Raw genomic sequence first — 144,179 nt, forward strand, 5'->3', positions numbered from 1 at the left:
AAAAACAACAACAACATCAACAACAACAAAAAAAAAAAAAAAAAAGAGAGAGGTAAAAGAGAAAAGAGAAATACAAAAAGAGAGGCTGGGCTTAGTGGCACACACCAGCAACTTGGGAGGCTAAGGCAGGAGGATCTCAACAATTTAGTGAGATCTTTTCTCAAAATAAAAAAATATGCAGGTGCGGCGATGCACGCCTATAATCCCAGAGGCTCGGGAGGCTGAGCCAGGAGGATCAAAGCCAGACTCAGCAACTTAGTGAGGTGTTATGTTAAGCAACTCAGTGAGAACCTATCTCTAAATAAAATATAAAATAGGGCTGGGGATGTGGCTCAATGGTTGAGCACCCCTGGGTTCAATCCTCAGTACAAAAAATAAAAATGACTTGGGAAACCCAGGCAGGAGGATTGCAAGTCCAAGGCCTGCCTAAGTAATTTAGTGAGGCCCTAAGCAACTTAACATGACCTTGTCTCAAAATAAGAATGGGCTGGGGATATAGCTCAGTGGTAAAAGCAAACCTGGATCAATTCTCAGTATAAAAAAATAAATAAAAATAAAAACTAAACAATCCCTAATATCAAAAACCAAAAAGTAACAATAATAATTAAAAAAAAAAAAAGGAGAGAGAGAAGTGGGGGAAGAGAGGGAGATAGGAAAATCAAAATCTACATGGGTTGGGGTTGTAGCTCACTCTACAGTGCTTGCCTCACATGTGTGGGGCACTGGGTTCAATCCTCAGCACCACCACATAAATAAATAAAGGTATTGTGTCCATCTACAACCAAAAATATTTTTTAAAAATCCTACTACAGGGCTGGGGATAACTCAGGTTGCTAGAGTGCTTGCCTAGCATGCACAAGGTCCTGGGTTTAATCCCCAGCACCACCAAAACCAAACAAATAATAATAAATGAAGGAGTCAAGTCTTTTTTTTTTTTAAATATTTATTCTTAAGTTTTAGGTGGACACAATATCTTTATTTTACATTTATGTGGTGTTGAAGATTGAACCCAGTGCCTCATGCTGCTAGGCGAGCACTCTACCACTGAGCCACAACCCCATCCCCAAGTCTTTTTTTTTTTTAGTTGTAGATTGTCACGATGTCTTTATTTTTATGTGGGGCAGAGGATCGAACCCAGGGCCTCACGTGTGTGAAGCAAGCGCTCTACTATTGAGCTACAACCCCAGCCCAGAAGGAGTCAAGTCTTAAAAAAAAAAAAAAATCCTACTACAAATAATCACAACTGTTAACACTTATACTTTTTTCTACTATTTTGGTTGATAAACAAATGCATATGACTTGGGGTTGTGGCTCAGAGGTAGAATACTTGCTGAGCCTGTGTGAGACCTTGGGTTCCATCCTTAGCACCGTAACAAAACCAAAAACTACATGTATGAATGAACCTAAGTATTCCAAATAAGAAGTGGGACTATCAAGAATGTTGAAAATATCCACATGAAACAGAAGTTGGACCAAATGTCTTTTCTCCCAAAGCAAAGATTTTTGGACACTTTTAGAATATGTCTGTCACAGGCTGGGGTTGTGGCTCAGAGGTAGAGTGCTCGCCTACCATGCATGAGGCACTGGGTTTGATCCTCAGCATCACATAAAAATAAAATCAAGATATTGTTATAACTAAAAATAAATATTTAAAAAAAAGAATATGTCTGTCACTTTAATAATCACATATAAAACAGATTCCATAATATAGGGTTAATTCAAGCTAAAAAAATTGCAGCATTAGAATGGTTTCAAAAACACTGAAATATATTTCACTTGAAATTTGCCAAACAGATTTTTAATTAGATCATGGTGAGATTCTTCTCAAGTTGTAGAACAGTTTCCTTGAGGGCAGAATCCTCTGCCCAGTTAGCTTTACTTCCTAAAATGAGGTTCTATAATAAGAAAAAAAAATTTTTTTAAAGTTATAGGTACTTTTAAAAATTTAATAAAATTTAAAAAAATCCTTTCACTATCTTATCTATTGAACATTATTTGCTATGTAGCTCTGTGATCATGAGGAAAAATGGTAGTACATTCTTGTGTCTTTATTCCTATTTTCAGTAGGGCTGCCTTGATTCCTATAATGCTAGACAAAAATTACAATGCATAAGCTTTTACTTGTTAAGGATACTTGTAATGCTATCCTAGACTGGAGGGAAAAAGACTATGGATGTGGTTCAGAGTTCACTTTGTACTAGTATGGTGAAAGGCAATAACTTACCCATAAGTAATAAGCCTTATTTTCAAAAGAGATAAAAGACCTAGTGCTCAGCCCTTGAAATGTTTCAAGACTCTCTAAAAAGTTGACAATATTTTTGTGGTAGATAAGAGGCATGATTAGGGTCACATTCAATAAAAATTCTGGTTGTTTTTCTTTGAAAAACTATGGCTCAATGATCCAGAGTTATTGACCATCCTCAGCTCTAGTACTGAATTATTTACTAGGATCAAAAACTAAATAAAATAAGTCAATACTATAAAAATATTATTTACACCTTCTCTCCTAATTTATATAAATGTTACCTGGAACACATGTTGAATAACTGTAGTAATTTGTATCTCTTTCTGTAGGTTTTTTTGCATGGCCTTTATCTTGTCTGAATTTTCCACATTGTCCAGATCTTCTTTCTGCTTGTTCTTTTCTGTCTGTATTTCTAAAAGCTTCCTTTCTGAAGCTTGTTTTAATTCTATTAGGTAAAAATAAAACAACATACTATATATGACGATTCTATAAACAAAGATCTCAGAAATTATGAAGTAGAATATTTCTTTGTTATTCTACACAAAAGAAAAATTTTAATAAACAGCATTTTAGGCTACAGTTCTATTTATATCTGAAAATGACTTCACTGGTACAAAATAACAGTATTTTAAATTAGTTTTTTTTGGGCAGTACTGGGGATTGAGCTCAGGTCCTCTTGCATGCTAGGAAAGTAATCTCTACAACTGAGCTACGTCCACTATCCCCTACCCTTTTTTGGATGGGGGATTGAGCCCAGGGTGCTTAACTACTAAGTCACATTCCCAGCTCTTTTTATTTTAAGACAGGATCTTGCTAAATTGCTGAGGCTGGCCTTGAACTTGTGATCCTCCTGCCTCACCCTCCCAAATTACAAGGATTATAGGTGTGTGCCACCAAGTCTGGTACCTGTACATTTTTAACTTTTATTTTGAGACAGGGGTTCAATAAATTATCCAGGGCTACATGGAATTTGTGATCCTCCTGCTTCAGCCTCTGGAGTAGTTGGGATTACTGGCATGGTCTATCATGCCCAGCAATATTTTAATTTTGTTGAACAATGTCCTCAGTGAAATGTTCAAAATATTTATGTACAACAATAACAGCTGTCGGGGCTGGGGATGTGGCTCAAGCGGTAGCGCGCTCGCCTGGCATGCGTGCGGCCTGGGTTCGATCCTCAGCACCACATACAAACAAAGATGTTGTGTCCGCCGAGAACTAAAAAATAAATATTAAAAATTCTCTCTCTCTCTCTCTCTCTCCCCCTCCTCTCTCACTCTCTAAAAAAAAAAAAAAAACAAAAAACAATAACAGCTGTCATTTGAAGTGGCATGATGTAAAAGAGAACTTACTCTAGGTTGTCAACATAGGCAGGCGATACCTATAAATAAAAGCAAATACTTTTCCCCCTTTAATTACATAAATGACACATAAGCTAAATTTTAAATAAAAAATAAGATCCCCTTCTCTAGGGACAAATATCACGAACAATTTTTTTGTATATCCCCCAAAAGTTCTGAGAATTAAACTACCAATTTGAAAGTATAAATGGGTATATCTCAAAGGGTTTAATCTTTGACATTAATGAAATAAAATCAGGTTAGAATGCAATGAAAAAGAAAATGAAACATCAACAGGGTGATCAGAATAGATGACCAAGATACCCGACTAGGAGGCAAATCTATATAATGTTTAAAAATAAAACATCAGTACTATATGCTGGTAAATGAAAAAAAGTTTACAGTAGAAAAAAAAGTGATGCCAATTAAAAAAAAAATATGCATTGGGGCCAGGGTTGTGGCTCAGTGGTAGAGCACTTACCTAGCATGTGTGAGACACTGGGTTCAATCCCCAGAACCACATAAAAATAAACAAATAAAATAAAGGTATTTTTTCCATCTATAACTAAAAAAAAAAATTTCAAAAAAGAAATATGCATTAAAGATTTTTTTTTTTTGAGAGAGAGAGAGAGAGAGAGGGAATTTTTAACATTTATTTTTCAATTTTCGGGGGACACAACATTTTTGTTTGTATGTGGTGCTGAGTATCGAACCTGGGCTGCACGCATGCCAGGCAAATGCGCTACCGCTTGAGCCACATCCCCAGCCTGCATTAAAGATTATCTCTTGATAATTGAGGAAAAAAAAAATTAACCTTTTCTATATATATTTACCTTTTTCTAAAATTTCTATAGAGAATGTATATTACTTTTGAAATAAACATTTTAATAGTTTCAATGCAAAAAGCTACCTCATGTCATCATAAATTAAGTGAAAGGCTATAGAACCATATGTATCAACTGTTTATTTAGAAATTATCTATATTTTGGGGGCTGGGGTTATGGCTCAACAGTAGAGCATTTGCCTTGCATGTGTTAGGTACTGGGTTCAATTCTCAGCACCACATATAAATAAATGAATAAAATAAAGGTCCATCAACAACTAAAAATAATAATAATAATAATAATATATATATATATATAATCTATCTCCCAGTACTGGGGATTGAATCTGGGGTACTCTACCACTGAGCTATATTCCCCTATCCCTTTTTATTTTTTCTTTTGAGACAGAGTCTCAATAAAGTTGCCCAGGCTGGCCTTGAACTTGTGATCCTCCTGCCATAGCCTCCTGAGTAGCTGGGATTATAGGCAAATTCCACTGGGCTTAGCATATATAACTATTTTCTATGGGCCTGAAGGAAGATCTCTAATGACATGTATCAGACTGAGATCACATGGGAAGGAAGCATGACTTTTGCATTATAATTTTCTGTATCATTCGATTTCCCCCCACTAAGAATGTATTAATTTTTATGATTTAAAGTTCTAAACCACAAGAATAAATACGCAAATATATTTCATATTTTTAAAATTTCCACATTCAAAATTTTAAAAATTAAAAAATTTCTCAGTAGCTGAGAGATCTGGCCTTATCAATTTCCAAAGTAGGTAAAAATGTGTTCTATCAAAACAAAAAAAAGTATTCTACATACGTAATCTCTTCTTTCTAACATCAAGCAGTTTTTCCTCTAATTCCCAAGATTCCTGTTATTAAAATAAAAAGATTAAAGCATATTATTTAAGAATAAATCTAAAATACTTAAATTATTGAATTTCATCTATCCATGTTTTCTAAAGTTTCCATTTTCAATTCTTCTACTTCACACAACAAAAGGGAGAAGATAGTAGTTTAAATTATATGTTGATCATTTGTATCATTTGTTGGCAATAAGAGTTATGAAAAAGGGGCTGGGGTTGTGGCTCAGCGGTAGAGCACTTGCCTAGCATGTGCAAGGCCCTAGGTTTGATCCTCAGCACCACATAAAAATAAATAAAGTGTCCAACTACAACTAAAAAAAATATTTAAAAAAAAAGAGTTTTTAAAAAACTAATTAAACCCAATGGTGCTTAACCACTGAACCACATCCCCAGCCCTTTTTTATATTTTATTTAGAGACAGGGTCTTGCTAAGTTGCTTAGGGCCCTGCTAAGTTGCTGAGGATGGCTTTGAACTTGTGATTCTCCTGCTTCAGCCTCCTGAGCCACTGGGATTACAGTGTGCACCACCAAGCCCAGCTTTCTTTGGGTAATCTTTTTTTATTATTATTATTTTTATTTTTTAGTTGTAGATGAACACAATATCTTTATTTTATTTATTTTTATGCGATGCTAAGGATCAAACCCAGTGCCTCACGCATGTGAGGCAAGCACTCTACAACTGAGCTACAACCCAGCCTTCTTTGGGCAATCCTTTTTTTTTTTTTAAATATTTATTTTTTTAGGTATAGATGGACACAACACAATGTCTTTTTTTTTTTATGGGTGCTGAGGATCGAACCCGGGTCCCACCCATGCTAGGCAAGCACTCTCCTGCTGAGCCACAATCCCAGCCCCCAATCTTTTTTAAACATATAATACAGTTATCAGCAAAAAGTTGTCTCTGAAAACATCAGAGTGCATAGTAGCCCAATGTGCAAGTTTACCTGCTGTGATTTCATTATTAACTTATTCAGCTTTAATATGTGTTTCATGTTATCCATGAGCACACTGCAAAGGAATAAAAAATATGATTATATTTAACTAAAAATAATAAATATATCTCATTAATGAAGGCATCAATTAGTGTATATTTACTTTTATTGAACCCCCTACTCCTTAGTAGAAAGCTGTTACTTACAAAACAAATCTGGAAAAGTTTGATGTAAACTAAATTTCTTAAAATTATGGATGCGTTCCCTAGAAAAAATTGTGGTCCCAGGTAAGAAAGAATATTGAATTAAAGAATGAATATTTCTAAATATTCCATATTTAGGAAGAAAAAGACTTATACTTTGCATACTCTGTCCCCACACAAACTCAGCCTCCCCACCACCAGGTTGTGCATTTGTCACAGTTAATAAAACTGTACTGATACCTCATCTTTAACTAGAGTCCATAGTTGACGTGAAAGTTCATTTGGTCTTTTAAATGTGTTTTGACAAATGTGTGATGATATGTATTCACCATTAAAGTATAATGTAGATTACTGCTACAGTTTTTTAGTTTGTTGTTTTTTGTGGTACTGGTATTGAACAAGGTTCAATGGTTCCAAGGTTCCAGCATGCTTGGCAAATGCTCTACAACTGAACTACATCTCCAGCTCTTAGGGCCATAGTTTCAGTGTAATTTATAAAGGTTCACTGTTTAGAAACTTTTTTTTTTTTTTGGTACTAGGGATTCAACCCAAAGGCACTTAACCACTGACCCACATCCCCAGCCCTTTTTCTTATTTATTTTTTTTATTTTAAGAGGGGTCTCACTAAATTGCTTAGGGCTTTGCTAAATTGCTGACTTTGAACTTGTGATCCCCCTGCCTCAGCCTCCAGAGTCTCTGGACTATAGGCATAAGCCACCTCACCCAGAGCCTATTAGAAACTTAATAACAGTGTTTGGAGATTGGCGCCTTTGGGAAGTAACTGGAATTATTTTTATCGTATTTTTTTTGGAGTACTAGGGGTTGAACTCAGGGGCACTTGACCACTGAGCCACATCCCTAGCTCTATATTGATTTTTATTTAGAGACAGGATCTCACTGAGTTGCTCAGCGCCTCGCTGTTTTTGAGTCTAGCTTTGAACGCTTGATCCTCCTGTCTCAGCCTCCGGAGCCACAGGATTACAGGCGTGCACCACAGTGCCTGGCAGTGAGTTACTTTCAATTCCTGTTTCTTCAAAAAATGTTTCTGAGTGCTTACTACTTGGGAAGAACTGTGCCATACACCAGGATGTAAAATAAAACAAAACACAGTATGTATTTTCAAAGAGGAAAGAACCCAGTGGGGGAGAAACATAAATCTACAACCATAGTATATAGTAGTAGTAAATATGAACCAGAGTTATGCAAATGACAAAGAAGGGAAATCCGTGAATCTTAAAAAATGTGCAGTAATTACCTAGATCAGATAGTTTGGTATGGCTGGAATAAAAAGTGTGGAATAAGACTGGATAAAGCAGTGGTTCTCATGCTTCAAAATGCCACAGTCACTTGGGAGGCTTGTTAAATATGGACTCCTCAACTCCCACTTTCAAAGACTGTGACAGTAGGATTGGGCTATGACTAGCAATGTGATTACTGTGACAATTCCAATTATTCGGATAGTCAGACAGGTGGGTAAAACACTAAGAAACTTAGAGAGCTCAAAAAGGAGAACCTTCGCATGACCTGGGAAAGGTGAACTCATTTTTACATTAGTTACAACAAGCGGAGGAAATGTCAGTGTTCACCAAAGCAAGTCAAAGAAAATACATTTGGTTGGTCAAAGTCAAAAGTCTCTAGTTATAGGATGGGATTGTGGCTCGGTGGTAGAACACTTGCCTAGCATGTGTGAGGCACTGGGTTCGATTCTCAGCACCACATATATATAAATAAAAAAATAAAGGTCCATTGACAACTAAAAAAAAAAAAAAAAAGTCTTTAGTTAAAGGTTAATTAGTGGTTTCTGAGAGAGTAAGTATTTTTTTTCACTGTTGACATTGGGCTTTTGTTTGCTTACATAAAAAAAACCCAAGGCACTAGAGCCCTAGGTGCTAGAGATGTTCAAACTAATGGTGTTCCAGATAATGTGTTTTTGTACTGGGAACTAAACTCAGGGGTGCTTGATCATTGAACCACATCCCCAGCCCTTTTAATTTTTTATTTTGAGACTAAGTTCTCGGGACCTCAATTACATGGAGAAAAAAAAAAAAGTTCTCGGGACCTAATTAAATTGCTGAGACTAAGTTCTCAGGACCTCATTAAATTGCTGAGGCTGGTCTCAATCTTGTGATTTTCCTGCCGTAAGCCTTCTAAGTCACTAGGATTAAAGGTGTGCATCACCACACCCAACTCCAGTTAATTTTTTGAAATAGTTATAAAATTTTTTTTTTTTTAAAGAGAGAGTGAGAGAGGAGAGAGAGAGAGAATTTTTAATATTTATTTTTTAGTTCTCGGCGGACACAACATCTTTGTTGGTATGTGGTGCTGAGGATCGAACCCGGGCCGCACGCATGCCAGGCGAGCGCGCTACCGCTTGAGCCATATCCCCAGCCCATAAATTTTAAAACATGTTAAAGGCACTGTCTTGGCCTGTTTGACCTTTCTGTGGTCTTTGAGTATCATATGATGAATCTTTTCTGTACCCCAACCAACTATCTTGAGAATGTTTTAAGCTCTCTTTTTATGGAGGAACAATAGTCCAGAAAATCTAAATTCAGATTTTAGGATTTTTTAATCTGAGAGTTATCTAGAATATTGGAGGAATGCAAATTAATCTAAACTAAGACACTCAGTAAAATGTTCAGATCCATCTTGGAACTTCTTCAGTGCTAATGGAAGGTGTATTTTATCTTAAGATATTTATAGATTTGAGGGGTAAGATCACAGGTAAGGTCTGGAGCCAAATTCTTGAGAACAGGTTATAGAAGACTTTGACAGCCAGAGTGTTTATTTTAACTTCCTTGGCAAACTCTTTAATCTGAATAAGCTCACTTCTACCAATGAAAAATGAGAAATATATTTCTTATCTCACTGAGTTGTTGTTAGATTAAGTAAGATAGTATTGTTCCTGGATAAAAGTTAACACTAAATAAATGTTAACTGTCAAAACCTTCAAATTTTTCAGGTCTTCTGTATGCAACTTGCTTCTTACAGCCATAATCCATTTGGAAAAAGATGTCAACAGGACTATAAAATTTGTAATCCTAGGGAGAGCCTATAAAAATTCCATCTTTTAATCTTTTTTAAATTTCCTAGTTAAAAGTGGCTAACACTGACAGTCAATTTTTTCAAAATTCACAAAACTAAAAGCAATATGTAAAACTACCTAATTATTCCCTTCCTTTCCAAACCCATAGTCAGGGGAAGAAAATCATACCTATTCATGGTGTCATTTTTTTCCAGGTTTTTTTTAAGTGCAGTTGACAGTTGCATCCTGAGAAGGAAAAAGCCTGTATTATCAAACATGGATAACATTTATGATACATTAAAAACACACATTAAAGATGGATTTTTAACACAAGTTAAAGATTTTTCTTAAGATATATGTAAAATGTAAGTAGATTTTTAAACAGCATTCCAAAAGAAATACTTTGAGGAATAAAAATAGAAACATGAAATAATGCCATGATGAACAGGGCTGTAGCACATAGTTGTGCATTGTGAGGCTGAGGCCAAGTGAGTCTGAATCCATCTTGAGCTGGATGAGTTCTCTACACCATCCACTTTGGTGGGATCAGCGTGGTTCTGAAATGGGGACACTTATAAAATACAAAACCATGTTTGACCATAAACTTTAAAACATGCTGCTGTAAATTACTTTTAAACTCAAGTAGCTAATAATAAAAAGGCAATCAACTCAGCAATAGTAGTTATCTCTTTCCTTTTGACACACTAAGTAATTAAAGCAGCGTTAAAAAAAAAAAATCTATGTAATCCTTTCAAACACCAAATGAGATTGAATCTCATATTTCCATTTTCTTAAATGAAGTTTCCTCATTAACTGTATCCTACATAACTTCTTCAAAGGAAGATATTAAGGAAAAATGTAACTTTTCTCTCAGGGTTCAAAATTTGTAATAATCATCATTTAACTAATGATTGGACTAATTCATTTAATCTTGTTTAAAAATTCTTTCCACCTTGAACCCATAACCATTTTTTATTCAGTTCATACTGCCTACATTAAAAATGTAATAATTAGAGGGACTGGGCAGGATGAAAAGTTAAGCTAGGCAGACAGAAGAGGAGTGGGAGAGGCCAAGCGGCATGGAGCTGGGGTAGCTCCATGAGCCCTTCACGCATTGTAGATTAGTGCTTCAAATGAACTGGTGCTTCACACCATCTCCTGCCACTTGTAGAAGGTTGGCCACGTGAAGATCCAGCTGTATATGGACAGCCAAGAACTTTAGGCAGTTCTGCACTAGAGAACAGAAAACATGAGGTGCCAAAAGGATAAAAAGGGAGCACCTTCCACAGGGTTATAAAAGACTTCGTGATTCAGGGTGGAGATTTTGTTAATGAAGACGGTACTGGAATTGCCAGTATTTATCTGGGGCCATTTGCAGCTGAAAATTTAAAGGTAGGCACTCAGCTCCAGGCCTTTCCATTGCAAACAGTGGCCCCAGTATAAATGGTTGTCAGTTCTTTATCACCTGCTTTAAGTGTGATTGGATGGATGGGAAGCATGTAGTGTTTAGAAAAATCATTGATGGACCTCTCATGATGAGAAAGATTGAGAATGTTTCCACAGGCCCCAACAGTAAGTCCAAGCTGCCTGTGGCAATCTCATAGTGTGGGGGGATGTAGACCAGACTGACTGAATCAGTGTTAAGAATCAAAACCCAGGACTTGCTCATGCTAGGTAAGTGTTCTGCTACAGAGTTATATCCCCAGCTCCGAAGGTGCTATTTGAATGACTGAGGTATAGAAGACACTATCCCCCATTCTGGAATTACCTGGAGACATACCTTCCTGTAGGGAAAGATTATGCAAGATGTGTTGGTGCCAGTTAAGCTTGAACTCCATTCATTTCATAAGGAACTAAAGGTCGGACTGATGTCAAAGAGCTGGACTGGTTTTACCCTCATTCTGGAGAAGTGTAGAGGAGAGCTGGAAGCATTATTTATCATGGAATGTTGCCTTTCTGTTCCCTTGGGCTGCTTATCTCCCCATTCTCAGATGACCTCGAGTTTTCTGCCATTTCAGATTGTCCCTTGCTCTGAGTAATATTCTTGAGTCAGAGAAGCTGGACTGGCCTTTGTGTTTGCTCTCCTGCCTGATGTGATGTGACCCCATTTGATTCAGAGACCCTGGAAGTTTCAGATTCAGAATCACGATTGTCTGTGTTTAAAATTTCAACTGTAAATAAAGGTTTTTGTGTGGGGGGTTAAAAAAAAAAAAAAAAAAACAGACACAATTACCTGGCTAATGCAAGATTTTTCATTTCAAGAGCAATTTTTACCTCTTCAATTTCATTTTCTAGGTCTTCAACTTTACTATTAAAGGAACACGAACAAAATTATTTCAGCAACATCAGAAAAAGTCAATTGAAATAAGTATGTAAATTAAGACTTTGAAAAAAGCAAAGCACCTCTATTGGAATAGAAATATTCTTCAAGCTCAACTTATCTATACATATTAACAGATTTGGTAAACTGATACTTTCTGAGCTACTTGCATAGTATCTTATAAGAGGGAATGCCAGTGAACACTCATCTACATTTAAGTTTTCATTCCACATTAACAATTTCCTGATAAATGTATGACATGTTATTTGGAAAAAATAAATAAAAGAAAAAAGAAAGACAATTCTATAACATGGATAACATGATTAATTCTTAGTAAAAACCACAAATAAAATTTTAAAATATGACATACGCTTCAATTTGGTTTTCTTGAATGATTTGTTCTGGAGTTTTTTCTTCATCTACAAATAAATAATTTTTTGAAGTCAGTAATAGTTTAGAACAGTGCTGTTCAAAAGGAATGTAATATAAACTATGACTGCAAAAGGGTAATTTTATTTTATTTTTTTGGTCTTGGGGATCAAATGTTAAGCACATGTTCAACCACTGAATTATACTCCCACTCCCAAAAGAAGTAATTTTAAAAATCAGCTACCATTCAGCAACTTAGTGAAACCTTGTCTCAAAACAAACAAACAAACAAACAAACAAACAAAGGTCTAAGGATGTAGCTTAGTGGTAAAATGTTCTGGGTTCAATTCCCAGTAATCATCTACTCCCACCCCCCACCCCCTGCCAAAAAAATCAACTTTCATATTACAAAAATAATGAGAAACAAGTGATATTATTCCCCCCCCCCCTTTTTGGAACTGGGGATTGAACCCAGGGCACTTAACCACTGAGCCACATTCCCAAGTGATAATTTTTTTTTTTTTTAAAGAGAGAGCGAGAGAGTGAGAGCGAGAGAATTTTTTTTTAATATTTATTTTATTTCTTAGTTTTAGGTGGACACAATATCTTTATTTTACATTTATGTGGTTCTGAGGATCGAACCCAGTGCCTCATACATGCTAGGCGAGCACTCCACCACTGAGCCACAACCCCAGCCCTGAGAGAATTTTTTTTAATATTTATTTTTTAGTTATCTTTGTTTGTACGTGGTGCTGAGGATCGAACCCGGGCCGCACACATGCCAGGTGAGCGCGCTACCGCTTGAGCCACATCCCCAGCCCCCCCAAGTGATAATTTTAATGTATTTATTTAGCTTGATAAAACCAAAATTTTATTTTAGCATGCAATTACTTTAAAATTACTAATGAAACATTTGACATTCTTTTTTACATTTATAGCCCATTTCAATGAGGACTAGCCACATTTCAAGAGCTGCACAGAGTTAGTGGTTAACATATTGGACAGACCAGTTTTAGAATGATAAAAATAAAAAGGAATAAAAAATGAATAAGGTATTTAATGTAAAAAAATCAAGTGTGGGAGACTGGGGGTATAGCTTAATGGTGGAATGCTCAGCTAGCATATGCAAAGCCCTGAGTTTGATCCCCAGCACTGGAAAAAATATCAAATGTAGGTCTACATATTAGCAACAACTAGATATTCAAATTAAAAATTATCATGAACAATGGCATTCAACACCATGAAACATAAGGATAAGTTTACAAAACTATGACCTCTGCACTAAACACTACTAACTACCCAAATGGATAGACACACAATGTTTATACATTAAGAGAATCCATAGTGCTAATATAACAGTTTTTCTCACACTGATGTTTAGATCCCATTCAAATGCTATTCAAAATTCTTTTTTGGGGGTAGAAATTAATAAACTAATATTAAAATGTATGTAGAAAACCAAAGGATCTAGAATAGCAAAACAATTTTGAAAAAGGACCACCAAGTTGGAGGACATATTGTAACTGATATCAAGACTTACTATGAAGCTACATCAATCAAGACAGTGTGGTACTTGTATAAGGACAGACAAATACCTTAATGGAACAGAAAAACAAGAGTTAAGGACTTTCCATGATGATGGAAAAGTTTTATGTCTATGATGTCCAACAGAGTAGCCACTAGCCCCATGTGGCTATTGAGCATTTGATATGTGACTAGTACAACTAAAGAATTTACTTGTAAATTTAAATTTTAATTAACTTAAAAATCCACATGTGCACTGACAGGAGGACTGCTAGTTCAAAGCCAGCTTCAGTGATTTAGTGAGGCCCTAAGCAACTTTGTGAGACCCTGTCTCTTATAAATACAATACAAAATAGGGCTGGGAATGTGGCTCAGTGGTTGAGTGCCCCAGGGTTCAATCCCCAGTACCAAAAACAAACAAACAAACAAAAAAACATTCACAAGGTGCTAGTGACTACTCTGCTGGACAACACAATTCTAGAAGACAAATCAAACTGATCATTACTGGGGTTTAGAGGGGGGACTGACCATGAAGTGGCACAGAGAATCTTTTGGTACAAGAGAAATGTTTTATATCGCAACTGTAGCAGTTACACAGATGCATATGTTTGTCAAAACCCATCAACTTATACTCTTAAAATAAATGCCTTTATTGTAAAAATAAAAATAAATCCTTTAATCAATTAAGTCAGTAATATTTTTTACTTTTAATTTTTAATTTTGTGTGTGTGCTGGGGATCAGTCTTACGGTCTTGAGCATGGTAAGCATGTGCTCTATCAATAATATACTTCTGATGTAGCATCTTTTTAAAAAATGATAAAAGAATCATTTCATATAAATATCTTTGTTTTTCTTTTTGGTACTGGGTGTTGCTATGTTGCTCAGGCTGGGCTCAATTTGCAGTCCTCCAACCTTACCCTCCCAAATAGCTAGGATTAAATATCTTCTTTCTCTCCTTTTTTCCAATTTTTTTTCCTCTCATTTATTTATTTAAAAATATTTTTTAGTTGTTAATGGACCTTTATTTTATTTATTTTTATGTGGTGCTGAGAATTGAACCCAGTGCCTCACACAGGTTAGGTAAGCACTCTTCCACTGAGCTACAACCCCAGCCCCTATTTATTTATTTACTTTTAAGATTTTTTTTTATAGTTGTAGATGAACACAATACCTTTATTTAATTTATTTATCTTTATGTGGTGCTAAGGATTTAACCCAGGGCCTCATATGTGCTAGGCAAGTGCTCTGTCACTGAGCTACAGCCCCAGCACCTTTCCCATTTATTTTTACTAATTCATCATAATTACCATAATGATGGGACTCATTATATATTTGTACATGCATACAATATAACAATATGATTTGGCCAATATCATTCTCCAGTACTTCCCCTTTCCCTTCTCTCCTCCCTTCCCCTGGTCTCTTTCCTTTACTATACTGATCTCCCTTGATTTTCATGAGATCCCCACCCCACCCCCCATTTTTTCCTCCCCAGCTTCCACATATGAGAGAATATATATTAGTTTGGCTTTAAGTATCCACTTTCAAAGATTACAATGAAACATCCTGTGTGGCCTGCTTTAAATCTGTCCTCTCCTTTAATTGTAGTAATTTTATAGTATGGACTATTAAACCACCCAAATTTTCAGATGTTTTAATGAAATTATCTCACAGGGAAAACAAGGACTATAAGAAAAGGGGGAATTCATCATTTGGATTACCTCTAAAACCATCTTCTCAGAGAAGACATACCTAGCACCCTGTCTAATGTAATCTCTCTCTCTCTCTTATTCCATTATTCCTTCCTTACAAGTACCATACTTTACCTTGCATGTCTCTTTGTTTACTTGTTTTGCTACACTAGAATATACATAAATAAATTTTTATAGGGCTGGGGATGTGGCTCAAGCGGTAGCGCACTCGCCTGGCATGCGTGCGGCCCGGGTTCGATTCTCAGCACCACATACAAACAAAGATGTCGTGTCCGCCAATAACTAAAAAATAAATATTAAAACTCTCTCTCTCTCTTTCTCTCTCTCTCTCTCAAATAAATAAATAAATAAATTTTTATAAAGTTGATTTTCTTTTCCCTAGAGTAATATTCATCATCGAACTCCCAAAACTTTATTTGAAAATGAAATTACTCACATGCATCAACCATTGACTTATATTCTAAGAGTTGTTGTTTTGTCTGTGCTCTCAGCCTGAAAATAAAGAAAACAGAAAGTCATCTATTATGGACTGAGGTTTTACTCATGGTCATACAATAAACAAATTTATCTTCACTAAAAGCTGATATAACAAAATGAGCATAAATAAAGAAACTCAGCATTAAAGTCTTTCAGTTTGTCCTCATATTATTTAAAATAGGCACAAGGAACTTTAAGGACTCAGAGTAAGACACAAAATTAAATACAGTGGGAAAACAGCATCTGTGAGAAAAAGTTTAAAATTTACTTTTAAAATTTATTCTTAATAAGCTAGACAGAAATGGGGCTTAATGAAAACTGCTGCGTACACACACACACACCCACACGCATGCACGCATACAAATGTAGACCATAGCGATGAAACCTAAGAACACTGTAATCAGTTTACACATAAACATTATAACATTCTCAAAAAATAGAGAAAAACACAAAAATACTATTCCATGAACAATTAAATAATTCATAGAGAAAAGTTTCTTAGTTCTATTATTTTTCTTAATCCAAAAATCAAACATAAAATAAATAGAAAAGCTATGGGAAAAATGATAGTTATTAAGTTGTATTTACAAAACACATTTGCATGATAGTTGCATAATTCTGAAACTGTATTGAGACTTTGGAGAGCTATTTAATTAGCTAAGAGACATTTGACAAATTCCTAAAACTCTATGGCAAATTACTAATGTTTCAAAATTCCAAATAAAAAGAGCAATTTCTTAAAGGTAAGTAGACTAGCATTCTATAAGATACACTGAAAGAATAATTCCTTTCTTAGCTGAAATGAAAAAAAAATCTTACATTTTTAATATTATTTTAATTGTGGGCAGGAGAAAATTTTTACAGTACTGGAGATTGAACCTAGGAGCACTATGCCAATGAGTTACATTCCCAGTCCTCAACAAAATACAGCATCTCCCTAAATTGCCTCAAATTTGCAATCCTCTTGCCTCAGTCTCCCTCCAGAGTAGATGGGATTATAAGGATGTTCCACTAAGTCAGGACGTGGCTCAGTGGTAGAGTGCTTGACTGGCATGCAGGAGGCCCTGGATTTTATTCCCAGCACAGCTTAAAAATAAAAGAAAAACAATAATAACAAACAAAATCAAGGGTGCTCCACTATACCCAGTTTTGGAGGGAATGTTAAAAAGGAGGGTGTAAAATTTATTGAGTAGTCAAGACCTTTTGAAGCAATGTAATGCTAAAATATAACAACAATTCTTAAGGCAAAATACCCTTGTTATGATTTAGAATAAATGTCTACAGGGCTGGGAATATAGCTCCAGCGGTAGAGCACTGGCTTGGCACATGTGCAAGGCCTTAGGTTCAATCCCCAGCACTACCAGGAGAAAAAAAAAAAAGGACCACTCAGCAAATAGTTTAAACTTTGGGAGTCCTATGGTCTGTCTTAAGGACTCAGCTTCACCCTTGTAATGGGAAAGTTGTGTTCCAATAATACTTTTACTTATGAGTGCTGAAATCTAAATTTCATATAATTTCCATGTGTTATGAAATATTCTTGTGATTTCCTGCCAACCATTTCATATATATATACATATATATATACACACACACACACATATATATTTAGTTGTCAATGGACCTTTAATTTTTTATTTATATGCAGTGCTGAGAATTGAATCCAGTGCTAGGCAAGCCCTCTAGGGTGCCCCCCACAACCATTTAAATGGGGAAACATACTATTTTTCTTCTTCTTTTGGTACTAGGGATTGAGATAGGGTCTTGCTAAGTTGTTTAGGGCCTCCCTAAATTGCTGAGGCTGGCCTCAAATTTGCAATCCTTCTGTCACAGCCTTCTGAGTTGCAAGCATGCATGACAAAATATTCTTAGTTTCAGAGGACACACACACACACACACACACACACACACACCACAAAAACAAAAAAACCTGCAGGGTGGATATGGCAGCCTAGGGCCTTAGTCAACCCACTTTTTTTTAGAAGATTGATGTCTCTTGTCATCAAATCTTCCCTACCAACTGCTTAATGGAAAAGCACAAACCAATCCTCTTGGTACACATAACAAATGAAGCTTTAGAACTACAAAGGGTCAAGGCCATAAAAGAAAGGGGTGGGGGAGATCTGAAGCCTTACACCTGGCTTTTGGGGGGCAACATCGCCTATAGATGCAGCCTCTTGGCATCCAGCATGCTGGGAGTCTCCCTCGTCCACCGCTGGAACTCAGAGAGGACATCAGACAGCAGCTGCTACTGGCTCTTGGGTGGGGCCTTAAAGTGTGTGGGGGGGAGTTGCCTCTGGATGGCTAGGGCACCTCAGGTTTCAGTGACATCTGGAAGAACCAGGACAAGGCCTGGGCCCACATTCCCAGATGCCAAAAAAAAAAAAGCAGACTGGGAGGGACAATGGAAGGATCCACATGTGCACTAGCAGAACTGGGGGAGACCTCTCCAGACTAGAAGCATCGTGGTCAAAATTTATCAAGTGTTTACCATTTATTAGGTACTCATCTAAAAGAAGTTAAGATGGGGCTGGGGCTGTAGCTCAGTGGTAGAGTGCTTGCCTAGCTTATGTGAGGCACTGGGTTTGATCCTCACTCAGCACCACATAAAAATGAACAAAATAAAGTGTGCATCTACAACTAAAAATATTTTTAAAAGTTAAGATTTATCAAATTATGTTATATGCATGTATGAATATGTCACAATGAATCCCAGTAGTACGTATAATTATAATGCAGCAACAAAAACAATGTTTTTGAAAAGAGGTGGGACATCTTCTTTCCTGTATTTGGCCTGGGTGTGTCCCTCATCTTTTTTTTTTTCTAAGAGAGAGAGAGAATTTTTAAATACTTATTTTTTAGTTTTTCGGTGGACACAACACCTTTATTTTATTTTTATGTGGTGCTGAGGATCGAACCCAGCGCCCCGCGCAAGCCAGGCGAGCGCGCTACTGCTTGAGCTACATCCCCAGCCCTTGTCCCTCATCTTGCCAGAAAAATTGGGAGCCCCAGGGCGTGAGCTGGGAGAAAGGGTGGGGAAAGTTGCAGTTCCTAAGGACTCTGGGCTGAACACTTCCAGAGGGTCTCAATTAAACACCCTTACCATCTCTCCCAGGAGGGTGTCAATTTCTCTACTTTTCGCAGAAGAAAGACACTAAAGAGTTTAAGTGAATATTGCGGTGAGTAACGAAGCCATTAAGTGACCACGTCCTAATTCGAACCCTGGTCTTACAGAGGAGAAAGGAGAGGAGCCCTGAGCCCGGGCGCCCACTCGGCTCCGAGGAGGCGGCGGGAGGGTACAACCTGAGCAGCAGGGTCATTCGGTCGTCGCTGCGTGCCTCCTGGGCGCCGGCGACCTGCGGCAGCCCGCCTGCCCTGCCTGCCCCTCCGGAGTCCGCCGACTCTGCGGCAGTTTGCTCCTGGAGATGCCGCTCCATTGCCAACACGAAGACACCGTTGGAGAAGTAAGGCGGTTCTGAAGGGGCCGCTTTTCCCGCCACGAATTCGATGCCCGGAAGGAGCCGCGAGCCCCGCCTCTTCCGCCCCAGGGCCACACCCCCTCCCGCCCTCCGGTTGCCGAGATTACTGTATACCTAGATTTTGTGCTGGTCCAGTCGGTGGAGTTCGCTATGGACCACGAGCGATAAGTTCAAAGAAATGGGCTGGTGGTGTGACTCAGTGGTAGAGCTTGTCTCTTGTGCGCGAGACCCTGGTTCTATCTCTAGCACCGCAAAAAAAAAAAAAAAAAAAATCTAAGAACTTGAACTTAGCATCAGCAATGTCCTAGAACAGCAGCAGTATGGAAGGGGGGAAAAGAATACCCGACCTAAATGGTCAGTCAGCTTTGACTCTGTGACATAGGAATGGGGATAGCTCCTCATTGCTCCACCTCGGCACTGCTATGCTGTAGAATTGGAAAGCTGGCCAGCGGGTTGGGAAAGATAAACTTTGGAGAGTGCTTTGGATTTTTTTTTTTTTTTTTTTTGGTCGTGCTTAGGAATCGAACCTAAGGCCTAGGCATGTGAGACAGTGCTGCAACCATTGACCCGCATTCCATTCCCCTAGAAGGATTTAAATCTAAGGCAGAGAAATGAGTAGTTCAAGTTTTAAGGTTACCCAAACCCCCCAAGTACAAAGCACTGCAGGCACATGAACCCCAGACTTTCAGTGTGGCCACTTGCACTTTCAATTCCTTACATGGGTACTTCATTCCCACTCCTGAGAATTGGGTGCCCCTAAATGTCTGCTCTGTGACCGGGCCGGTTACAGTTGAGCCATGAAGCTGAAGAAAATGCTGGCCATACATAAATGATTTGTAGATTTTCACTGTAGTCGTGTAAGGCACATTTGTCCCTGATGCAAAAGCACAAAACCTCTTTGAAAAGGGGGCCAGATATGAAAAAAATGTTCAACATCATTAGCATTTGGGAAAAAAAAAAATCAAAACTACACTGAGATTTCATCTCTCACCACTCAGAATGGCAGGGGGAAGAAGTGCTGAGGAATGGTATTGGCTTATTTATATTGTTATATAAATTGTTTATGTACGAATATGTAACAACACATTCCATCACTGTGTACAACAATAATGCACCAATAAAATATGTGGAAAGCGAAAAAAGAAAGAGGGTTGAGAATTTTTATAGCTACAGCAGTTCCCAGTTAAACTTGACCACACAGGTGCTTTCCCTCCTATATCTAATAAAGCTCCTGGTATTAATTTCCTTGGCTTTCGAAAGGCATAATAGGGGGCTGGGGATGTGGCTCAAGCAGTAGCCTGCTTGCCTGCATGCGCGAGGATCAAACCCAGCGCCACATTAAAAACAATTAAAAATAAAGAGGTTGTGTCCACCAAAAACTAAAAAATAGATATTAAAAAATTCTGTCTTAAAAAAAAAAGGCATAGTAGGATGTAAAAGGCATTAGGCTTGCTAATCCTACCCCCAAACTCATGGAACATTCTGTTTCCTTTAATTAATTTTGTTTTATAAAAATGTGATCCTACAGATGTAATCCCAGATATTTGGGAGCCTAAGGCAGGAGAATCTGCCTGAGGCCAGCCTAGGAAATTTAGCAAGATCTTGTCTTACAATAAGAAATAAAAGAATTATGAATGTTGCTAAGTGGTAGAGTGCTTCTGAGTTCAAGTCTCAGTACAAAAACAAAAAAAAAAAAATAAAAATTAGTGATCCTATTGTTCTTTTTTCACTTAACCATTTATCCAAACTGCCTTCCAATATTTCATCTCAAATCTCATTTTTGCCAGCAGTTAGTTGTCCATCAGGTTATCCACTGACTAGATTTGGAACAAAAAAATCATGCAATGGTTCTTCAACCAGAGAATGCATCAGATTATGGGGAGGGCTATTTCTGGATGCTTCTAGGACTATGATTTGCATTTCTACAAGTTCTCAGGTGAAGTTTTGGTTGCTGATTTGGGATGGAACTTAAACAATCACCTAGGGAATGGATCATGGCACAACCCATTTAGCTCCATTGTCCCAGATGTAGAATACCTATAACTGGTATATAATATATAATGATTAATAATTATAATAACTAATGATATATAAGAACTGGATTATTACTTCCAACCTATTTTATTTTTTGGTACTTAGAATTTAACCTAGGGTGGCATTACCACTGTACTACATTCCCATCCATTTATAGTTTTTGATACAGTGACTCATTAAGTTGCTGAGGCTGGCTTCACAGTTGGAATCCTCCTGTCTTGACTTCTTGAGTCTCTGGGATTACAGGCATGTGCCACTTGACCACTGAGCCACATCCCCAACACTATTTTTCATTTTATTTAAAAACAGGGTCTCACTGAGTTGCTCAGTGTCTTGCTATTGCTGAGGCTGGCTTCAAACTCATAATTCTCCTGTCTCAGCCTCCTGAGACCCTCAGTGAGACCCTGTCTAAATTTATAAAAGAGCTAACGATGAAGCTCAGTGACAGAACACCCCTGAGTTCAATCCCTGGCACTGAAAATAAATTAATAAATGGTTTACTAAAGTATAGACCTAAATGAGAAAAATTAGTTTTAGAAATTGTTCATGGTTTGGGAATGATCTTGACCTTAAGATTTCAGAAGCAGGGGCTGGGGATGTGGCTCAAGCAGTAGCGCGCTCGCCTGGCATGCGTGCGGCCCGGGTTCGACCCTCAGCACCACATACCAACAAAGATGTTGTGTCCGCCGAGAACTAAAAAATAAATATTAAAAATTCTCTCTCTCTCTCTCTCCTCTCTCTTAAAAAAAAATTAAAAAAAAAACCCAAAAAACAACAACAAAAAAAGATTTCAGAAGCAACACACACACACACAAAAAATTAGTTTTAGAAATTGTTCATGGTTTGGGAATTATCTTGACCTTAAGATTTCAGAAGCAACACACACAAACAAAAACAAAAAAACCCACAGATTTGGTTACATGAAAACTTCCTGCATGGCAAAAGACAGCATAAGGCAAATGAGAAGCTCAGAAAGCCTTCCACATTGATAAGACAATTTATTCAACTTGCCACCAGAAATTCAATTAAAATAACAAATAATATATTTTTTTTGCCAGTTGAAGACCTTCAATTCTAACAATGAGGCAAAGAAAACCAGCACATTTGCATGATACCAAGAAAGTATCTGGCTCTGCCTGTCACAAATTAAAATGCATAATCAGAGAAATCTAGCATAAAGAAAAGCATAGTATAGAATGATATTTCAACAGCATGTTCTGTATAGGCAAGAGAAAATGCAGTCTGAATGTCACAGGACAATGGCTGAATACACTGCAGTACATCCTTACCACATAATGTGATGCACAAATCCAGGAAGGCCTATATACAGTTGAAGAGAAATTCTATGTATAGAAGAAACCTATTTAAAAAAAAATCTCTATAACAACTTAAATGTCTCTTTATTTATACAAGGAATGGAAGAATACATTCCAAACCTTTGATGGGATTGAGAAGGGGGGGTAAATTACCTTTCTCTTAACAAGATTACCTTTGTATGTTTTTGAGCATCCTGTTTGTTAAACCAATAAACAATGATAAATACATGACATGAAAACAAGGTTTAGAATGCAAATTAAAATTCTCATTTTTCAAAGTGAAAACATTTAAAAAAAAACTATTAAAGTTGACAGCTTAAAAATAATGGTTAAAGTAAATCACTTAGGGCAGAAAACCTCAGAATAAATAAATAAAACAGAAGGACTAAGGATGAGGCGGCAGTTTTTTATATTTAACATAGAACTAGGCAGAAGATTTTCCAAGCTGATTTGGCTCACATGTGGTATTCCCTAATGAAGTAACGGTTTTAGATACTTTTACCACCTCATAAAAAAGCAAATACCAGGTATATATAACAAGTATATTAACACATAGGCAACAATTATATACATCAGTTGGATCCCCTGGTAAACTGAAAGCAGTTTTAAAAAATATTCCCCACCATCCTTTTAAGACAACTTTCAGGTTACCCACGAATAGGAAGCAACCACATTAAAACGAGTTAAACTATGAAAAATAAAAAGGGCCATGACCTTTATTTAGAAGTATGTAAAAGTATGTAAAGGTAGTATAATATGTACAGGTGGCACATGGTGCCAATTTTATTTGCAGATATAGTATTCCAACTCAATTTGCAAGTTACACCTTTGCCACAGCCTTGGCTAAATCTTGAACTAGTGCAGAATTCAGCTGTGCTAGAGTGCTGATCTTTGCATGCTTAGATGTAGCATACTTGTTCTTGATAGTCTGGAAGAGAAATAGCACAGTAATTACACTGGGAAAACAAAAATTTACAATATCTAATAGTATAGGATTCATTTAAAAAAATCAACACTTTGGGCCTGAGGTACAGCTCAGAGGTAAAACAGCAGCAGCAACCCAAAACACCTAACATGATCTCCTCAAAAATAAAGTATGAATTTGCAGGCAGTAAATCTGAATTATTCTCATTTTTTCAACATCTCATCATTAATTTGACTTACCATATGCTTTGTAAGCCCTTGATTCACCATGACTATATTCTTAGCCAGGTGCTGCATAACAGGAAGAAGAGACTCTTCAGTATATGACAGGTAATGCTGTAGAATTGGTGTCTAAGACAAAAACAAAATGTCAAAAACGTTCAACCTGGAACAAAACCCACTTATCAATGAACTTCTTATTACAAATGTCTACAACTTTTCATAAAGTTTCTAGATGTTAGTCAAGAGGGGTAGGGGGACACACACTATATGACTAATTTTAATTAAAATTTAAGACAAGTTTGAGCCTCTTTTTTCCCCCGTTTCTCTCTCGGGCTTCTGTAGAAACCTCTGCTCAAATCTCATTACACTAATGTAATTGCTGGGTTGTCCACCCCAAAGCTAGATTCCAAGTTCCTTGAGGCTGAGTTTCTTATTCATAGCTCTATTTCTAGGGTTTAGGGTAGTACCTGACAAACAGGAGAAATATTAGTTGAATCAATGATTACGAATGAATTTCCAGTTATGTCATTTGACAGTTTCTACATATATAAAGGGTAACAGCTACTATGTCTTTCTCAAAGGGTTTATGGAGATTAAATTCAGTAAAGAAATGAGAGCATTCTATCAAGATGACATCATAAATTATTTTTAGCATTCCTTCTATAGATTCTATATTTAGGAACCAGTGGAAATGACAAAATTCTGTATTCAAACATCATTTACAATTTAAAAGCTTCGGAGTTCTGTAAGATAGATCTTACCCATTCACCATTGTCAAGAATTTTCAGTGCTAAGCAAAAAGCTCCTGCTGCAATTTGAGAAGGAGGAAAGTGCACCATATCATAGTCCAACATAGTTAGTTCCATCAGGTATTTAGCCAAAGTATGTTGCTCAACATCAACCTGGAACAAAACCCACTATCAATGAACTTCTTATTACAAATGTAGTCTACAAGTTCTCAAATGCAATTGCCCAAAAAAGGCTTCATAATGATATTAATATGTAACCTGATTATAAATAAAAAACATCTTTATCCCTTCCCACAAGTCATTAGGTATTTAATATACAACCAGCAGCAGTATTCCCTAATACATCCTAACGAAGGCTTCTCAAGGAGTATGTACCTCTCCAATTTTAGATGCTCTGCGAAGGAAGTGCAGTGGTAGAGGGCGACCCAGACCAAAGTTTAAAACTCTTAGAATCTTCATTTCCATCTGTCTGATTTGGTGCTTAGTGTAAGTGTTGTTAGTCACAAAAGCAAAGTCACCAATTTCTGGAGGGTACATTTCTTCATATTTGCTTGCAATAAACATGGCAGTGACACCAACCAGCTGCAGCATCTTCTTGGGCACACAATTATCCTATAATGAGAATTTCAACTGGGTAAATAACATGTACTACAAAAGGAGACAGTTATGAAGGATACATACGTCTATAGCAAAATCTTAACTAATGACATTTTATCTCCTGAGACAGATTTTAGCTGAAAAATAAGTTTCTTATGACTAAGCTAAGACCCTAGAATAGAGAACCTTCAGTTACTGAACCAGGCTCACCTGCATAAACCGATCAATAATGGAAACAGTCATATACATGGTCTCCTGCAGCAACCTGAATTTAATTTGAACCTGTATTAGCCAGTCAATTAGGATAGCTCTCATGTTTCCAGTGACTTCCCGACCCAGTAGGTATTTTGGTCTCACTGACTGTTCTTCCTGAAAAAAAAAAAAAAAAAAAAATGCAGATTATCCTTAGAAGCACAACTGCATGTGACATTTATGTCCAGAAAGGTGAGTTTTTTTGTTTCTAAATATAATAGATTTGAGGTATTTAGAATCTATAAGTTTTTAGTCCAATTATTCATTTGGTAACTAACTTCACTGGGGAAGAAAGCAAATCTTAGCTAGAATAATGTGGCAGGTTTTTAACATTGTCAGATGTTATAATGTCCAATTCATTACCACTGCCGCTGGTGCACATTCTGTATCCACCTTCCTCACAAATAAAGACACTATACCATCATTTCAGATCTTTTCACTGAAGACTGAAAAACCAGAGCCTGACTGAGATTTTAGGAAATAAGAGAAAAATGTCAATAACTTGGGTGTCAACACACTTTATATATAAACAGAGATATGAATTGTAATGTAAAAAACAACAACAACAAAGTACATGTATAAAGGCAAAAAAAAAAAGAAAGAAATGCTGCCAGGGGGCTGGGGTTTCAGCTCAGTGGTAGAGCGCTTGCCTAACGTGTGACACTGGGTTTGATCCTCAGCACCACATAAAAATAACTAAAATAAAGTTTAATTTTTTTTTTTTTTTTAGAGAGAGAGAGAGAGAGAATTTTAATATTTATTTTTTAGTTTTCGGCGGACACAACATCTTTGTTTGTATGTGGTGCTGAGGATCGAACCCAGGCTGCATGCACGCCAGGCAAGCGCGCTACCGCTTGAGCCACATCCCCAGCCCCAGTTTAAAAAATTTTTAACAGGGCTGATGCTGTGGCTCAGTGGTAGCACACTTGCCTGGCATACGTGAGGCACTGGGTTCGATAAAGGCCAGTCAACAACTAAAAAAATTAAATAAAAAAAAAAATTTACCAACAACAAAAAAACGAGGGCTGAGGTTGTGGCTCAGTGGTAGAGCACTTGCCTCATATGTATGAGGCCCTGGGTTCGATCCTGAGCACCACATAAAAGGTAATAAGTAAAGTTGTGTCCGTCAACAACTAAAAATACTAAAAAGAAACAAAACAAAAACAAATGCTGCCAGGCATGATGCTGCATGCCTGTAATCCCAGTGACTTGAGAGGGTAAGGCAGTAGGATTGCAAATTCAAAGCCAGCCTCAGCAACTAAGCTGATCGTAAGCAACTTAGTGAGACCTGTCTCAAAATAAAAAGGGTTGCAGCAGGCGTGGTGGTGCATGCCTGTAATCCCAGTGGCTCAGGAGGCTGAGACAAGAGGATCACAAGTTCAAAGCCAGCCTCAAAAGTGAGGCACTAAGCAACTCAGTGAGACCCTGTCTCTAAATAGAATGCAAAACAGAAATGGGGATGTGGCTCAGTGGTTGGGTGCCCCTGAGTTCAATCCCCAGTACCAAAAATAAATAAATATATAAATAAATAAAAAGGGTTGCGGCTGTGGCTCAGTGTCCCTGGGTTCAATCTCTAGTTAAAACAAAACAAAACAAAACAAAACAAATCCACTGCCTGTAATCCCAGAAATTGAGGAGGAGGCAGGAGGATCACAAATTTGAGGCCAGCATGGGCAACTTACTGAGACCTTGTCTCAAAATTAAAAAATAAAAGGAACAGAAGATGGAGTGTACTCTGTGCTTCTATTCCCAGTAACCTCCCTGCCAAAAGGAAAATATTGCCAAAGTCCTGCTTCATTACTGTAAACTGTTGATAGAAAGTATCTTTAATAGTTGGGTATAGCAGCACATGCTGGTAGTCCCAACTATTCAGGAAGCTGAGGCAGGAGTATCACTTGAACCCAGGAATTCAAGGTCAGCATGGGAAACATAATGAGACCCCATTTCAAACAAAACAACAATAACCCCCCAAATTTTAATGAAACTAAATATAGTTTAGAAAAAATGGACTCTAGTGATTTTACTGACCTCAAGTTGTCTCAGATAAGCATAGATATCCTTTACATATTCACTACAAAGGTTTGGATCTACTCCATCTTCTGCGTCCACATCACTCACTGCAAGAATTACATCAGAGAAAGCCTGACACAGATATTCTTCTGCAGGAGCACATCCAGATGTTTCCATTGGGCTTGCAGAGGGAGTATCAACCTTGAAACAGAGAGAACTTTTGAAATAACTGCAGAGGACACACACTATAACTTGGGAATGAAGGTCAGATTATTGGTAACACCAACTCAAGAAACAATACTGCTGAAGACAATTCATTTCCTTAGAAGAAAAGAATTAGATTTGTTCAATTTCTTCTCAGGAAGTGAATAATATAAAAAGGAAAATGTCAATTTAGATTAAGCTAATTTAAAGTCAGCAGAATGTAACTGCTAACAGGCAAAAGAGAAGCAAATTCATATTCTAGACTTTCTGCCAAAGAAAACCAGCAAGTCATAAAGCTGTTTATCAGCATCATGTGAAGTTAATTAAAAAACTAATGACAAATGAGCCTTTAGTCCATTTCTTTTTTTTTTTTTAAAGGTGAAATTTTTTAATGTTTACTCTTTTTTTTAGTTGTTAATATTTTTTTAGTCGTTGGCAAACTTTTATTTTATTTATTTATATGCGGTGCTGAGAATCGAACCCAGAGCCTCACACATGCCAGGCAAGCGCTCCACCACTGAGCAACAACCCCAGCCCCCTTTAGTCCATTTCAAAACAGGAATTGCTTTTCACTACTCAGGAAAATATAAGTTCTGTCCTGAGTACCAAGGATTAACTGACTTTATTGCCTTTAACCATTTCCTTTATGCTCCTTTTACCACACTGTTCAAATATTTATTGAGCACCTTCTTCAAGTCAAACTGTGCTAGGAATTGCCTCAGCATCCTTAAGAGGCTTTAAATTTAGTAGAGACATAGTAAAGAAACTCATGAGATTAATTGCACATAAAGTGTTTAGCAGGGCTTGCCCTATGCTAAGCACTCAATAAAGAGTAAGTTTACCAAAATAGGTTCAGGCGAAAGTTTTTCTTCCTTGACAGGTTCAGGCTCAGGTTCAGGTTCAGGCTCAGGCTCAGTCTCAGGCTCTGGCTCTGGCACACACACAGGTGCCTTTTCCGAAGGTTTTGATAGTTTTTTAGCAATAACTTTTCCAGTAGCTGATGGTTTTGCTTCCTGTGGATGAAAGAGAGAAAATGGAATGTTTCTCTATCAAGGGTCACAGCTGGAATGTGGGCTCTTCAGGGAAGTTGGGTCAGGAAGATAGTTACCTTTTTCAGAAGCACTCTAGTCTGCAGCTGTTCACTGACTTTATTACCAATGTCTCCAAGAGCTGTTCTTGGCCTCAGCCCAGGCTTGGAGGCTGCAACAGTGGCCACAGGCACACGCTTTGCCCCTGCCATACTAATCTTGGTCTTATTGTCAGCATTAATTTTCGTGTTCTGAAATAAGAAAGAGCACTTTTGACGGCTGGTCCAGGGAGGCTCGAGTAAGTCAAGAGTTAATTAAGGTAGACACAATTTAGGGGCTGGGAATACAACTCAGTTGGTAGAGTGCTTGCCTTGCATGCACAAGGCCCTGGGTTCTATCCCCAGCACCGCCAAAATAAAAGAAGGAAAGCTGGCTGCAAATGGGTTCTAAGGAGAGACGTGGTTCCAGGCTCTAAGGCCTCAGCAGTCATTTTCCTCCCAGAAACTCTTCATTCACCTATTGCGGGATTACCTCTTTAGTCCCCGCTTAGTCACGTGAATTACAGTCGAAAGGGGTATTCAAGTACAGATACTGCTCTGGGAAAAGGTTTACGCTGTTGGTGGGGGGCTTACTCAGGGGTCCTCCATTGCTTTTTTAAAAAGGTTTCCCGTTGATCCTCCTCCATCTACTCTCAAGGTCTATATCCAAGATCCAGTTCAATTTTTTCTCACCTTCCTTCGTCCCCAAAAAGTCCCCCAGCTCGCCAGAGGCCCAGCTCAGTTCTCTCCCGGTAACCCCTCTCCCATACTGCCCCCGTAGTAGCCACGGTCCTCTCGGGTTCCGGAGACTCCCGCAGGTGAGTCAAGGCAGGAAGCCCGGAGCAAGAAAGACCGCGTTTTTTCACGGTCCGCAACGGCTCACCCTGGTGACTCGGAGCGCCATGGCTTTCTCTTCACCAGGCAGCGGCTCAGTTGGCAGAAGCAGGAACGGGAACACTGGATTCTTGGACTAACTAAAGACCTGACCCCAGCACAGACAAACAGCCGTTCCTCTGCAGCACGCCGGGAGGAGCCGGCCCGCTCAGGTTTAAACCCCGCACAGCTCCCTCCTTATTGGTCCATTCATGGAACTCGCTCCCTTCCCATTGGCCCCAGTCTGTTCTTGCGAATGCGTTTCCAGGGCGACCCCACGAAGACGTTCGACAGGGGCGGGGCCAGGGAAAGCTGCGGCCCCCAAGACACCGCCCTCTGCTCGCGCTGTCTGGCTCCGCGCCGGCGCTCTGGAGCACCGCGGCCTCCTGGGAGAGGCGTGCAACTTGCGTGCACCGCCTACTTGGGAGGGCGTGAGTGCGTGTTTTCTGCGCCTGCTGCAGTCTTTCCTCCTTGTTTTAGAAACTTGCACCTCTGGCTTTAGACAAGTTTATTGTTACACACTCTCTTCCCTTTCAGTAACAGTAATAACATCTTAAAGTTCATGAAAGACTTTCATTCGATCATTCCAGTAGCTCCGTGGATTTACAATATGGTGTTATGGGATACACATACATGCTACAAATGGGCATCTCTTTTTTTTTTAAAGAATTTTAATATTTATTTATTTTTTTTAGTTTTCAGCAGACACAACATCTTTGTTGGTATGTGGTGCTGAGGATGTGGTGCTGAGGATCGAACCCGGGCCGCACGCATGCCAGGCGAGCGCGCTACCGCTTGAGCCACATCCCCAGCCCAAATGGGCAACTCTTGAAGCAAAGTTAACGCATTTACTTTTCAGTTACTCTTTTTTTTTTTTTTTTTTTTTTTTTTTTTTTTTTTTTTAGGTTATGGGGATTAAACCCAGTGGTGCTCTACCACTGCACTTCATTCCCAGCCCTTTTTATTTTTAGTACCAGTAATTGAACCCAGGAGTGTTCAAACACTGAGCCACCTCCCCAGCCCTTTTTAAAATTTTTAAATTTATTTTTGGTGCCAGGGATTGAGTTTAGGGGCACTTGACTTCAAGCCACATACCCAGCCCTATTTTGTATTTTATTTAGAGACAGGGTCTCCCTGAGTTGCTTAGCACCTCCCCGTTGCTGAGGCTGGCTTTGAACTGACCATCCTCCTGTCCCAGCCTCCTGAGCTACTGGGATTACAGGCGTGTGTCCCTATGCCCGCCCCTTTTTTATTTTTTGAGACAGGTTTTAATTAAAATGCTCAGAGCCTTGCTACATTGTTGAGCTGACCTTGAACTTGCAACTTGCAATCATCTGTCTCAGCTTCCCGAACCACCGGGATTACAGGCCTGTGCCACCACTCCTGGCTCCAGCCCTTTTTAAAAATAATATTTATTTTTCTAAGTTGCTGAGGCTGGCCTTAAATTTGTGATGTTCCTGCCTCAGTTTAGCTGGGATTACAGGAGTGCAGGTAGGTTTATGGAGGTCTTTTGGAATCAGTACTTGAGAAGGTAGTGAAATTAGTTTTTTGTTATATTTTGAATGTGGCCTTGTGTAGTTGAACTTTCTTTTACTCTTGCAAAAAAGTCTCCTCAGCATAAAAGCTTTATTTATTGTGATGATTATAGCAGTCTTGGGAGGATAACTAGTTTTGTTTTTGTTTTCTACAAAAACATTGCTCTAGGAGTAAGTTATACTCCCTGAGACAGAGTATTTCACAAGTAAATATCCTATTTGAGAAATCTGTTTCAACTTTAGTCCTCATGCTACCTTCAGTCTGCTGAATTAAGTGATGGCAAGAAGATGGAGGCAAGCAGAATGTGGTGTCATGAGCCCTGTAGGCCAGGCTACTGGGGGACTGAGGCAGGAGGATTGCTTGTGTTCGGAAGTTTGAGGCCAGCTGGGGCTAGACAGAGAGACCCCCATCTCAAAAATAAAAAAGAAGCCCTGTATGGTGGTCCACACCTGTAATCCCAGTGCCTGGGGAAACAGAGGCAGAAGGATCACAAGTTCAAAGCCAGCCTCAGCAACTTGGAGAGGCTCTAAACAATTTAGTGAGACCCTGTCCCAAAATTTAAAAGTTAAAACGACTGGGGATGTGGCTCAGTGGCTAAGTGTCCCTGGGCTCAGTCCCCAGTACCAAATAAAAAATGATGGGGCCAGATTAAAGGAAATGAATAAGAGAAAGGGCAAGTAACAAAAGAGGAGGATGCAAAGAAGAATGGTGGAGAATAGAGAATGAGAGAGGACCCTTACCAGTCCTAGAAATTGAAGTGAGGGTTCTTCCACATTCCACTCCTGGTTTATTTCCCTTTCTTTAAACAGAAAGTAGTTTTTTTTTTTAAATTTTTAATATTTATTTATTTTTTTAGTTCTCCGCGGACACAACATCTTTGTTGGTATGGGGTGCTGAGGCTCGAACCCGGGCCGCACGCATGCCAGGCGAGCCCGCTACCGCTTGAGCCACATCCCCAGCCCCAAGAAAGAAAGTAGTTTTTGTAGAAGACTGAGTAGTAGCCTGATGCCCTCAAACTGCACTGAGGAACATGAAATGTAACAGTGAGAATTTGAAAGCACAATTTAAACTGGGCTTGTGGGTGCATGCCTGTAATCCCCACCCTGGAGGTTGAGTTAGGAGGATTGAAAGTCCTGCAAGTTCATGAGACCCTGTCTTTTTATTATATTTATTTTTTTAGTTGTACACAATACCTTTATTTAGTTTATTTATTTTTATGTGGTACTAAGGATCGAACCCAGGGCCTTGCATGTGCTAGGTGAGCGCTCTACCGCTGAGCCACAACCCCAGCCCTAGACCCTGTCTTTAAAAAAAAAGGAAATAAAAAGGATGGCATGTAGCTCAGAGGTAGACTCAGGCATGCACCAGGCACTGGGAATCCCCAGTACTGGAAAAAAAAAAACCCAAAAACAAAATATATAGTTTTATATTGGTGCCCAGCTATACTTTATAATCTGCTGATTGGTGGGGGTCGGGTATATGGGGGTGGTGAACAGAAGAAATGGTGTTGAGAGCCATTGCTGAAGGGGCCCTAGCAAACTTCCAGCTGATTGGCTCACTGTGGCCCCAGCAAACTTCCAGCTGCCAGCTGATTGGCTCCTCCACGGTGATGCTCATTGGGCTGTTTCCCTGCCCTTTCGGAGCTGCTCATTGGGGGACTCTTTTGGCTCCACCCAAGGGACCCAGCCAACCGGGGAGTGGGGGGTGGAGAGGCTCTCCGGAAGCCGGTGGTGGCAGTTGGGCTCTGAGGGAATTCCTGAAGAGCTCCCTGGTGCGGCGTGTGTTCTAAAAATAAAGTTCATTTCTGCTTGATAAGTGGCTCCGGAATTGTGCCCAGCCAGATTGTGGCAAAATGGCCCACTGATTACCCAAAAGCTATGGTGCTCACAGCTAATTAACCTGAATTTCAGAGTTTAAAGAGAAGTGTCAGCCAGTATATGAAATGAGCCAAGCTTCAAGCTTCAAAATCATTGCTTATAGGCTCAGCAATAGAGCATTTGCCTAGCATGTGCAGAGGCCCTCCGTTCCATCTCCACACCAGAAAAAAAAGAATGGCTAATTCCACCGATTTTCCTACATTATAAACATATGCCCTCTCATCCATAAAGGCTTTTCTCACTTCTAGGAGAAGAGTTCTTGTTCTCCTTTGAATGTGGAATAATATTACTTTTTTTCATTCTCAAGAGCTTGCATGGCTTCTGGCTCTATATTTTATACATTTTTGGGGTATCTGTGTGTGTGTGTGTGTGTGTGTGTGTGTGCGCGTGTGCTATGGATTGAACTCAGGCAAATGCCACACTACTGAGCTACATCCTCAGCTCCTATTTTACAACTTTTTATATGCTCAGTAACTAGTGCCTTCTTATGAGGGGAGAGACAATGTTATATATTTTTTGTATCATCATCCTGCTTTACATATATTGGGCACTTAATACATCTATTGACTAAATACTTACCTTTGATAAAACTGTTCCAATAAATTAGCTGCTTCCATAAATTCTGCAGGAATTTGCCATATATTTAGTGGATCCAGACTTCATCTGTTTAAGTCAGAGAATAAGTAGCCCTTGGACCATATCTATTGGGAGAATCTGATTCCTAGGTCAGCCCATCTCAGTATAAATTTTCAGTCTTTCATATTAGGCATTCCTATTTTGCTCTTATGGAAAATTGAGGCAACCAATAAAAGGATAAGTCAGTATAATTTGATTAATTTGTAACTGTTAAAGAGAGGCACAGTTACAGATATTTAACCTGGTATTCAAGTAGACTCAAAGTCCCACTCCTGACCTTACTTTCTAACCATAGGTATACAAATCTGAGGTATGTGATTGTTATGCCAGATTCGTGGGACCCCAATAGACCTCCAGGAGCCGAATCCGATGCAATCACACAAGAGTCTTTATTGCAAGCTGGAGCCTGGACTCACAACCGTTCCGAAGCAGTGGTCCCAGGGAGTGAGTCCTGGTCCTTTGTTCAGTGAGATTTTATAGGTTTTAGGGGGACACTCTATGCATCACAACATCACACGGCAAATCAAACAACTCCTCTTAACATTGATTAGCATATTCACTGGCGGGAACAAGTTGGGTAGAGGTGATTGGCTAGTACAAGAGGGGGGTTCGTTTGAGCTGATTGGTTTAGGCCACGAGGGGTGTATGTGCTAAACTACATGGTTTCCCAGCATGTTATCAAAACCATAAACTACTTGGGGGTCATCTGGCATCCCATGTATTTTCCCTGTCTTATGCTGATTGGAGGTTGCCAGGGGGGTTGCTATGGGTCCCCACTAATCCTGAGTCAGGGACACCTGGTGCCACAGACCTCTCCTGTTATTTACAGACAAACAACTCAGCAGGGTGGGTATGTACTTAGGAGTGCTCTGTGGATTTTTCCAAGGACAAGGGTCACGCCCCCTTCCTTAGGACAGGCCTTGAGGTAGAAGCTGCTGTTATTTATTTATTTTAAAAAATGGAGCTACATTAGTTTCTCATGAGCATGCAAAAACAACTACAAATGATTTTCTCATTTTACTTCCAAACCTCATTCATCTCTTAGGTCTGTAAATGCTATCTCCATGAAGTCTTCTTTTCCTTTTAGTTAAAAGTAACCTCTACATTCTGAAATTTGTCACTCTGTGAAGGTGTCAAACCTCTCTAAATATTTACTTATAATTTTTATTTTTAAGTTGTAGTTGGACACAATATCTTTATTTTATTATTTATTTTTATGTGGTGCACACTAAGTGAGTTCTCTACCTACCGCTAAGCCACAATCCCAGCCCTATTTATAACCGTTTATGTGTCTTATCTTACCTAAGCATGGTAATAAGCATACTAAAGAAAAGGTTTGTGTCTGATTCATGTTTTTGAAAAGAAAGTGAGAAAGCGAGTGACCAGCAAGCGAGAAATGAAAGACCAGGCAGAGATCCACACAAAGGTTTATTTGTCAAAGCAGACAAATAAAGGCCATCCCTCTATATATAGAGTGGAGATATTCTGGTGTTCAGCTTTTGTGGGGTAAGGGTTTGGAGCTGTAGTTGTGGTGCTATGGGATAGGTTGTGGGGGGGTGCTTGCCTCAGAGTTGGGCGGGTAGGAATAACATGGGATTGGCTTAGGTCTATGGCACCCTGGGGCTTTCCAGAGTCAAGGGGTCCTGTCCTTCTGGTATTGGCGTAGAGTTATGGTAACATGCAGTAGGTCACTAATGGGGGTGGGAGGAGTTCGGGTAAAAGGAAGTACAGGAAAATGAAACTTAATCTCATAAGATGGCGGTTAACATATAAAATGACTACTCAGATGTTAAATCAAGACCCTATAGTTTTTATCTTGGAAAAGCAAATTCACAAATAAAAGGCAATGAGTACATTACCTAGTCCCAGTCATTGTTCTCTCTACTGAGCTTCAGCAAAAAACCTGCCAACTGTCCCCTATATCCTACTCACTCTCCTCCTCTGATCCTTTTGAAACACATTGGTTCATGACAATCTCTTTACTCAGGGAGGTACATCTACAGGCTCCCAAGTCCTCAAAGTGTCATCTGCCTAATCTTGCTGCATCACTGTCCTTCTTGCTCTACATGCGCGCGCACACACACACACACACATACACATATATTTTTTCTTCCTGTGGTGCTGGGGATTAAATCCCAGGCCTTACATGTGCTAGGCAAGTGCTCCATCACCTAAGCTACCCCCCCCCCCCAAGCCTGTTTTGTTTTGAAATCATGCGAAGTACTTCCTTCCTCAAAAGCCCTTGCATTTGATGTACTCTCAGTCTAGAATAGTTGATATTGTGGCCTTTCTTCCATCAGGTCCTAAAGCCTTCTTCCACAGAGAACCTCTTTAATCATTCTTTAGCACATTCTCTGGCACTTTGGCCTGAACTCTGCTTTTGTTGAATGTCAACTCTTGAATCCATAATGCCTGGTTTGAAGAGCTGGCTTTCCCATTTACTAGGTATATAATTTTGGGCAAGTTAATTAAACATTCCTTGCCTTAGTTTCCTCATCAGTAAAATGAAGATAATAATTATATATGTATTTATTGCTTAAAACGGTGTTCATCTGACACGAGAAGGGTTCCATAGCTAATGCTTTTCTTCATAGCACTTAGCACACCTGACATTTTGTTATATATTAGGCTGTCTTCACTAGAAAGTATACTTCCTCAGGGCAGGACTGTTAATTATTGATGACTTTATCCCTAGCAACTACAGCAGTGTAGTCAGTGCTTTGCCACTGAGTTACCTCCCCAGCAACCCCCCCCCCCCATTTTTTTTTGGTACTGGAGATTGAATCAGGGACACTGAACTATATCCCCAGCCCTTTTTATTTATTTGTTTTTTAAAAATTTTTACCTTTATTTTATTTATTTATATGTGGTGCTGAGGATTGAACCTAGTGTCTCACATGTTCCAGGCAAGCACTCTACCACTGAGCCATAGCCACAGCTCTTTATTTTTACATTTTGAGACCAGGTCTTGCTAAGTTGTCTAGGATGGCATCAAACTTGTAGTCCTGCCTCACCTGCCTCAGCCTCCTGAGTAGCTGAGATTATAGACTTGTTTCATAGCAAACCAGCACATTTTCTTTTTTTTTTGGTACCAGGGGTTGAACTCGAGGGCACTCAACCACTGAACCACATTCCCAGCCCTATTTTGTATTTTATTAGAGACAGGGCGTCACTGAGTTGCAAAGCACTCTGCCATTGCTGAGGCTGGCTTTGAACTTGCAATCCTCCTGTCTTAGCCTCCCAAACTGCTGCGATTACAGGCATGCACCTCTGTACCTGGCTAGCACATTTCCTTAAAAAGGCTTTCCATAACTATGTGAATGTTAATATTGAAAAATTTAGGTACTTCCCAAAGTTGCAGGGGGAACCTCCTTAGGCTTTAAATTCAAATGAAAAATAGCCATAAAATAGAACAATAAATATCTGAAAAAAACCTAGTCAACCACACTGCACTATCAAGCTTGATCAGTTCAAGCATACTTAATATATGGTAACACTAGAGAAATAGGAGGAAAAAATGCATATGATCATGTGAAATGCTAATGTAGTGCTTAGCACAAAGTAATTGTGAAATAATGAAAAATTGAAAAAACCCCAAGGCCCCCCCCCAAAAAAAAACTTGAGAAAGAAAATGAATAATGTAGAAATTAAAATTTCAAAGATTTGACAGTTGTGTACAGCTGTTTAATCACTATCCTGACCAAGATGTAGAATGATCTCAACACTCCCCAAATATTCCCTTTTCCTCCTTTCCAACAAATCCTGTACACCCTTAAGACCACACGTGCTGTGATACATCCTCCCCTAAGATGTCCAGGCCCTAATGGCTGGAATCTATGAATATATTACCTTTTCATGGCAAAAGGGTCTTATAACACTTTTTTTTTTTCAAAGAGAGAGTGAGAGAGGAGAGAGAATTTTTAATATTTATTTTTTAGTTCTCGGCGGACACAACATCTTTGTTGGTATGCGGTGCTGAGGATCGAACCCTGGCCGCACGCATGCCAGGCGAGCGCGCTACCGCTTGAGCCACATCCCCAGCCCGTCTTATAACACTTTGAGATGGGGAGCATACCCTAGATGTGTGTGGGCCTCGTGTAATCACACTGAGTCCTTAAAAGTAGAAAAGGAAGGTAGAAAAACCAGAGAGATGCAACAGTAGGAAAAGGGGCAGAGAAATTTGACGCATGACAAGTGACTTGCTGCTGGCTTTGAAGATAGAGGAAGGAGTCCACAAACCCAGGTGACCTCTAGAAGGTATGAACAGCAGGGACCTCAGTCTATATACAGAAAGACTAACTTCAGTCAACAACCTGAATGATCAGGGAAACAGATTCTTTCTTGGAGCCTCCAGAGGAAACACTGACCGGCTGACTCCTCCATTTTAGCCCTGAGAAACCTATACTGGACTGTGACCTACAGAAGCCAGTAAGGTTGCAATAATTTGTAATTATAACAGCAATAGAAAACTTATAATACAGACCACTTCCCATGCTCTATCACTATAGTCTTTATTTATTTATTTATTTTTGGTGCTGGGAATTAAACCTAGGGCCTCATGCTTGCTAAGCAAGCACTCTACTACTGTGCTACACTTAAAACCCTAGATTAGTCTTATATGTTCTTGGACTTAATCATATAAAGGAATCAGTGTGAACTCTTATGTCTGGCTTCTTTCAGTTAACATATTTTTGAGATTCATCTCTGTGGTATGTAACAGTAATTTTATTTTAATTATTTTTTGCAGTGCTCTTTATAGCTGAGTAGTATTCCAAACACATATTATGAATATGTACATTTTATCTAAATATAAAGCAAAAACAGAATCCTTTGTTGAGAAGTGTCTAATTATGTAGCTTCATTATTTTTCTATTGAAACTAGAAAAGGTTAATGTTATTATGTTAAAGAAACAACAACAAAAATTTTTTTTTGGTACCAGGGGATTGAACCAAGGGATATTAACCATTGAGCCACATCCCTAGCTGTTTTTATTTTTTGTTTTGAGACAGGGTCTCACTAAGTTGGTTAAGGCCTCATTGCTGAGGCTGGTCTCAAACTCCCAATCCTCCTGCCTAAGGCTCATGAGTCGCTGGGTAACAGATGTGCGCCACTAGGGCCAGCGATGGGAACAAATTTATACTATAAAAGATGCAAAGGGTGGGGGTTGTGGTATAGCACTTGCCTTACATGTGTGAGGCACTGGGTTCGATTCTTAGCACCACATAAAAATTAAAAAAAAAAAACACCAAAAAACCTAAAAATATTAAAAACAAAATAAAATAAAAGATGCAAAGTCTATTTTAAGGGGAAATCATATGCTCCTAAGTTCGTAATAACAGAAATAATGGTTGAGAGACTGATAAACAATCACCTCCTTTCTCGGAGCAAATGAACTATCAAATAGGCTTCTGTCTTGGATATTATTTTAAACTTATCTGTATACTTAATATCTAATAAATCTCTTAGAATGATTATTTTAAAAAGAGAGAAATTAATGAAAGCTGCCTTTGAAGTTAGAGTTAAAAAAAGAGGCTGATTTGCCTAAAGTCACATGGTTTCCATGAAATGGAACTAGCAACCTGATTCTTTCAAAACCTAGTTGCTCTAATTTCCAGCTATACCCCTTAACTGTCAGCCCACTTCTCTTCCACCCTGATAGTTCTCAATCAATCACATTAATTTATTTTTGCTGTTATATGCCTTCTAAGGGAAATGAAAAATTTAACATTGGTGTAATATTTATTGTACCCTCCTAACTGCTTAAATTTTTTAATTTTTTTATTTATTTACTTATTATTTTTTAAAAATATTTCTTTTTAGTTGTACACAATACCTTTGTTTTTCTTTATTTTATGTGGTGCTGAGGATTGAACCCAGGGCCTCGCACGTGCTAGGCGAGCACTCTACCGCTAAGCCACAACCCCAGCCCCCTTTATTTTTTTAATTTATTTTTTATTTTTTTAGAGAGAGAGAGAAAGAGAGAGAGAGAGAGAGAGAGAGAGAGAGAGAGAGATAGATTTTTTTTTGATGTTTATTTATTTTTTGGCGGACACAGCATCTTTGTTTGTATGTGGTGCTGAGGATCGAACCCGGGCCGCGCACGCCAGGCGAGCACTCTACCGCTTGAGCCACATCCCCAGCCCCCCCTTTATTTTTTAATATTTATTTTTTAGTTGTAGTTGGACACAATACTTTTATTTTATTTATTTATTTTTATGTGGTGCTGAGGATTGAACCCAGGGCCTCATGTGTGCTAGGCAAATGCTCCACTGCTGAGCCACAACCCCAGCCCAGTATTTACTTATTTTTTTTAAAGGACAAGACAACCAGTTCTTCCCTAGACCTTCTTTTTATTTTATTTTATTTTTTTAAATATTTTCTTAGTTGTTGATGGACTTTATTATCTTTTTATTTTTTATTTTTTTTTAAAGAGAGAGTGATAGAGGGAGAGAGAGAGAGAATTTTTAATATTTATTTTTTAGTTATCGGCAGACACAACATCGTTGTTTGTATGTGGTGCTGAGGATCGAACCCGGGCCGCACGCATGCCAGACGAGCGCTACCGCTTGAGCCACATCCCCAGCCCCTCTTTTTATTTTTATGTGGTGCTGAGGATCGAACCCAGTGCCTCATGCATGGTAAGCAAGCACGCTACCACTGAGCCACAACCCAGCCCTTAAATTTTTTTTTTTTAAATCTTAATGTATAAAAATTGCATTAAAACATCAATGTGCAATTATTTTCCCACCACTCAAAAATTTTAATATGAACTGAAGATTCTGGACCAAAAAAATGTGCAAAGAGAAGACATGGAATATAAAAATAACTTATAGCAAATTTCTAAAATTCCTCACATATTAAAATTAGTAAGACAAAAATATCATTTACAATACATGTTTGCCATTATAATAGATAAGAAAATAGTACCCATATTAAATTTATGCTACTTTTCAAAATTCCTAGCATAAGAATGAAACTATTCAGATGCTTATAGATATTCAAAAGTTTCTTTTGGATAACATTCTTTGGTATTCATAAAACAGCATTATTATATATTTATTATAAAGTCTTTTTGGATGATATATCCATTTAAAATTCGAAATGAAAATATAATTAGATATCATTATTCAAAGTAATTATATGTCAGTTTGATTTCATGCTGTCTAAATGTTTACAGACAAATTTTACTTATTAAATCCCGACATAACTATTTTTTGTTTATTTCTTTTTCTTTTTGGTACCAGGGATTGAACTCAGGGGCACTTGACAACTGAGCCACATTCCCAGTCCTATTTCTGTATTTTACTTAGAGACAGGGTCTCATTGAGTTGCAAAGCACTTTGCTGAGTTGCTGAGGCTGGCTTTGGACTCGCAACCCTCCTATCTCAGCCGTCTGAGTCCCTGGGATTACAGGGGCTAATGTGTGTCACCACGCTCAACTTGATTATTTCTTACTTAGCTACATTTTCCAGAAATTTGAAAAAAGTTATATCCATAGGCAGAGAATTCAACTCTGTGTTGGTAATCATTCTCTTAACTGGCTGTTCTACAACATATGGAGGCAAATGAGAAGTTGAAAAGCCTAGGATTGCTTGGATACCAGTGTGATAAACAGCTTGGAATGCCGAATGCATAATAAGAAATGGAATATTCTACTCTGGAGAAAGATGACAAGTAAATGAAAAACATGGACACAACTTAGTATAAGTTTTTTACCCTAATAAATTAATTATTCATTTGCAAATATTACCAAAAGTAAAAAAATTTATTTTACAGAGTGGTTGGTTTTGTAATACATCAAAAACTGTAAAGTTATCCTTCCCTATTCTCACTGCTTATCTCAAATCAGTGGCTGAAGTTTCTTCTAAATAATTTAGTTTACATTTAAAGTGGCAATACAGATTTTACTTTTAAGTTATAATTAGAAACCAGTTTTATATACAGAAAATCCATAAATATAGAATTTTTATTCCTATTTTATCCTCAGGCTATGCAAAAATTGACTAAAAACTTTTCATTTGGGTCTTTGTAATAAACATGTAAATACATATTTACAATGGAGATGCTTTCTGATAGAAAGTAAACATACAGAAGTAATTTTGGTCTTCACTAGAATCCATCATTATGTGTCCATTTTTGAAGACGATGCAGTACGTCATGTTCCCTCAAATTTTAAATTGCTCTCATAATTCAAATATGGTAATTATTTTTCTTATACTATTATGCTTCATTCTGTATTTAAATATTCTTTAAGAAAGATTCCTTGATCCAACAGTAGGGAGCTTTAAAAGTTTTTGTACAATTATGTGCAATTTTTGTCCTTCTGGCAATATTATAAACAGTGTCATTTAATCATTGTCATTTCCCAGGGATAATTCCTGATTATCTTACATGATATAAGTACCATCTTTGCAGTATTTCAGGGACTCCATTTGTTTTGTCATAGCCAGAACATCATGAAATCCAGTACTCAGGCCAGACATGTGTTGAAAGTATGCCTCTTTTTCCACTTGAATTGTTAAATTGTTTACTCCAGCATCTTTAAGTATTCCTGTAACCTGTTACAAAAATCCAGACATTTGAAAGCATTTAAAGTATTTAATCTTTACATAAAGTATTACATCTTTACATCTTACATAATTAATATGTTTTTTATAGTTATAGATAATCTAAGATTAAACCCTCAGAGAAATGTTTATTATCTAGTTAAAATGTTAGATAGATCTGTGGGGCTGTGGCTGTGGCTCAGTGGTGGAGTGCTTGCCTCGCATGTGTCAGGCACTAGGTTTTTATTCTCAGCACCGCATAAAAATAAAAATAAACAAAGGTATTGTGTCAATCTATAACTAAAAATAAAATAAAAAAGTTAGATACACCTGTAAGAAGGTCATTAAATTACTGACCTGACATTTAAAGTAGAAAATAAGAACAGCTAAGGTTTCCATAAGTTGCATCTACCATAGGGCCACAGGAATTTCTTTTTCTTTTTTTTTTTGGTGGTACTGAGTATTGAACCTAGGGCCTTAACACATGCCCAGGCAAGTGCTCTACCACTGAGCCACATCTCCAGCCCTTGGGGCTGTTTTGATCCTGTCTTAAGTCTGGCTGGGCACAAATAACCGAGCTGCCACAAAGCCTTGTAGGTTCAAACAACAACTCTTAATTCCTGAACTATCACAGGCACTCTACACACACTTCCAAGGAACACATTCCCTCCACTGGGCTCCGCGTGCCAATTCTCTCGGAATCCCGCGAGAACTCAACGTGAACTCCAAAGTAGTGGGTGCGGCAGGATCCGCCCTAATCCTGGAGCTGCCCTATTTCTAACAGGATCCGCCCTACTCCTGGAGCAGGGTCACCTTTCAACCATTCCCTCTGGCAAAATGCCAGGCGTTATTCGACTAAACTGTGGCTCTCAACATGATCCTTTATCTCCAAACATAGCATATACCCTGCCAACCTGGTTATTATTAATTTAGGGCATATTTACAATAATTTATTTCTTGATAACCTACTGGGAACCAAGATGGATCATAAATGAAATTTTTTTGGTGATACTAGGGATTGAACCTAGGCCTTTGTACATGGTAGGCAAGCACTCTATCACTAAGCTATAGTGGTAGTCCTTTTTTCCCATTATTTTATTTTGAGACAAGTTCTTGCTAAGTTGCCCAGGCTGTCCTTCAACTTGCAGTCTTCCTGCTTCATCCTCCTGAGTAATTGGGACTACAGGCATGCACTACCATGCCTGGCTAAGATTAATATTTTTGAGGAGTAAATAACTACTGAGCCACATAACGAGGTGTGCAATTTTATGTATAAATCATCTCAACTGAAATTACTAAAACAAAAGAATACTATTACCTGCTGTACTATTCTTTGTTCCATCACATCAGATGTCACCTGTATATGAATTGTTCCCGCCACAATGCTTGCAGAATGACGCCAAAAATGAGGGTCTCTGTATGATATTAATCCTTCAATTTTCTGTATCTGTCAAATCAAAGGAGAGGTGATATAAATGGTCTCAAAGACTAATTTGTTTATTTATTTATATTTAATTTTTTATACCAAGGATTGAACCAAGGAATGTTTAAATACCAAGCCACATTCCCAACCATTTTTTTCTATTTTATTAAAGACAGGGGCTTGCTGAGTTGCTTAGGGTCTTGTTAAGTTGCTGGGATTACAGGCATGTTCCACCACACCCAGCTAAGGCTAACTTATTTAAAATGGGATGTTCTCTGCTATAAATCAAACATAGATTCCTTGGTCTAGAATCATTATGCTGATTAAAAAAAAAAAAAAAAAAAAAGAAGAAGAAAAACGGTATTAGGGATAGGCCAGAAGTAGTAAGGTGCAGAAGGATAGCTAGCTTGAAGTAAAGGTATCTTTATATAACATGTACTTTGCCTATTCTAAACATTATCTGAATATGTTCAATGAAATACACAGTTCAGTTACACTGATACATACATATACACATTATTTGTTATATAGAGCTAACATATTCAAAAGTTTCTTCAATGTTCAACAATAGAGAATTGGTTATATAAATAGTACAGAGTCATTAAAAATGTATTAGAGGGCTGGGGTTGTGGCTTGGTGGTAGAGCACTTGTCTAGCATGGGTAAGGCACTGGGTTCGATCCTCACCACCACATTAAAAAATAAATAAATAAAACAAAGTTATTATAAAAAATCTATTAGAATATTATCCAATCTAACATATTTAAATAGAGAAAATTTTACAAAACAGTACAAAAACAGTTTTTGCTCTTTTTATTTATTTATTATACCTTTATTTTATTTATTTATTTTTATGTGATGTTGGAGATCAAACAGTGCCTCATACTTGCAAGGCAAGCGCTCTACCGCTGAGCCACAATCTCAGCCCGCTCTTTTTGTTTTTGAAATATTTTTATATAGAAAAAGAACTTGGAAAAATATTTCTTTCCAGGCGGTAAAATTTATGTGATTTTCTTTTTTTGTACTTTTCTTTATTTTGAAGTTTTCTGTAATGGATATATATTATCTTTGAAATAAAAAATACTTTTCATTTTATTTTATTTTATCTTAGGTACTAGGGATTGAACCCAAGGGTACTTCACCAGTGAGCTACATCCCCAGCACTTTTCATTTCTTATTTTGAGACAGGGTCTTGCTAAGTTGCTTATAGCTTCACTAAGTTGGCTTCAACCTTGGAATCCTCCTGCCTCAGCCTCCCAAACTGCTGGGATTACAGGTGTGTGCCACATGCCTAGCTGAAATAAAAAATACTTTAAAAAGTAGAATGTATTATGAGAAAGGGAGAAAACTTGACTAACTTAATTTTTTTTTTAAGAGAGAGAGAGAGAATTTTTTAATTATTTATTTTTTAGTTTTTTGGCGGACACAACATCTTTGTATGTGGTGCTGAGGATCGAACCCGGGCCGCACGCACGCTACCGCTTGAGCCACATCCCCAGCCCCTTGACTAACTTAATTTGTGAAAAGTGGGTTAAGATGCTACAGTTTATGTGGGCTGGGGTTGTGGCTCAGTGGTAGAATGCTTGTCCAGCATGTGTGAGGCACAGGGTTTGACCATCAGCACAGTGTAAACAAACAAAATAAAGCCATGGTGTCCACCTTACAACTAAAAAAAGGTGCTATAGTTTATGTCTTTTTCTCTTTCTTTGAAGTGCTAGGGATTGAACCCAAGGCTTTGCATATGCAGGCTACCACTGAGCTTAGTTATGTCCTAGTGCAAGAGGCTAAAGAGGCTAGTTTATACATTCAGAATTCTGGGACCAGGGGTATGGCTCAGTGGTACAATATGTGTCTAGTTTTCAAAGCCCTGAATTTGATATCTAGCACAAACACACAACAAAATAAAATCACAAAATCAACTTTTTTCTTTCTTTTTTTAATATTTACTTTTTTGGTTGTACACAATAACTTTATTTTAATATTTATTTTTGTGTGGTGCTGAGGATCGAACCCAGGGCCTTGCACATGTTAGGCAAGAGCTCTACCACTGAGCCACAATCCCAGCCCTCAACTTTTCCCTTTTTAAAGATATTGAGTAGAGGATAGGAAAGGTAGCAGAATACAACAGTTACTAGTATGGCATTATGTAAAAATGTGGATGTGTAACCGATGTGATTCTGCAATCTGTATTTGGGGTAAAAATGGGAGTTCATAACTCACTTGAAGCTAATGCATGAAATATGATATGTCAAGAGCTTTGTAAGGTTTTGAACAACCAATAAAAAAAAAATAAAGATATTAATTGGCTTTTATGTTAGTTTCTAGTAAAGAAACTCATTCCATAACATACTTTATGGACAACACTATGTTCCACAATTTCAACGCCAACCCCAATTTCTTTAATTTGATATGGCAAACCACAAAGTGAATAAACATTGTTGTATTTGTTTTTACTAGGAATTGTCTATATCCCCAGTCTATTTTTCTATAAAACTGTTTTTTTCTTGATTTGAAAGGAATATGAATAGTAAGTCTTTGTATTTTTATATGTACTTCACCACGTAAAAATAAATAAGTGAAATAAAGGTATTGTGTCCAACTACAACTAAAAAATAAATATTTAAAAAAAAGCCTTTCCCTTCCTTTGGGACTATAAAAATATACTTTTTGGGCTTGGCTTGGGATGTAGCTCAATGGTAGAGTGCTTACCTAGTGAGCCTATTTAGGCCTTGGGTTTAACCCCTAGTATCACCAAAAAAAAAAAAGCTTCTATTTTATTTCAGCAATTTTATAATTTTTTGTCATTTATACATTTAATCTGTTGGAAATATATTTTTATAGTATGGAATGGAGCTATAACTTTCTTTTCTACGAAGTAGAAATGTAATTAATTCAAAGCAGATCAATTCCTTCTCCTCACAGATCTGAAATGACATCTTTGGTGTACATTGAATTTCATAAGTTTCTGGGTCTGTTTCTAGACAAACTATTAATTAATTAATTAATTTTAAAGAGAGAGAGAGAGGGGAGAGAGAATTTTTAAATATTTATTTTTCAGTTTTCGGTGGACACAACATCTTTATTTTATTTTTATGTGGTGCTGAGGATCAAAACCAGCGCCCCACACATGCCAGGCGAGCGCGTTACGGCTTGAACCACATCCCCAGCCCCGACAAACGATTATTTTAAAAAATAATTCATTTGCTTTCTTCTTGTTAAGGACAAAACTGTTAGTTTTATATGTTAATGTATAACTTTATAATAATAAAACAGGAACCTATTAAACTAATTAGTTAATTCTATAAATTATGTATGCTTCTTTATACTCAAAAACTAACTCTTCCATATTTCAAAATAATACTGGATTGTCTAGTCCCACAAATAAAAAGCAAAACAAAATCCCAATGTGAGGCAACTGAATTGAGTTTTAAACAACAACAAAAAAATAAATACCTTTATAATATAGTATCCCCATCCAAGAACATGTCTCTGTCTCTTTATTTGGTTCCTGTTTTATATCCATTAAGTAAAAAAAAAAATTATTTGCACATTTCTTGTCAGTCAACTTACTCATTTTTAAATGCTACTTTAAAAGAAAAACAACAGTAAAGAAATTACATACAGTACCTTTTCTAAGGCAATATGTAATTCTTTTTCACATTCTGGTGGTAGTCTCAGAAGGAGAACTTGACAGGCATCTTTAATCAGTGGGACAACACTGAGAAATATTAATACAGCAATAAAAAGAGAACAGAGGGGATCGGCAATGAACCATCCAAACTGTTCTATAAGAATTGTGGATACAATCACACCAATACTGCCAAGAGTATCTGCCAAAACATGTAGAAATACACCTACAAAGAAAATATATAAAAACATTATAAATAAAAGTATCTAATTTAGCTTTTTTAATCCATCTTACCGATATTGCTGGGTACCTACTAGGCATCACCATTTTGCTAGTGGTACTTCAAAAGGACATGGTTAGGGCTGGGGTTGTGGCTCAGTGGTAGAGCGCTTGCTTCACATGTGTGGAGAACTGGGTTTGATCCTCAGCACTACATAAATAAATAAAATAAAGGTATTATGTTCACCTACAACTAAAAATTAAAAAAAAAAAAAAGGACATGGTTACTGTCCTCAGGGAATTTAACGTACTGTAAAAAGGTAAGGACAGGGCTGGGACTATGGCTCAGTGGTAGCACACTTGCCTGGCATGTGTGAGGCACTGGGTTTGATTCTCAGCACCACATATAAATAAATAAAAAAAGATCTATCAACAACTAAGAAAAAAATTAGAAAAAAAAAAAGGTAAAGGCTACTAGGACACAGTGTGGTTAAGTTTTAATAAGTTGATGTGATTTTTTTGGGAAGGCTTCCTAAAAAATCATGCTTGAGCCAAGTTTTGACGTCACCCAAGTTATTTATATTAAGCAATTAGTACAAAGAGAATAACACAGTGGGAGATTAATATATCCACGGTACATTTTTTTTTCTTTTGGTACTGGGAAGTGAATCCAGGGGCACTCAACCACTGAGCCACATCCCCAGCCCTATTTTGTATTTTATTTAGAGGCAGGTTCTCACTGAGTTGCTTAGCACCTTGCTATTGCTGAGGCTGGCTTTGAACTTGTGATCCTCCTGCCTCAGTCTTCTGAGCTGTTGGGGTTATAGGCGTGTGCCACCATTCCCAGCTTCCCCATACATTTTTTTTTAATAGTACAATAAACATTCCCTATTTTTTTGTAGTGAAAGTTCATAATAGTACATTTAGTGTTTCCCTTGCAACCAATATTTATTCAACAGTCACTATGAAAAGGACTCTATAGTTGGGGCTGGGGATGTGGCTCAAGCGGTGGCGCACTCGCCTGGCATGCACGCGGCCCGGGTTCGATCCTCAGCGCCACATACAGACAAAGATGTTGTGTCCGCCAATAACTAAAAAAATAAATAAATATTAAAATTCTCTATCTCTATTTTTCTCGCTTTCTCTTTAAAAAAAAAAAAAAAGAAAAGGACTCTATAGTTATAATAATTTAAAAGTAGACATTATGAACAAATACATATGTATATATATTTGTTGGTGTTAGGAATCAAACCCAGGACCTCATACATGCTAGATAAGTGCTCCACCACTGAGCTACACTCCCAGGCCCTTGATTTTCACTTTCTAAAAAATCTATTTATTGTGGTAAGAACAGTTAACATAATAACTACCCTCAACCAAATTTTAATGGCATAATACATCACTGTTGCCTAGAGGTATGTTATACAAATAATCTCATAAACGTATACATCTTTTTTTTTAATATTTATTTTTTAGTTATTGGTGGACACAACATCTTTGTTGGTATGTGGTGCTGAGGATCGAACCCAGGCCGCACGCATGCCAGGTGAGCGCGCTACCGCTTGAGCCACATCCCCAGCCCCAAACGTATACATCTTATTAACTGAAACTTTATGCCTGTTGACTAGCAACTTTATTTATCTTCCTAGTTACCACTGTTCTATGAATATCATCACATGTAAGTGGAATCACACAGGAACAATTTTTCTGTGATTGGCTTATATCACTTAGCATAGTATCCTCAAGACATGTTGCTGTATATTGCAGAATTTCCTTATTTTTTTAAAAAGAATTTCTTTTACACAATACCTTTATTCTGTTTGTTTATTTATTTATTTATGTGGTGCTGAGGTTTGAACCCAATGCCTTACACATGCTAGGTGAGCACTCTACCACTGAGCCATAACCCTAGCCCTAGAATTTTCTTATTTTTTAAAAAAGATGAACAATATTCCATTTTAATTAAACAAACGTAACTTTTCTTTTTTTATGGGTGGGCAATACTGGGATTGAACCCAGGGCCTGGAATATACTAGCCAAATGCTCTATCACTGAGCTACAATCCAGTCCTTTTTTAAATTTTTTTTGTGGTACTAGGGATTGAACCCAGAGCTTTGTGCATGTGAGAAAATCACTCTACCAATTGAGCTATATCCCCAGCCCCCCTTTATTTTTATTTGAGATGGGATCTCACTGAATTGTGTAGCCTAGCCTTGAACTTTCGATTTTACTGCCTCAATCTCTTACGTAGCTGAGATTAAAGGTGTGTACCACCATACCTGGTCAAATAGCAGTGTTTTCTACTGAAGGTAACTTCATATTTTTTAATTTTAATTTTTTAATTAATTATTATTATTTTTTAGCACTGTGGTTGAACTGAGGGGCACTGAGTTATACCTAGCCCTATGTTCCTAGTTCTTTTATTTAAATTTTTTTTTTTTTTTTTTTGAGACAGGGTCTTACTAAATTGCTGAGACTGGCCTCAAACTCACAATTTTCCTTGCCTCAGTCTCTAGAGTAGCTGGTATTGCTACAGGGGAACACCAATGTGTCCTGCTCAGACTTTTTTTTTAGCCAGATTGCTCTAAAAATAACAGAGTCCTATAGGGTCAATAGTGAATAAAAATAAGCACAAAATATCAATTCAGAACACAAGTGAAAGGTAGGAGAGTATTTCATAAGGACTTACCTCTCATGTTAGCATTCATGCCCCCACCTGCAGATCCATGGCTGTGACCATGCCCATGGTCACTGTGTCCGTGCATATGATGCAAATGGCTGTGATCAGATGAGTGACAGCTTCCTTGAGAAGCTCCATGGCTGTGGTTATGGGCATGGCTAAAGGCACAGATACCAATAAGGTTTACTATCAGCCCTCCAACTGAGACTGGCTAGCAAAAGGGAGGAAAGAAATCCTTTAAATTTGTAAAATCAAAAGAAACTTGTTATAAAAGCTATTACATGTCTACATATTACAGTTTTGAAAATATTTACAGTAAAACTTAAGTTTAACTTAAGTCCAAAATGTTAAAAATGTGAATTTTGGAATATTTTGGAAGAATCATTCTTTCAGACACCAAACAAAACTGACAAGTAGAGGGATTGGATTTACTTTAAACAAGTCATTAAAGAATGATATGTAATTTGTTCATGGCTTATGCACATGTAAATAAACAGCACAAAGTTTTGTTTAAATAAAGAGTTGGAAAAGAATGTTCACTAGGAGAGGTATATACTATATTTGAAATCTTATTTATATTACTATGTAAATTTTAACAATTTATATGACAATGATTGTAAATTATTAACTGATTCCAAATAAATATCATCTTTCTGTGCCTTTATAGTAAATTTTCTGAAATACAAAAGATACAATGAAAAAGCAAATATACAGTAGCAATCTCCTTATAAAATGTATGAAATTATCTTGATCCAATGGTGCCACAATAATACTCCAAAGTATAAACAAAGCTACTAATCCTTGATTATTCTCTTATGATTCTGAACAGTAGCTAAGGATGTTATTTAATTTACATGTGTCTACAATTTTTCCTTTAGAGAAATTAATTTATTAAAGGATAATATAAAATTGAGGGAGACAAATAATTTAAACTATATTTCTGTATTTCAAGGCAGTAAGAAAAGAGATTTATTTTAGTGAATATGTTTAGAGCTTATCTGCTCCTTCCTGTGATTCAGACCATTTGTCTGCCAGATTTTTTTTTCTTAAATATTTTTTAGTTGGATACAAAATCTTTATTTCATTTTTATGTGGTGCTGAGAATCGAACCCAGTGCCTCATGCATGTAAGGCCAGCGCGCTACCACTTGAGCCACATCCCCAGCCCCTGCCAGATTTTTTTTTTAATTAAAAAAAAAAATTTACTGGGGATTAAATCCAGGGGTGCTTTACCACTGAGTTACATCCTCAGTTCTTTTTCTTTTTTTAAAATTTTATGTTTATTTATGTGTGGTGCTGAGGATCAAACCCAGTGCCTCACATGTGCTAGGCAAGCACTTTACCACTGAGCTACAACCCTGGCCCCCCAGTCCTTTTTGTTTTGAGATGGTGTTTTGCTAAGTTGCTGAGAATGGCCTCAAACTTGCAATCCTCTTGCCTCAGCCTCCTGAGTTATAGGTGTGTGCCACTGTGCCCAGCTGTCTGCCAGATTTTAAAATTTCTGTGGGCTGGAGATGTGGCTCAAGCGGTAACACGCTCGCCTGGCATGCGTGGGGCGCTGGGTTTGATCCTCAGCACCACATAAAATAAAGATGTTGTGTCCACCGAAAACTGAAAAATAAATATTAAAAAAATATTCTCTCTCTTGCTCGCTCGCTCTCTCTCTCTCTCTCCTCCTCGCTCTCTTTTAGAAAAAAAAATTTCTGTTAGCCTTATAAGCTTGTAGGTAGTTAATTGAGTTTGAATGAAACCAAATACTGCTTACAAAAACCCCATTATCTCATAAATACTCCTTTTCCTCTACTGAGAAACACCTCATTTTTATATATTTCATCAGGAAAAAAAATGTAGTAGAAAGTGATAGTCCTTCTATGATTCTACCCTTGAGAACTACAGTCTCTTCTTTCTAAGAGAATAGTACTTCTCATATTATTTTGTAATTTTTTGGGGGGGTATTGGAGATTGAACCCACGGATGCTTTGTTACTGAGCTATATCCCCAGCCCATTTTTGGGGGGTTACCAAGTATTTAACCCAGAGGTGCTTAACCACTGAGCTATATCCCCAGCCATTTTTTGTATTTCATTTAGAGGCAGGGTCTCACTGAGTTGCTTAGGGCCTCACTAAATTGCTGAGGCTGGCTTTGAAATAGCAATCCTCCTGCTTCACCCTTCCCAGCTGCTGGGATCAGGTGTGTGCCACTGCTCCCGGAGGCTCCCCAGCCCTTTTTATTTTGAGAAAAGGTCTTGGCTAAGTTGCTGAGGCTGGCCTCAAAGTTGCAATCCTCCTGCTTTAGACTTCCAGGTTTCTAGGATCACAGGCATGAGTCACTGTACTTGGTTGCTGTGTTTTTTATTTAATACACCTTGAAAATGTTTTTCATGCAAATATATATCTCCTTCTTAGAGAATGAAGGGAAGAGAGGGATTAATGGAAAATATACTACCAGAGAGACATACAAGCATAATCTTGAGGGAGGCTGCAGGCAGAAGTGAGGATAGGGTGTGCCAACTATAAGAAATGCTACATATAATGTTTGGCGGTACAAAGAGAACATTAAACATTTCTATGGTACTGATATAATTTGTAGAGTAAAACCTTTAAAATTTTAATATTTTTCTGATTTCATTTCTAATGTTGTACAAATTTCCTCAGGTATTTAAAAATACATCTTTAGCTGGGTGGGGTAGTGCATACCTATAATCCCAGCAAGTCAGGAGGCTAAGGCAGAAGGATCACAAGTTCGAGGCCAGCCTCAGCAAGTTAGTGAGGCCTTAGGAAACTCAGTGAGACCCTGTCTCAAAATTTAAAAATGTTGGGGAGGTAGCTCAGTGATAAAGTACCCCTGGGTTTAATCCTCAGTATCCAAACAAAACAAAACAAAACAACAACAACAAAACAAAAACAAAACAAACAACTTTAAGCAAAAATTAACTCAGAAATAAACCAATGTTTTACAATGTAATCTAGTATTTTTTTTTTTTTAAGAGAGAGTGAGAGAGGGGAGAGAGAGAGAGAGAATTTTTAATATTTATTTTTTAGTTCTCGGCGGACACAACATCTTTGTTGGTATGTGGTGCTGAGGATCGAACCCGGGCCGCACGCATGCCAGGCGAGCGCGCTACCGCTTGAGCCACATCCCCAGCCCGTAATCTAGTATTTTGACTACTAAAATATTCAGAGAAAAGAACTATTTCCAAGAATCATCAGTATAAATGTAAACACAGTAGTCTTTCCTTATTCTTGGGAGGTGTTTCAAGGCCCCCAGTCAATGCCTGAAGCTGCAGACAGTAATAAACTCATATATACTATGCTTTTTCCTATATATTTATACCTTTTATAAAATTTAATTTATAAATTATGCATAGTAAGAGCTTAACAACAATAACTAATAATAAAATAGGACAATTATAAAAATGTAATAAAACATTTAAAACTTTGGAATTAATCTATGGAATATTTAGTATTTTCATACCATGAAAACTACAGAAAGTGAAACCTTGAGCAATGACTATATAGCAAGAAAGGAAGTTATCTTGATTTAAACAAAAATTAAAACTTCTTAGGTTAAAGATAACAAATAGTTAAACTCCAACACAGAAAAACTTTAAGTAGAAATTCAAATAGGAAAAGAAAAAGACTTACTGTTAACATGTTTGTGTCTAATTCTGGAGGATCAATTAATCTAGCTACTGACTCCATAAACACAAAAAAAGCTATTACTATCAGAAAAAGTCCATTAATAAATCCAGAGAGGATTTCTATTCGGCCGTACCTAAAAACATAGAAAATTTTTTAGACAAGGAAAATGACAAGTATTTTTAAAGTACAAATATTATTAATTTATAAGTTAGGAAACAAGTCCAGATTTTCAAACTACTTAATAAATAATAATAGAAAATTACCAAGATTTAAAAAATGATAAAAGTCCTTTGATACATATATCTTTTGAAATTTTATATAGTCAAAGTCCTTCTTTAGTATCCTGATTATAAAAGTCTTTATTATTTATTTATTTATTTTTCAGCACTGGGAATTGAATCCAGGGACCCAGGCATGCTAGGTAAGCACTCTATAGCTGAGCTACAGCTCCAGTCCTTTTATTTATTCTTGATGCAGGCTCTTGCTATGTTGCCCAGGCTGGCCTTGAACTTGGGATCCTCCTGCCTTAGGCTCCTGAGTAGTGGGAATTACAGATATGCACAATTGTACTTGGCTACCTTTCCTAATTTGTTAGCAAGAAGTTATTTCCTTTCCCATAAACCCTTGATGTACTCTATCTGTTATGACACACAGATTCTCTTTGTACCAAAATTATTTGTAGCTTTCAAAATATAAAGTTTAAAACTGAATTTATTAAATTAGAGTAGATCTTTTTTTTTTGAATTTTTTAATATTTATTTTTCAGTTTTCGGCGGACACAACATCTTTGTTTTGTATATGGTGCTGAGGATCGAACCCGGGCCGCACGCATGCCAGGCGAGCGCACTACTGCTTGAGCCACATCCCCAGCCTAATTTAGAGTAGATCTTATCAAAATACCTTATACAAAAGTAATTCTGATAATGTAAATTATTTAACTAAGGGAAGGATTTTTCCCATGTGGCCATTTCAAATTTTAAATGATCTTTTTAACAACAAATATGTGAATGTCATGCATAGTCCACTGCTTCAAAGAAACATGTTGGGCAAACATCTAAAGATTTTAACTTTCTCACTGCCTATAAAAAAAAGAATTTGTTAAGGAGTGTAAACTTGAGCTCACTGCCATTTTGTATTTATCAAATGCTTAGTTCACATCCTCTTTCATCTACTTCAAACTAGAAGAAAAATAAATTCCTGAAAATTATTATATTAAAAGTAATATAATTTTATTACCCTAAGATGGAATGTGTACTTAGATTTTTTTCATTGTACTGTATTACCTTGACACTGTACCTACCCGTAGGAGAAAATCCGAGTTGCTTTCCATCGACTCATTAGGGCAGCAAAAAGTCCCATAACCAAAGCAGAGCAGTCAAAGAGCATGTGAAATCCATCTGATATCAGACCCAGACTATTGGTCAACACACCGTAGAATAATTCCACAAAGGTAAAAAGCTAAAAAAAAGTAAACAAAACAAAACAAAACCCAGAAAGAGTATGTTGGGAATATATTTCAATAGAGATTGATCAGAATTTATTCATGAGGATTTTTAACCTTTAATTACCAAAATCATCTATGAAGATCTGCTTAAACTCTGCATCTTCAGTCATTTAACTGCCACTTATACAAGAAACCTCATTTCATATAAATTCTAAGAAGCTAAGCTAAATCAGATATATCCATCTTATAATCTATTAGAGACAGTTTTTATTTATATGTCTATAAAAATCAATAAACAAGGCTCTAAAATATTAGCACAACTTGTGGTCTTAGTGATATACTATAAAGAGATTAAACTGCTTTAAAAACTACTGTATTTACTGATTTGAAATAGCATTAGAAACAATGCTTCCACAATTCCTCAAAAATTATTTACTTAGGTAATTTGAATGATTCTTGATCTTGTTATTACTCAAAATGTAAATTTTAGCTCATCTCTAATTATTTGAAATTTGTGAAGTTCTAAAATTAAACAACTCTGCCAAAATTAAAATACTGAGCTTTTAAGATATGACACTAATATTTAAAAATCTTACCAGATTCAAGCACAAGAAGTAAAAGATCTGCCTAGAATCACTCTCCTCAAGAATTTGTTTTAGTGATTCCTTAATAAACCTAGGGATCGATTGAGAGCTATGCTGAAAAGCATCACCCATGAAGTTATAAAGAGGCGTTCCTTCAGGAGAATATCCAATAAGGGTACCTTTCTGTCCTCTTTTAGAGGGAGATGATAAGATGTTGGCAGCTACAAAGAGAAAAATGTATATATTACAGAAACTTTCAAAGTTCAAGCTACCAAAAACAAACATATTAACTGTCAGAAAGTACTGAAATGCAAGCAGTGAACAAATTTCCAAATTAAGTAAATGACTTTAACACTAAGTCCATGAAAATAATGTTAAAATAAAACAAAAGGAAAAATGCTTACATAAAATGAAAAACATAGCGCTCACTACCACTCCTCCAGACAGGACGTGTTCGGTGCTCTCCTGGTGTGCTGCTTTGTTCATAGCCCGAAGCTGGTCTGTTATTGGATGTGTCCAAAAATTTCCAAAAAGGAGAGCACTAATAAAAATGGGAAAGGACCCATAACGAGCACATTTGGAAACTTCCATTTTGACTGAACAAATGGAATCCACATAGAAGTCCAGGATCATGACGAAAAAGATAACCGTTATGAAAGGCATAATGAGGGAAAACCAAGACTCAACTTTACTCTGGGGAAAAAAAGAAAAGAGTCAATACTAAGTGCACATTAAGTTCATATTTCACACGATGCTATAAAATATTTTTGTTAATCCTTATATATATAAACAGACTCAATATGATTCATAAAATGTCAACTTAGTATATCTAAGAGCTATAAACAATTGGTACATCTCCCCAGTATTCTCCTGTGTGTATGTGTGTGTATATATGTACGTGTGTGTATACACACACACATATTTACTTTTTGTACCAAGGACTAAACCCAGGGTCTCTTAACCACGGAGTCACATCTCCAGCTCTCTTTATTTTATTATTTTTTTAAGAGAGAGAGAGAGAGAGAGAGAGTTAGTTTTTTTTTAATATTTATTTTTCAGTTTTCGGTGGACACAACATTTTTATTTTATGTGGTGCTGAGGATTGAACCTAGCGCCCCATGCATGCCAGGTGAGCGTGTTACTGCTTGAGCCACATCCCCAGCCCTCTCTTCATTTTTTTATCTTGTTAGGTTGCTTAGGGCCTTACTAAGTTGTTAAGGCTAACTTACAAACCTCTTGCCTAAAAAAATATATTGTTTAATAATTTTATAACTTTTTGTCAGTTGACTGACAATCCTTGAACTTAATTGTTATTTCTTCCACTGATTTGTTTGGGCCATAGGAAGATGAGGGATATGTAAATGTAATAATGTTTTGCCTGTATTTTTATAAGCAATAACATTAATTCCAAATTTAAAAAACTACCAAGAAAAAAATAACAATAATTTAAGCTACTTTCAACCTCATATTATACTGAAATACAATATCCTGGGCTAAAATTTATAAGTAATAGCAACTTATTTTAATTACCAAAAAATTATTGTTCTTACCTCAGTCGTCACAGAAAGAACAATGACCCATGGGCACAAGAGAAGCACAGAAAGAAGCTGGGATAAAGCCTGAAGACGTTTGGCACCACCAATATCTATAGAGAGCTTTCTGGAAGCTGTATGAAAACCAACTTTGCAACACAAAGCCAGTACTAGCAGCAGTACTCCACCCTATGAGTAAAATTAGGTAAGTGTTATTGGAAACACAGTCTAATATTCAATCCTAAATATACATTGAAGAAGTGGAACCAGTATGTTTTTCCTATATTCCCAATTACCTAACTACTTAAATGGAAGGCAATATTGTAATTTAACCAGTAATCAAAAAAACATTTATCTTTGTAGTGCTGGGGATTCTAACCCAGGGCCTTACACATGTTAGGCAAACATTCTATTACTGAATTCTACACCCTGATTATTTATTTTATCTTATTTTATTTATTTGGAGATTATTGGGGACTGAACCCAGGGGTACTCTATAACTGAGCCACATCCCCAGTCCTTTTAATTTTTTTCCTTTGAGACAGGGTCTCATTAAATTGCAGAGGCTTGGCATCTAACTTGCGATCCTCCTGCCTCAGCCTCTGGAGTTGCTGGGATAACAAGCATAAGCTGTCACACTCAACCCTGATAACTTATTTTAAATGCTTTTTTTGGTGATATTGGGGATTGAACCCAGTGCCTCACAAGGGCTAGGCCAGCACTCTACCACTGAGCTTCATCCCCTGCCCCTTAAACGCACTTTTTTTTTTTTTTTTAAAGAGAGAGTGAGAGAGGGGAGAGGGAGAGGGAGAGAGAGAGAGAGAGAGAGAGAGAGAGAGAGAGAGAGAGAGAGAGAGAGAGAGAATTTTTAATATTTATTTTTTAGTTCTTGGCGGACACAACATCTTTGTTGGTATGTGGTGCTGAGGATCGAACCCGGGTCGCACGCATGCCAGGCGAGCGCGCTACCGCTTGAGCCACATCCCCAGCCCAAACGCACTTTTTTAAAAAATATTTATTTATTTTAGTTTTTGGTGGACACACATCTTTGTTTGTATGTGGTGCTGAGGATCGAACCTGGGCCGCACACATGCCAGGCGAGCATGCTACCGCTTGAGCCACATCCCCAGCCCCTTAAACGCACTTTTAAAGTTTTAGTTGCTATGACTTTTCAAAATCTTTTGATCACATTAACAACAAAGAAAGGAACATACCTTATGATCTGCCACACCTAAAAAGGCAATGGCTGTATAAAGCATGTGAGTTAGAGCACTGTCATGATGTCCTTCAGCTAAGGGAGTTGGAGTAAAGAAAAAATTCTAAATATTAACTCTTCAAAGCATGAAGTCCTTTTGAAATTTTAGCTACATTATTGTTCAGAATACAGACTAGTCTGGGTATCACCTGACTACCCTCAATAACATGTTTCTCTTAAAAACAAAACAGTCTAAAATTCAGTTCTGGGAAATAATTAATAATGGAATGTGTTTCTTCTGTTGTTTCCAAAATAATTATAATAGTGCTTAGGATACAGAGGCTAAATTTTAGTTGACCTTCAAAAGATAGGTGTGTATGTACTATAAGTAGGACAAAGGAACCATTCCTGTCCTTTGAATTAAAGTTGTACATTTAGACTAACATATAAAATTAGTCTTGAATCTGCCTTCAAAGTCTTTGACCATAATAAGCAGTAAGCAAAAGTGGATGAGTAGGAGACATTGTATCACAAGCATTCTGGAGCTTTTTCAAAGTGCTACCCTCTCTCCCAGTCACAAAGTAAATTATTATTAGTTTACTAATAAGATTTAGGGCAGTGAGTATGAGTAACCAGAAGAACCAAAATGGGTGCTATGAGTCCTGCTGAATGGATTGGGCAATGGCATGGGGATAGGAAAGAATAGGACTTGTCTGTAGAATAAAATGAGTAGACATATTTGACTGGAAAGGTGGGTTTATACAAGAGAAGAGTGGGAGCTGAGTTAGCAATAATAATTTAGAGCAAGAGAGTAAAAACCAGGTAATGGAATTTAAATGATTTTTTTAGCATAATATTCTTTCAGTGTCTATTTCAGAAAATTGTGGCTATGTAGAAAATATTGAGGGGTATAAGATATTTAGAATGAATTTATTCACTTTTTGAATATTGATTCAGGATGTCTATATTAATCTGTGAAAGTGTCAAATCATGATTGATCAATTTAACTCATTCATCTCTTTTTCATTCTGCCAGTCTTCTATTTTCTTAAATAAGTTTAAGATTTTAACTCCAATCTACTGCAAAAGGATACGGTGTTCAGCCATTTTAGCCATGAGATCATCATTGTCGAAAAGCAATAAACAGATCACAGCAATTATGAAAAAAGCAGCTCCTCTTGTCTGAAAATAAAAAAATAAAAAGGATGGCTTTTTTAGAGGGTTGATTCTTAAAATAACTATACAAATGCTAACAAAATATTTTTTAAAAAAAATCAACATTTAAATAACAACATCTGACATTAAAGCCCTTAAATAAGTTTACAGTATTAATAGTACAGTATAAGGAATAAAATGATTTAAGAAATTCTGCAGAATATATATTTTTTATTATCAGGAACTGATCCCAGGAGTGCTTAACCACTGAGCCACATCCCTAACCCTTTTAATTTTTTTTAATATTAATTTTTTTTTTAGTTTTAGGTGGACACACTATCTTTATTTTTACTTTTATGTGGTGCTGAGGATCAAACCCAGTGCCCCCCACATGCCAGGCGAGCGTGCTACCACTTGAGCCACATTCCCAGTCCCCCTTTTAATTTTGAGACAGGGTCTTGCTAAGTTATTTAAGGCCTTGAGAGAAGTTGGTGGGTCTGGCTTTGAACTCATGATCCTTCTGCCTCAGCCTCTTGAGTCAACAGGATTACAGGCATGTGCTACCACGCCTCGGTTCCTGCAGAATGTTTTAAGGTTATTTAAGACATATAATATTGACAAATTTGATTATTTCCTTGCTAATATGGCTAGGCATGTTAATACGAACAAAATATTAATGTTTATAAACTCAAACTTCCTCAATGTTACTTTACTTGAGTGAAAAGCCCCAATTAGCTATGGAATAATTAACAGGGAGTTACTGTCCTGCATACATGTAGAGAATATTATAGTTACTACCATTCCTCTAAGGAAGAAGAACCATGAGGCTATGTTAAGAAAATTAGCAAAGTCATTTCTGAGGTCTAATAAGGATGTAAAAAACTGATAAACTTTTTTTTTTTTGTGGCATTGGGGTTTGTGAACCCAGGGCCTCATGCATGCTAGGCAAGTGCTGGACCATGGAACTACATTTTCAGCTCCTGAAAAACTTTATGTTCTCATTTCAGGGAAAGGATTTTGATGAAAGGAAATTATAGAAAGGATACATTGGCCTAGTTGATGTAAATATTTCATAATGTCAGGTATAAAAATGATCTAAAATATCATTACTATACATTTGATATTTACAGGTACTTTCTGCATAATATGCATACTTATACGTAATATTTCATATATTTATATCTGAGTATAAATACTTATGAAAATATAACACAATAACACAATATTTCTAGTAAATAAAGTTTTAAAATGAAAAGTTAAAATACTATCCTATTCATATGATTGACCACTATACTTGATAAATTTTCAGTGTGGTGGGCATTATGTCAAAACAGAGTATATATTAAAAAGCATACAATTTAAAAGTTCTTAAAGTTTCATTGAATTAGGATATGGTAACATCAAGAACACTCAAATACAGAAAATATAATTTAATCTTATGTTAACAAAGAGGGCAGCTGAGAATTCTGTAGTGCTTCAGAACCTTAATTATATATTTATATAATCAATGAGTCCTAGACAGATGCTCTGATTTCATTACTAATACTAATGAGAGGATATGTAAGATCTACACTCTCATTTCACTTCTGTTAGTGCTGTCAAACTTTTTTTTTTTTAGTGTTTTAAAGTCATTTGTATTCTTTGGTGAGCTGTTTTTCCACTGCTCTTTGCTCATTTCTGTTGAGGAACTTAAGCATTTTCCTTAACTGATATGAGTGATTTATATTTTAAAATAAATATAAAACTTTTATTTGTAGTAATTTTTTCACATTTTACTGCTGCATTGTAATTATACATAATAGTGCAATTTGTTCTTACATATTTGTATATGCACACAATATAATTTGATAAATTTTGTTTCTAAGTACCTCCCTTCCTCCCCTGCTTGGTCTCCTTTCTCTATACCACTGAGAAATGATCCCTGAAAACAGTTTTTATTTGTGGTAATTTTTATGGTTAAGTTTTCCTCCACTGCTTTTATGCTTGGAGAGTTCTTCTTCAACCATAAGTTACTCTTATGTTTTTATAAATATCTTTTTTTTAAAGCACAATATTCTTCAATTCACTTGAATTTTATCTTGGAATACTCTGTTAGTGAGGGGGAATGATTAAAGAGTGGCCTAGGGGAGCTGGGGTTGTGGCTCAGTGGTAGAACACTCACTTAGCATGGGTGAGGCACTGGATTCCATCCTCAGCACCACATGAAGATAAATAAATAATGGTATTGTGTCCATCTACAACTGAAACATATTTGTTAAAAAAAAAAAAAAAAAGAAAAAAGAATGGCCTAGGTTTTCACACTAATGATCTAATTTGAAATCTACACTCTGGGCACTCTTTGCTCTACTTGGCATGTTACTTTGTTCCCTTTATTATTTTATTTATCTTCCTCTACTCCACTCATATGTGATTACCATTATATTTGATAAATGAGAACATAAACTTAACTGGAAAGTCCCTTTCAGAGCACAGTTATACCTTGTCTTTATTTCTTCTTGCCTGTGTGTCTAGGACAATATACCATGCACAGGAAATTTTTAATTTGGTAATAAAGAAACATTATAGCTTTAACAGTTTGAAATTATAGATTGGTAACTCACTTTACCAAAAAGGATAATACTTGAATTACTTAACAGGGATCCTGTCAAAATGTTGGACAAATCTTCATCAGACTTTAAATACAAGTTTATAGGTATTTTCCAAAAATGATTATCAGGGTTAAGAACAAGGTGGGGGAAAGAGATCTTTGTGGTTTTATGTCAGCTCTGTATCTTGGTTGTGATGGTAGCCACATGAATCTCTATATACATATTCAAGTGTACATAAAACCCATAAATCTTGCTAAGATCTCTGGATTGTACCAACATCATTTTGCTGGCTTTTGATAGTGTATTTTTGTTAGGTAAGAAGTTAATCTCTGGGGGAAACTGATTGAAAGGTAGAATCTCTGCTTTTCTTTGAACTTTCTCAGAATCTGTAATCCTTTCAAAATAAACAAAAGAAAAATGTTTTTGTAAGAAAAATGTAAAAAACAAAACCAACATAAAACAGTAAAATATATGATTTTTTTGTTTTGTTTTTTGCTTTGGATAATATTTTACAATACTTTAATTTTTGAGTAACTGATAACGGAAAATCTACCTTTGCTGGTCCTCCTCCAGAACTAGTGAATAATACACTGAGTAGTGAGATAACAACAATATCACTGTGTTCAAATAGCAGCAAAGTCCTATGGAAAAAAGATATCATTTATGAAATGTATCTAACCTTTATCAGGAAGCATCATCTAGAGTACAAGAAAAGAAAATAAGTATTTCCCTTGATTTCACAAAAACATACACATTATGAGAAGAGTAAGTAGGTATAATTGCTGTGGAAAATGTTTTGATATTATCTACCTTTGAAAGGCTAACACTACAAATATCCAACAAGACCACTCCTAATGTTAATCATATGGATTTTTTTTTTTTTTAAAGAGAGAGTGAGAGAGGAGAGAGAGAGAGAGAGAGAATTTTTTTTTAATATTTATTTTTTAGGTCTCGGCGGATATAACATCTTTGTTGGTATGTGGTGCTGAGGATCAAACCCGGGCCGCACGAACACCAGGCGAGCGCGCTACCGCTTGAGCCACATCCCCAGCCCTCATATGGATTTCTTGTATGTGTATATCAAGAAATACTTGAGATTGCTCATATCATCACTGTTTGCAATAGGTCCAAAGGGCAAAAAATCCACTAATCAAAGCATAAATAATATAAACTAGAGTATTTCCATTCAGTAAACTATTACACGGAGTATGAATGAATGAAATCTTATTGACACGTGAAATACTGAAGTAAATACTTTTTTTTGCGGGGGGGTGGGTGGGTGGTGTAGGTGGGTACTGGAGATTGAACCCAGGGCTGCTTAACCACTGAGCCACATCCCCAGCCCTTTTTATTTTTCTATTCTGAGACAAGGTCTCACTAAACTGCTTAGGGCCCTCAGTAAGTTGCTGAGGTTGGCTTCCAACTTGCAATCCTCCTGCCTCAGCCTCCTGAGTCCCTGGAATTACAGATGTGTGCCACCGTGCCTGGTTAAAGTATACACTTTTATTTTTTTGGAGACAAGATCTCACTGTGTTACCCAGGTTGGCTTTGAACTCCTGGGCTCAAGTGATTCTTTTGTCTCAACTTCCCAAGTAGGTGGGACTACCGGTGTTTGCTACAACCAGCCCTGAAGTGTACACTTTGAAAAGGTGAATTTTAGGCTGGAGTTATAGCTCAGCTGGACTCGCACATGTGAGGCACTGGGTTTGATCTTTAGCACCACATAAAAATAAACAAATAATGTCCATCTATGATGAAAAGAATTTTAAAAAAATTGTATACCGAGTTGGGCACAATGGTGCACACCTATAATCTCAGAGGTTTGGGAGGCTGAGGCAGGAGGATTCCAAGTTCAAAGCCAGCTTCAGCAACTTAGCAAGGCCCTAAGCAACTGGGAAAATAAATAAATAAATAAAATATAAAAAGATCTGTGGCTGTGGCTCAGTGGTTGAGTACCTCTTGGTTCAATTCCCAGTATTCCCAGTACCGCCCCCCCCCCAAAGTGTGTGTGTGTGTGTGTGTGTGTGTATACAAAAAAAAAAAAAAAAAAAAAAAATATATATATATATATATATATATATATATATATATATATATAATCAACACTGAATGGGAGAAGCATGTTGCAGAAAAATACATGCAATGTAATTCCATTTATATAAAGTAATAAAGTAAAAAACGTTGCAAAGTTAAACACTAAAAGAAAGAGGGAGGGGCTGGAGATGTGGCTCAAGTGGTAATGCGCTCGCCTGGCATGTGTGCGGCCCGGGTTCGATCCTCAGCACCACATATAAACAAAGATGTTGTGTCCGCCGAAAACTAAAAAATAAATATTAAAGAATAAATAAATAAAAGAAAGAGGGAGGAAAAGAAAGAGAGAGAGAAAAAAGAAAACTACAAAAAAGTGGACAGTAAAAACACGAAACCTAAGATATTGGTTATATCTAAAGGCAGGAAAAGGAGGAGATATAATCAGGAGAGTCACAGGGCTCCAAAGGTATTAATAAGGCTTTATTTTGGGGGCTGAGTGTTAAGATACATGCATATCATTTTATTATTCTTCAATTATATTTTTATCTATATTTATTCTTCTTATGTGGAAATACTTCTTTAAAAAAAATAGAAATCATTATCACTATTCATCAGGTGACTTATGAGTTCTAAATAGTAATTATTTCAGCTGCTTATTAATTTTTTTTTTTGAAGAGAGAGTGAGAGAGGGGAGAGAGAGAGAGAGAGAGAGAGAGAGAGAGAATTTTTAATATTTATTTTTTAGTTCTTGGCGGACACAACATCTTTGTTGGTATGTGGTGCTGAGGATCGAACCCGGGCGGTACGCATGCCAGGCGAGCGCGCTACCGCTTGAGCCACATCCCCAGCCCACTTATTAATGTTTTTAATTTTTCTCTTTATCTAAAAATCTGTAATGAGAGCACACTGATGATAATCTTAGCTGTATTAAAATTTGGAAATTTAAGAAAATAAATGTCAACAGTAATACTAACCTAAAATTAGATAGACTATAAAACATGAAAGGAATCTTTCTTTCTTTCTTTTTTTGGAGGCACTGGGGATTGACTCCATCACTGAGCTGTGTCACCAGTCCTTATTTTGTTTTTGTTTTTTTAATATATATATATATAAATTTTTTTAGTTTTCGGTGGACACAACATCTTTGTTTATATGTGGTGCTGAGGATCGGATCCGGGCCGCACGCATGCCAGACGAGCGTGCTACCGCTTGAGCCACATCCCCAGCCCGAGAAAATTTTTTAATATTTATTTTTTGGCGGACACAACATCTTTGTTTGTATGTGGTGCTGAGGATTGAACCCGGGCCGCACGCATGCCAGGCGAGCACGCTACCGCTTGAGCCACATCCCCAGCCCCTGTGCTACCATATTTAGCTTGAAAGTAGTCTTTCTCATCAAGTAATTGCATGATGGTTTTAGTCAAAGAATAAGAGGAACAGTGTTGTTGGTGGTAGAGTTACAAGAGTAGGAGGTAGATGACTAAAGAAGGAGCCAAAGAGTTTAAGTTATTTCCCCTTTCCTTCCCTATCTTAATATATAGAGACAGTGATTTAACAGTATGTGAATTAAATAATAACTTTGTGAATAATAAATTTAAAATCTTACAAATGATAAGCAACAGTACCATTCAATTATATTCAAGAACAAATTGAAAAAGTTATACTCAGAATGAGAAATTTTGCCAGCTTTCCCAGCCCTCCAGGATGCTATTGCAGTTGTGGACAGAGATATGACATTTGGATTTAACATACTCTGCAGGTGACAAAGCACAGAGCAAAACACCCAAAGGGACCCAGAAGCTATTCTAATGGCTATGAGAGGGAAAAAAACTTTACACAAAGCATTTCTCATTCATGACCTTCCTCTCTGTTCACCCTACTACTCTGAGTGAAAGCCTTTAAAATATCCTTCATTTTTTACTCCTCACCTCTTGTCCTCACACTCCCCCTCATCATTGGCAAGTAAACAAAATCCTTTAGAAACAGAAAAAATATTAAAAGAAGCCTTACATACAGTTTCATATTCTATTAAGTGTCCTTAGGTATTTCTTTTCTAAACTGGCTCATGTGCACAAAAAAGATTACTCTACATAGATCTACGGGAACATGAAATGGGAGTAGTCTACCTAATTTACCACCTTTAAGCTGATGACTGATACACTATTTCAAAATATTTGTTTATAAGTGACTTGCTGAATTGGGCCAAAAAATTAGATGAAGGGGACTGAAGGGAAGGGAAGGGGTATGAGACTAGGAAAGATAATAGAATGAATTGGACATGACTTTCCTATGTTCACATATGAATACAAGACCAGTGTAATTAATTCCACATTATGTACAACCAGAAGAATGGGAAACTGTATTCCATGTAAGTATAATATATCAAAATACGCTAGGCATGGAGGTGCACACCTGTAATCCCAGCGGCTTCAGGAGGCTAAGCCAGGAGGATCGCTAGTTCAAAGCCAGCTTCAGCAGCTTATAGAAGCCCTAAGCAAATGAGTGAGACCCTGTCTCTAAATAAAATACAAAAAAGAACTGGTGATGTGTCTCAGTGGTTAAGTGCCCCTGATCCTGTCTCTAAATAAAATACAAAAAAGGACTGGTGATGTGGCTCAGTGGTTAAGCGCCCCTGAGTTCAATCCTTGGTTCTAAAAAAAAGAAAAAAAATTCTACTGGCATGTATAACTAAAAAGAACAAATAAAAACAACAACAAGAAGCCAGACACAGTGGCATAAGCCTGTAATCCCAGCATCTAAGGACGCTGAAGCAGTATTGCAAATTCTAGGCTAGTCTCAACAATTTAGTGAGCCCCTGTTTAAAAAAAAAGGGCTGGGCTAGGAGCATAGCTCAATGGTAAATCACCCTTGGGTTAAATTCCCAGTGCACACACACAGACACACAAATGCTTTTAAGTACTTGGGTTTCTCCTTATTGGTTGATTTTATTTATCATTACAGACCTTTTAGCCTCCAAATTAGCAAGTAAAAGGATCACTAATAAGTGATTAAAAAAAAAAAAGCCACTTATGATAAAAATTTTCTGAAACTCCTTGGATGCTAACTAGTAAAATATCTATGATAGATCATGAACAAATACATTATAGTATTCCCCAAAGAACTAATCCACAAACCAGAGGTTCTCTCTCTTTGTTGAATTCTATGCAAAACTATACAAGTGATAGAAATATTTGTACAAATAAATATTTGACAGGAAATAAAATGGAACAAAATTAACATTCAAAATGAGGAAATGTAAACAAACATTCTAAATATGCACTTTTATTTACCTTAGTGGTCCACAGAGAGTAAGGCCAAAAAACCACAAGAGTGAAATTATACATCCAGCTACTGCATGTTTAAATATTTTGATCCACTATAAATAGAAAAAAAAAATGAAAAATTTCAGTCACATATTTCACTAACTTCATTTTAAATAAATATAAAAGACAAATGATAAAAATGGTAACAGAGAAGGAGAAAAAAATAAACATTTAAAAAACTAAATAACTACATATTTTAAAATTAAAATTAAAAAATGTTTATATCCCTTGATTAACTCTAGATTTGCAAGACAGAATTGTTTCCATTACCTGTGTTGTTGTATCTTGAAATCTTTTTCTTACAGTTTTTCTGTTTTCTTAGTTTCTCACTAGGAATACTGAATGATTTAGTCTTTAAATTCTTTTCCATCAGGAGTTTTTAGTGCTCCAATTATTCAAAAACAGAGAAAGACTAAAAAGTTTCTTCTCAGCAAAAGAAATAATCTATGAGGTGAACAGAGAGCCTACATCTTGGGAGCAAATCTTTACCCTCACGCATCAGATAGAGCACTAATTTCAAGGGTATATAAAGAACTCGAAAAGCACCAAAAAAAAACAAATAACCCAATCAATAAATGGGCCAAAGACCTGAACAGACACTTCTCAGAAGATGATATACAATCAATAAACAAATAGATGAAAAAATGTTCATTATTGCTATCAATACAGAAATGCAAATCAAAACTACTCTAAGATTTCATCTCACTCCAGTTAGAATGGCAGCTATTATGAAGACAACAATAAGCGTTGTTGAGGATGTGGGGAAAAAGGTACACTCATACACTGCTGGTGGGAGTGCAAATTGGTGCTGCCAATATGGAAAGCAGTATGGAGATTTCTTGGAAAATTGGGAAAAGAACCACCATCTGACCCAGCTATCCCTCTCAGTCTATAACCAAAGGACTTAAAAACAGCATACTACAGGGACACAGCCACATCAATGTTTATAGCAGCACAATTTACAATAGCTAAACTGTGGAACCAAGCTAGATGCCCTTCAATAGATGAATGGATAAAAAAGAATATTACTCAGCAATAAAAGAGAATAAAATCATGGCATCTGCAGATAAATGGATGGAGTTAGAGAAAGTAATGCTAAGTGAAGTTAGCCAATCCCAAAAATGAAATGTCGATGTTTTCTCTGATGTAAGGAGGCTGATTCATAGTTAGGTAGGGAGGGGGAGCATGGGAGGAATAAATGCACTCTAGATAGGGAAGAGTGGTGGAAGGGGAAGGGAGGAGGAATGGGGTTAGAAATGATGGTGGAATGCGATGGACATTATTATCCAAAGTTCATGTATGAAGACAGGAATTGGTGTGAATATACTTTTTATACAACCAGAAATATGAAAAATTGTGCTCTATATGTGTAATAAGAATTATATGCATTCTGCTGTCAAATATAAATGAAAAAAGTTAATTAAAAAAACAGAGAAAGAAATGTAAAAGGGTGTTTAAAATATTAATGCTATTTTAAAAAATGTTCTTGGTCTCTAAAAACAAATACTTAAATTTGTCATTCTGATAAAAATCATGGAATAGGTTTCTAATTTGTGATATAAACCAAATATGTCAAATATGTCAAGAGCAGATTATTTGTAGAAATTTTCTGTTGTGCATTTAAATTATTAAGTATACCTGATCAAAAAATGAGCAAGGAATAAATGATTCTGCAGAAACCTTACCTGGTTTTTGGTAACTGTTTTCCCAGAAGAAAATGGCTTTTGAGACAAAACCATAAAAAATGCAGTCCTGTAAATATTGAGACAGTAACATACTAATCAATATTAAATACAAGATGTGGTTTTAAGTAAGGACACTTATTTTAAACAAATGTACCAGAACTTGAAAGGCATGCTATCCTCTGAAGAACTGTACTGGAAAACAGTACATATTTTAACAATGTTTCCATGGCAACATTTTGGGGAATTCTTCTTTTGTAATTGTCTTTGGAACCAGTCAGTTCACAAGCCACACAAGAGGAGTCTCAATATTTTTTAATACCTTGACATACTAAAGAAAATAATTCTTGTTTTCTCTAGAGCTCAGTAATAACAAATCTTAAAACAATGTGACAGAAATGAAGAAAGTACTAATTATATGTTCCCACTTTTGCCAAAACGCTATATAAAAACGTGCCATGTAAGGTAGTAGCACATTCCTATAATCATGACTACTTGGGAGGTTGTTGCAGGAAGATTTTAATTTCAAGACAACCTGGATAACTTAAAGAGTCTCCATTTCACAATATAACATAAAAGGAACTGGGGATGTAGCCCAGTGGAAGAGTGCTTGTCTAGCATGTACAAAGCCCTGGGGGGTTGAATTTCCTGTTTCCCCCAGTTGCATACAACTGGTGCTTAAAATTTCCTAGTAAAGAATCTCTTTCCCAGATTACCAAAATTATACTCCCAAGGGTTCAATATATTTTTAGTAATAGAAGGCAGCAGAAAGTAGTCACTATCAATTTCAAGATCCAGAAATCTCTATTTAGGAAGAATGAATTACTATATGTAGAAGAGGACACAGTACACTATGAAAGGATTATACAGGAAATGCAGTTCAGCATGTTTGGGTTTTTTTTTTAAACTTCTTTTCTTCAGATTAGGTCTTACTATGTTGCCAGATTGACTTTGAACTCCGGTGCTCAAGGGATTCTCCTGCCTCAACTTCTCAAATGCTGGGACTATAGGTATATGGCACTATGTCCATCTGCTAGCATGGTTTAACTTAGAAAATAAGGAACATACTCACCCAAGTTTTAATATGAAAATGAACTGAACAATGTGAACAGCTTTCAGGAGATCATATGATTCAAAAAGTCCCACAGCTTTCAAAACTTTAGTGAAACATAGTAACACAATATATTTTGTTAATCTGGAAAATAAAAACAAACAACTTTCAGTATAATTGAAATCACAAGGAACTCAGTAATTTTCTTCTTATACAAGTATCAGACATTACAGAATACAAAGATATACACATAAACCAATATGAAACAATACAAAAAAGCCAAACAGAAAACAAACCCAAACAACTCATTATCCACATGGTAACTATTGTTAACATTCTGGTGTATGTTATACTCCTGGTTTCTTTTCAATGTATATGAATGATAATATATATAGATGCAGTCTATTTTTTGAAAAAGCAACAACTAAAAATAAAGATGTTTATTTTAGCTCAGTTGCCACTGAGCTATACTCCTTCCTAGTCCTTTTTATTTTTTATTTTGAGACAGGGTCTCACTAAATTGCTAAGGCTGCCCTCAAATTTGCGATCCTCCATTTTAGCTTCCTGCATTGCTGGGATTACAAGTAAGTGCTACCATGTCTGGCTATAATATGCTTTTTTTTGTTTGTTTGTTTGGCATTGGGGATGGAACCCAGGGCCTTAACCAACGAGCCACATCCCCACATTCCTACCCCTTTTTATGTTTTGACAAAGGCTCTGGCTAAGTTGCTGGGGGCCTTGCTAAGTTGCCGAAACTGGCTTTGACCTCGAAACCATCCTTCCTCAACCTCCCAGGTAGCTGGGATTACAGGCGTGTGCCACCGCACCCAGCCTGTAATGTCTTCATATTATGTATATACACACACACACATATTAGTTGTAGATTTACAAATAACTTTATTTACTTATATTTTATGTGATGCTGAGGATCAAACCCAGTGCCTCACACGTGCTAGGCAAGCGCTCTACATTGAGCCACAACCCCAGTCCCTATACTATGTCTTTTTAAAAAAATTTTAAATTTTTTTATTTGTAGATGGACACAATATATTTATTTTATTTTTATGTGGTGCTGAGGATGGAACCCAGTGCCTCACGTGTGCCAGGTGAGCGCTCCATCACTGAGCCCCAGCCCCAGCCCTGTATTATGTCTTTCAATTTATCAATTACTCCAAACAATTAAGGAAAACAAAAATAGGGACTAAATTCTATCTGTGATGAAACCAGAAGACACTAACTTGCTAAGTGATTACAGTAAGGATTGAAAATCCAAGTGCCCTGATCCAGAGATTTCTGAAAAGCTCCAGGAACCATATGCATCTGAGAAAGGGTGTGGGAAGTTATACCAAAGGGAGGATCCTTAGAGAAGTCTTCTAAGTAACTAGATCCCCACGTTCTTGCCCTTCACAGCCAGGCAACATCCCTTCTCAATTACCACAGGAGTCATAAGTTTTAGCCTCTGGTTAGGTCTGAACATGAAGCAAAGAGAAAAGGAAGGATGAGGCATTGGACTAAAAATGTGGATATTAAAAAGAAGTTTCTCTTCTTAGCCCTGCTTACCTTCTTTCCTTTAATTTCAACATCCCAACAGCCAGGCTTCAACACCCCAGCAGAACCCTTCTACAAAGCCTGCGAAAATCTCTAGCAGTTATCTAGGTCTGAAAGTAAATGTATGTTAGGGGAAAAAAGTTAAGACATTAACATTTAAGAGGTAAAAAAACACCTTCGAGATTGTCTAGCCCAGCTCCTCTCAGGTTGTAGATCGGAAAGAAGAAGTGCAGAGAGCTAGGCAGGGTCAATCCCAGGACTTCTTAGCTTGCTCTTTTTAATATATTGCCCAAAAGGCCAAAGTTCATCCAAAAGGCTTTTGAGGGTTCTTATCTTCTCAACTATTCACAATTATACATAAATCCTCCATAGGGTTATTCAGTCATTCTTCACATAGTTCCTTGTTCACTTACTGACAGGGTGTTTTCAGGTATAGCCATCCCTCTTCCACATAAAGGGGCAAGATGTACCTGGAACTATTAATCTCAATATTCCTGCTTTAATAGGAGGGTTTTTATTTAAAATTTATCTAAACAATTTTAATCCCAAACTGCTGCATCCATTTTATAACAAGTCTGAATATGAAAGCCAATACACTAAGAATTAATGGCAGAGAGGAAAAACAAAAAGAATTTGCCTCCCAGATGGTATCACTGAGGTCTCTGAACAAACACCAGCAACCTCTGGTTTCTTTGTTGTGAGAAGATAGAATCCCTATTTGTTTCAGCCTCTGTTATTTTTGTTTCTTACAACTAAACACATTTCTAGGTAATAGCTGGGACACTAAATGCATAGTAGAGACCCTACACTCAAGGAGCTTGAGTTCTACTGGGAAAGACTGGCAAATAGACAAATCTATGTGATCCACTTAACAGAGTCTGGAAAGAACACACATGGAAACAACTAACTAGGGAAGGGAAGGGTATCTCCACAGAGTTTGAGATATATAGTCTGTAATGAAGACAGTGTAGGAAATACCAAGCATGGAATAGGAATAATATTTCAAAATACAAGACAGCAGCATAGGTACATAGTACTGGGAAGGAACCCTTGAAGACAGTACTATATTTACTCAGTTCATGAGATGATGCTCATAATAACTCTTAAGTCATTAAGGAAAAGGTAAATTTTGTATCTCTGCCTGTATGCCCATACATATGTAATTTCTTTTTGTAGTGCTGGGGATCAAACCCAGGGCCTCAGACAGGCAAAGTGTTCTACCACTGAGCTATATTTATAATGCACTTGGGAAGGTGATTAATATATAGATTTCTAAATAATTTCTGACTAAAGTATTAACAAAACTTGAAAAACAGGGCACTTGGATAACAAGATTTAGTCATATGGAGCATTAACCTATGTAAAATACTTCTTGATAATATTATTACTCTTATGGTCTTTCTGACACCAATTTTCTTTACTCCTTTTATGTTCTGGTACTGGGGATTGAACTTAAACTCGGGTACTTGACTATTGAGCCATATCCCAGCCCTATTTGTATTTTTTTAGAGATAGGGCCTCACTGAGTTGCTTAGCACCTTGCTTTTGCTGAGGCTGGCTTTAAACTTGCAATCCTCCTGGCTCAGCCTCCTGAGCTGCTGGGATTACAGGAGTGCACAACCATGCCTGGTTTCTTTACTCTCTTTTTTTAAATTAAACACACACACACACAGACTGGCATGGTGGTGCATACATGCAATCCCAGTGACTTGGGAGGCTGGGGTAGGAGGACTGCAAGTCTGAGGCCAGCCTCAGCAACTCAGTAAGACTCTATCTCAAAATTAAAAATAAAATGGGCTGGGGATGTGACTCAGTGATTAAACGCTCCTGGGTTCAATCCCTAGCTCTGCAAGGGAAAAAAAAAAAAAAAAAAAAAAAAGAAAGGAAACTTTATTTAAAATAGTCCAAGGGGTTGGGGTTGTTGTTCAGTGGTACAGTGCTTGCCTGGCACATGTGGGGCACTGGTTTGATCCTTAGCACCACATAAAAATAAATAAATAAAATAAAGATATTTAAAATAGTGTGAATTCAGGCATAATATCTTTGATTAAATAATTTATCAATTAGTTGTTGCTTTTTTGAGATACTGGGAATTAAACCCATGTTAAGCAAGTTCCCTGCCACTGAGCTATATCCCCAGGTCTTTATTTTGAGACCGGGTCTTATTAAATTGCTTCGGCTGGCCTCAAACTTTTGATCCTCCTGCTTCAGCGTCCTGAATAACTGGGATTACTACAGGCATGTGCCACCATAGTCAGTTTTTGTTGGAGATTACAACTAGTTTTGATTTTTAGCCTCTATAAAGAAAAACTTTTGTAACCTGGAATCCAAATTCAGCCAGTCCTGAATTGACTTTGGTTCTGCAATGATAACTGTGCTGAACAAACAGATGGCAAAGAATTGTTTACCACATTTACCTACCTAAGACAATAAGTTCTTGAGTAAAAAAGCATTTAAACAACTCATTTAAAAATAATTTCAAATTAACACAGAATAGTATGCCCTTTTTCTAGACAACTTAATTGTAAATATATTGTCTCATTTGTTTTGTTGTGCTCTCAAAAAGATTTTTTCCCCCTGGATTATTTGAGAGTGAGTAAAATACATCAATGTTTTTTTTACTTCTAAATAAGAACATGGAGGGCCTGGGGTTGTGGCTCGGTGGTAAAGCACTTGCCTAGCACATGCTTTGATCCTCAGCACCACGTAAAAATAAATAAAATAAAGGTATTGTGTCCAACTACAACTAAAAAAAAAAAAAGAACATGAAGCTGGGTGCGGTGGCACACACCTGTAATCCCAGTGACTCGAAGGCTAAGGCAGGAAGGATTTTGAGTTCAAACTCAGCCTCAGCAACTTAGTGAGGCCCTAAGCAACTCAGGAGACCCTGTCTCTAAATAAATATACAAAAAAGGGCCAAGGATGTCGCTGGGTGGTTAAATACCCATGGGTTCAATTCCTGATAACAAACAAACCAGAAAAACCCCACAATGCACATGGGCATTCTGCTATAAAACCACCACGGTTATCAACAGGAAACTTAGTCCATAGTCCAATTTTGTCAAAAGACATGTAATGTCTTTTACAACATTTTCCCTTGGCAACTACCAAATCTAGACTACAACTCCCCTATATTGCATTTAGTTGTCATGGGCCAAAAATTAATATCTGATATACTGTTATTTACAAAATGAATTGCTCAAAATAGATTAGAAAATTTATGCTACAAAAATGCAGTTGGTTGAAGTTCTGCTCCAGCATATGTGATGTTTTGATTTTCACATGCAAAAACTACATCAATAAGGCTGTTACTGCTGTTCTAAGGAATTTGTCAAAATAATTTTTAAATCTCAAAATTGTGAAGAACCACTAAAACTTAACCTCATTAGAAACGAAGGCAATAAGTACCAGTTCTAATCAAATTGCTGGGCCTTATTTTATGCATCCTATAACACTACCTCAGAATTTAGGGCAGGTCAGGAAAGACACTGGACAGTGTCACTGTGCTACCTGGTCTCTGGCCTTTAGGTGTTGGTGGGAGGACCTCTATGAATTTTTTTTTTTGACAGCGAGCATACATTTCTTATTTAAATAATAAAAGAAACAAAAAAAAAAAAAAGGAAAAGAAAACTCAACGACGGGGGTTAATTCTTGATGTGCTGGGTTAACCTGCACACCCAAATTAATCTGCTTGTACTTTGATTTTTTCAGAGATGACAGTGACACCTTCCCCCAATTTACGCAGGGAGACGTCGTTAAGGTTAAGTTGTCACCAAGCTACTGCTCCAGGGAGAAACAGCCATGAGAAATGTTTCTCTGATTAGAAACTGGTTCTAAGGCTGACCGTCTGCCCTGAAACCCAGGGAATCTAGCAGAAGCTTCCTGGATCTCAGAGCGTCCATTCTGCAGTGGGCGCCACAGACGCCAATGAACCTAGAGGCAGGCAGCAGGCTGGGAAGCAGCGGGAGAGGACCCAAGGCTCGGCAGCGCGTGCGGAGTCCAACGGAGGCCGGAGAGAAGGTGTGTCCGAACCGCCGGGCTAGCAGCTGCCGTCCCGGGCCGCAGTGCGCGAGCGGCGAGTCGGGATCAGTCCCTTACCGAGAGCTGGGCACGTCCACCCGCCCGAGGCCGCCGCCGCCGCCGCCGGGGCCGGTCAGCGCGTCCCCGCTGTATTTCTCCTCCATCCCGGGCTCAGGAGCCGCCGCCGCTACCCCTGCCGCGGGGTCTCCTCATGTCTTGTCGCTGCTGCGGAACAGCGGGCGCAGGCGCGTCACTCCCCCATGGCAGCAGCCCCGTCAGGTTCCTGCAGGCCGGACCGCCACCGCTGTTCCCAGCTCCGGTTTACAAGCGCACGCGAGTTGGGACTAGGCCGCGAGCAGTTTCGATTCGCCGGTTCCCGGGAGGCCGCACCGGCAGGGACGTTGCCAGGCCACGTCATCGGGCCCAGCATCCCTCACTCCCGGGGGAGTGCCCAACCCTGCGCCTGCGCACAAGGAAACACTCGCCTTCCTGTCTCCTTCTGTTGGCTCCTCCCACCGTGGGGATGGCGTCTCGAATCCCCGCCCCAAATCAGTCTTTCCTTTTGAAGAGGATGGGGCACTTACGTGCCCTTGCAGCGCCACCTACGGGCCGTCTGGGTTATAGCGGGTTCCTGCAGCACAGCACGCGTGTGATTAAACCAAGTTCAATAGTCTTACCCTCTGTGTAGACTGTAACACACTTGCTGCCTCGAACTTGCGTGATAAGTGGATCAACATTTTTCTAATGAGAAGGCTCAAAATCTTTAAAACATCAAGTCACCCCCAAAATATAACTATTTATTTTTTTTTCATATTGCTCTACTTTTATTTTATTCATGTAATTTTATGTGGTTCTGAGAATCGAACCCAGTGCCTCACACATGCAAGAAAAGCGAGGCAAGCGCTCTACCACTGAGCCGCAACCACAGCCCAAAATGTAACTATTCTTGAATTTAGAGTTTCTATCACAAATATTGGGAGCCTGGGAAGACCTACTAATGAAAGAATGAAGAGAAATGACTGCTTTTTTGGTGTTATTTGCTTGGGGCCTGGAATACTGGTCGTGATGCCTAGGCAGAGGCTGTGTAATTGCTGAAGTGCTCCAACGTAGAGCATAAGAAGGACAGGATTTGGTAAAGTGTTGCTGTGAACTGTTTTATCCCCTTTTTAAAAAGTATAGAATTTCTTTAAATTTTGTCTGTGGAACTGTGCTACTTAATCCAGACACATTTGTAAACATAGGCCTTCAAAAGGGGTATTTTTCTGTTGCTAAAAAGTTAGGAACATGGGCTCCTATGTCTCTTCTAGTTTAATTCCTGACTGCCATTTACTGTCAGTCACTTGACTTTCCTTTTCCTCATATGGAAAACAGGAATAATAATAATTATATCTTAGCGTTGCTGGGAGGGTTATATGTGTTAATGTTAAAAAGTATCTAGAAAAGTAAATGATATATCGTATCACTCAATAGATATTAACTATTATTGCTCATAGGGAAATTTGGGGATAGGAGTTGGAAGTGAAAATAGGATTTTGAACAGTATAGATTACAATTAGTTTATAGTACTCTTAATTTGAGTACACACAAAGAGCCATAGTAACAAGGAGACTGCTGGCGGGGACATGATAATCTATTGTGGAAAATATTTAGCAATTTGAGAGTTAGGCCCACTTGGTAGTATAATGCATTAAAAGCACAAATGCTAAGCTTTCCCAAATAAGGTATAACAAGAAAAGACTCATGAGCAGACAATCCTATCTGACACTCATAAGATTTTTTTTTGTGTGTGTGTGTGTGGGGGGGGGGGGGCAGTGGGGATTGAACTCAGGGGCTACTGAGCGAGGCCCCCAGCCCAATTTTGTATTTTATGTTTTGTATTTTATGTAGAGACAGGGTCTCACTGAGTTGTTTAGCGCCTCACAGTTGCTGAGGCTGGCTTTCAACTTGTGATTCTCCTGCCTCAGCCTCCCCAGGTGCTGGGGTTACAGGTGTGCCCCACTGTACCCAGCTTCTCATAAGATTTTTAAAAAATGTAATTTAATTTAAGTTTTAAAATATTTTTTAACATTGTTGATGGACCTTTATTTTTTATTTACTCATTTATATGAAGTGCTGAGAATCAAACCCAATGCCTGATGCATGCTAGGCAAGCACTCCACCAACTGAGCTACAACCCTGACCCCACTCATAAGATTTTACACATTAAAAAAACATTGGCAGAAGACACATTCTATGTGAAGAACACAGAGGAAGGCAGCCCTCAAACCCTTATAATTATGATTTATACGAAGCAAACAAAATAAGAAAACAAAAATATCTAAATCATCTTTAGGTAGTTCTACAATTTTTCAAAATAGTATTTTTAATGAGGAGATTATTACCAGAAAGTATAATTCTCAGATATTGTTTTTTTTTTTTGAGAATTTTTTTTAATATTTATTTTTTAGTTATTGGCAGACACAACATCGTTGTTTGTATGTGGTGCTGAGGATCGAACCCGGGCCGCACGCGTGCCAGACAAGCACGCTACCGCTTGAGCCACATCCCCAGCCCCATCAGATATTGTTTTGTTATAAAATGGTTAAACCAATAGCTATATGTGACCTTAGTTGTGTTAATATAAGTTACTTCTTCTTTTTGTGTGTGTGTGGGTGTGTGCATGTAAGATACAAGTATATGTCAAGGAGAATGAGAACTAATAAATGTTTTCAGATGGAAAAAACAGAAATGTTTTATTTTAGATTGGGTGGCTGTTCATTATATTACATAATGTAATTTGGAGACTTTTGTTTGACTTGTTTCATAATGAAATGAAATAAATTAAAGCTTATTCATATTAAGAAAAACTCTGATACAAAATCCTCTGGGGATCATTGTACCTTATTATTTATTTATTTATTTGTAGTACGGGATTGAACTCAGAAACTTTCTACCACTGAGCTACACACCCTTGATTTTTTAGTATTATTATTTTTGTTTTGAGACAGAGTCTTGCTAAGTTGCTGAGGCTGGCCTCAAACTTGAGATCTTTTTGCCTTAACCTCCCAAGTCACTGGGATCACAGCCACATGCCACTGTGCAGGGCCGTTGTACCTTATTTTTTAACCTAATAATATGAAGAGAAGACCTTTGAGGAGCTAGACTATTCCAGCCCCTCACCTGTGGCTTCTTAATAGTAAAATTTAGTACATAAATAAAACACAGAATTTAAGACTCATAGGTTTTAGGACATTTTGTGAATAGTTCTTATTTATTTTAAAAGTTCTTTTATTTTGTTCATAAGTGATTTTTTTATTAACTCTATGCTTTTATTTATACTGATTTTGAAGTAGATTGTTGCAGGGAATTACAATAATTATTAGAAATGAAAGGGTAAAGTTTCTAAGCTGCAAAGCCTGAATTAAAAAGTGAAAGACCAGGTATTGTTAAGTTCCTCTGCTACACCCAGAACCTGAAATTCCTGAGATAGTTAAGACAACGCCCTACTGGCCATTTAGCCTAGGGCCCTGTGCAGTTTGTCACGTAAGCATACAGGGCCCGAACCAATCAGTTTGAATGTGTACCCCCCCCCCCCCCCCCCCCCCCGCTTAGGAGTGACCAATCACCCCCGCCAGACGTGTTCCCGTCTGATGTATGATTTGTTCTGATGTATGCAAAGCTCCCGCCCTCCCCAAAAAGTGTACTTAAGCACTGCTTAGCCTCTGCTCTGGGCTCTGGGCTGCTCTCGCTTCTTGAGTGAGCCTAGAGCCTCAGCGCGCTGAATTGGATCCTCAATAAATCCCCTTCTGCAATTGCATGAGTCAGTCTCTTGGTGGTCTCTTCCTCCGACTTTTCGCCGGACCCTTACAGAAATAGTTTACAATTATTTTTTTTTTATTAATCTTTTTTTTTTTTTTTTTTAGAGAGACAGAGAGTTTTTTAATATTTATTTTTCAGTTTTTAGCGGACACAACATCTTTGTACGTGGTGCTGAGGATCGAACCTGGGCCGCACGCATGCCAGGCAAGCGCGCTACCGCTTGAGCCACATTCCCAGCCCAGTTTACAATTATTAAAGTGGAAAGAATTTAAAACTTCGAAGCCAGGTGTGGTGGTACATGCCTGTAATCTCAGGGGCTCAGCTTGGGAGGCTGAGGCAGGAGGATCAGAAGTTCAAAGCCAGCCTCAGAAAAAGTAAGGTGCTTAGCAATGAAGCCAGATTTAAAATTAGGTAGTCAGTGTAGTTAGGTAAATCGGGTCTAATACCAAGTGAAATCTAAAATGGAGGCCATAAAAAAAAAATAAAATAAAATGGAGGCCATGCTGAGAATGATTCCAGGAAACGCAGGACAACTCATGGAATGTTAATGAAGTCCTGAAAAGGCCCTAGGCCAAAGTCCATCCCAAAGAAGTGTTAATGAAGTCCTTCCTGCTCAGACTACTTCTTTGGCCCACCTGTGTTCCACCCCTTCCAACCTACATTCCATCACCAAAACTATAAAAAGGGGAGACAACCGCACTTCCAGGGATTCCACCTCTTGGGTCCCCTTCTTCCTCCGGGAGAAGTCTTTTCTGCTGTCCTTTAATAAACTTCTAATTTCTACTCTGACCTTGCCTCAGCGTGCTTTTCTGGTGTTATTTTTCAACATTGGGGAAGCAAGGACTCGTCACAGCAACACAGTGAGATCCTTGTCTCTAAATAAAATACAAAACAGGGCTGGGGATGTGGCTCAGTGGTCAAGCGCCCCTGAGTTCAGTCCCTGATGCCCACCCCCACTCCAAAACAAGAACAAAAAACTTTGAAACAGTTTCAAGAATTCAAAGAACATCTGTATTCCCTAAGCCGGATTCCTCAGTTGTTAGTAATTTACCACCTCTGCCTTACCACTCTTTCTCTATATACAGGTACATTTTTTTGTTGTTTTGTTTTGTGGAATCATTTGAGAGTAATTTATAAACACGATGCCACATTGCTCCTAAATACTTCAATGTCTGTTTCCTAAAAATAAGGACATTCTTCAAAAAATTATAATGTATCTATCGAAATCAGGAAATTAACATTGATACCACAGTACTTTCTAACCCACAAACATCATTCAGATTTTTCCCCATAAAATACTTAATGGGGATCCAATCCAGAATCACGTATTGCTTTTAATTGTCCTGTTTCATTGATGAGTTCTTCTTCCCTACATGTCGAAGTATAACATTAGAGAAGCATGCTGAGGCAAGCATATAAAGCAGGATTTATTTAAAAAGAAGTAACAGACTTCTCCTGGGAGGGAGAAGGGGGCCATAGCTGGTATCCTGGTATCCCCAGAAGTGAGGGTGTTCTGCATTTTTTTATATGTCCTAGGCATATCTGTTTTACATGTTCTGCTGCTCTCTTCCCCTTATCTCTCTCCCTCCTGCATAGGTGACTAGGTCCAGGAGATGCTCTGGTGGGATGGCCAAAAGGTGAGAAGCAGATGGGCTGGAGAAGCCAGGGAGGAGTGATCTGATCTTTATCAGGAAAGGGGGCGTAATTAACAACTTTTATAACTCCTTGGAGGGAGGGACAATCCCTGGAACAGGTTTACTTCAGCAACAGTTTGGAGGTTATCTTGATAAGGGTGGAGGAAGGGCTCTGAGGGAATTAACATTCCAATCCCTCCATTCTCTGGATCCCACCCTTGCCTATGTGCCTGTCTAATTCTGGCTTCATCATTAGTTTCCTTTTCTTTTGCTTGTCTTGCATGGACCTTGAATTTTTGAAGAGGACAAGCTAATGACTTTGTAGAATATCCATCAGTTTGTCTGATGTTTTTGTTAGGTAGTAGTTCAGGGATGCCAAGATGGTGGAGAGAGGATATGAGAAAGATGCTTTTGGAGGACAAGACAGGGATAGTCCTATTATCATGACAACTCCGGTCATTGATGCAATATTTTAAAATGACCAATGGGAGTAAAATGGGGGTAAAATTAGCTGTTCTAAAGTAACTAATGGGAGAAAATTGGACAACATTCTCATCAGGTATCATAAGGTAACCAATGGGAACAAGTAGGGTAAGGTCTTCAATCCAGTTCGTACAGAAAAGAGAATGCCTCACAGCTGGGTATATAAGACACTAATTTCTAGATATTGGGGCCTTGAACCTTTCTTTCTTGCTCAGCCCACTCTTCTATACCTTATGGAGTGCTTCTCTCATCTTCACCTTCAATATATCTGTACTATGCCTGTTACTTGCGTGTGTTTGGCTCAGTTTTTTGTTTGGGACAACAAGGACCTGGACCCCAACTGGACACACCAACTATGTCATTTCCACATCAGACAAAAGTTAATTCTTAAAAATACTTCTTAAAGTTAATTAAGAAGTATTTTGTCTGGAGATATCTTGAGACCTTTTCACACTTTCACTCGTTTATATTAGTATTGATTTTTGCTTCTTGACCAAAACAATTATAACTATAAATGTAACCAAATGATAATCATCCCTCCCATCAACATTTATTATTGACCTTTGAATGTAAAGTAAAACTTTCCTGTCCCTTTATTGATCTAGTAATTGATGTCAGTATGGTTTCATACCTTCCTATTTCACTTAATGAGTTGTAAGTGATTGCTATTATTATCTTGATGCACTTCAGTTTCAGCTCTTTTGCTATGTTCTTCCCACATGAGTGACAACTTATTCCAATGATATGAGAGTCAGATGGGGAAGGCCTGTTTTATAGGTCACCTCCAGGAATCTGGATCAGAGAATATGGTGGACACCGTCTTGACAAACAACTTAGCATCACCTTTTTTCCTTCCAAGGAATACTTACTGAATATGTACCACATACTAGATCCAAATATAGGTCCTGGTTAGGTTTCCCAGAGGCAGATTCTGAGATGAGGATTTATGTCAAAGTGATTTGAGGTAAATAACCCAGGAAATCTAGGAAAGTGGTACAGGAGAGGAAAGAAAGACATGCAAGGGTGTAATATCAGGCAAAGTTTCTCCACGGGGATTGGATGTTTGAAGGTCACACACTGGGGATCACAATAGTAGTAGTTCTCCAACAGAGTTAAAGATATTGGCTACTAGTATGTGTGGAAATAGGAAAATGATCCCAGCATATATAGGCAAGAACTTATTGAGAGCTTCTGCTACAGGGCTACCTGTGTTGTGGTTATCTTCCACATTGTATGTTTCACCTTCCTGAGGTCTAACCAGAGAATTCACATTTCCCTACTTTTGGCATGTAACTTCGGTTTCACTGATTAAACATATCCAGACATGACTTGACTTTAGTTGGGTGGTGACAAGTAGGGGCATTGACCTTCTACCCTGAGGAAGCATTTGGCCTTTTCTTTGAAAATAGCAGTGACAGAGCTTCTGATGACCAGTCCTGAATCATTGGTTCCAAGAGTCTGTGGCAGTGTTTTTTTCTTTTCTTTTCTTTTTTTTTTTTGGCAGAGTGGCCTCTATGGCATGGTTGGGCATTGCTTCAGGATGCCTTGCTTTAGAGTCTGGCTCTCTGATCTTCCAAAGTGTTTTGTGAATTATCCATTATTTCTTTAAAAAATTCCTTTTTGCAGGAATCAGAGTGGTGGCAGTGATTTGCAGTTAAGAACACTGAATATAAGTGGCATCAAACCTTGGATAACAATAAGATGTACATGGATTTTATAAAATGCATTTTATTTCATAAAAGTCAACCCCTAATATGTTTGGTGGATAATATACTTTGGTGGATAAAGTTATCCCAAACTCATCAGATGACAATACCTGATGCTAAAGATATTCTTATTCTTCTTTTGAAAGCAGAAAAGGAAAATGACAATGTTCAATAATTCCACAAACATCTTCAACTAGATAGGAAGAGGAGTGGGGATGTGAGTGCTCTGGAATTCTCGGAGATATTGGGCGTTGAATGATAAGGCAGAGGTGTAAAGGAAGCACTAAATAGTTCTTAGGATTTGATTTCTTAGAAGTTAGGGACTCTTGTGTTGTTGTGGGGCAGGTTGCTTAGAAAACACACAAAGTCCCAGTTTTGTCCAAATTGAAGAGTATTTAGCAGGCCTGCTGGCAACTGCTCCCCGCAGGAACAGCCCCGAGCCTGAGCATTTTAGGGTATTTAAAGGCAAAAACCACATCTGGGTTGACATAGCTGCAAGCAAGCAGGTACAGAAGCTGAACTGGGCAGTTAGTGAGACAATGCAATGGGTACATTGGTATTTACCATGGGACTCTCCAGGTTGGCACAGCAGCAAGCAAGCAGAAGGGAAGAGTCAAAATGACCCTAGTTCAGTACAAGTTAGAGAATGGTTACTAATGTCTAGATAACCAATCTCTGACAAGGTACATTGCCCAAGAAAAATAGAAAGTAAAGAGAACAATTTTACATTGTATAAGAATTGCTATTTTGTGTTGCCAAGTATGTTATTATGCTAGGTAACTATTAATGGGTACAGAAGTGGGGCTTTCCCACGGGAGAAGCATTTCTTATATGGTATGGAGTCTCAGGATAAAATGGAATCTGTTTGGTCATTGCCCATATAGCCTGGCCCATAACAGTGTGTGGTAATCCCTTTTGCAGCATTAAGTGTGAGATATTAAAAATGAAAACACCAAGGATCTACAGGGAAGATTAGAAGAATGCCAATGAGATTATGAGAAACAGCTTACGCTCAGCCTCAAGTAGCTGATCAAAATCTGTCAGTGGGGGGGGCTGGGGTTGTGGCTCAGCGGTAGAGCGCTCACCTAGCACACGAGAGGCCCTAGGTTCGAACCTCAGCTCCACATTAAAAATAAGTAAAGGTATTGTGTCCAACTACAACTAAAAAATAAATATTAAAAAAATATCTGCCAGAAGATTTTAAGGTTTCATTATAATTATGCTGTAGGCATTTCAAGTATTTGTTTATACATCTATACCCACCCACCAGTCAAAAGGAGATTACTTAGTGGGATCTTACTCTGTGCCAGTGTTGGTAGTATCCAGAGTGGAGGGAAATATGGTTAGAAACTCAACTGGTAGAAACACACATTGGGAAAAACAAACCGAAAAGAGTCTTTTTGGAAGGCAATTCTCTGTGGGCCTCTTGTTTCTCTGCATTTTTCCCCAGCAGTTTCCAGTTTTTGTTCCAAACTCTTCAAGTATGTTTGTATAATAAACAGTCTTCTGAGGCAGAGATAGTATCTTCCTCTGGGGCAGAGGGAAAATTCATTTGCTGATCAAGATAATAAAGATAATATTTACTTCTGTGGCAAAGGTTGGACAAGTTGGCTCATTGTACCTTGAAAAGATTTGGGGTTTCTTAAGCCAGGTGAAGTGGAGCTTGCTTGTGATTCCAGAGGCTTGGGAGGCTGAGGCAGGAGGATTGAAATTTTGAGGTCAGCCTCAGCAGCTTAGCTAGGCCCTAAGCAATTTAGTGAGAACATGTCTCAGAACAAAAAAATAAATATAATAAATAATAAGCGAGGTGCGGTGGCACATGCCTGTAATCCCAGCAGCTTGGGAGGCTGAGGCAGGAGGATTGTAAGTTCAAAGCCAGCCTCAGCAAAATTGAGGTACTTAGCAACTCAGTGAGACCCTGTCTCTAAATAAAATACAAAATAGGGCTGGGCATGTGGCTCAGTGATTAAGCACCACTGGGTTCAATTCTGGGTACCAAAAAAAAAATTGGGGTTTGTTAAATTCAGGCTTCCTCAGTCGTGATGCACACTCGCTGTGTGCACAGCATATGCCTAGGCTTTTGTGCTTTACCCCCAATGGACTCAGGAGGAGGTGGGGAGGGCAAGGAAAATGATGCAAACATAAGATTCTTGCTGCCTGCTGTATGATGAGCAATAAAGTCCTTTGTCTCTGCTGTAGTTGGATCTGGAGTGTCCCCCAGAGGTCCATGTGATAAACCCTTGGTCTCCAACTTGGGAGCCCTTTCTCTCTTTCTTATCCTAGTCATAAGGTGAATGGACTTCTTCCACCATGCACTGTCACCATGAGTTACTATGCTGTCACAGGCCCAAAGCAAAGGGGCTAACTGTTCATGGGATGAAAACTTCACAACTGTGAGCCAAAAAAAAAAATAAATAAATAAATAAATAATAATTTAAAAAAATATTTTTAATTGTAGATGGACAAAATATATTCTATTTATTTATTTTTAAAATATTTCCTCAGTTGTAGATGGACACAATACCTTTATTTTTATTTATATCTGTATTTTTTATGTGGTGTTGAGTATTGAACCCAGAGCCTCATGCATACTAGGCAAGCACTCTACCACTGAGCCACAACCCCAGCTCAATAAACTTTCTTTTATATAAGTTGGTCTACCTCAGGCATTTATTACAGTAAAGGAAAGCTGACTAACATAGTCTCTGACACAGAAGTCTGGTGCTTTCTGCCAGCATCCATGAAACTGTGGCAGGCTGATTATGAGCTTGCAAGCAGGGTAAAATCTTAGTCCCTTCACAGTTCTCTATGTGTCTTACCACAAAAATAATAATATTTACCATTTAATCAAAAAAATTAATGATATACTGTTGTCAAGGGTGTGGGAAAATAAGGACTCTTGAATTGTTGATGGAATTGTTAATTCATATAGCTTATTTCAAGGGCAATTTGATAATATCTATAAAAATTCAAAGTACATAATCTAAGAGTTCACAGATATATTACACAAATGCACAAACACATAGATACAAGGATATCAATTGCTGCAATAATTGTTAGCAAGACTACTAGGTAAATGCTAATAATAACAATAATTTATTTAGGCTTTATGAGGTCTAAATCATTCTATTAATGACTTTATATGTAATGATTCATTCCTCATAACAACTCTATGAGACAGTACCATTGTTATCACCTATTTACTGATATGGAAACTGAGACACAGGTGGGCAATACAACCTTAGTCTGATCTCTTCTCTTTTTAAAATATTTCAAATTGGCACCTAAACATTTGACAAATTTGAACTAGAAGGAGACAGTGGAATGTGGAAAATGTTAATCTTTGGGTAGAGGGTTATGGATGGTTTAATTTTACTTTGTGTCAGTTTTCAAACATTTTTTTAAAAGTTTTTCTGAATACTTTTTTCATTTACTCAATATTATTGCTTTTTTTTTCCTTTGGTGGCACTGGGAATAGAACCCAAGGCCCATATTTGTTAAGTCAGTACTCTACTATTGAGAAACACCCTAGCCTCAATAGTATTACTTTTATAATTTGAAATTAATATTCTAAAATTGTATTCATGGTATTATGCACAACACAGGAAAATCTGGAGACTACCCAATAAAATCCACCAAATGCAGGGCTGGGATTGTGGCTCAGTGGTAAAACACTCGCCTAGCACATGTGAAGCACTGAGTTCCATCCTCAGCCCCACATAAAAATAAATAAATAAAATAAAGATATTGTGTCCAACTACAACTAAAAAACAAATATTAAAAAAAAAGTTTAAAAACCTCCCACCAAATGCAGAACTGGCAGAATGGTAGAGTTCTTTTCATATTTGTACCTCAGTTGAAATTGGAGAATATGAAAGAAGGTGAGACAGATAACTCACTTAGCCAGATGAGATTGGAACTTCAAATGATTGGCCTGCATTGTAGGGCTTCTCCTTCTGCATGTTTTATAATGAACAGTCATTTATAAGGGAATGGTAATTGATTTTGACATCATGACACTGGTGTAGTTTAAAGGATAAATATGACAACAAAAAAACATGGAACAATATAAATACAGACAGAATTTTATCCGGTGTGGTGGCACACCTGTAATCCAAGTGAATCAGGAGGCTGAGCTAGGAGGATCTCAAAACCAGACTGGGAAACTTACAGAGGCTTCTTGTAGGCTTTCTGTCCTGAATCTGGAGCCCAGGTGTCTGTGCTATGCAGAATCTGAAAACAAACCACAGGGAGAACGCTGAGAACCCTGAGAGCCAGGAAATAGTGCTGTAGGAAATACTGTCACATCCTACTCAAAGGACTATTCATTTTCAAATGGAAAAGCCTAATGTCTGAGCCAGCAACAGCTAACCTGCAGCAAGTGCTGTGGCATACTCATGCTGGGACCTACCCCTATGTGCCTCTGAGACGGGAGAAGCACTCAGGATCACTAGGCAATGCTGAACTGATGTGGATCTGGGGCGAACAGTCTGGGCCTCTCAGAACACACACTGAGCCCGGATCGGCTGAATTCAAGCTCCCGTTCGCCTGCTTCCCAGAGACAAACAGCTGTGACTCAGCACTAATCCATCCGGCTGAAACAACTGGTCGGCCCTTCTGTTCCTACGGAGGTAAATGCCAACCAAGCCTTCATAGCTAGTGGCCACAGGTTTGAAACGGGGCTTGGGAGAGACAGTAAGGACCCACCCGTTGCATTGGTCACCCGGCAAAGGGAAACGAACTGTCGCCATTTGCAAGAGATACCACCATGGCAGAGAACTGACGTCACCAGACTGCGGCGGAGGAGATAACTTCATTGAAACCTGCGGCTACAGGTGTGTAATTCCCTAGCCTTCCCTCTCCACACAGCGGGGAAACCTTAAGGGCCCCTCCCAGCTCTCCTGTAAGGGCCCCTCCCAGCTCTCCCATGAGAGATAGCCAGATCGAGGGAATCAGACGTGGCCCGGGACCCACGGTGCGGAACTCCCGGCTACCGCTCCCACCAGTGCTGATAACTGAGGTCTCTTGCACCAGCTACCGGGGGCGTGGCTACCGGAGGGCAAGTAAAATTCGCTGAGGATTCTCAGCCCCAAGCTCTACAAACTTAGGGTCTGAGGGAATGGCAAACTGGGAGAGTGTGCCCAGTCATTCATGAAAACAGGGCTCCCGGGAGCAGCAGACCTGGCGTGTAGCCAGTATTGTGGTGAGCGGCACCCGTGAGAGGGGCCTGGCTAGAGGAAAAGTGGGGAGGTGACTAGACACCAGAGGAGGCCCTAGGCACTCAGGATTGGAGACTCGCCCAGTCTGGGAGGAGGAGCTGCTGCACAGTGATTGGTTCCCGCGTACTGACAGGAGAAACTTGGCCTGGTGGGCACAGCGCCACCTACTGGAAGAGAAGTTAATCAAACTCTAAGACTGCATTTATTAGTTTTTTTTCTTTTTTCTCTTTTTTTTGATTTGGGTTTTTTCTTTCATTTTCATTTTTCTTTCTTGTTGTTTTATAAATTTTTAAAAAATTTTTTTACAATTTTTTAAATTTTTTTCTTCTAATTTTAATTTTAATTTTATTATTATTATTTTTTAAAAAACTTTTTCTTCTTTTTTTATTTCCTATTTTTTTCTTCTTTTGTCTTTTCATTTCTTTTCAATTTTCTTATTCCCCCTTCCTTGAATTCTACCTGCTTACTCTCATTCTCTTTAGTGACTTCTTCCCTTCCCTTCTAATACCTTTCCTCCCAAGCATCAAATAAATTTATAGGAGTAAACAGTAACTCAGCAGTCAAACAGAACAAGAAGTAACATGAGCAGCTTCAAAAAGCAAGGAAGAAAAGGAGTACAAACAATGCAGGACAGCCTAAATATTCAGGAGGACCTAGAGTCATCAGAAAAATGGTCATATAAAGAACTCAAGGAACACCTTAGACAGATGGAATGGAACCTTAAAGAGGATACAAGACAGCAAATTCAAGCAGCGAAAGAACACATTGAGAATTAATTACATAAACAGATAAAAGAAGAAGTTAAGCATCTTTATCAGGAGATAGAGATTATAAAAAATAATCAAACAATAATTCTAGAAATGAAGGAAACGATAAACCAAATTAAAAACTCAATCGAGAGTATCACTAAGAGAGTGGAGCAAGTAGAAGCCAGAACGTCAGATAATGAAGACAAAATATATCATCTTGAAAAGAGTCTAGCCAACTCAGAAAGGCTGGTAAAAAATCACGAGAAAAACATCCAAGAGTTATGGGATAACATAAAAAAACCAAACTTACGAGTCATCGGGATAGAAGAAGGTACAGAGATTCAAACCAAGGGAATGAGTAACCTGCTGAATGAAATAATTACAGAAAACTTTCCAGAAATAAAAAAGGAAACAGATATACAAATTGAAGATGCATACAGGACACCGAGCACACAAAATCACAGCAGACCAACGCCAAGACACATTGTTATGAAGATATCCAATATACAGAACAAAGAGAAAATATTAAAAGCTACAAGAGAAAGGAGACAGATTACATTCAGGGGTAAACCAATAAGGTTAACAACGGATTTTTCATCACAGACACTGAAAGCAAGAAGGTCATGGAACAATGTATTTCAAACACTGAAAGACAATGGATGCCAAACAAGAATTCTGTATCCAGCAAAATTAAGCTTCAGGTATGACAACGAAATAAAAATCTTTCATGATAAACAAAAGTTAAAAGAATTTGCAGCCAGAAAACCAGCATTGCAAAGCATTTTGAGCAAAACACTACACGAGGAAGAAATGAAAAACAATAACCAAAACCATCAGTGGGAAGTGCCTCAGTAAAGACAGAGGGTGAGGGGAAAGATAATCATGGAGAAACAAACTAAATTTTTTTTAAAAAGCATAAACAATCAAACATGGATGGAAGTACAAACCATATATCAATAGTAACTCTGAATGTTAATGGCTTAAACTCTCCAATAAAGCGACATAGGCTGGTATCATGGATTAAAAAAACAAACCCAACAATATGCTGCCTCCAGGAGACACATCTGATTGGAAAAGATATACACAGGCTGAAGGTGAAAGGATGGGAAAAAATATACCACGCACAGGGTCCTCGTAAGCAAGCACGGGTGGCCATCCTCATATCGAATAAAATCGACTTCAAGACTAAGTTAATCAAAAGGGATAAAGAAGGTCATTATATACTGTTAAAAGGAACCATTCACCAACAAGACATAAGAATTATCAATATTTATGCACCAAATAATGGTGCTGCGACATTCATAAAACAAATTCTCCTCAAGTTCAAGAATCAAATAGACCACAACACAATAATTATGGGTGACTTCAACACACCTCTCTCACCATTGGACAGATCCTCCAAACAAAAGTTGAATAAAGAAACTATAGAACTCAATACCACAATCAATAACCTAGACTTAACTGACATATATAGAATATATCAACCATCATCAAATGGATATACTTTTTTCTCAGCAGCACATGGATCCTTCTCAAAAATAGACCATATATTATGCCATAGGGCAACCCTCAGTAAATATAAAGGGGTGGCGATAATACCATGCATTTTATCTGATCATAATGGAATGAAACGGGAAATCAAAGATAAAAGAAGGAAGGAAAAATCCTACATCACATGGAAAATGAACAATATGTTACTGAATGATCAATGGGTTACAGAAGACATAAAGGAGGAAATCAAAAAATTCTTAGAGATAAATGAAAATACAGACACAACGTATCGGAATCTATGGGACACAATGAAAGCAGTTTTAAGAGGAAAATTCATCGCCTGGTGGTCATTCCTCAAAAAAAGAAAAAACCAACAAATAAATGAGCTCACACTTCATCTCAAAGCCCTAGAAAAGGAAGAGCAAAGCAACAGCAAATGTAGCAGAAGGCAAGAAATAATTAAAATCAGAGCGGAAACCAATGAAATTGAAACAAAAGAAACTATTGAAAAAATTAACAAAACGAAAAGTTGGTTCTTCGATAAAATAAATAAGATCGACAGACCTTTAGCCATGCTAACGAAGAGAAGAAGAGAGAGAACTCAAATTACTAACATACGGGATGAAAAAGGCAATATCACAACAGATGCTACAGAAATACAGAAGACAATTAGAAATTATTTTGAAAACCTATATTCCAATAAAATAGAAGATAGTGAAGACATCGATAAATTCCTTAAGTCATATGATTTGCCCAGACTGAGTCAGGAAGAAACTCACAACTTAAACAGACCAATATCAATAGATGAAATAGAAGAAGCAATCAAAAGACTTCCAACCAAGAAAAGCCCAGGACCGGATGGGTATACAGTGGAGTTTTACAAAACCATTAAAGAAGAATTAATACCAATACTTTTCAAGTTATTTCAGGAAATAGAAAAAGAGGGAGCTCTGCCAAATTCATTCTATGAGGCCAACATCACCCTGATTCCTAAACCAGACAAAGACACCTCAAAGAAAGAAAACTACTGACCAATATCTCTAATGAACCTAGATGCAAAAATCCTCAATAAAATTCTGGCGAATCGGATACAAAGGCACATCAAAAAAATTGTGCACCATGATCAAGTAGGATTCATCCCTGGGATGCAAGGATGGTTCAATATATGGAAATCAATAAATGTTATTCACCACATCAATAGACTTAAAGATAAGAACCATATGATCATCTCGATAGACGCAGAAAAAGCATTTGACAAAGTACAGCATCCCTTTATGTTCAAAACATTAGAAAAACTAGGGATAACAGGAACTTACCTTGACATTGTAAAAGCTATCTATGCTAAGCCTCAGGCTAGCATCATTCTGAATGGAGAAAAATTGAAGGCATTCCCTCTAAAATCTGGAACAAGACAGGGATGCCCCCTATCACCACTTCTATTCAATATAGTTCTCAAAACACTGGCCAGAGCAATTAGACAGATGAAAGAAATTAAAGGCATAAAAATAGGAAAAGAAGAACTTAAATTATCACTATTTGTGGACGACATGATTCTATACCTAGAAGACCCAAAAGGGTCTACAAAAAAAATACTAGAACTAATAAATGAATTCAGCAAAGTGGCAGGATATAAAATCAACACACATAAATCAAAGGCATTTCTGTATATCAGCGACAAAACTTCTGAAACGGAAATGAGGAAAAACACTCCATTCACAATATCCTCAAAAAAAAAAATACTTAGGAATCAACCTAACAAAAGAGGTGAAAGATTTATACAATGAAAACTACAGAACCCTAAAGAGAGAAGTAGAAGAAGATCTTAAAAGAGCGTACTTTAGGGATACTGCCACATCAATGATCATAGTAGCACAATTCACAATAGCTAGACTGTGGAACCAACCTAGATGCCCTTCAATAGATGAATGGATAAAAAAAAATGTGGATCCTCCTGACTCAGTCTGGGCAAATCATATGACTTAAGAAATTTATCGATGTCTTCACTGTCCTGAATTTTATTGGAATATAGGTTTTCAAAATAATTTCTAATTGTCTTCTGTATTTCTGTAGCATCTGTTGTGATATTGCCTTTTTCATCCCGTATGTTAGTAATTTGAGTTCTCTCTCTTCTTCTCTTCGTTAGCATGGCTAAAGGTCTGTCGATCTTATTTATTTTATCGAAGAACCAACTTTTCGTTTTGTTAATTTTTTCAATAGTTTCTTTTGTTTCAATTTCATTGGTTTCCGCTCTGATTTTAATTATTTCTTGCCTTCTGCTACATTTGCTGTTGCTTTGCTCTTCCTTTTCTAGGGCTTTGAGATGAAGTGTGAGCTCATTTATTTGTTGGTTTTTTCTTTTTTTGAGGAATGACCACCAGGCGATGAATTTTCCTCTTAAAACTGCTTTCATTGTGTCCCATAGATTCCGATACGTTGTGTCTGTATTTTCATTTATCTCTAAGAATTTTTTGATTTCCTCCTTTATGTCTTCTGTAACCCATTGATCATTCAGTAACATATTGTTCATTTTCCATGTGATGTAGGATTTTTCCTTCCTTCTTTTATCTTTGATTTCCCGTTTCATTCCATTATGATCAGATAAAATGCATGGTATTATCGCCACCCCTTTATATTTACTGAGGGTTGCCCTATGGCATAATATATGGTCTATTTTTGAGAAGGATCCATGTGCTGCTGAGAAAAAAGTATATCCATTTGATGATGGTTGATATATTCTATATATGTCAGTTAAGTCTAGGTTATTGATTGTGGTATTGAGTTCTATAGTTTCTTTATTCAACTTTTGTTTGGAGGATCTGTCCAATGGTGAGAGAGGTGTGTTGAAGTCACCCATAATTATTGTGTTGTGGTCTATTTGATTCTTGAACTTGAGGAGAATTTGTTTTATGAATGTCGCAGCACCATTATTTGGTGCATAAATATTGATAATTCTTATGTCTTGTTGGTGAATGGTTCCTTTTAACAGTATATAATGACCTTCTTTATCCCTTTTGATTAACTTAGTCTTGAAGTCGATTTTATTCGATATGAGGATGGCCACCCGTGCTTGCTTACGAGGACCCTGTGCGTGGTATATTTTTTCCCATCCTTTCACCTTCAGCCTGTGTATATCTTTTCCAATCAGATGTGTCTCCTGGAGGCAGCATATTGTTGGGTTTGTTTTTTTAATCCATGATACCAGCCTATGTCGCTTTATTGGAGAGTTTAAGCCATTAACATTCAGAGTTACTATTGATATATGGTTTGTACTTCCATCCATGTTTGATTGTTTATGCTTTTTAAAAAAAATTTAGTTTGTTTCTCCATGATTATCTTTCCCCTCACCCTCTGTCTTTACTGAGGCACTTCCCACTGATGGTTTTGGTTATTGTTTTTCATTTCTTCCTCGTGTAGTGTTTTGCTCAAAATGCTTTGCAATGCTGGTTTTCTGGCTGCAAATTCTTTTAACTTTTGTTTATCATGAAAGATTTTTATTTCGTTGTCATACCTGAAGCTTAATTTTGCTGGATACAGAATTCTTGTTTGGCATCCATTGTCTTTCAGTGTTTGAAATACATTGTTCCATGACCTTCTTGCTTTCAGTGTCTGTGATGAAAAATCCGTTGTTAACCTTATTGGTTTACCCCTGAATGTAATCTGTCTCCTTTCTCTTGTAGCTTTTAATATTTTCTCTTTGTTCTGTATATTGGATATCTTCATAACAATGTGTCTTGGCGTTGGTCTGCTGTGATTTTGTGTGCTCGGTGTCCTGTATGCATCTTCAATTTGTATATCTGTTTCCTTTTTTATTTCTGGAAAGTTTTCTGTAATTATTTCATTCAGCAGGTTACTCATTCCCTTGGTTTGAATCTCTGTACCTTCTTCTATCCCGATGACTCGTAAGTTTGGTTTTTTTATGTTATCCCATAACTCTTGGATGTTTTTCTCGTGATTTTTTACCAGCCTTTCTGAGTTGGCTAGACTCTTTTCAAGATGATATATTTTGTCTTCATTATCTGACGTTCTGGCTTCTACTTGCTCCACTCTCTTAGTGATACTCTCGATTGAGTTTTTAATTTGGTTTATCGTTTCCTTCATTTCTAGAATTATTGTTTGATTATTTTTTATAATCTCTATCTCCTGATAAAGATGCTTAACTTCTTCTTTTATCTGTTTATGTAATTAATTCTCAATGTGTTCTTTCGCTGCTTGAATTTGCTGTCTTGTATCCTCTTTAAGGTTCCATTCCATCTGTCTAAGGTGTTCCTTGAGTTCTTTATATGACCATTTTTCTGATGACTCTAGGTCCTCCTGAATATTTAGGCTGTCCTGCATTGTTTGTACTCCTTTTCTTCCTTGCTTTTTGAAGCTGCTCATGTTACTTCTTGTTCTGTTTGACTGCTGAGTTACTGTTTACTCCTATAAATTTATTTGATGCTGTAGCCGCAGGTTTCAATGAAGTTATCTCCTCCGCCGCAGTCTGGAGCTGGTTTTAATGGTAATTAGAGTCTTGTCTCTCTAATTTAAAACTCCCTAGTGTTTTACTCACGATTCGAACCTTCTTTAATGAAGCCAGTGCTGGTCGCTTGGCAGAATTATGCTAAGTTAAGTAAACCAATCCCCCAAAACCAAATGCCAAGTGTTTTCTCTGATAAGAGGATGCTGATCCATAATGGGGATGGGGGTATGGAGCATGGGGGGAATGGAGGAAATATAGATAGGGTAAAGGGAAGGGAGAGGAAGGAAGGGGGCATAGGATAGGAAAGATGGTGGAATGAGATGGACATCATTACCCCAAGTACATGCATGAAGACACGAATGGTGTGACTCTACTTTGTGTACAACCAAGACATAAAAAGTTGTGCTCTATGTGTGTACTATGGATTAAAATGCATTCTGCTGTCATGTTTAACAAATTAGAATAAATAAGTAAATTTTAAAAAAGGAGGGATGTGTCCTAAGTTTACATGGTTTCCCTATTCAGGAAGTGAGGTGTTTGCATTTCAGACATGACTGAGATGCAAAGGCTCGCTCTGAAATCCTTTGTAGTCACAATATTCTCGAGACCAGCTTCAAATGCACTCACTGACTACTTTTTGTCATATCAGTAAGAAACCTGTACTTATTATTTTTGAAATTTTTTGTGTTCCCTGGCATGCCCAAAACTTACACTGAAGCTGTACAAGAGGCTGTCTTAGCTCAGAATGCTGAGGGTGCTTAAGTAATACACATTTATTTCTTGTAGTTTTGGAGAAATAAATGAGGAGGGTGCTGGCATGGTCGGGTACTGACTAGGGCTCATTTCCTGGCTTGCAGGTGGCTGCCTTCTAGCTGTGTCCTCACATGGCACAGAGGGAATGCTAGTCTCTTTCCTTTCTTAGATGGCCATTTATTCCAATATGGAGGCTCCCCCCCTCATGGCCTCACCTAAACCTAACCAACTCCCAAAGGTCCTTCAAATAACATCATTTGTGATTAAGGCTTCAACATGAGTTTTGGGATGTGGCGCCATAGACATTCAGTCCATCGAAGAGGCAATGGTAAACTATATGGAATTATCTATTTTAAAGAAAGATCAATGATGGCATAAGTTACCTAAGCCAAAGACTCTCAAACACCTATTTTCCTAATGAAGCTGAGGTAGGTCATATCTAGTCTCAGTCATTAAGTAGAACATAGGACCTATGTCATTAATTCTAGTTATTAAACAGGCATTTGCCAGGCACTGAGATAAACAGTGCCTTGAAGAAAACGGAGAAGAAAAATTTGTAACCACTAGAGGACGATGTAATACAACTCTATACACTGTGAATTCAGACAGTGCAAATGCTGCCAAAATTCAGAGACGTGAAGGGCGAGATTTGTAGCCTGGGATGCCCCGGAAAGGGAGCAGGTTTTTAGTTGACTTCTACTTTCTGCTCTTCTACTTTCAAGGGAAAAACAGTGCACCCAATTTGGAGGCAGACCATAGCTGCCCTTGTCCCAAACACCAGCATATATTTGGTTTATTTCCTGCATGTAGCAGAACTGCCAAGTACCTCTTCCTTTTCAAAAATGTTTATTTCTTTGCATGCAGTTGGATTTTGAGATGTTTCCAACCTAATGTACTTCAGTTTTCTCAGTGTTAGAAATTCTGAATAGTTCATAATTCATTATTTTAGTTTTTTGAATGGGCTTTTCTTGTCTGTGTCCCCCTCAACCTTCTGTTCCTACCACAATATGATTTGAGTGGAGACTTTGAGAACTTATACTTTTCTCGTGATGTGTCTTCCTATTCATTTTTACAGGTTATTAAAATTATTTAGCAAAGTCCTCTGTCATTACAAATTAAAATGGCCTGGTTTTGATTCTCTATTTGTATCTTTATTGTGCCACATGAAATAATGTACTAAGAAGGCACTAAGTACTGAATAGGCACTCAATTGTAGGCACTTAATAAATGCTTGATGAACCTCATTTAGAAAAAGTCAGAACAGGAAAATGTTGGAGTGTGGCTTGCCTAGCCATAGGCCATAATAAAAACTTTATGTTCAGAATCTTTTCCTGAGGGAAATGGCACTGGAAAGTTCCTTATTCATAAATACCTCTAAACCACATAACTTATCCACTGCCTATTGCCTATGAACATTCCCAAGGACCATCCACCTGTGGCTACAGCAGTGGTTTTCAAAATGTGATCTCAAAATTACAAACATCAGTATCACCTGGGAGTTTGTTAGAAAGACAAATTATTGAGTCTCTGCTAGAAATCTACTGAATCAAAAACTCTGAAGGTGGCATGCAGCAATCTGTACTTTTTTTTTTAACTACAGTTGTCTCATATTAAACAAAGGAGCCAAAAACATATGTTGAAGAAAATAAAGACTCTTCAAAAAATGGTGCTGGGAAGTCTGGAAATCTATATACAGTAGAATGAAATTTAACCCCTCTCACCTTGCACAAAAAAAGTGGATCAAAGACCTAATAATTACATCAGAAACCCTGTACCTACTAGAATAAAATATAGGCCCAACATTCCAACTTGTCCCTTCAGGAAATAACTTTCTTAACAAGACTCCTAAAATGCAAGAAGTAAAAATCAAAAATGAATAAATTGGATGGCATCAGTCATTGTCTTTTAATTATACATTTTTTTTAGTTGTAGGTGGACACAATACCTTTATTTTTTATTTATGTGGTGCTGAGGATCAAACCCAGGGCCTCATACTTTCAAGATGAGTGCTCTACCACTGAGCCCCAGCCTCAGCTCTTAATTTTATATATATTGGTACTGGGAATTTAATCCAGGGGCACTTTACCACTGAGCTTTATCCCTAACCCTTTCTTATTGTTTTTTTGATACAGATTCTCACAAAGTTGCTTAGGCCTTGCTAAATTGCTCAAGCCGGCCTTAAACTTGTGATACTCCTGTCTCAGTCTCCCAAACTTCTGGGATTACAAGCAATCTGTACTTTAATAAGCCGTCCAGTTGATTCCATGCTCAAGTTTGAGAACCACTGGACTAGCAATGTATGAGATAGTCTTTGGTTAGTAGCTAAATCAATTGGGTTTTCTCAAGTGTTTGTATTAGTGATTGATAAAGGGAAAGAAATAGGTGATTGGTAATGAAAGCATACCTGGATCTCCAGATGGAGGGCAGGATGCAGATGCTAAGAGGCTGCAGAAGTCATAAACTAGCAGAAGTCAGGAGTTATGTTAGCCGTAGGGTGGAGAACAGATACTCAGAGTGAGGTGGTGGTTGAAGGCAGGTGAGCTGGAGAAGCAGAGAAAGAGAGACATTGAGTCACTGTAAATAGTGCAGGGCAGTATGCCCAGGGGCTGAAGCCACCTGAGGTTTCTTGTCTTCATTGCTGCATTGTCTCATTATACTTCTGAAACTGCAGAGGAGGCTCTCCCATGCGTCTGTGCCCCATAACGCCTGGCCAGTTAGCAGAGATTCCTATTTATCTTAATCCCAAATGAAACTCACTTAAAAACAAAAAAACAAAACAAACAAACAAACAAAAAAAAAACACCTCAGTGCTTGAGGTAACCTTAAGTTTTTTTGATACCAAAAAACCTAACACATCCAGGTATCCTGGTACACTTAGCACTGTGTTTTAGCTTCATGTACAACAAATAAATTAAATCCTTCTTTGTTGGGTGTGAATTGAAAAAAAATTCCTGTAAGTTGAAATGAGGTAAGCTATATCTTAGCTTCTCATAGAATCAAAAGTAAAATAGGGAGTGATATTCTTTCTTAGTGGTTTCTTTTTAAAGAAACAACCCCCAAAACTATATATTTGTACTAAGTTTTACAAAGTACAAAACAGGCCAACACTAAAAAACACTACAAATAATTACACTCTGCTGTGAACTGAAGTGTGCCCTACCTGCCACTCACATGTTGGAGCTTTAACCCCCAGTGTGATGATATTTGGAGACGGGGCCGTTGGGAGATAATTAGATTTGGATGTGGTTCCTTGGTGGGCCCAGACTTCAGGCAGACAATGAGGAAAGCTTCTTCCAGCACCTACTTCTCTCTAAGACCTTTAATTTAAAATAAACAACATACATGGTGCTTTTTTTTGGGTGACAGTCCCTGGATCCGTCACACTTAATGGAAGCAGTTTACAACATCTCTTTGGCATATTTGAACTGCCTGCACCACTACGCTTGTGATTTGGGACCATTAGTAAGTAAAATAAGGGTTACTTGAACCCAAGTACTGTGATACTGGGACAGTAGATCTGATAACCTTGCTGGCTACTAAGTGTCTGGTGGAGGTAAGGTAGACAGCAGACAGTGTGACTATGCTGGACAAAGAACTGATTCACTTCCTGGGTGGGATGGAGTGGGATACAACAGGGTGGTGAGAGATTTCATCATGCTACTCAAAATAGCATGCAATTGAAAACTTAAGAATTGTTTATTTCTGGAATTTTCCATTTAATATTTTTTGAACATGATTGATTGAAACATCAGAAGGCAAAACCAAGAATCAGAGGAGACTATTGTAGTGATTTCACACTCTTCTGCTTTTTGCTCTTGTTTTACTAGTACCTTCTGCAGTATTTTGAGCAACACCTCGTCCTAGGTCTTTTCAAGGTTCTTGGGGATGAATTGGCTTCATTCTCATTGGAATTATTCCTTGTAGGTGCTTTGGTGATGGTTTATGCCAAATCAGTTATTTTGTACTTTTCATCTCTCAAACTATTGCTCACATCTCCTGTTCTTTAGTTTTCTTCTCTCATTCTGTTTGTCTTTTTCAATATTTTTTCTTTAAAAAATTAATTTAATTTAATTATTCTTGAGTAATTTCACCTTTTGATAGGTTTTGGAAGACAGAAAAATAAAAGCAAGAAATAAATGGTGATATTTGATGTTTTTCTAATTCTGTTCTTATGAATGAAAAAGTGTTAGTGTAGGGTTTTACGTTAATTTCAATTAAACTTTTTATTGTTAAATTTAGCTCATTGTTATAGCCATTGGATCTTCCCTCTGCCATTTAATCTATCAATTCCACCTCCCAGCTATGAAAGAAGTGCACAGGCTAGTAGGCTGTACACTCAGCCATTACTTCCATGAACAGGTCATAACTGAAGACAAAATCCCATGGCACTAGAGACACTTGGCTGACACCAATTCATAATTTGCTTTTTTTTTTTTTGGTGGTCATTTGGGCCACATTCTCCTGTCTTGTTTACAAGTGAGAGTCTTGTCAAATGCTGAGTTCAAACACTGAAGATATGTGATGACTTTTTCTGATTTGTGAGGCCAGCAGAGTTTGAATAAAAAAGGAACTACTGTCAATTCATTCAATCATGATTTGTCCTTCTTCAATTTTATGCACGATTAAATGTGACCCTTTCACCTTCCTGTGTTTAAGGTGATGTTTGATAGCCCTGTTTGAGAAGTGTGTTGTTTATTCTTTTCTCAGTTTCTAAGATTTTTTTTTTTTTGAGATAACAAACATCAGCTCATTCCACCCCAATTTCTTCTAGGAGGAGTCTGGGATGTAATTTGCTGGGCTGGGAGGTTTGCACTGATGCAGTGAAACCAGGTGCTTTCTTATAACCTCTTTACCAGTTTGGATTTTTAGATTATTATCTAAATGCTTATTCTACTGTTTTCTTTCTTTCTTTTTTTTAATGGATGCATTATTGTTGTACATATGATAGAATTTGTTGTTATGTATTCATATAACAATATAATTTGACCAGTATTCTACTGTTTTTCTATCCATTGATCTTTCTCCTAGGCAGAGGTGAAAGAGAAGATGAAGTGCTCTGTGGACTATATATCTGTTCCTAGTATCAGTCTTTCAGTTTCTTTTTCTCATTACTCTTGAGTAATTTCAAAAAGTGCTTTAAGTCACCTTTAACATTTTAAAGTTTATAGTAGAACACAAGGGTTTACAAGGACTTGTCAGTTATTCAACAGTTCTGTTCTTTATTAAATGACTTTTTTATTGGCTTGGAGTATGGTAGTATACTGTGTAGGGTTTACAGTGGGCTCTTGACTTAATAGCTCATGGTTTAAACTTATATTAGGGAATAAAGAAAAATGTCTCACAATTCCTTTTTTTCTCTTTCCACATTTTTTATTGGTGCATTATAGTTGTACATAATGATGGGATTTGTTGTTACATATTTGTACATGCATGCAATATAACAATACAATTTGGCCAATATCACTCTTTACACATCCTCCCCTTCAAACCCCATCCTTCCTTTACTGATCTCTCTTTGATTTTTATGAGATCCCCATCTCTCCATTTTTCTTTTCCTTTTTCCTGTTTAGCTTCCACATATGAGGGGAAACATACGACCCTTGACCTTCTGAGTTTGGCTTATTTTGCTTAACATAATGGTCTCAAGTTCTATCCATTTTCCTGCAAATGACATAATTTCATTTTTCTTTAGGGATGAATAAAACTCCACTGTATATATATGCCACATTTTCTTCATTCATTCATTTGTTGATGGATGCCTAAACTGGTTCCATAGTTTGATTACTGTGAATTGTACTGGAATAAACGTCAGTATACATGTATTGCTACAATATGATGACTTTAATTCCTTAGGATAAATGCCAAGGGGTGCTATAGCTGAGTCATATGGTGTTCCATGCCTTTGAGGAACCTCCATATTGATTTCCACAATGGCTGTATTAATTTGCAATCCTACCAACAGTGTAAAGACGTGTTCCATTTTTCTCCATATCCTCTCTAGCGTTTATTATTGTTTGAATTCTTTAATTTTTTTCATTTATTCTTTTTAGTTATACATGAAAGTAGAATATATTTTGACATGTCATACATACATGGAGTATAATGTCCCATTTTTGTGGTTGTACATGATGTGGAGTTACATTCATTGTGTATTCATATACGAACATAGGAAAGCTATGTTCATATCTCCTCCCACGCACACACCTATTGTGAGTCAGCATCTGCATATCAGGAAAAATATTTGGGCTTTGTTTTTTTGAGATTGGCTTATTTCTCTTAGCATGATAGTCTCCCTTTTATTCATTTACTGGCAAATGCCGTAACTTCATTCTAATTTATGGATGAGTAATATTTCACTATGTATATGTACCACATTTTCTTTATCCACTTATCTGTTGAAGGGCACCTAAGTTGGTTCATAGTTTAGCTATTGTGAATTGATTGCTATAAACAGTGATGTGGCTGTATCCCTGTAATATGCTTATTTTAAGTCCTTTGGGTATAGACAGAGGAGTGGGATACCTGGGATGAACGGTGGTTATTGTGGGTATTTTTGTGACTGCTATTCTGACTAGTTATCTCACAATTCTTTATAGCTTTATTAAATCATCTGCCTTTCCTATATATGGAATAGAATCTGATGTTATTTGGATAGGCAAGTGTTGGCCTTCTTCAGTTTGTCCCTCTAGATGTATTCTCCACTTTTCTCTGGAACATTCTCTGTCCTGGAAGGGTTTATCCTGAATGAATTATATCAAAGGCACCTATACTTTCTGTCTTTCTGTGGAGGAAAAGAGGGATAGGAATTCAGAGTATTTGTTTCCCTGGTTCCTTCTTGTGAGATTGCCCCAGGCTGCTGTGTCCCTCTGCAAAAGGCCACCACTCTTGTTCAGGTAGTCCACTCTGTATTACTCTCTGCCTTTCCAGGTTCCAGTAAGTTCTCCCCTTTCTCCCTTTAGGGATGGCAACAGCTATTCTCTTATCTCTTATGGTTCCCCAAAACTCACCTACTGCTTTGTAATTAGTCTACTTATAAATAAAATTGCTTCAGAATTTCCCATTTTGTGTGTACCATCTGTTTTTGTTCTTTGGGGCAGGGGGCCTTACCTGATACAGTAGTTTAAAACTTGGAGAGAAAATTTTTTTACTATCAAATTTGATTTGGCCTTATGATAAAATAGTCTTAGACATTCTAGGAATTGTCCTTTTGTAAAATTTTTGGTGTAAAATACAGCAAAATATAGAAAGAGTCAAAGACAATATTTTAATTAATTTTTTTAAATTAGAAAATCAAACAAGATATTTTTCTGGGGCTGGAGTTGTGGCTCAGAGGTAGAGCACTCACCTAACATGGGTGAGGCACTGGGTTTGATCCTTAGCACCACATAAAAAAAAAAACAACAAAAAATGAAGATATTGTGTCCACCTATAACTAAAAAATAAATATTTTAAAAAAGCAAGATATTTTTCTTTTAAGAATACTTTTATAGGGCTGGAGTTGTAACTCACTGGTAGGGTGCTTGCCTGCTAGTGTGAGGCACTGGGTTTGATCCTCAGCACCACATAAAAATAAGTAAATAAAATAAAGGTATTGTGTCCATCTACAACTAAAACAAAAAAATTAAAAAAGAATACCTATATAACTGAATGTTATACTAGAGAACAAATTGCTGATATTTTGGTTCCAAAACTGTTGAATAGAAAATCTGCTCAGATATATCAAACAAATGAAAAATTTCCAAAATATATGAGGGACTCCTACAAATCAATGTGAAACACACACCCAAAGGGAAAAAATATGAGCAAAGGGTATAGATAGAAAGTCACAGATGAAAAATATATATGAAAAGATTCTCAACCTCACTAGTAATCTGGAAAATACAAACTAAAAATAAAAAGTTAGCATTTCATATTCATTAAAATGACAAAAATAAAGACACCTAATAGTCTGTGGGGAGTGGGTGTGAGGGTAAATTGGCACAATCACTTTGGAAAACAATTTAGCAATGTTTTCTAAAGTTGAAAGTAAGCATACTATAGGATTTAGCAATTCTATTCCTAGGTAATTGTTTGTCTGGGTAAAATTTTTCATATGCACATCAGAAATATATACAAGGATATACATTGCAGCATTGTTTGCAAAGTGGGACATTGGAAAAAGGCTAATTGCTCATCAAAAGAGGGATATATAGTCAGGCACAATTGGTGCACACTGTAATCTCAGCGACTGGGCAGGCCAAAGTAGAAGAATTGCAAGTTCAAGGCCAATTTCAGCAATTTAGTGGGCCCTGTCTCAAAAAAAAAAAAAAAATTGAAAAGGCTGGGGATATAGCTCAGTGGTAAAAGCTCCTGGGTTCAATCCCCAGTACAAAAAAAAAAAAAAAAAAAAAAAAAGAAAAAAGAAAAAGGGGGGGCACGGGGAGGATACGTAAATAATATATAATCAGGGTATGAATATATAATGGAAGGAGGCAAAGTTGTTGAAAAGAAAGAACTAGAATGTAATGAGGTTTTATTTATTTATTTATTTTTCCCCCAAGCAGGTTCTAGAAAGATGTATCCTGATGATACCATTCTTTCTAATGATGAATAAAAACACACAGGAATATCCATTGTTTACAGATGTGTATATATGAATCAAAACACAGACTGAAAAACTAATTGACAGTAATTTCCCCTGTGGAGTTGGGAGAGAACTGAGATGGGCCAGGGAAATAAAGGGTCATATGTTGGGTCCCTTTCTCCAACTCTTGGGTGCTGGTCCTTCCGAACATTCTCTTTATGGCTTTTGCCCTATCAGGGCTTGTCTGTTCTTTTCTAGCACTAAGTCCCCTGTTGGAAGCTTTCTCTTCATTAGGAACCCAAAGATGGACACAGGGCCAATTCTTCTGGTATCAAATTCACTTTCTCTTTGATTTTTTTCCATCTGCTTTTTACTTGTCCCCATCATCCTCCAAAATTGTTGCCAAATCTTCGTGTCTTGCATCTTATATTTAATAAATATTCCTTTCCCACTTACCAAAGAGAACATGTAATTCTTTAATTCACATTAAAATCCAGCCTCGTCTTCTGCTAATATAGGGTGTCATGTTTCCTGTCCCTTGCCCCATCCCATCAGTTTTGGGGAACCTACCTCTGCTGAACTCTGCATAGCCAGGAAGTCTGTGGCTTGTTAAAATCTCAGGTTGGATTGGCTGCATTGGTTCTAAGATGGAGAAGGCAACAATGTTTTATTCAGGAATGAAATGTTCTTCAAAGCCAGGGACTGGTGGAGTCTTTTCAAACTTCTTTTCCAAGTGTCTGTGAAGTTACACACAAACCCATGGAAATGAGGAAGGACAGGAGAGTCTTCCGCCAGCTGAGAGGGCGCAAGAGCTCTGCTCTTATCACATCTGCACACTCTCCTCCAGTTGGCCTTTTCTGACAATGGATTTCACAACCTTCAACACACTATAACTCAACATGTATTTTATTTCCTGTCAGTTTAACTCCTCTAAACTTTGGTGTAACAATAACCAATTCCTGTTCTTAATTCTCAGAAATTCGAGGATAGTACAATGCCGCTCTGCTTCACCATTAATTCTGTCATCTCCCCTGAAGTTCCTGAAACAATATGCATGATGGTTCTTGGCAGAGCCCAGAAATCACAATGGAGACTCTCCCTGAGTGGACCTTCTGACCTAATCCCTCCATTTCTTTTTTTTTCTTTTTTCTTTTTTTTAGAGAGAGAGAGAGAGAGAGAGAGAGAGAGAGAGAGAGAGAGAGAGAGAATTTTTTAATATTGTATTTTCCAGTTTTCGGCAGACACAACATCTTTGTTTGTATGTGGTGCTGAGGATCGAACCCAGGCCGCACGCATGCCAGGCGAGCACACTACCGCTTGAGCCACATCCCCAGCCCCATCCCCCCATTTCTTTGTCTTGCCATTTCTCACTAGTCTATTATTTGATACTCCTAGTGTATCCTCCTCCTCCTCCTCCTCTTCCTCTTCCTCCTCCTCCTCCTCCTCCTTTTTTTTTTGTACCAGAGATCGAACCCATGGACACTCAACCACTAAGCCACATCCCCAGCCCTATTTTATATTTTATTTAGAGATAGGGTCTCACTGAATTGTTTAGCAATTCGCTTTTGCTGAGGCTGACTTTGAACTTGTGATCCTCCTGCCTCAGCCTCCCAAGCTGCTGGGATTACAGGTGTGTGCCACCATGCCCAGCTATTGTATTCTTCTTTATGAGAAACCTTTCCTTTTTTTTTTTTTTTTTTTCCTAAAGGGTGTGTTCTATACCTAGAGACAGCTTAAAGTAATATGGCTGGCAATGACTAGGTTAACCAGGCCAAGGAAAGAAGAGTTGGTGTCCCTGGAATTAGGCAGTCCTTTCCCACCTCCAGATTGGACTAGATCTCTAGCACAAACATTTCTCTTATTTTCTTTTTGGTTGTGGAGTTCACTCTCTTGAGGTGAGCAAAGAGAGATCCTCACTTACTTGCCAAGTTCATGATTCCACCTTAATTCTTGTAAATGAAAACTTTGTTTATTAACAGAACCATGCATCTTAGAGTTGAAAGACCCATTTTGTCCAACTTTCTGATTTTAAAGATCAAGAGAAGCTGAAAGACATTAAGAGATTCTCCAAATTGCAGCAATATTATTTTACTTATGTAGCTCAAAAGTACTATTGCCTTCATTTTCAGAAGAGGAAAGGGATGATCAAGGAGATGAGGTATCTGGCCAGGGCAGCACAGAGATCTGGAGCCAGAATCGGGGCTGAAAGCCAGGCCTCCTGATATCCACTCTGATGTTCCTGATGGGAACCACATGGCTTCTGGGCATGGGAGGGGACCTTGGAGATAGCTAGTCCTGTTGTCCAGAACCCTACTTTATTTTTTCCATCTGTACTTGGTGATCTAAAACACTGTTCCAAGAGCATACACACTTAAAAAATTAGATTGTGTTTATTTGCTATTTATTGATAAAGCACATGGTATAAAGTTCAAAGGGCACAAAGGAGCATAATGAAACTAAAAAGTCCCTTCATGCTCCTGTCCCTCAGCTGTCCCTTCCCTCCCCAATCTCTCTCTCTCTCTTTTTTTAATAATTTTTATTGTTGGTTGTTCAAAACATTTCCCTATGGGAAATTCTTACATACAGGATGGCTCTTCAAAAGGCATAGGGCAGCCTCAAATAACCTCAACAGGTAGTACACTGTGCAGTGAAACAGCTTTCAATGTATGGACAGAGGAAATGGTTTCTTTTCCCTTTAGGGTTTGAACTGTGCTGTCCTTGGAATTAATATTTGTCAGTAGGAGCAAGCAGTGTGAAAGAGAACAAAAGATCTATAAATCTACTCAGACTCAAGAGCTCATTTGCTCCCCTCACCAGTAGGGAGGCATGTGATGAAGCTCAGGGATTTGAGGGTCTAACTTAAGCATTTTGGGGTCCTTGTTTTTCTCCAGTTTAGAATGGAGATTGGTCTTGGTTCTGGTGTTTTGAGGCTGAAACTGTAAAGACCGAGAGATGCAGGGCTAAGAGCCAGCCAAGTCTTTACAGTTGTCACATATGAAGATAAATTGCTTTGAGAACAAAGCTTTATTCCAAAAAGATTGCAAGGTCCTAAAGTTTTGTAGCTCATGACATTGAAGAAAAGCTTCCTAGCAACTAACTAGATATTTAAAATGTGGTAAGGCAGTAATTGCATTTAAATGTGTAAAAATTAGATTTTTAAGTTTCCAGAGAGGAATTATTAGAAATGACTCAGGGAAATGTGCTTCATTAGTTATGGTAAAACCATTTAATGAAATAGTATGTGGCTGTTAAAAGAATGCAACATATCCATTTATATATATAGATATGGCATTCTTTCCAAGGCATCAATAAATGAAAAAACCAAGGTAAGGGACAGTAAGTAAGTGTCTTAGGTTGAAATCTCTGGACACCAAGACAAAGAGATAGGGATTCTTGTGCTTTTGGGAGGGACTGCTGACAGAAGAAGTAGCGGGAACAGAAAAAAATCAGGGGTAAAAGCCAAGCAAGGAGATGGTTTCAGTGGTCATTAGATTTAGTCTGATCCCACAGTGAGCTCTGGAGCATGAATTGCACCATAAAGCTGCCCATCTTGATATCTCTTTGTGGGTTAGTATGTGCCACAAGGTGGAGAATTATTTGTAGAAAAGGCCAACTATGAACCATTGGTCACCATTAGTCAGACTCACAGATGCTGAGTGATGGGTGCACTGGCTACAGGGGATCTGAACAGAGCTACAACAACACCCACTGAAGAAGGCATGCTGCCACTTGTGGGAAAGGATATTTGTGCACCTGCTTGTACATGCCTGGAACCCTAAGAGCCGAAACAGTTACTCTGAAGGGCTTGGGTGCCTAAGGCTTTTATGGATAGAATCATCTACAACATAACTAGCTTTCTTTGCATTTTAGTTTCCATACTTTCAAACATTCTTCTGAGAGGCAGATATATAGGCTTTGTCAAACAGCCTAGGGATCCATGGTACACACAACAAGTAAAGAAAGCAAGAAAGTGGTATCAGTGTTTTCCTTGTGGGTGTGGGGGGAGATAGATTATGGGAGACTGTGGTCAGGAATGGGAAAGAGATTTCTTACTTTTTAAAAATATACTTTTGTACTATTGGAATTTTTGCTTTACATATGGATTATATTCTAAAAACTTGTTTAAAAAATTTCCTATTGCTCCAAAGAACCAGAGAAGAAAGAAAAAGGAAGAGCAAATATGGGGGGGGGGAAGTATCCCTCAGAAGAACCTGATTTTTTTTTTTAATATTTATTTTTTAGTTCTCGGCGGACACAACATCTTTGTTGGTATGTGGTGCTGAGGATTGAACCCGGGCCGCACGCACGCCAGTCGAGCGCGCTACCACTTGAGCCACATCCCCAGCCCCAGAACCTGATTTTTAAAAATATCTTTATTTTATTCATTTATTTTTATGTGGTGAAGGATCGAACCCAGTGCCTTGCACGTGCTAGGCATGCACTTTACCGCTGAGCACAACCCCAGCCCTACAAATCCGATTTTTCCTGGGATTTCTGTTCAGCCTCATTTCCTGGGTTGCTTTTTTCTGTTTTATACCATTTCTTAGATGACTTGCTTTCTTCTCCAAAATGTCTCTTCCTGTCTTTCTAATTGTTTTAAACACTTGGATGGAAACATACATAATGATCTTTTACTAATATTTGTTCCAACCTCTTTTCAAATGATCATTAAATAGAGTAATTTCTTAGCATATATACATGCACTTATAAAATAGACTGCTTGAATTTGCATAATACTTTTGAAAGTCAAAAGCATGCCTTTAAATGAAAAAAATTTATAATGAAAATAAATTAGGAGGCTCTTTCACACTCAGATTCTTTGAGGATTTTTAATCAGAACAGGCTTGAGGTCAATAAAGGATGTCTCCTTTATTCACCATACCATTATAAAAAGTCAGGATTTACTAAATTCTACCTCTCAGGATTCTAAAATGGATGTGCATTCTCCACCACTTCTGTTGCCAAAGGAGAGCACATCTGCCCTGGAAAACCTTCCCAGGGAGCGATGTCAGCAGAGATAAATGAATGAGAGTACATGCGGTTCTGGAATAATAGTGCAATTTGGCTAAAGGGTGACATCATCTTTTTGCTGTTGTATCTGCCATCCTAAGTAACTGCAGTAATTCCACCCGAGCTACAGAGTGAATTACAAGGACAGTGTGCTGGCAAGGTGGGGTGAAACAAAAAAAATAGAAAGTAAAATTTACAAAGAAGTGAGTTTGAATAGATCCAGTACATAATATATTTTTTCTTATGTAAGGTCTTGATCTAATTATATCATACTTTGCCATCATTTTGGATTAGAAGGAGAGATGCAAAGTTTATTTCCTAATGGCTTTTCCTAATGGTTTTGCTATAGATACACATGTATAGATATACACCAGAGTATAATTAGGGACATTGCAATTGATTTTAGTCTTTAAAGGGTACATTTAAATGCTGGTAAATAAAATGCCTTTATCAGTTAAACTCACTCAACTGTGATCCCACATACTTCACTGGTGACACTGGAAGGAGGTTTTGCTGGGTTCTATTTAGATACCATGAGAAGAATGTCATCACCCTCAATGCTGAGGAAACCCCCCACCCCAAATGTTTTGTGTCTGGGGAGGAACAATTTGTGACTCTCTATTAGTTCTGGAGGGACTTGGTCAGTATTAGCTCATTGCTTTTGTTTGCTTTTTCTTTTTAAGTAGCAGTCTCGTTGAGTTAAATTCACATACTTAACTATTGCTTCTTACACCATTTTTTTTTTAGAGTTTAAAGAAAACACCTATATCCATGGCTTCTAATGTCCACAGGCAACAGATGAGTTTCTGCAAAGGCATTGATAATGGCTGGAAGGAATAAATATTGCAGATGGGTTAAATCAAAGACTCAGATTTCAAAGCTGGATTAAGGAGTCATAAAAAAGGGAGGAAGAAGCAGAATTAGAGGAAAAAGAGAATCACAGAAGTAAAATGAACAGTTGATTATTGAAAAGAAAATCTTCTGTTTGAATAAAGATCAAAAAGGAACTTTCATTGTTGGCTTCCCATATGGCTGTGCCTTTTTTGAGCAGCACAAGTCCCAGGATCAAGAAACCAGAGGAACTAAGACTTTCATTAGTAGTAATGAAAATTGACAAAACATCAACAAGAAATTTACAAGGCAATTTCATTTCCAAAACACGTTTGCATTATATCACACGTCAAATTATACTTTAACAATGTCATTTTTTTAACATAGGCCTTATTTGTGAAGCTATTTTTGTGACCTGGGGAACAAATGGTTCATAGAAACAGAACTTTGCTGATCTGGTTTCAAAGAATTCTATTATATAAAAAATTTCTGTACATGAGATGGGATCAGGAGTCCCTGAACATAGAACAGGAATATCAGGTAATGAAAATGTTCTTTTGGTATATTATTATGTTTTATGTTTAAAAATCATTAGTATGCAAGGAACTTCAGCAGGAACAAAAAAGAGGAAGTAAATAGGAACAGTATTTTACAACTGAATAGGTTCTATACTTTCTGAACTAGATCCTGCTGAAACCTGGCAGCAAGTATTACCCTCATTCTATTGATGAAAACCACCCTTCCAAGAAAGATGTTTCACAAATAATAAAAAATTTTAACTGGATTAAGCAAAAAAAAGGTATGTAGTTCTCTCTCTCTGCCTCTCTCTGTGTGTTTTGGCTCACAGAATTGAAGAGTCTGGGGCTAGCACTAGCTTTTGGTATGCCTTGAAAGAGATGTCCTGCTGATACCTTGAATCCCCAATCTATCTTGACATCTCTCAGTTCTGTTTTCCTAATATGTAGTTAACTTAGACTAGCCAGGCTGGAGACAATGGCTCCTGAGCTGAAGGCATGGGCATTTTAATCTGAGCATGGGTAATGATGATTGGACAGGTATAAACAAGAGATGATCACCAAGAAGTTAACAAGATGACAGATTAGATTAGAAAGATTTAAGTCCAGGTGAGAACCCAAATCCTCTGAATCTTGGCCAGACCTAGATATAGAATAAAACTAGGAAAGAGGACAAGGGATGTCCCAGGAGCTTCTGATTTAACTGGAGCAACACCAGCCATAGTTGTGGAGAGAGATAAGAAAACAGTAGTTAACAGAGGTAGATGGATTTAGAAAGAAGGCTTTTCTTTCAACAGGCTTGACCCTAGTCAACACTGTGCTGGAGGAATCCCTAAAGAATGGACTCCATCCATCTTCTTCTTTTGGCATGGGCATGTCATATGTACCACATAGATGTGATGGCAGCTCTCTGTATAAGTGGGCTCCTGGGGACATATTGGCTTCTGGAATTTACCCTGGCCCAACTCCAAATAACTTCTTCAGTTTCAGCTGAATCTTAAGACAGACTGGTCTGCCTGGTTATTGCCTCTCACTGTTTCCTGCTTGCCAGGCTACTTGGATGGCAAGATCCTGATGTCATTCCTGTCCATGATGCTGCCTTAACTACTTGTTTTCTTTGTTTAGAGTTGTAAGTTCTCAATTTCTAATAGGTGAAACACAGCCAGATCAAAAGAAGGATCATTAAGACAGCATTGGAGCTGGGCATGGTGGCACACAATCTGTATCCCAACAGCTTGAGAGGCTGATGCAGGAGGATGGTGAGTTCAAAGCCAGCCTCAGAACCCTAGTGAGGCCCTAAGTAAATCAGTGAGACCCTGTCTCTAAATAAAATATTAAAAAAGGGCAGGGAATGTGACTCAGTGATTAAGCACTCCTGGCTTCAATCCCCAGTATCAACAAAACAAAACAAAAACAAAACACAAAACAAAACAAAAACAAACCAACGAAAAAGCCCCAAACCAAACCAAACCAAAACAGCATTGGACCAAGACAGTGGGTCTCAACTGGTGGCCCTCAGATTACCTGCCTTTTTATTTTTGTAGTACTGGGATCAAGCCCAGGGCCTCACTAGTACTTGAACACATACTGTATCACTAAGCTACATCCCTAGCTCTACCTGATTTTTGTAGAACTCACTGAATAAAAACTTCTGAGCCAGGTGCCATTTTAAGAACCACAACCTTAATTGTACTTTAAGTTCCTTTTAAAGTTACTTATGTGTTCATATTTTCAACTAGTGGATTTATTTAACTGAGGACTTTATGAAGTTACGAGAAGTTACGAGAAGTTCAGCCTTGCTGTTTATACCATTTTCCAGTGCCACTTCATTGAGGAATTATGGATCACATTAGTGTGACTAGCTCTGGTCTGGTCTGGATTCCCTTCTGTAGGAATTGCCTTGCCCCTGACTTAGCCTTTTCTTGCTTCCGGGGCCTAACTAGTAAATTTTAATCTTTGCATATGTAGTTTGTAAGTGTTGTGTTTTCTCTACTGACCTCAGGAAGGCTTCCCTCTAATGTACAGCTACTACTAGTCTGGGTTGTGCAAAGCTTCTTATCTTTGCAGTAAGTGGTCCTGTGTATCTAGCTTTTTGATACTTTTTTTTTTTTTCCTGTGAAATAATTTTCCTGCTCTGTGTGGCCACCACAGACGATTTCTCCTCACCTCCTCACTTTCTCCCTCTCTTCTCCAAATTCCTTCAATGATAGGAGTTCTTCCTGGTTCAAGTTCAAGTAAAAACAGTTAACTTTTAACTAAAGCTGCAGTTACAACAGTTTCAGAGATATGAATACCGCGATATTTTCTGGCAATAATTTGCAGTGTCCTCTTTCTCCCCATATTACCAAGTAATAACTTTGGGTCTCACTGTTTTATCCTTTGTGCCAGGGTTCTCAAAGTGTCTTACATGAAGAGTTTTGTGGTAAATTAAATTTAGAAGAAGCTTGATTCAAGTCACATAGGTTCTTTTTTTTTTTTTTTTAAAGAGAGAGAGAGAGAGACAGAGAGAATTTTTTAATATTTATTTTTTAGTTCTCGGCGGACACAACATCTTTGTTTGTATGTGGTACTGAGGATCGAACCCGGGCCGCACGCATGCCAGGCGAGCGTGCTACCGCTTGAGCCACATCCCCAGCCCCTCATATAGGCTCTTTTGCTGACAATTTTTCTAGAACCTCGACTAGCATGTTAGTAATACCTGTTGTGAATCTCCAAATGGGCACTAGTGTTCCACAAAGCATGTTGGGCAATATTTTCCTTGCGCTGTTTAGTCAATCTCTATGTCTTCTAGCCTGAATGAAACTGGGCTGCCTAAAGGCCAGTTTAGCATAGGGTCACATTCAGAAGAATGGCTAATCCTATACTCACCTTGAAAAACTATGTGTGCTAGTAGAGATTGACGCCTCTGGAGGTGGGAGCAAAAAGGGTAACTGTGCCACCTGACGTAATCTTTATAGATCTCTCTTCCCAAAGTCCCCTCATCACCTCAGCTGCTCCTCATGTCTCTGCAGCTTCTTTTCTGTAAATGCCACTATTTGATTTCTCTTCTCGCCTTCCAGATCTATTATATTCTTTCAAGATGAGCTCCATGCCCTTTCTCATGCAAATTAATTTGACCTCTTTTGAGCTCCTCTGCACCAAGATCATTACAACAGTTTCCCAGAACTAGATGGAACAAAGACAGATTCTTCCTCAACAGGCAAGGAGGGTGAGGAGACCGTTCTGGGGATTTGGAAGGTGCACAGGTAGCATCCCTCTTTGCCAGGCAATAAAACATGAAATCAGACTGATGAAGATCGCAATAACAGCTTTGTTCCTTCTAGAGCTAGCTGGAGAATGAAACTTTCACCTTACTCAGAGTCATGGGCAGATCTGTATCTGCAAAATTGGGGCAGAAATTTCTTGTAGGTGGAAAAGAGTATGTGTGACCCCAGAAAGGGCCAATCTGAAAGAAAGTCCACAGAAGGGGCTCAACACACATGCTTATTTCCTTTTTGCATTTCATCTCCTTTTGTTGGAGTCCTTTTTACCATCTCGGTACTTGACTGATACAAAAGCTTTGCCTTAAATATTTATTTACAATACCAAAGGCTGGGTCTCATTGGTTGGGGACAGTAGGCAGGTTCCTTCCTCCATTTGTGAAGCGCTCAAATGATTTTCTACCACCCATTGTAAATATTCTCACTAACAGTCGAAATTGACCCCTGGCATGAAATGTCATCCATGGCTGAGTTGTACTTTATCTTGAAGTGCTGGAAAATCATACTTGTTTTTCTTTCATGGGAGCTTGTTGGTTTTGTAGGAAGGTTCTACACACCAAGTTGGAGGATTCACTGTCTTTGAATCTTCCCCTGCCCTACAGTTAGGACTTGGTAACAGTCCATGTCACCCTGCTGGTGTGGAGAGCTTGTGTAGTGGGACATACTTCACATTTTAATTAACATGTTTTCTGCCAGCTTGAATTTCTTCTGACTTGTGCCTGAGAAGCCTCTCAAACCAGCATGGTACTTTATGCTTTGTCGTTGAGTGTCGGGTGCCAACTTAAGCTATGTGATCATTTTTTAAAAAAATATTCCTGCTAAAACTTTTTGTTGTTTTTATTTTTGTTGTTGAGGCTTAAGGAAATTGACTTTGCCCCTAATTCATCCAGCCTGGACTTAGTGACCAACTTATATCTGAGCCAATTAGGAATTAGACCAAACTACGTTCTTAGGTCAATTTAGTTAATATATGACACTTCGCCAATGACTTTTCTCATATAACCTTTAACAAGAACTCATAAGTAGCATTGATTATCCCCCAAGAGATGAGAGATGGATGGTAATTCAAATGGGCACTTCTAAAAAGATTTCAGTTTTCTGTTCTGTTCCAGGTAGATTGTTTTGAAAATCTTAGGGAAAGACTGAAATTCTCTACCAATCTGAGACTGTATATGAGTTTTTACATTAATTGGAAAAAACAAGAATCTCAACATGGCACCCAGTAGACCCCCTCAGACAAAGTCATTGACCAAATGAGCCCTGTGAGTCATTGCAGTAGACAGGTGCTCCTTAATGGGACCGAGAAGACCAAAGAAAAGGACGTTGTTGAATCAATTTCGAAAAAGAATGGGCGCCAAACCTTGATAATACTCTCCAAATCCATGGTATTTCAGTGCTCTGAAAGCCTGATAAGTGATTCTGAACTTGTCATGATGCTTGTGATCTTGAAGCAATGTCTGAACTCTTTCCAATGGAGTGAAAATAGCTTCTGTTGTCCCTGCAAATACTGCTGCCACACCACAGATTGCAAACTCAGGATATTGACATGCTTTTAAAAGGACAAGGCAAGACAAATCCTCATTCAGACCAAATGTAAGTGCCAGGTTGGTAGTTTTCTGCATTAATGGTGGAGGGATTCCATTATATAACTTTCTAAATCCATCCCTCCTCAACTGAAGCACTGCATCCCAGGTTTTGATTCCATAGAGCTGCTGTGGAAAAAAGATCTTCAGAATAAAAAATGTGATGGCTATGTTGTTGAAAGCTGCGCAGCAGCCACACAAGCAATGCTTCATCTCACCAACATTTGTAATGTGCGGTGAGATGTCTTGTTTTGAAGATGTAAGGATTGGTGGCCTCTTATCATGAGCTTCTGAATCCATCATGTTGCTTAAGGTCTTTCTTCTTCATGAAGGAAATTTTTAAGCCTGTGACACTAGCGGAGCCTGGTGGTGTAAGAGATGATAGCTTTTTGGCAACTTTCCCAATTTCTTCCATTGTTACTGGTTTGTCAGGTTCTTTCTTCTGGAGTCAACTTTGATAACTGGATTTCCATGGCTGTAGGCTCCAGGCCCCACGCCCTGAGCCACCGGCCCACAGGACCCCTTCATGTGAGCCTGTGAGCCAGAGCCTGCACAGGCCCTGTGGGATCATTTTTGAGTGATGGTTGCTTCAAACATTAGTCCTCTTCAGACTTCGCATGGCTACTCTGTTCCCTGAAGCCCTGTACAGATTCTGCAAACATAGAAGACGAGGAATCAGGAGTAGCTTGATCTTTGGGGATCCTCATTTCTGCTTTTTTCAAACGCAGCAGAAATACAGTGTGATGGGGACATAGCCTGAAATCAGGGCTCTGTAGTCTTTATCACTCTAACTGAAAGAGTTGTATGTAGATCTTTGGGCTCCCTTGCTCTGTGATTCCAGAGCACTAAGTCTCTCAAGGTAGGAGTCAGACCCTGAAGTACAGGGTGGTGGTAAGGAGGCACTCACCTTCTTTCTCTTTATCTTGTCTGAGTTGCATGCAGAACATGGGAATTGAGTAGAATGATTTTCAAGGCTCATAAGTTATAATAAGCATGAATCTTGAACAGTTGCACATTCACCTTTATGTTGAGGATTTTTTCTTAATTGAAAGGAAAAGATACTCAATTAGGCCTATTTAGCTTTTACACTGCTTCTCTCACTGCACCCCTTTCCCCAAGGTCCAATTTCAATCTCCTTTTCTTGATGAAACCTGAAGCCTTCCTTGACCACCAAAGCCCATAGTAAACATGTTAATTCAATCATGGCCACTGAACTAGCCTTATTGCACATCTGTATTGTACCAGGTGCTGGGCCAGAGACTGTGGATTGACAAAGATGAATGACAAAGTTCCAACTTTTGAAGGACATATTATCTGCAGATATAGTCATAGCCCTTATTATCTTTACTATTGAATGCAGTCCATTAAATACCTCCCAGGAGGCACCATTTCCATTATTTTCTTTGTGAACCCTGTCCCCTAGAGTTGTGTAATATGGAGGAAGGGCTGATGGAATGTTATTCTTCTATTGCCATTCTTATTTATTTATTTATTTTTTGCAGACAAATTCTAAACTTTTTGAGGATAAGGATTATATTTTGACAGTTTTTGTATCCTTATGCACAGAGGTTAGCATGTGATTTTCCTTTAATCAAAATTCAGGAAATACCTAATTGAGTTATTGAAATTGCTTTCCTGGTGTGATTATTAAATTAACTTGTACACCATTGGGGGAGCAGCTGGATACTGATTCCTTATCTACCATGGTGAGTGAATAGAGGGAAGATGGAGCATCCATTTTTACAAAGATTTCCAGGTAATTCTCTTCAGAGCATTTAAAAAAGTATTGACTCAAATTTCATCATATAAATATCAGGAAGCAGGTTCACTGATATAAAACTCTTCAATGTAACACAAACAGCCAAGAAAGTGATGTTAAAGTCATGGACCAATGGGAATCTGTATAGACTAGAATACAACTGTAAAAACTCAAAAACAACAAGAAAACAAAAAAATCCAATCCCAGTAAGATCAACAAGGGAAAAGAAAGACTTGGTTAAATGATGGTGTTTTTTGGTTACCCTACTGCTGCATAACAAACTAGTCCCAACTGCCTGACTGGAAACAAGAATAATTTATTATTTTTCATAATTGACTTTAAATTGTGCAAGAGCTATGGTCACTTATGCAGCTGCGTTTAGCTGGGAGCTTGACTGGAGATGGAACATCCAAGATCACCTCTCATTGTCCAGGGCTTTCTCCTTGTGACATCTCATCATTCAGTAGTCTAGCCCTAGCCTTTTTGCAAAATGCAAGTTGGCTTCCCAGAGGGGAAGTAGAAACTGCCAATTCTTTTAAGATCTGGGCTTAGAAGTCCTAGAATATCATTGCTACTCCATCCTATTGGACCCTAGAATCTGGACCAGCCTAGATTCTAGAGGAGGAGAAATAGACTTCATCTCTCATTACAAGGAGTATATACAGGAAGGGGAGGAATTGATGGTGTCCATATTTGGGACCATCTACCACACATATTCATAGTCACACCTGGCACGTGTAGTAAGAAGTGGTTATGCCTCTGGTTCATTGAAATTCCAAGTCTAGAAACTGCCATAGGATCCATATGATAAAATTCTATTTAGTAATACAAAGGAAGAGACACAGATATATGCTGCAACATGTATAAACCCCAAACATATCATGCTAAGTGAAATAAGCCAGATTATAAAAGACATATCTTTATTACATGATTCTATTTGTATGAAATGTTCAAAAAAGGCAAATCTGAGACAAAAAGCTAAATGATGTCCAGTGGTTGCCAGGAGCCAGAGGTGGGCTTGGGTATTAATTATAAATGGGCACTAGAGATCTTATTGGAATGCTAAAATTCTGTAAAGCTAGTTATTTACACAATGTAGTAAACGAATTAAAAATTGTTGAACTGTACATTTAGAAGGAGTGAATCTTATGGTATGTAAATTATATTTCAATAAAGCTATTAAAAAATACAGGGTTGTGACCTTTTATTCAACAGATGTATTCCAGAAGACCTTGCATAATTCAGGTCTTGCACAATTTAAAGTTAATTTTCCAAAGAAATAAGTGTATAGCAAGTTAGTTTTCCTACAGGAATAAGTGTGAAGAGATGATATATTCTTAAAGGGCAAAACCCCACACCTATGGGCATAGTTTTGCTTTACCTGCCTTTTGTTTTCTCAGTCTTGCATCTTTTACACAGCGCTGTCTCCTAATTTAACACCAGAACATATCAAGATCCGTACCTAGCCTTCCTCATAACTTTATCACACTGAACTTCCAGTTCCAAGCTGTTGAATTTCTAGTGTGTTTTTTTCGGCAGTATGGGCATCACTTACATGAACTTCTAGATGACACTATTATAGACTACTCAAAATATTTTAATTCTTAGTAACTGTCATAGTTACAATTACAACACAATGGCCCCCTAAGACCACTGGCCAAAGTTTGGATGCCCATGCACTATAGGGCCTGCTCATTGAAGGTGGCAAGTATTTCTGTTAACCAGTTAGAGAAACACTTTCTGACTGTATTAACAAAAATACAGTTAATGAGCATCTCAGTTGGCCCACCTTAAAAATTTTGTAAATCTTGACAAAGTTTTACATTTAGGGAGATTAATGTTGTTTTAAATCTTGCTTGTAAAGTGAAATTTCATCATTATCATTACTTTGTGTTCCACACTATTTGAAATTGTTCAGAGTCATAGGAGTTGCTGATGCACTATGCTGCAGAGGTAGTGATGGTGAGACCTAGCCAGCCTCGCTTTCCCCGCCCTCTGTGTTACTGAGATGGGAAAACCTCAACCTTCAGCACATGCATTCCAGATGGCCCAGGGGCCCTTTGTATTAGCTTCTATTCAATTTGTAAGGAGTTTGTTTTCCATGAATTTGCATTAAGTTTCAAGTTAGACTCAATAAGCCTAAATACCAAGTGAAATTCTGTCTGATCCACTCAGCCTCTGGAGCTTGTCAGAAACTCCAAAATTAGCTTGGATTTTCTTCCAGGATTTATGAATCTGGGCCGAACTTGAGGTTCAAAAAGTGATCCAGCCAGTCACTTAATCTGGGATTTCAAAAGAAGTGTTTTGCACATTTCTTTCTATGCATCAAGCATTCTGTCATTGTCTGCTGGATTTATGTCCTGCTCTCCCTAAATGACCTCACTACCTTTTTTGGATCATCATGTTTTTATTGATGTTATGGAGTGAATTGTATAACATCTCCTTACCCCTTTCATATGAATTCCTAATTTCTAGTGCTTCAGAATGTAACCTTTTCTGGAGCTAGAATCTTTATAGAGGTAATCACATCAAAATGAGGTTGTTAGAGTGGACTCAAACCCAATATGGCGGGTGTCCTCATAACAAAGGGAAATTTGGACATGAATTTATTTTCCGTGAATTTGCATTAAGTTTCAAGTTTCAAGTTTGGACATAGGTATACACCCAGGGAGAATGCCATGTATTAGGGCAGAGATTGCAGTGATGTTTCTACTAGTCAAGGAGTGCAAAAGATGGCCAGCAAATCACTGGAAGAAGAGAAAGGCATAGAACAGTTTGTTTCACACAGCCCTCAGAGGGTACCAGTCCTGCTGAAATTTTGATCTTGGACTTCTGGTCTTGGACTTCTATTCACCAGAACTGTGAGGTGATAAATTTTTGTGTTTGGAGCATCAGTTTGTGATACTTTGTTGTAAAGCTCTAGCAAACTAATGCAATTGGCAAAATAAGAAGATAGACGAATGACATTTTTTGGTTTGTATTCTGACCAAATCTTTTCTTACACACATATATTGGTTGATTTTCATAAGAACTCAGAAGGTTAGGCATAAACTTCATTTTACGTGTGAGAAAATGGAGGCCAAGAGACTTTGTGGTTCTCCCAAAACCCAAAGTGACCAAGGTGACGCAGCTCTTTTCTAAGTTGACATGAAGACAAAGATTTCCTGATTTCTAGTCCTATCCTCTTGTGCCTTCATGCTGTGGGGAAGCCCAACTATCAAGTTGAGGAAAAGGTGAATATGACATTCTAGGTTACTGCAATTTTAAGTTTGTATGCTTTGGTGCTTGATGTTGAACATTGTTCCAGCAGCTATTGCTATTTAACATATCACCCTTGGTGTCAAACAGCAACCATTTATTCTTGCTCATGGATATCATGGGTCAGGAATTCAGAAAAGGTATACTCAACACAATGAGTACATCTTATCTTTGCTCCATGATGTCTGGAACCTCTGTTGGGAAGGCTTGAAAATGGGGGTCAACTTGATTGCTGGGGTCTGAAACCACCCAAAGGCTCTTTCACTGCTGTATCTATAGGTCAATGCTCACTATTGGCTGAAACCTCAGCTGGGGATGTCAGCTGGAATTTCTAGTACTGGCCTCTTGATAGTTGGGCTTCCCATAGTATACAGTAGCTGGGTCCAAGGGCAGCGGCCTGTGAGAACTTGACAGAAACTGTGAACCTTTCATGATCTCTTCTTGAAATACATAGTGTCACTTCCACCAGAAACTTAAACCCTCCCAGATTCCAGAGCGGCAAAGTAGACCACCTTACCTTGGGAACACAATGAAAATCACGTGAGTACACGTAGGATGGAAGGTATGGTTGTGGCTAGTTTTAAAAACTGCACCAAGGTTTTTGAAATGAGGTTCTCTATTTATTTGTGTTTGTTCTTGACTTGCTTTCACAGTTCTTGTGAATAGATATACTTAAAAATATAATTATAATCTCTATTTTCTTTCATCTAGATTTTATAAAATATGTGGCTTATTTTATATACATATGAACCACATTATATATAAATACATATATGTATATTCCTAATACAGAGTTGCTGAAAGAATGAACTAATTCTGGTTTCACTACTAACTTTATGACCTTGGACAAATGACTTCTCTTGACTTCAGTTCCCTCATTTCTAATAGAATTTACATCCTCTGATTTGTGAGCGTTAAATATACTAATGCATGAGGAGCAAGTAGCATAATGCCTGATTCACAGTGAGCACTTCATAAACAATAATTGGTAACGTCATCATTGTGGCAAGGCATGAAAGACTTATATAATTAAAAAAACCCCTCAATATTAGATTATTTTAACATTTCAAATAATCTTAAAGGGAGACATGGCATAAGAAAATATTGATTAAAATGTTTGGTAGAATGCATTTAAGTAGAACTCAAAGGATAATATGGAGAATTGATGTCATGTGGTTCTCCCAAAACCCAAATGGGAAGGAAGTCTGATGAATCCAAATTGAGAAAATGGGGCTTTTGAGGGGTTGATTTTATGTTGACAATCCCATGGTGTCACTTGGGACTCCTGTTCTTATCCCTTAATCTTCTGTTTTTGGATGTCAAGCAAGCTCCACTCAGACCTACCCAGCACCTTCCTTCAAATGCTTAGCATTCCTTGCTTTTATAAAGCTGGTATCCCTAGTGTCTCATAGTTTCCAGTGCATCTATGTTTTATCTTCTACATCCTTCGAGCAAAAAACACTGCCTTTTCTACCTTTTACAAGAAATTGAATCCTACAGAGGACATTTATCATGATTTTTATAGGTCTATTCAAGATTGGAGCTTTGAGGGGAAAGGTTCACCTCATAGTGTTTAATAGTCTATTCTTGTCTTCTCTTCACTTTCATTTACCTCCTGCAAGTCTGAACTCCAGATACCAGGCCCTCCCAGACTTGATCAGCCCCCCAAAGAAGTATGGTCCAACATACTAGCAGGAGAGAAGAATAAGTATGGAGAAAATTTAAACAAAGAATCTGGGAGAATCAGACCAAAATCTTTACACGTATAAATTTAATGCTGTTTTTAGCCATGGAAACGCAGTTTGATGAGAATGCTGAAACATGATCACATTTCATTTGAGAACAGCACTCTGAAGTGGGCACTCTTATGACACCCCTATTTGATAGATGAGAGAATGGAGGCAAAGAAGTGAAGTAGTCAAAGTCGCTCTATGACATGATGTCTAACCTTGTAGTTAGGGCCATATAGGGTCTCATAATTAGACCCCTGCACCCTTGATACATATTCTTAACCATGTTAAGTGATCACTTTATGTGGTCTTTTTTGATACTGGGCTAGAATTTTTTCAGATTCAAATGGTTTTAAGGAATAGTCATTTGGACTTTGTGATCTTCAGGGGTCATTTTTCTCTTTAAAAGGATCCCCTCCATTAATGAACTGTGCTTCCAATTGTGCCTTCTCCAAAAGCTTTTTTACTTACTCATTTAAAAATATTTAATAGAGAAATCACCAATGTGCACGTTACAAATGAACCAATATACTATAAAAGATGTTCATTAGGAAGATAAGACCTCCCTTGTTTTTTGGCAATCATTTTATGATATTTCTGATTAATGATTTCATTTGGGCCATTTCAGTGTTCGGTGGTCTTCATTTGTTAGTGTTGATTATAGGATGCCATGCCTCACTGGAATCTGACTCATTCTGACCAACAAATGTGAATTAAAATCAATAGAAATGTCATTAGCATCCCAATATCATGAAAGATAATATAACCATTTCTCATGCATTCAGTTTATTAAAATTTGCTAAAGTGTGAAATATGTAGGACAAGTAATGATGTTTTAATCTTTCACCAAGGTAACAATTGAAAGCTGATTGATTCCATTCAGTAATTATAAAATCAGAATGATGGAAGATTGTAATCAAGTAGGATTCATTCTCCTACTTTGTCACTCCTCCATGCAAGATAAAATTCTCATTTGCATCATCTCTTTTATCTGAAAAGAAATCAAACTTCTATTTGCTTCACTAAATCCACGAGGTAGATAATAGCCTTTCCTGACTCTGGAAGCCATGGTGAGGCGGCTGCTGCCTACTAATAGCTGGGAAGTCAGGGACAGCCCTTCTTTAATTCCACGGTGTCTCTGTGAGAACAGCCAACTCTGGGATCTACGTATTCAAACTATAACACTCCTACAATTTTTTTTTTCCATTTGGTACTGGGGATTCAACCCAGGGGCACTTTACCACTAAGCTACATCCCCAGCCCTTTGTATATTTCATTTTGAAACAGGTCTCACTAAGTTGCCTAGAGCCTTGCTAAGTGGCTAAGGCTGGCCTCAAGCTTCTGATCCTCCTGCCTTAACCTGTCGAGTTGCTGGAATTACAGGTGTGTACTACTGCACCTGGCCTCTCCCTGCCAACTTTTGTATGCCTGCTGAGTGAAGGTTTGTACACTAGGGTGCTGCTTTTCCTGTCTTAGGTAAGATAGTTCTGGGTGAATGTAGCTGATCAAACATAAATCACATAGTCAATCCACTCAGCTTGTAGAGATCTGGGGGAAACTTTCTTTGTTCCAAAAAGGCTGGCAAGAACCCTAATTCACTTGTCTTTAAAGATAGGAGAATCAGTAGGGCCAGGGTTGTGGCTCAATGATAGAGTGTTTGCCTAGCATGTGTGAGGCACTGGGTTCGATCCCCAGCACCACATAAAAATAAATAAAATAAAGATAGGAGAATCACTGTTAGCCCAGGGGCATCTAGGTGTCAGGCTGGGTATAGAGTGGGGAAGACCTGAACGGTAGGGGCAGGAAAAGGGAGGGGCCCATGCTGTTCGGCCTAGGTCCTAGAGTTTCAAAACTGGGAAGAGAAGAAGGCTAGGAGAAATCAGGAGGTGCTGACAACCTTAATGGCTCATGTCAGCATCTAGTTAGCATGGATGATGGCTTTGAAGATACAGGTTGCAGAGTAGATCATTTTTAGCCATCATTGTTACACAACCAAGAATGGAATGGTATCATCAGCTAATTTGAGAACAATACACTCTTACTGGGAAAATAAAAATTCCTCAGTGAGCATTTTCTTCACTGTGTATGACTCCTCCTTGTCCCAGTTAGGCCAGGGGTCCTGTTACATGCAAAGAACCTTTTTTAAAAAAATTGCTCTTCCTTCTAGCACTTTTCACATAATCCTGTTTGTGGGCTTATTTGTTTAGTAACAGCCTTCCCACCATTGGACAGGAAGATTTGCAAGAACAGGCACTGAGCTTGTGTGTGTGTTGAATATGGTTGAATAAATATCCTGATATCTGCTCCCCTTTGTCTCTCAAGGAGCCTGACCTGCATAAGAACTTGTTAGACTTTTTCCTTCTGTACTCAAAAAGATGTCTACCTGTCTCTGGATCTCCCTCTACCAGCCACAATGAGTGTCTATAGGACCTGACTGTATGACATTTTTAGAAGTGATTTTATAACACACTCTACAAATTAATCATAATTTCCATTCTCAATGGATTTGGACGCTCTAATGACTTTGATGTGGTTGAGTATGAAAGCTGAGACTTAGGAATATCTTCCCATAGCTCAGGTAGATGAAGCAGTGGGGTGATTCTACTCATTGTTAAACAAATATTTACCTTTATTTTTTGTCATAGTTATGAACCTTCTAATAAAAATTCTGTGGGCGGTATTGTGGAAAGGCGGTTGTTTTTGGAGCCACACAGATCTGGATTTGAGACTGAACTCTCACACTTACTAGCTATGACGTCTCTCATCTGTAAACTGGGGAAAATTGTGCCTGTTCTATAGGGGTGTCCTGTGGGCTAGACATAATAGAGACCATAGTGCCCATTACCATGCCCGATGCATTGCAAGGACTAAGTATGTGGTAGATTATAGTGAGGAATTATTGCCAAATTTCAAAAAGTGAAAATTGATATCACAGAAGTCAGATAATTTATTTTAAAATCCACAAAAAACTGTGAGATGATGCTCAGTAGAAATGGACACAGTTCTTTTAAGCTCCACAGAGAGACAGATTTTGGGGAATGCTGGAGAAAGTTTAATATTCAGGAACATATGGGCATTGACTATTTTCTCTACTACCCCAAGATGTGGCTTTGCTGATGAATATGTTATAGAACCAGGAGATCTTGGCCCTGAAATACATTTCCTTGGATGAAGCTCTTAGATTATTAGTGTAGGACTGATATGGTTATGTAAGCCCACAGTTTAAAAGGGCACCAGTTCAGCAAGGTACCTGGTGGTACCCTTCTTGTTCAGGGCATCCTATAGGGGAGAGAGGCCAGACCAAAACATACAACATCCCCTGCTGTTGTGGGTAAAACTTCCCTTCTGTTGAGAATTCTTGATTTGCAAAATTGGGAATGCAAAGCAGGTGTGTTTGAAGCTGTCCAAGCCCATCAGAACTCTGCAGTCCTTGGGCCCAGTGGCTCTCACTCTGGCCTCAGATTAGAATCACCTGGGGGTGGCTAAAAAAAGATCGTGGTCTGGGTCTCCCATCAGATCAGTTAAACGTAGATTTTGAGGGAAGGGGTCTAGTCTAGACATTTGTATTAAAAAATAATAACTCCAGCCAGGTGCTGTGGTGTACATCTGTAATCCCAGCTTCTCCAGAGGTCAAAGCAGGAAGATGGCAAATCTGAGGCCAATTGGGCAACTCAGTGAGACCCTGTCTCAGAATGAAAAAAAAAAAAAGGATTGAGGATGCAGTGAAGTGTTAGAGCTCCTCTGGGCTCAATCCCCAGTACTGCAAATGAACAAAACAAAACAAATCTCTGTAGGTGATTTGAATGTTTTAAGGTTGAAAAATCACTGCTGGCTCAGATTTCTCAATACTAATCACACTCTAAAAATCTCAGCTTACATGTAGAGCAACACCATATAGAATAGTGAATAAAACATAAAAGAGCCTACCTCTACCGCCTTCACGTAGTTGGTTGAGGCCATTGGTTTGGGAAATAGACTTTTTGCTAACATCACCTGGAATAGGGAGCTCATTGTTTTTTAAACCATTAAAACCCCATAGGAGATGAGGTGATGGATTCTGGGAATGGGATGTCAAGATGTGTCACTTTAAATGCTGAGTTTTTAGGAAATGCTCTTCTTAGAGTGCCTCCCTTGGGCCTGATGGTTTGGCAGCTTTACATCTAGCACTTAGCTGCCACCCCACCAGGGATCCTCCCTCTGATCCCAGGATATTGAAGAGGTTTTATTGGCAAAGGCAGCATTTAAAACCAGCTCCTATAATGAGCTCTCTGATAGTCATCCCTGCACAGGTGATGACTCTTCAGGTGGGCTCTCATTGTGTGAGAGAACGGTACCTGTTCCCAGCTGCTAAGGAGGAATCAGGATGGTGGCACGTTAGAACTGAAGGGACTGAAGAGATATGTTTGGTCACCCTGCCCAGGGGGAAATTGAGGCCCAGAGGCTAGACAACATGTAATGAAGCAGCTGATCCATAGAGCAAGTCTCCTGGCCCAGGTTAGGGCCTTCCCCCTCTGTTACAATTCCCTCCACTCCTATTCTTTTGATTTTCTGTTTTATTCTTTTCCTTCTCTTCATAGTTTCCTTCTGACTCCATTATCTCTCCTTTCCCCCCATTTTCCTTTTTGACTTTGTTGTCTTAAGTCTTATGTCTTTAGATCTTTTTTTTTTCTTTTTCCTTGACTGAGGCTCTCTTGACCAGAAATGATGGCTACTTCTTAGACTCACCAGTTTCAGTGAATCAGGTGATGGTTAACATGTGTAATCTGTAGTTTAGAAAAATAGAAAACTTTTGTCAAAAGTAGTAAAAATTAATAGGAAAATGGATAAAAAGGAAAGTAAAAGTTCAATATTTCTGAACTCCTTCCAGAGGCAGATGCTGTCAGGCAGAGCAGAAAACTTCCCCAAACTCTTCACAGATGGGAATAGATGATGTTGGACAACTAGACTGTAGTGTGAAAACTCGTTTGAAGAAAACTTCTTGTGGCATCTCAGCAGGAGAACATGTTCATCAACAGGATGGTTATTGCTTGCCTGGTTGGAATTTTTATCTTCTGCATCATTCTATTTTATATCATGGGGATTCAACCAGAGAATATTTCCTTCCATTTGTGTGACATCTTCTCTTCAGGATCATACCTTCTCCCAAACACTTTAGAATATAAAAATGTATTAAAGAGACATGTATTTTTCTCTCAGTTATTTCCAAACCAATCCCTATAAAAACAGAAAAAGGATAAAATGTAGATCTGAATATATTTTTATTGACTGTCTTTTCTGTCTTCTCAATCTTCCTGGAGTAAGCAGATTATCATGAAATTCCCTAGAGGGACAAAGTCTGTGTTCTGAGCTTGTCGTGATGGAGAGGAGGGAGTGAGGGGGTGAGCAATGACCCCTCGCCAAGTGCTTTGTTTTAATATTTACTTTTTTAGCTGTACCTAAAAAATTGTACAATACCTTTGTTTTATTTATTTATTTGTATGTGGTACTGAGGACCGACCCCAGGGCCTCACATGTGCTAGACGAGCGCTCTACCACTGAGCTATAACCCCAGCCTTCACCAAGTGCTTTCTAACAGGTCACTGCATTCATTCATGCTTTGATGCTCAGCATCCATGTGCCCTTTGTGAATCACTTCTTCCCATTGCTCGGATCATTTCAGTGTAATAAAGCTGGCCCCACATCCAACTCTAGGGGTGGTTCATGAGACCCAGGCTTACCATCAGTGGGCACATAGGGTTCTCCTGCCTCTACTGAGTAGTTGGAGATGGACATCTGATCCTGTAGAGCCAGTGAGATCTCTGAAAGAAAACAAACAAACCAACCAACAAACCAGTGCCCTGTTTTTCCAGTAGAACTTGAAAGGATGTGGGCTGAAGCTGTAGTCAGTCATAAAGGGAAAGTCCAATTGAGATCAACACAAATGATGAAGGATGAGAGAACTCAGATAATGTTTGAATAGACTCAGAGGAGATTTAGTCAAGTGGGCAGAGTTGGGGATAAACTAGTGGAAATAAATCTTGGGATAGAATTGTACTCCCCCGTGCCCTAAGATATGTTTAAGTCTAAATCCTGGGAACTGAAGAATATGACCTACCTGGAAATAGGGTTTTGTAGGTAAAATTAAGATGTAAATGAAGATGAGGTCATGTAAGAGTAGAATAGGCTCTTAATACATGATGGCTGACATAGAAGAGACACAGGAACAGAGGCACACAGGGAAGAGAAAGCAATGCCAAGATGCAGGGACACACGTAGAGAGAGCCATGTGACAATAGAGGCAGATTCTGCAGTGATGCAGCTACAAGTCAAGAACTGCCAGATATTGCTGCCAAACAATCAAAGATAGGAAGAGGCAAGGAAGAGCCTTCAGAGGGAGCAAGGCCCCGCCAACAACTTAATTTTAGACTTTTAGGCTCCAGAATTATAAGACATAAATTTCTGTTGTTTCAAGTACAGTTTGTGTTATTTTGTCATGACAGCCCTAGCAAATTAATATGATAAATACATAGAAAACTAAGGATGTGAAAAAGGTGTGTGTGTTTTTTTTTTTAACTCCAGGGAAAATAAAAAATTTGTTCAGGAAAGGAAAGATGAGTATGGTACTCACATGGCTGAGTTGTGAAGAAGTTATTAGTCATAAAATATAAACATTGGTTATTGCTCTTACCAAAATTATAATGTACTGGGAAGTACAGATGTGTGGTGGGGTTGTGTGTGTGTGTGTGTGTACACACACATGCTTATACCCAACCATCTTTTATGGTGTAAAATCAACATACAATGCTTAAAAAAATCAAGAAGTAGCAACATGAAACATTATGTAGAGATATAAAAGTAAATATAAACAATTCAGTTAAAAGAGTTAGAAATAGCTACCTCTCAGGGAGCAGGAAAAAGGAGCTGAGGATTACTTGGACCACTTTTTTTGCAACAGGATTTGTAGAACTATTTGACTATTGCTTTAAAAAGGAGAATAATATTTGAATCTATGAGGCAAATTGTGCAACTAAGGAATGTGCTGACTTTGGACAAAAGTATGTAATTGGATAAATTTATTTTGGGGGCTAGTTATTAATATCTGTTTCCTGTGCAGTGTGGGAGGGTCAGCTGAGTTCCTCCATAAAGTCTCCACCTCTCCCCTTGTCCCACATCTAAAGCCTGCTCACTCTAAGTTTGTAATTACTGTTTAAAAACATAGGTTTTATTTTAACAGGGGTCTTCCCTTAAAATTAAAACAGGTTTCTAAAGATGAAATTCTAGGTGTGTATGTTTACTTAGGGTGGGTGTCACAGGCACTTTCTTATCCCACTGAAATCCTGAGTCAGATAAATTCATTTTCAACTAGTAACTAAGAGCTGAGAATACTTGGCCCCTTACACTGACCTGAAGGCAAATATCTCTCAGCCATTCTTCTTTAATCCTTCTCGAGAAAGAAGGATCCAGCCTGCACTGCTGCTTTCCACCATCAGAGGGCAGTGAAGCTGTGAATGCCCAGGAGGGAGGGGGAAATCTGCTTAGCAGCACCTGGAGAGTGGGAGGAAGTGTCTCGCAGTGTTTGCACTTAAGACATCTCAGTAGCTAGATATTTCATTGGTACAAATGGTGTGTTTTCTTCTAAATTTTGTGCCAATCCAAAAAGGCAGTGAGTTAGATCTTAATGCATTTGCCTTGGCTATCTATTTCATGTTGACCCAGGAATTTATTAGGAAAATGTGGAGAATTGCAGGAATAAGTTTAGATTGGCATTTCCCCAATTTCCTACTTGTAGAATAGATTTGGTACATGTTCTGGAAGAACATAGTGTCAGCTGAAATGGTGTTCTGCTTTCTTCCCTATTATTCTGAAATAGATGTGCTTCTCACACGCATGGATAGACCATTTACCCCTGATTTGTATCTCAGGGACAAATCTGACTTATTAGCACCGTTATTTGTAAACTGCTAACCTGGTTCTCTGTGCTGTTGTAACGCTATCTTGATGGGTTGCTGTGAAAATGTGAAGATGTCTGTCAGGCAGGAAAAATTATGTAAAAATGATGTGGGTATAGAAAATGGAATCGACAAAATGTAATAAACTCCTCCTGGGCTGAAGAGCTGAGCTGCATATGTAATGAAGTACTTTAGGATTACGTCACCTTTTATATAACATCTGGCAGTGACTTTTATTTCAGAGCTAATTTGAAGAAGCCTGGCACATTTTTTCTTCCCCTCCCTGAGCCTGCCTTTATCTGAAAGAAGAAAAAGGAACTGTTACATTTTGCATGCAAAAAAAAAAAAAAAAAAAGCCAAAGTGGCTAGATTACTCCCTTAGGGTAATGGAGAAAGGAAAAAAGAAATTGAAAAAGGTCAGGTGAACAAAGCAGATGGAATGAAGAGTTTTGTGTGATTCTTAGTGAAATTGGACCAGTCAAAGCAACAGACAGGTAATCTGGGTGGCTCTGCCCTTCCCTCTTCCCTCCTTTGCCCTGTGCTTGGCTCTGGCTGTATTTCCTGACCCCAAGAATACTATGGAAATAGTTGTTCCTTAAATATTTTATTGGAAGTGGGTAACTGAAAACAAATGATTGGATTGAGATAATTTAGGAAAGTCCTAAAATTTCTTCCATTAGCTTTTTGGAATAAAGCTTTCCCTCAAGCCAGCACCTCTCTCCCTAATAATGCCCAGACTTATTGATCTATCATAATATTTGGATGATCAAATCACCTCTTTAGTATGTTTGAATAGACAGTGGTGAAAGGTCTTCTATGAAACTTAATGGGCATTCATGCCCTTGCAGCTGGGGACAGGAGGGACAAGAGACTCTTTTCCTGACCTCATTGTGCCTCTCTCCATGTTTGCCTTGGTGAACCATGTGTGATGACCTCAGTGTTCTCTTTCACCACATGGGTTTTGAAACTACCATTCTTGCTTCAGTCCTGGAGATGTCCTTCTCTGAATGTCAAGGCTATGTCCACAATTCAAAAGAGGTAGTGTCTTACTTTTGTATCTAATGAACTTCCAAGAATGTGTTTGAAAGTTAGTTGAATGTATGAAAGTCAAACAATAGATTTGCATGTTGTAAGGAAGAATTTGTTCTCATCGAGCTGAAGTATATGATGAAACCTCTAATTATGATTCCTGCCAGTGCCACCTCCCTCAGGCCTTGGCAACCTTGTGGGTGGGTGAGAACAGGCACTGGGCTGAAGTGGGTGGCAACTGCCAGTCGTTGTGGGCTGAGGGAAGTTAATCCAGGAATCTTTCTTTCCAAGACTTGGCTCTCTTTCTCTCAGCTAAGCCTGAGAGGGCAAGGGATGGAACAGAGGGACTGGTTCTTATCCTACCTCAAAGAATAACCACACGTGAACCCATGATGTGGTTGACTTGGTACCAGTGGACATGGGTTTAATGGGTGAACAAGGATGGGGTGTCAGCCAAAAGACACCTTCAGAGATGTCAGGCTAGAATCCTTGGCCATGGTCTCTGGAGTCAGTGGATGGTTTCAGCTTGACCATCCTAGACTCATCTCTGGTACTGTGGGAAGGAGGTGCTGGAGAAATTCATCTGTTCTCTTGTCTTGGACTGGGTCCCTTCTCTCAGTTGCCACAGCTGCCCAACATGTGATAGCTTTATCATTACTCTAAGGTAATTTAGGAAAGACTGAATTTTGAGTACAAAAGTTTTGGAGATGTCAGTGTTTAATATGTGATAGTGTGGCATCCTGATTAAGTATTGTTGCATGGTACACTACCCCCAAACTTACTGTCTTGAAACAATGCCATTTAATTGTATCTCATAAATTTATGGGTAGAAATTTGAGCAGTGCTTGGCTGGGTGATTCTTCTGCATCATACAACTTTGACCATATTCGCTTGATGGTCTGGTGTGGGCTGAAGGATCCATGATGGCTTCACTCACATGATTGGACTTTGGGCCATTGTCCTTCTCTGTATAGACTGAGGGCTTTCCCCCATGTTCTCTCTAGAAGACAGGTGGGGTTTTACATCCTTACCCAGGACTCTGCCAGTTCTCTTAAATACTAGGCTTGGAATTGATATTGTGCCAATTCTATCATACTCCATTGGTCAAAGCATGGCAACCCAGAATAAAAAATAATAGAAACAGATTCCTCCTTCCAAAGAAGAGGAGTGTCAAAGAATTTGTAGCCATCCAAGATCCACCATGTGGGGTTTACATAAACATAGAACACGGGGGAGTGGAGCAAACAAGAGGATGTGTAAGGGAAAGATGTTCCTAACTAGGGAACAGTGTCATCAGGAGGACAAGCCTTCTTCTTTCCTGTCACCCAGGGAAAATATTCAACAGGAAGATCTGGGAACTCTCATTTCTTATCTTCTCCATTATATTACACTGGGGTGCCAATGAAGAAAAAAGCAGGTTTTGAAAACTGTTTAGATTTTTCTATTTGCATAGAGCAGGGTGAGTAGGGAAGAGAGCTGTTTTTTTTTTAAGTCTAATTTAACTGCATTTAATTTCCTTTGTCTATAAGTACTATAGAACATACAAATCCCATCAAAAGCTGTAATAAGAATGATAGCACCAATAGAGTGTTCACTGCTGTAGATGCCATACAATAATGGCACTGTCATGGGTTCCCCTTTTAGGCTTTCATTTGATTTGATTAATTTTTGAAAGACAACTTATGCATATAGTATAAATTTTAGGGGAGCAGTATAGCATAGAGTAAAAATCTCCCTCATATTCTTATTCATGAGTCCCTCATGTCCCTTCCTTGGAGTCAGTCAACTCCTTTTTCATATAACTTTCTGGACAAATTTTGTGCATGTACAAATACCCCCTCTGCATTTGTGTGTGCGTGTGCGTGTGTGTGTGTGTGTGTAATTATAGGATATATAATCATATATCCTTACCCCTACAAATAGACACATACTGTATTATTTTTTCACCTTGTTTTTTCATGAAACAATATATTAGAAATTACTCCATATCAGTAAATCTAGATTAACTTATTTATCTCCAAAACTACATAGTATTCTGTTGCAATAACATAAATAATATCTTAAAGAATTTTTTTAAAGCAGTCTCCTGCTGATGGCTATTTATGTTGCTTCCAACTTTTTGCTATTATGAGTAGTATAGCAATAGTCTTGGTCATGCATATTTGTGCCTATGTGCAACTATATCTAGAAATGGAATTATGGGGTTGAGGGGTAAGGGCATTGTAATTCTCATATCTATTAGCAAATGATCTTCCATAGAGATTCTACCAGATTATATTCTTCTACTAAGCTTTTGTTGTAGGTTCAGGGGATTGTCAATGGAATTTTTTGGGGGAAGGTCAAAACAAGCTGTAAGATTGAAGAAAGATTGACATTTGTGTTTTTATATTAGCCTTCATTTTATGAGATTTCTAAGTACTTTACCAAACACTCTGGCAAAGAAGACAAATATCAGGCATTCCTTGCTAAGAGGAATCCTGCCACATGGAGTACTGAAGTCTGGACTCAGAGTGATAAGAATCTGTTCTAGTTCGTCATTGCCAGTACTCACTATGGGATCTTGATTAAGCCAATTATCCTTTCTTTGACCTCAGCTTTTTAATTTTTCAAATGAGTATTTGGAGTAGATGATCTCAGAAGAATGCTTGGATCCAAAATTATTTGATTCTACAACACTCCTTTCACTTTTATAATACAATAAAAATCCCTACATAATATGCAAGTCCCTGTGTGAAATAAAAATACAGGGCCCCTGTTCAAGAATTGTTAAGAGTTTCAAGATGGCCACAAAAGAGCACTAACCCAAGCATGGGTCCTTCTAAGTACAGGGACCCTGTGGAACTGCATAGGTGGCAAGTTCATAAACTTGGTTCTGCTCCTAAAAACATTATTGTCTCCAAACCTATAGTCTATTTCTACTTAAGTGTTTGGTGGCAGTTTGTCACAGACATGAACCTGAGATGCACATCATTCTTTTCTTAGGAAATCTGCTTTGTCCCACAGCCCTTTGCTGTAAGAAGCCATGCTAAACAGTAGCTTGTGTGATGGGCACCCACTGACTGGAACACAGGCACCTGACTCAGGGCAACCAATTCACAGCTGGTGAGAAGCTGGTAGGGTAATCTGACCAGAAAAACTCTGATCAATGGGAGTTAAGTAATTACATTAGTAAACAGATTCTCCCTCTCTCTCTGGAACTTGAGCTGAGATATCAGGAGAGGTTTGGATTGAGGGTTAGGGGATGGTAGGAGTCAGGGTGAATAGGCAGAGAAAAGAGAAGCCACACATATTGACATGCATAGCTGAACAGTGAATCCTCATTACTTGAGGGAGCCTAAGAGAATTTATTCCTGTCCTTTGTAACCCCCAAAGCATAATTAACCCAGTCTTATGCACAGCTTTAGTCTATTAATAATTAATTCATCTAGGGAGTATGGATTAATAACAATTAGAAGTAACGAAATAGGAAAATCGCCCCAAATTCCCATCTTCTCCTTCCTCTGTCAACTGCTGCATTAGAATCAGCTGGCTGAGTTTGCCTGTGTTGGCCAGGTGAGGTGAGGGGTTGCTCAGAGCCCTTGAGTAGGGCCCTTTTATCTTTTTCCTATTTTATTTATTTGTGTCTCAGCTAACTTTCTTATATATCCCAAGGACTTTTTTTTTCTTCTCCTAAGTTATTCTTGACATCTTGTTCTACTTCCAGTGGAGTAGCCCTAGGAAAAATGTAGCTGTCAAATGTGCAAGAAGACATACATTTTCTTAGTGTATATCTTTTTCTTTCTGTTCGACTCTGCTAATGAATCCCTAGAGTCTGCAGCAGGGTAAGCCAAGAGCTGGACTAAATGACCTCTGCAGACCTTTTGCAGTTTAGCCATGCTAAGGAAAGAATCCCAAATAATCATTTCCTAAATGCTAATTATAGAACATCTATATAATCATTGGATGTTTTCCCTTTCCTTCATGGTTCAATAGAGGCTGAGTTTGTTGGTGTTCAGATGAATAATCAACTAATTTGGTCAGGAATGTCATATAACTTATTGTTGACAGTAATTTGCTTTCTAGGATGCATTAAAATCTGTGGTGCGTGGGTGCATTACTTATAGTAACATAAACTGCACTGGGTTGCTGTTTAAATGAAGCATGTGCATGTGAAGTGGGTCCTGATTCATTTGAATCACTTTGTAAGCCTGAGTACCCTGGAGAACATGAGAGGACCCAGAGTGCTCATCTTCCTCTCACATGCCTCTTAGTAGGGCACTATGTAGCTGTGTTTGTAAGTATTCTAGGAAAACAAATCGCCCAATTGGCATTGAACTTGGAGAAAGAGACTTTTCTGTTTGCCTTTATACTGAGGCACTGCTGACAGTGTTTTACACTGAAAAGACCCAGGCCCAGGTTGGGGAACGAAGGTGAAAGACCTGGAGTCCTAAGCTCATCCTTGCCTCGGGTACCAGCTATACTTTTCCAACTCTCAGCAGGTATCTTGGTGTACACCAAGGTGGGGACTGACTTAAACCTGTTGGCTATCTGGGGTGTTACCATGGGAACATGCTGATGTTTCAGCCAATGTTTCTGTACACAAGAAAGGGAAAATGAACCTAGAAATATTGCCAGTTCATTTTGCTATGAGTTCCAAGAGTTTAAGCCTTTCCATGTCTATTTTCTCTTCAAAACTGGAGTTGCTAATATTGTCGCTACTATAAATTCTGAGACTTATTCCCCCCAGGTATACTATTGTAATACTTTTTCTTTACATAAAAAATATCTGGATTTTTGAAAATAACTGTAAATCAAGCTGGGGGTGATATGATATTACAGGTACACATCTGTAATTCCATCTATTTAGGAGGCTGAAGCAAGAGGATTGCAAGTTTGAGGCCAGCCTGGACAACTTAGTGAGACCCTGCCTCAAGATAAAAAATAATAATAAAAAAGAGCTAAGGGGCTGGGGCTGTAGCCCAGTGGCAGAGAGCTCACCTGGCACATGTGAGGCACTGGGTTAGATCCTTAGCACCATATAAAAATAAAAACAAAATAAAAATAAAGGCCTGCTGTCCATCTACAAATAAAAAAGAAAGAAAGAAAGAAAGAAAAAAAGAGCTGGGGATCAGAAACACTTATCTCAGTGAGTGATGGCAGAACCTAACATAATATATTTATATTACACACACACACACACACACACACACACACACACTCACTCACACACTCAAATTTATCAGGAGGCTGGCTGCAGTGTTAACAGAGTAGTGGGTGGGCTAGGAGAATGTCATTTATTTAGGCATTTGAAACATTGTCAGTAAAATGTCTCCTAACAGTCATAAATGCAACCTGTCAACAGGAGGTGTGAAGGCAGGAACTCCCATGGCTTAGAACCTTAGTATCCTGATGAAATCCAGGGTGAAATTCATGGCTAATTGCCAGGATGCAGAGGGATGAATGGCAGATAACTACGGTGATCTCTAGTAAGGTGCTGTGGCTTATTTTATTATTTCTGTTTCCCAATTAGTTATGAGAACATTCTCATAAATTTACATATTTCAGAGCCCACATGATAAGTGCAGAAGCAATGTCACTTAATTCATTCCTCTTGAATTTTAGTCTCCTCATCAGAGATAACTGCACAGACGTTTGTACATAGACATTTCACACCCAAATTATTATTATTATTTTTTGGTACCAGGAATTGAACCCAGCGATGTTTCACCACTGAGCCACATCCCCAACCCATTTTTTTAAAGGTATTTTTGAGACAGGGTCTTGCTAAGTTGCTTAGGGCCTTGCTAAGGCTGTCTTTGAATTTGTGATCCTCCTGCCTCAGCCTCCTGAGCTGCTGGGGTTACACATCTGTACCTGGCTCACACCCAAATTTGTGTGTGTATTCAAGTGTATAAATTTCTTTAAAAAAAGTAAAAAATAAATGTTGCACATGTTATCATATTTAGCAATCTGTCCAAGTACAAATAAATCAACTGCATTCTTTTAAACCATAGCAGTTTTTTTTCCCTTTAGGTGGACATTTGGTTTTCTTTATTGTTTATAAACAATATTCAGTGAATTCCCTTGCTGATATTTCTCTGTGTACTCATGTAACATTCCTCTAGGATAGAGGCTTACCTGTGGAGTTTCTAGGTGGAAATGTATGTACATTTGGAGTATTGATAGATGCTGCAAAATTGCTTTAAAAGAACACTCATTTTTCCTTTCTGGCCTCAGTGTATAAGAATATCTTTTTTCCCATATCTTTGACAACTCTGTATATTATCAATCTTACTAATTTTAGCCAATCTGGGTGATGAAGAAGAATGACTTAGTTGTTTTAATTTATATTTCCTTGGTTAGTAAATGTTGAGCACATTTCCCTGTACTAAGTGGCTATTTGCCTTTTTCTGTGAAATGCCTCTTCTTGTCTATTGTGTACTTTTTCTATTGTGTTTTTGGTTTTACTGACTTAGAATCATTCTATGTATTTTCTAGATATAAATTACTTGGGTTGTATGTATCTCACATATTTGATACACTTTGACACTTGTCATTTTTCTTTGCCCATGGTGTCTTATATAGTAAGGAAGTTCATGTCATCTAATCTGTCAGTCTTTTCCTTTAATGGCTTGGTGGTTTTACACCTGATCCAAGATTATAAAAATGTTTTCCTCAATACTTTGTAAGTAAAAAATTATCTAATCCTTTAATGAATCTGATATTTATTGAAGTAGTTTTGTGTGATGTGTGATAAAGGAAAAATTTCCTTCTTCTCTGGAATAAATTCTCATTTACAGACACACCCGCCTCTGATATATGCCATCTGTTTTTCTGTGACACCTTGGATTTATGCATCCTTCAGATGTCTGTAGAGAGAATGCCCTGAAATTACATGAAGAATTTTGTGAAATGTGTATTTTTTCACGTGGAGAAATCCCTTAATTTTCATCAGATTCTCAAAAGGATACATGATCCAATAACGGTTAGGAAGACTGGGTTTCATGCTCTCCCTCATCCACCATCAGGAAGTCCCACAGAGGTAGCCTTGTTTCTATATCCCCTCCCAATCCCCCTTTATTTCTTTAGTTCTTCCCATTTAATATCAGTGTTTTCCAGTTAATCCATTCAACAGATGTTAAATGAGCTCCTATTGCATTAGGCATGGTATCAACCAAGCCCACTAAGACCTGAAAACTGTCCTTGACTGATGGATAGACCTATGTGTGTGTGTAGTGTCATTTATGAACGATCATTCTGGCATTGAAGAGAATAAAGATATAACAAAAAGACCTGATAGAAGTTGATGGAGAAACGTGAGGGAGAAATATTAGGGACTGAACTGAAGTTGTGGCAGTGGATAGGGCATGGTGTGAGAGATTCAAGATATACTAAAAAGGTAAAATATTTATTGAGTTATTGAATATGGGAGTTAGTGGAAAATTAAGTCAGGAATAATTGCCAGTGTTTTGGCTTGGGTGACTGGTTGCTTGGTGGACTCATTTGCTGAATTAGGAAATATAGATGGAGATTTAAAGGAAAAGTTGAGTTTATCTTTCAACATATGCAGTCCTGATTATTGATATAGTGCCAGAAATGGATGTGATTATCTCTGGGGAATATCAGTGTTTTAGAGATTCCTGGAGAAAGGGGAAGGTTATTTGGTTGAGAAAGAGAGATATGAGCTGGTGCGGTGGCACATGCCTGTAATCTCAGTGGCTCAGGAGGCTGAGGCAGGAAGATCTCAAGTTCAAAGCCACCCTCAGCAACTGAGTTGCAAAGCAACTCAGTGAGACCCCGTCTCTAAATAAAATACAAAATAGAGCTGGGGATGTGGCTCAGTGGCTGAGTGCCCCTAAGTCCAAACCCTGGTTTCCCCCCCTCCCAAAAAAAGAGAAAGGAAAAAAAAAGAGAGATATGAGAAACAGCAACATATCACAGAAGACATGAGAGTTTCAAGAAGGAGGAAGGGGGATGTTAGGGTGATCTGGCTGAGACAGCTGTCACCCATTGATCACCAGGGTTGATTCTGCTGATCTGGCTGACTAGGCAAGTGGCTCCTTCCTCCCTCACCGCTCCCGTGTGTCCCTTCTGAAGTTGCATGCTTATTGGAAGAGGGCCTGACCTTCTCTAATAGAGGAGGCCAATTCTTTTGGTCAAGGGTATCTGAGTAGCTGAACTCCCCTGCTAGAACTTCCAAATGAGCTCTCAGGAAGAAGGAAAGAAGCTGAGTTTGGTGCTATAACCTGTAATCCCAGGGACTCAGAAGGCTAAGGAAGGAGGATCATAAGTTTGAGGCCAGCCTCAGCAACTTAGCGAGGCCCTACGAAATTTAGTGAGACCCTGACTCAATAAATTCTAAAAAGGTCTGGGGACGTGGCTTAGTGGTTTTGCACCTCTGAGTTCAATCCCTGGTAGCAAAAGGGGGCAGGGAAGGAGGAGGAGGAGGAGGAGGAGGAGGAGGAGGAGGAGGAGGAGGAGGAGGAGGAGGAGGAGGAGAAGAAGAAGAAGAAGAAGAAGAAGAAGAAGAAGAAGAAGAAGAAGAAGAAGAAGAAGAAGAAGAAGAAGAAGAAGAAGAAAGGAAGGAGTCAAGGTAAAATGCTGAAGATGAATCATTTGAGATAAAGATAGCAAAGGGTTCACAGATGAGGCAGCCCGGAGATCACTGGAGCCTCTCTGAGAGCACTATCTGGGGAGTAACCAGAGGGAATGCTAATGGGAGATGAGACGCAGTGACAAGGCACTGCTTTGGAAGAGTCAGTGGAAGGTGAGGTGGCAAATACCGTGTGTGTGTATAAATTTCACCCAAAACTTCAAGGTGAGGGTTTTATAGTAGCCAGAGAAGTATGTGAAAAAGTGCTATTCATTTCTTATGCAGTGGAGTCATGTTGTAAGTCTTTTAATAAAGTTCCACAAAGTCAACCTCAGAGCTAATGAATTTGGTTATATGGAAGATGTTACTGTTTTTTGGAGGACCTGATGGCTGAACTAGATAAAGATTTCTTTTTTCTTTCTTTTTTTAAAGAGAGAGAGAGGAGAGAGAGAGAGAGAGAGAGAGAGAGAGAGAGAGAGAGAGAGAGAGAGAATTTTTTAATATTTATTTTTTAGTTTTCAGTGGACACACATCTTTATTTTATTTTTATGTGGTGCTGAGGATCGAACCCAGCGCCCCGCACATGCCAGGCGAGCGTGTTACTGCTTGAGCCACATCCCCAGCCCTAAAGATTTCTTTTGACTAATATTCAGAGTGTTTAAAGTAGTTCACAATCATATGGCTTGGGCCCTGACTAATCAGAAAAGAAGCCATAAGCTATCAGAACAGAGGTGGGCTAGAAACAACCAGCTGGGCTGGACCAATGAGTTTCAGCTCTTCTTCTATTACCAGGACATTATCTAGGTATTTGTACATGATGTCTTTCTCAGAAATACCTTAATCAGAGAGACTGATTTTCTAGATTAAATTAATTAGGCTGCAAGGCCCTCAAAGGACCAGATCACAGAAGTTGTAACTAGCATTGCAAATTGTATGGGAACTCCACTGCTAAATTATGTTTAAGCCACATTTGTAATCATAACCCTTGGGGGCAAAATGGTCACAAAAGCAAACAGGAACACTGAAAAATTTCGTGTGTCTCCCCCTAAAAACTGAAGATTTACAGTTACGTGACAAGTTGCAGAAGAAAAATAAAATGAATGTAACACATTTTAAATAAGGATTATAAGGGCAAGAAAGATTTTAGTTTCAAAAGGTAGTTTCATTTTAGCTGTAAGATTAGCAGCAAATGGACTTTTCTGTAGTGAGCACACAGGTGAGATTTCTGTCCCCCAGTGTTTTCTCAGTGACCAGTGCTAGTGTCAGAATTTAAGATGATATGATTTTGTATCCTCTGTGTGAATGTTCTGTTGCTATGATTAGGTGAGCATTCAGGAGCAGAGGCCTACAGCTTAAATAATTTTTTTTTGTAATTTTAGCACAACTATTCATTTCTTTCCTTTGGTAAGTGTGTGATCTTGCATTATTCCAGGAAATATATATATATATATATATTTTCAAATAGAAACTGCAGCACATGTTTTTTTTTTCTTTTTTCTTTTGACAAGTGCCATGTAGATAAACTTCTCAGCATAATCGGCCCTCTTTCAGAGATTTTTTCCTGTGGAATATTTATAGTGAAATGTAAGTCTGTCTGGTATACAAACAGAGTTAATTATAGCTGTTATGCTCTCCTTTACACTTCTCAGTGATTGCTTAGAAAGCCACATCTTGATACATACTTTCAAGAAAATTGGAATTTAAAAGAACATTTTGAAAAGAAGGAAGAAAAAAATGAGATTTCTGTGGGATGGGTAAAGTGCTTCATGTTCTTTTGGTGGGCAGAGCCAATAATATTACTTTTCTTGAGTAAAGAGAAAGAAAAACTGTGTTTCTTTGCCTGGATTTAATGTCTATTGTCATTGTTATGTTTGTTTTTGGTCTAGTTCCTTTATTTTAACTGTATGTTGCAACTGACTAAAAAAAATAAATCAGAAACTCAGAAACAGACTCAACTGGTACCACCTTTTAGGTTGAAAAAAAATTCTTACCAAGGAAGTATAAGAAAAGGAAGAAATATTTTATTTGTAAATATGTTGCTGCTTTAGACAATGTTCCAACTCTCTTTTTCCAGGTCACATGAATCTGAGGGATAGGCTCAGAACACCCAGGTGAGGGTGATGGTTACCAATGGCCTTGAGCACTTATCAGGTAGAGTTGTGGGGAACCTCAACCCTTCCCTTCCTCTTCCACCTTCCAAAATTCTCACTTTCTTTGGTCTTAGTTGGCACGCATTTTCTCTCTTAAGACTTTCAGTTCCTCAAATATCTGTTTGGCTATCGCCAACACTGCTATATATATATATATATATATATATATATATATATATATATATATATATATATAATATATATAGTGGAGATTGAACCCAGGGGCACTCTGTGACTGAGCTACATCCCCAGCCTTTTTTATTTTGAGACAGGGCCTCATTAAGTTGCCCAGGTTGTCCACAAATCTAGACCTTCCTGTTTCAGCCTCCTGAGTACTGGGATTACAGGTGTGCACCACTGCGTTTGGCCAACATTACTTTTTGTTTGAGGACTGGTGGCCTCTGGCAGGAGTCACTGTCAACCACCTCAATGACTCTTGGTAGCTGTGTCCTTTTCACTCTCCCTCTTTCCTCACAGTGTTTACTGTTTACTACATGAAGCACCTCCGAAAGGACAGTCTGGGTCTTCCTCTCCTAATGCTGCAGTGAGGAACTTCCAGAAATCAGCCCTAGGCACCAGCACTGAATCACCGTCTGAGGAGGACATTCAGGTGCTTCAGTAGTCTCACACTTCAGCAAGGGTTTTCTAACTACCCAAAGACAAGTCTGTGAGGAATTTGGGGCAGATTTTCAGGGACTCTGGCAATTGATCCTGTTGGCCAGGAAACCTATACATTTCTTAGGTACAAAACTCCCTGAAAGCTGATTGTGCTCTGATGTTGCTCAGGAGATGGTGATGCAAATTAAAGTCTACTTCTGAAGATCTTTTGAAGCATTTTAAAAAGAGAAATTCTTCTATAAATATGCTGACCCAATATTTCACTTAAATACCTAGAGTCTTAATTAAGCCAATCTTTTCAACCATTTTCTAAAGTGATCCTCCAGGGGTATCAATGCTTTCTCAATTTTCTGCAAACAGTAATGAGGTTATGGTAGTTCGAGGGTTTTTTTTTTTTTTTGAAAGTTTGACCATCTCCCTAGTCCTATCCTGACTACAATCTCTCCCTCATTCCAACCTTTCTCTTTGTATCACCAGGGTTTACATTAGGCAGCCCTAGCTTATAAAGTGATTATTACCATGGTCTTTCTCAGCCAAGGGCATTTATTGAGCACTCACATGGTTGGTTCTAGATGCCTTAAGAAATTATGAGTCTTAGGCTGGGGTTGTGGCTCAGTGGTAGAGCACTTGTCTAGCATGTGTGAGGCACTAGGTTCAATTGTCAGCACGACAAAAAAAAAAAAAAAAGAAAAAGAAAGAAAGAAAGAAATTATGAATCTCTGCCCTCAAAACCCTTGCAGTGTAGTTGGGTTATGCAGAGATGAGGTTGTGGTCTTCAGGACATTAAAGGCCCCATGTTTTCTCAGTCCAAGAGGCTTAGAGACTGCAGGGTCCTGCATTGCAGGAGAGAGGTACTGTAGTAGAATCTTGTATTGCATAGGCTTTGAAGTCAGATTCAAATTTATCTCATCTATTAACATAAATTCATAAGCTGTGTACATTTAAAATTTTCATCTTTTTTGCATCTTAGTTTCCTTTTCTGTAAAACCTGAGCAACAGTATAATATCTACGATATGTTTATGTACACTTGAGGATTAAACAAACAACAAGAAACCTTAGCACAGAGACTGGACTATGGTAAGTGCCTAATATATTATGGCCTTCATATAGAGCAGCCTGTTGGTCTTTTTTTTTTCCCTTGGAACTTATTTGTCCCAGGAAGGGCCCAAGACCAA

General features: G+C 38.0%; 3 protein-coding genes and 1 pseudogene across 5 annotated transcripts; all 4 read right to left on the reverse strand.

Moving 5' to 3' along the window:
• Positions 1-1,673: 1,673 nt before the first annotated feature.
• Positions 1,674-19,279, reverse strand: CENPH (centromere protein H; the record flags this gene model as incomplete). Its single annotated transcript, XM_081287946.1, has 9 exons — positions 1,674-1,895; positions 2,527-2,690; positions 5,237-5,288; positions 6,227-6,290; positions 9,632-9,688; positions 11,676-11,750; positions 12,133-12,181; positions 15,805-15,860; positions 19,146-19,279. 9 exons carry the CDS (start codon positions 19,277-19,279, stop codon positions 1,803-1,805), a joined length of 744 nt encoding a protein of 247 aa, XP_081144072.1. The 3' UTR covers positions 1,674-1,802.
• Positions 19,280-23,481: 4,202 nt separating this feature from the next.
• On the reverse strand, positions 23,482-29,907 carry CCNB1 (cyclin B1). Its single transcript, XM_081302039.1, has 9 exons — positions 29,579-29,907; positions 28,738-28,908; positions 28,472-28,642; positions 27,444-27,626; positions 25,374-25,532; positions 24,942-25,178; positions 24,579-24,719; positions 23,836-23,946; positions 23,482-23,599 (listed from the first exon to the last, which is right to left on the reverse strand). Exons 1-9 carry the CDS (start codon positions 29,597-29,599, stop codon positions 23,492-23,494), a joined length of 1,302 nt encoding a protein of 433 aa, XP_081158165.1. The 5' UTR covers positions 29,600-29,907; the 3' UTR covers positions 23,482-23,491.
• An 11,937-nt stretch (positions 29,908-41,844) lies between these two features.
• Positions 41,845-76,542, reverse strand: SLC30A5 (solute carrier family 30 member 5). Of its 2 annotated transcripts, XR_014020912.1 has the most exons (17): positions 75,984-76,542; positions 70,359-70,481; positions 69,290-69,356; positions 67,572-67,657; positions 62,804-62,891; positions 59,602-59,689; positions 58,528-58,604; positions 57,332-57,502; positions 56,186-56,474; positions 55,794-56,002; positions 55,054-55,211; positions 53,757-53,886; positions 50,123-50,324; positions 47,214-47,440; positions 47,040-47,094; positions 43,483-43,611; positions 42,045-42,176 (listed from the first exon to the last, which is right to left on the reverse strand). XR_014020912.1 is itself a non-coding variant. In XM_081284947.1 (16 exons), the coding sequence occupies exons 1-16, from the start codon at positions 76,067-76,069 to the stop codon at positions 42,006-42,008; spliced, it is 2,301 nt and encodes a 766-aa protein (XP_081141073.1). In that variant the 5' UTR covers positions 76,070-76,542; the 3' UTR covers positions 41,845-42,005. The 2 variants fall into 2 exon arrangements, 1 of the variants encoding a protein (XP_081141073.1); XM_081284947.1 differs by lacking the exon at positions 47,040-47,094 and having other exon boundaries at positions 41,845-42,176.
• Positions 76,543-115,370: 38,828 nt separating this feature from the next.
• LOC308655439 (mitochondrial nicotinamide adenine dinucleotide transporter SLC25A51-like) lies at positions 115,371-116,508 on the reverse strand (annotated as a pseudogene). Its single transcript has one exon. The product of its transcript is annotated as a mitochondrial nicotinamide adenine dinucleotide transporter SLC25A51-like (transcript).
• Between the last annotated feature and the right edge of the window lie 27,671 nt (positions 116,509-144,179).

The sequence above is a fragment of the Spermophilus citellus genome, assembly GCF_964194105.1.
Source record: "Spermophilus citellus genome assembly, chromosome: 1".
NCBI classification, from domain to species: Eukaryota; Metazoa; Chordata; class Mammalia; order Rodentia; family Sciuridae; genus Spermophilus; species Spermophilus citellus.

Excerpts from the sequence above, each read along its gene's own strand:
- SLC30A5 (XM_081284947.1), bottom strand. The coding sequence starts at position 76,069 with ATGGAGGAGAAATACAGCGGGGACGCGCTGACCGGCCCCGGCGGCGGC. Across the intron at positions 67,658-69,289 it reads AAACAGTTACCAAAAACCAG|TGGATCAAAATATTTAAACA; the intron begins GTAAGGTTTCTG and ends TTCTATTTATAG. Across the intron at positions 50,325-53,756 it reads TAGACACAAACATGTTAACA|CCAGTCTCAGTTGGAGGGCT; the intron begins GTAAGTCTTTTT and ends CCCTTTTGCTAG.
- CCNB1 (XM_081302039.1), bottom strand. The coding sequence starts at position 29,599 with ATGGCGCTCCGAGTCACCAGG. Across the intron at positions 28,909-29,578 it reads TGGCGCTCCGAGTCACCAGG|AACACGAAAATTAATGCTGA; the intron begins GTGAGCCGTTGC and ends TTCTTATTTCAG. Across the intron at positions 25,533-27,443 it reads CTTATCTGAGACAACTTGAG|GAAGAACAGTCAGTGAGACC; the intron begins GTCAGTAAAATC and ends TTTTTTTTTCAG.